This window comes from Oryx dammah, unplaced genomic scaffold (genome assembly GCF_014754425.2).
Source record: "Oryx dammah isolate SB20612 unplaced genomic scaffold, SCBI_Odam_1.1 HiC_scaffold_5, whole genome shotgun sequence".
Lineage (NCBI taxonomy): Eukaryota > Metazoa > Chordata > Mammalia > Artiodactyla > Bovidae > Oryx > Oryx dammah.
Window position 1 is genome coordinate 40,799,225 of NW_024070189.1, and position 128,436 is coordinate 40,927,660.

Here is a 128,436-nt window from a genome sequence, read left to right on the forward strand (position 1 = left end):
ATTTGAGGGTCTCCTGCAGAGGTGTGGTCAGCAGTGGCCTGCCATGGGGAAAGGAGCACTGGCAGCAGCGGTATTGGGAGCTGCATATTTGCATACGTCCTTTTTGGAAGTCACCAGTAGCCCTACCTTAGATCCTGTAAACTCCAGGACTGAGTCGCCTCAGGCTAAACAACTAACAGGGAGGGAGCACAGAGCCACCCATCACCAGACAATTGGGTTAAAGATTTACTGAGCATGGTCCTGCCCACCAGAGCAAGACCGAGTTTTGCCCATAGCCAGTTCTTCCCATCAGGAAGCAAGAACTATAATCCCACAGCCTCCAGAACAAAACCCACAATTACAGAAAGATAACCAAAATGATCACATGGATTACAGCCTTGTGAAACTCAAGGGAGCTATGAGACATGCCGTGCAGGGCCACTCAAGCCGGACAGGTCATGGTGGAGAGTTCTGGCAAAATGTGTTCCACTGGAGAAGGGAATGACAAACCACTTAAGTATTCTTGCCTGGATAAGCCCATGAACAATATGAAAAGGCAAAAAGATATGACACCAGAAGAGGAGTCCCCCAGGTCAGTAGGTATCCAATATGCTATTGGAGAAGAGTGGAGAAATAACTCCGGAAGGAATGAAGAGGCTGAGCCAAAGTGGAAATGTCGCTCAGTTGTGGATGTGTCTGGTGGTGAAAATAAACTCCAGTGCCATAAAGAACAATGTTGCATAGGAACCTGGAATGTTAGGTCCATGAATCAAGATAAATTGGGCGTAGTCAAGCAGGAAGAATGAAATGGGAATGGGAAAAATGAACATATACATTTTAGGAATCAGTGAACTAAAAAGTAAAGAAATGGGCAAATTTAATTCGGATGACCATTATATCTAGTACTGCGGGCAAGAATCCTTTAGAAGAAATGGAGTAGCCCTCATAGTCAGCAAAAGAGTCTGAAATGCAGTACTTGGGTGCAATCTCAAAAATGACAGAATGATCCTGGTTCATTTCCAAAGCAAACCATTCAAAATCACAGTAATCCAAGTCTATGACTCAACCACTAACGCTGAAGAAGCTGAAGTTGAATGATTCTATGAAGACCTACAAGACCTTCAAGAACTAACACCAAAAAAAGATGTCTTTTTCATCATACGGGATTGGAATGCAAAAGTAGGAAATGAAGAGATACCTGGAGTAAAAGGAAAGTTTAGCCTTGGAGTACAAAATGAAGCAAGGCAAGGTACTTTGGAGTACAAAAACGAAACGTTTTGCCAAGAGAAGTCACTGGTCACAGCGAACACTCTCTTCCAACAACACAAGAGATGACTCAACACATAGACATCACCAGATTAGTTCAATTCAGTTCAGTCGCTTAGTCATGTCAGATTCTTTGCGACCCCGTGGACTGCAGTGTGTCATGCTTCCCTGTCCATCACCAACTCCCAGGGCCTGGCCAAATTCATGTCCATTGACACAGTGATGCCATCCAACCATATCATCCTCTGTTGTTCCCTTCGCCTTCTGCCCTCAATCTTGCCAAGCATCAGGGTTTTTCCGAATGAGTCATTTCTTTGTATCAGGTGGCCAAAGTATTGGAGTTTCAGATTCAGCGTCTGTCCTTCCAATTAATATTTAGAACTGATTTCTTTTAGGATGGACTGGTTTGATCTCCTTACAGGCCAAGGGACTCTCAAGAGTCTTCTCCAACACCACAATTCAAAAACATTAATTCTTCAGCGCTCAGCTTTCTTTATAGTTCAACTCTCACATCCATACATGACTACTGGGGAAACCATAGCTTTGATTACATGGACTTTTGTTGGCAAAGTAATGTCTCTGCTTTTTAATATGTTGTCTGGGTTGGTCATGACTTTTCTTCCAAGAAGTTAAGAGTCTTTTTAATTTCATGGCTGCAGTCACCATCTGCAGTGATTTTGGAGCCCCCAAAATATAAAGTCTCTCACTGTTTCCATTGTTTCCCCATCTATTTGCCATGAAGGGATGGGACCAGATGCCATGATCTTAGTTTTTTGAATGTTGAGCTTTAAGCCAACTTTTTCACTCTCCTCTTTCCGTTTCAACAAGAGGCTCTTTAGTCCTTCTTTGCTTTGTGCCATAAAGGTGATGTCATCTGCATAACTGAGGTTATTGATATTTCTCCCGGGCACTCTTGATTCCAGCTTGTGCTTCCTGCAGCCTGGCATTTCGCAAGATGTACTCTGCATATAAGTAAAATAAACAGGGTGACAATATACAGTCCTAACCAACTCCTTTTCCAATTTGGAACCAGTCTGTTGTTCCATGTCTGGTTGTAACTGTTGCTTCTTGAACTGCATACAGATTTCTCAAGAGGCAGGTCAGGTGCTCTGTTATTCCCATCTCATTAAGAATTTTCCACAGTTTGTTGTGATCCACACAGTCAAAGGCTTTGGCATAGTCAATAAAGCAGGAGTAGATGTTTGTCTGGAACTCTCTTGCTTTTTGTATAATCCAACGCATTTTGGCAATTGGATCTCTGGTTCCTCTGCCTTTTCTAAATCCACCTAGAACATCTGGAAGTTCACAGTCCACATACTGTTGAAATCTGACTTGGAGAATTTTGAGCATTACTTCGCTAGCATGTGAGATGAGTACAATTGTGCAGTAGTTTGAACATTCTTTGGCATTGCCTTTCTTTGGAATTGGAATGAAAACTGACCTTTTCCAGTCCTGTGGCCACTGCTGAGTTTTCCAAATTTGCTGGCATATTGAGTATAGCACCTTAACAGCATCATCTTTTAGGATTTGAAATAGCTCAACTGGAATTCCATCACCTCCACTAACTTTGTTCATAGTGATGCTTCCTAAGGCCCACTTCATATTCCAGGATGTCTGGCTCTAGTCCAGTGATCACACCATTGTGGTTATCCAGGTCATGAAGATCTTTTTTGTATAGTTCTTTTGTGTATTCTTGCCAGATAGTCATTATCAAAATCAGACTGATTATATTCTTTGCAGCCAAAGATGGAGATGCTCTATACAGTCAGAAAGAACAAGACTGGGAGCTGACTGTGGCTCAGATTATCAGTTCCTTATTGCAAAATTCAGGCTTAAATTGAAGAAAGTAGGGAAAACCACTAGGCCACTCAGGTATCTCAGGTATGACATAGATCAAATCCCTTATGATTATACAGTGGAGGTGAAAAAGAGATTCAAGGGATCACATCTGGTAGTGAGATTGCCTGAAAAACTATGGACAATGGTTTGTAACATTGTTCAGGAGGTGGTGACCAAAATCATTTCCAAGAAAAAGAAATGCAAGAAGGCAAAAAGCTCGAACATAAGACACCACCAGGACCAGGCACAGAACAAATGGCGGAACAGAACTAGCCGGCTGCAGACCATCCCCCGCCGGTGACAGGCAGCCAGAGCCGTAAGGGCTGGAAGGGGACAATCGCAGCCCTGGAGAGACTTTACCTATCAAACTGCAAGCAGGCTTCTTTGCTAAGACTTCTAGGGGTGCTGGACAGTCACTATCTGCCTCACAAGGGGCACCAGAGGTACACCCAGAAAACTGAGCAGCAGAGATGGGAAAGGCGACAAGTCGCAGCGACTGCGCTTGCCAAACACCTGAGCTACTTGGTCCTGGGAAGGGCACAAAACGCAGTCCCAACCAAATCTGCACCTCTGAAGGCTACCTGAGCACTGAACCTGAGCAGCTTAGACCGGGGAGGTGCATGCAGCCTAGGGCCAGCCTCAGACGGTTCCCGGCAGAGCAACGTAGAGCCTGAGAGGTTTGTGTGCCGCGAGCAGGGGCAGGCCCAGCGGGGCTGAGACACTGCATGCACACGACAGTGTTATTTGTTTGCAGCATCTCTCCCTCCCCACAGCGCGACTGAACAAGTGAGCCTAAAAAAAAAAACGTGTCCACCACTGCGCCCCCGTGTCAGGACGGAAAGCAGACACTGAAAAGACCAGCAAACAGAAGAAGTTAAACAAAGGGAACCGCCTTGGAACTGACCCCACACTTCCCACAACACCAGAGAAAGGGTCAGATATATCTTTACTATTTTTACAATCATTCTTTTTTGGTTTGTTTGTTTGTTTTTCTTTTTTTGTTTGTTTGTTTGTTTTTTGTCTTTTGTTGATGTTGTTGTGTGGTTGTTTTTTCTTCTTTTCTTTTTCCTCTTCTTTTTTTTCTAACTTTTAAAAATTGTTAAGTCCTCTATTTCTCCTTTAATTTTTATTTCTATAACCTAGTATTATTTTTCAAAAAAAACCCCTATTTTTTTAAAGCAAACACTATATATAGTCTTTGTGTGGTTGTTGTTGTCTTTAAATAATTCTTGTGGATTTTTTTTGTTTTGTTGTTGTTGTTGTTTTGTTTTTTCTTCTTTCTTCTTCTTTTCTTTAATATTGTATTTTTGAAAAGCCAACCTCTACTCTAGATTTTTAATCTTTGCTTTTTGGTTTTTGTTGTCATTTTTGTACATTAAAAAACCCAAACTTCACTACCCAATTTTACCTGAGAGCGAGCTTACTGGCTTGACCACTTTCTCCTCCTTCGGACTCTCCTTTTTCTCCACCAAGAGGCCTCTGTCTCTTCTCTACCCAACTCTGTGAATCTCTGTGTGTTCCAGACGGGGGACAACACTTAAGGAACTGGTTACTGGCTGGATCTGTCTCTCTCCTTTTCATTTCCCTCTTTTATCCTCCTGGCCACCTCTGTCTACTTCCTCCCTCTCCTCTTCCCTGTATAACTCCATGAATACCTCTGAGCAGTCCAGACTGTGGAGCGCACATAAGGAAGTGATTACTGACTAGCTTGCTCTCTTCTCTTTTGATCCCACCTCATCTCATTCTAGTCACCTCTAACTATCCCCTCCCTCTTCTCTTCTCCATGTAACTCAGTGAATCTCTCTGGGTGTCCCTCAGTGTGGAGAAACTTTTCATCTTTAATGTTTTATCATCAGTGCTGTATAGATGGAGAAGTCTTGAGGCTACTGTAAAAATAAAACTGAAAACCAGAAGCAGGAGGCTTAAGTCCAAATCCTGAGAACATCAGAGAACTCCTGAATCCAGGGAACATTAATCAATAGGAGCTCATCAAACGCCTCCATACATACACTGAAACCAAGCACTACCCAAGGGCCAACAAGTTCCAGAGCAAGACATACCACGCAAATTCTCCAGCAACATAGGAACACACCCCTGAGCTTCAATATACAGGCAGCTCAAAGTTACTCCAAAACCATTGACATCTCATAACCCATTACTGGTCACTCCATTGCACTCCAGAGAGAAGAAATCCAGCTCCACCCACCAAACTCCAACACAAGCCTCCCTAACCAAGAAACCTTGGCAAGCCACTGATACAACCCCACCCACAGTGAGGAAACTCCATAATAAAGAGAACTCCACAAATTCCCAGAATATAGAAAGGCCACCCCAAATGCAGCAATACAACCAAGATGAAGAGACAGAGGAATACTCAGCAGGTAAAGGAACAGGAGAAATGCCCACCAAACCAAACCAATGAGGAAGAGATAGGGAATCTACCTGAGAAAGAATTCCAAATATTGATAGTGAAAATGATCCAAAATCTTGAAATAAAAATGGAATCACAGATAAATAGCCTGGAGACAAGGATTGAGAAGATGCAAGAAAGGTTTAACAGGGACCTAGAAGAAATAAAAAAGAGTCAATATATAATGAATAACACAATAAATAAGATCAGAAACACTCTGGAGGCAACAAATAGTAGAATAACAGAGGCAGAGGATAGGATTAATGAAATAGAAGATAGAATGGTAGAAATAAATCAATCAGAGAGGAAAAAAGAAAAACGAATTAAAAGAAATGAGGACAACCTCAGAGACCTACAGGACAATGTGAAAGACTCCAACATTTGAATTATAGGAGTCCCAGAAGAAGAAGACAAAAAGAAAGACCATGAGAAAATCCTTGAGGAGATAATAGTTGAAAACTTCCCTAAAATGGGGAAGGAAATAACCACCCAAGTCCAAGAAACCCAGAAAGTTCCAAATAGGATAAACCCAAGGTGAAACACCCCAAGACACATATTAATCAAATTAACAAAGATCAAACACAAAGAACAAATATTAAAAGCAGCAAGGGAAAAACAACAAATAACACACAAGGGGATTCCCATAAGGATAACAGCTGATCTTTCAATAGAAGCTCTTCAGGCCAGGAGGGAATGGCAAGACATACTTAAAGTGATGAAAGAAAATAATCTACAGCCCAGATTACTGTACCCAGCAAGGATCTCATTCAAATACAAAGGAGAAATCAAAAGCTTTACAGACAAGCAAAAGCTGAGAGAATTCAGCACCACCAAACCAGCTCTCCAACAAATGCTAAAGGATATTCTCTAGACTGGAAACACAAAAAGGGTGTATAAACCCAAACCCAAAACAATAAAGTAAATGGCAACGGGATCATATTTATCAATAATTACCTTAAATGTAAATGGGTTGAATGCCCCAACCAAAAGGCAAAGACTGGCTGAATGGATACAAAAACAAGACCCCTATATATGCTGCCTATAAGAAACCCACCTCAAAACAAGGGACACATATAGACAGAAAGTGAAGGGCTGGAAGAAGATATATCACGCAAATAGAGACCAGAAGAAAGCAGGAGTGGCAATACTCATATCCGATAAAATAGACTTTAAAACAAAGGCTGTGAAAAGAGACAAAGAAGGCCACTACATAATGATCAAAGGATCAATCCAAGAAGAAGATATAACAATTATAAATACATATGCACCCAACATAGGAGCACTGCAATATGTAAGACAAATGCTAACAAGTATGAAAGGGGAAATTAACAATAACACAATAATAGTGGGAGACTTTAATACCCCACTCACACCTATGGACAGATCAACTAAACAGAAAATTAACAAAGAAATGCAAACTTTAAATGATACAATAGACCAGTTAGACCTAATTGATATCTATAGGACATTTCACCCCAAAACAATGAATTTCACCTTTTTCTCAAGTGCTCACGGAACCTTCTCCAGGATAGATCACATCCTGGGCCATAAATCTAACCTTGATGAATTCAAAAAAATCAAAATCATTCCAAGCATCTTTTCTGACCATAATGCATTAAGATTAGATCTCAATTACAGGAGAAAAACTATTAAAAATTCCAACATATGGAGGCTGAACAACACGCTTCTGAATAACCAACAAATCACAGAAGAAATCAAAAAAGAAATCAAAATATGCATAGAAACTAATGAAAATGAAAACACAACAACGCAAAACCTGTGGGACACTATAAAAGCAGTGCTAAGAGGAAAGTTCATAGCAATACAGGCATACCTCAAGAAACAAGAAAAAAGTCAAATAAATAACCTAACTCTACACCTAAAGCAGCTGGAAAAGGAAAAAATGGAGAACCCCAGAGTTAGTAGAAGGAAAGAAATCTTAAAAATTAGGGCAGAAATAAATACAAAAGAAACAAAAGAGACCATAGCAAAAATCAACAAAGCCAAAATCTGGTTCTTTGAAAGGATAAATAAAATGGACAAACCATTAGCCAGACTCATCAAGAAACAAAGCGAGAAAAATCAGATCAATAAAATTAGAAATGAAAATGAAGAGATCACAACAGACAACACAGAAATACAAAGGATTATAAGAGACTACTATCAGCAATTATATGCCAATAAAATGGACAACGTGGAAGAAGTGGACAAATTCTTAAAAAAGTACAACTTTCCAAAACTGAGCCAGGAAGAAATAGAAAATCTTAACAGATCCATCACAAGCACAAAAATTGAAACTGTAATCAGAAAGCTTCCAGCAAACAAAAGCCCAGGTCCAGATGGCTTCACAGCTAAATTCTACCAAAAATTTCGAGAAGAGCTAACACCTATCCTACTCAAACTCTTTCAGAAAATTGCAGAGGAAGATAAACTTCCAAACTCATTCTATGAGGCCACCATCACCCTAATACCAAAACCAGACAAAGGTGCCACCAAAAAACAAAACTATAGGCCAATATCACTGATGAACATAGATGCAAAAATCCTCAACAAAATTCTAGCAATAAGAATCCAACAACACATTAAAAAGATCATACACCATGACCAAGTGGGCTTTATCCCAGGGATGCAAGGATTCTTCAGTATCCGCAAATCAATCAATGTAATTCACCACATTAACAAATTGAAAAATAAAAGCCATATGATTATCTCAATAGATGCAGAGAAGGCCTTTGACAAAATTCAACATCCATTTATGATTAAAAAAAAAAAAAAACTCTCCAGAAAGCAGGAATAGAAGGAACATACCTCAAAATAATAAAAGCTATATATGACAAACCCACAGCAAACATTATCCTCAATGGTGAAAAATTGAAAGCATTTCCCCTAAAGTCAGGAACAAGACAAGGGTGCCCACTTTCACTGCTACTATTCAACATAGTTCTGGAAGTTTTGGCCACAGCAATCAGAGCAGAAAAAGAAATAAAAGGAATCCAAATTGGAAAAGAAGTAAAACTCTCACTGTTTGCAGATGACATAATCCTCTACATAGAAAACCCTAAAGACTCCACCAGAAAACTACTAGAGCTAATCAATGAATATAGTAAAGTTGCAGGATATAATATCAACACACAAAAATCCCTTGCATTCCTATACACTAATAATGAGAAAATAGAAAGAGAAATTAAGGAAACAATTCCATTCACCATTGCAGTGAAAAGAATAAAATACTTAGGAATACATCTACCTAAAGAAACTAAAGGCCTATATATAGAAAACTATAAAACACTGATGAAAGAAATCAAAGAGGACACTAATAGATGGAGAAATATACCATGTTCATGGATTGGAAGAATCAATATAGTGAAAATGAGTATAGTACCCCAAAGCAATGTACAGATTCAGTGCAATCCCTATCAAGCTACCTACAGTACTTTTCATAGAACTAGAACAAATAATTTAAAGATTTGTATGGAAATACAAAAAACCTTGAATAGCCAAAGCAATCTTGAGAAAGAAGAATGGAACTGGAGGAATCAACTTGCCTGACTTCAGGCTCCACTACAAAGCCACAGTCATCAAGACAGTATGGTACTGGCACAAAGACAGAAATATAGATCAATGGAACAAAATAGAAAGCCCAGAGATAAATCCACACACATATGGACACCTTATCTTTGACAAAGGAGGCAAGAATATACAATGGAGTAAAGACAATCTCTTTAACAAGTGGTGCTGGGAAAACTGGTCAACCACTTGTAAAAGAATGAAACTAGATCACTTTCTAACACCACACACAAAAATAAACTCAAAATGGATTAAAGATCTAAACGTAAGACCAGAAACTATAAAACTCCTAGAGGAGAACATAGGCAAAACATTCTCTGACATAAATCACAGCAGGATCCTCTATGATCCACCCCCCAGAATTCTGGAAATAAAAGCAAAAATAAACAAATGGGATTTAATTGAAATTAAAAGCTTCTGCACAACAAAGGAAAATATAAGCAAGGTGAAAAGACAGCCTTCTGAATGGGAGAAAATAATAGCAAATGAAGCAACTGACAAACAACTAATCTCAAAAATATACAAGCAACCTATGCAGCTCAATTCCAGAAAAATAAACGACCCAATCAAAAAATGGGCCAAAGAACTAAATAGACATTTCTCCAAAGAAGACATACGGATGGCTAACAAACACATGAAAAGATGCTCAACATCACTCATTATTAGAGAAATGCAAATCAAGACCACAATGAGGTACCACTTCACACCAGTCAGAATGGCTGTGATCCAAAGTCTGCAATCAATAAATGCTGGAGAGGGTATGGAGAAAAGGGAACCCTCTTGCACTGTTGGTGGGAATGCAAACTAGTACAGCCACTATGGAGAACAGTGTGGAGAAAATTGCAAATAGAACTGCCTTATGACCCAGCAATTCCACTGCTGGGCATACACACTGAGGAAACCAGAATAGAAAGAGACACATGTACCCCAATGTTCATTGCAGCACTGTTTATAATAGCCAGGACATGGAAACAACCTAGATGTCCATCAGCAGATGAATGGATAAGAAAGCTGTGGTACATATACACAATGGAGTATTACTCAGCTATTAAAAAGAATACATTTGAATCAGTTCTAATGAGATGGATGAAACTGGAGCCAATTATACAGAGTGAAGTAAGCCAGAAAGAAAAACACCAATACACTATACTAACACATATGTATGGAATTTAGAAAGATGGTAATGATGACCCTGTATGCAAGACACCAAAAGAGACAGAGATGTGTAGAGCGGACTTTTGGACTCTGAGGGAGAGGGAGAGGGTGGGATGATTTGGGAGAATGGCATTGAAACATGTATACTATCATGTAAGAAACGAATCGCCAGTCTATGTTCGATGCAGGATGCAGGATGCTTGGGGCTGGTGCACAGGGATGATCCGGAGGGATGATGTGGGGTGGGAGGTGGGACGGGGGTTCACGTTTGGGAGCTCATTTACACCTGTGGCGAATTCATGTCAATGTATGGCAAAACCAATACAGTATTGTAAAGTAAAATAGAGTAAAAATAGAAATTTAAAAAATTAAGAAAAGAAAAGTAATGCAAGAAGGCAAGCTGGTTGTCTGAGGAGGCTTTACAAATAGGTGAGAAAAGGGGACAAATGAAAACCAAAAGAGAAAGGGAAAGTTACACCCAACTGAAAGGAGAGTTCCAGAGTATAACAAGGAGAGATAAGAAAGCCTTCTTAAGTGATCAATGCAAAGAAATAGAGGAAAACAATAGAATGGGAAAGACTAGGCACCTCTTCAAGAAAATTGAGATACCAAGAAAACATTTCATGCAAAGATGGGCACAATAAAGGATAGAAACAGCAAGGACCTACAGAAGCAGAAGAGATTAAGAAGATGTGGCAACAGTACACAAAAGAACTATATGAAAAAGGCCTTAAGACCCAGATAACCATGATGGTGTGGCACTTACCTAGAGCCAGACATCCTGGAGTGTGAAGTCAAGTGGGCCTTAGGAAGCATCACTATGAACAAAGCTAGTGGAGGTGATGGAATTCTAGTTTTCATATCCTGAAAGATGATACTGTTAAGGTGCTGCACTCAATATGCCAGCAAATTTGGAAAACTCAGCAGTGGCCACAGGACTGGAAAAGGTCAGTTTTCATTCCAATCCCAAAGAAAGGCAATGCCAAAGAATGTTCAAACTATTGCACAATTGCATTCATTTCACGTGGCAGCAAGGTAATGCTCAAAATCCTTCAAGCTAAGTTTCAACAATACATGAACTGAGAACTTCCAGATGTACAAGCTGGATTTAGAAAAGGCAGAGGAACCAGAGATGTAACTGCCAACATCTGTTGGACTGTAGAAAAAGCAAGGGAATTAAAAAAAAAAAAAACAGCTTCACTGACTATGCTAAAGCCTTTCACTGTGTGAATCACAGAAAACTGTGGAAAATTCTTAATGAGATGGGAATACCAGACCACCTTACTTGTCTCCTGAGAAATCTGTATGCAGGTCAAGAAGGAATAGTTAGAACCAGATGTGGAACAATGGACTGGTTCAAAATTGAGAAAAGAGTATGTCGAGACTGTATATTGTCACACTGTTTATTTAATTTCTATGTAGAGTACATTATGCAAAATGATGGACTGAATGAATCACAAACTGAAATTAAGAATGCCACAAGAAATATCAATAACCTCAGATATGCATATGATGCTACCCTAATGGCAGAAAGTAAAGAGGAACTAAGAGTCTCCTGATGAAGGTGAAAGAGGAGAATGAAAAAGCTGGCTTAAAACTCAGCATCAGAAAACCAAGATCATGGCATCTGTTCCCATCACTTCACAGCAAATAGAGGGGGAAATAGTGGAAATAGTGGCAGATTTTATTTTCTTGGGCTCCAAAATCAATATGAATGGTAACCACAGCCATGAAATTAAAAGATGCTTGCTCTTTGGAAGAAAAGCTATGACCAACCCAGACAACATATTAAAAAGCAGAGACATTACTTTGCCAACAAAGGTCTGTCTACTCAAAGCTATGGTTTTTCTAGTGATCATGTATGGATGTGAGAGTTGGACTATAAAGAAAGCTGAGCACTTATACCAATATTTTTTAAAAAATGGAGGTGCACAGTACTGAAGAACATTACTAGAATCTGCCCAAATATCACTGCCTTAATTTTCAGTATCTCACTCCTGCCCATTCAAGGCATAAATTTAACACAGGAGACCTTGTAAGATTTGTGAACACCATTTGTGTTATAATTCAGCCACTCACAGGATTAGACTTCTGGTTTGATTTTCAAAAACCTAACCCCATGGCTACAAAAGGTAAGCTTTTTTTTTTTTTTTTTCCAGAGAAGTTGTAGAAGATTTGTGTTTCCTTATTTGGCCCTTGAGCCAAGAATTAAAATCCCTGAGCCTATTATTTTCTTTATCCAAATTCTCTGGTGCCCTTCAAGTAGTTAATCAGCTCCACTGTCCTTATATTTTTATTTCCACTACAGTGTTCTCTGGTAGCAGCTACTTGTTATCTTTCATAGTAGGCACTTGGCTCCAGGTGACTAAAGGTGATCAGTTAAGTAACTGATTAGCCAGAATATACCATATATATCAGTGTCCCATTTACCACTGGCAACAGGCTCATTTATGTCATAAAATCAAATCAGATCAGAGCTGATTCCAGATTCGAATCCTTAAGGTTCAATTTCCTGGAACCATTCCAGTACCAAAAGCTCTATCAGAGAGGGTCCAGTCAGGGAAGTGCACTCACCCTGAGTATATAAAACAAATACTTTAATATAGAAATTGGATCTTACACAATTGTGAAAGAAATTGGGAAATAAAGGTGAAGTAGGGAAAACCAGATGATCAGAAGAGCCGCTAACCCGTCAACCTGAGAGGCCAAGAACAATCAGCCTCTGAAGTATAACCGCAAATAAGGAGCTTGTGGAAAGGTCTGTTGAAAGCTGTTGTTTCTGTGCTACTACTGCCTCTGTGGGTCCACAGCCAAGCGTCTGGTGCTGAGTCTGGGGCCCACAGTTACGAGGACCTGAGAGTACCAAGGGGCTTCCCTGGTGGATCAGTCAGTAAAGAATCTGCCTGCAAGGTAGGAGATGTGGGTTTCATCCCTGGGTCAGGAAGATACCCCTGAGGAGAGCATGGAAACCCACTCTGGTATTCTTGCCTGGAGAATCCCAAGGACTGAGGAGCCTGGCGGGCTACAGTCCATGGCATCACAAAGAGTCAGACACAACTAAAGCAACTGAGCACGCATACACGAGAGCACTAACAACAAACTGGGACCCTCCCAGCATCTGTCACTATAGCTAACCACAGCAGTCCCCTGAGAGGAATGGCCACTTTTTCATTTCCGTCTTCCCAATTTCACAAAAGCTACTCTTTGGGCCAACTCTTAACACAGAACCGTATAGGAAGGGAACTCTGGGAAATGATTTCCAGTTAAACCAAGCTGGCCCAGTGTAATTTAGCACGTATAGTATATAGCTGTCTCATGCTTTCTTTGTTCCTTTATTGATTATATATACTTGAGTTGATCTTATAAGCTGTTTAAAATTGCTGCTACAAATATCCTTGAAAATATATATATATATATATTTAATATTTTAACCAGTATTTTTAAGATAAATTCTTAGAATTAAAATTGCTGGGTCGAGGATATATGTGTTTCAAGTGTTTATAGATGAGTCCAAATTGTCCTCCAAAATGGTTATGTCAGTTTACACTCTTTTCTGCCTTGCTTCCTTGTCCACACTATTATTTGCCAATGCTTCATTTCTTTGATTATTAAAATGATTGAGTCTTTTATATATTTTGAATGTCAGGGTGTTTATATTTCTTCTTTGACTTATGTTTATATTCTTTTCTCTTTTTATACACACTTGTCTCTTTCTTGTTGATTTTAGGAGTTCTTTATCTTTTAAGTGTATTTTAGGTAAATATTTGCAGATACTTCCACTAAGCCTGTAGTTTACATTTTAATATGATTTATACTGTTTGACTTTTAATTTGTTTTGGTTACTATCCTATCATTTAATAATAAAAATTTCAATCTGGGCTAGAGGGCTTAGTGATACTGTAACTCTGTCAATGTAAAAATTCCCTACTTCAAGAGAAACCACAGATGTATAGATCCTATTGATGGCAGGTTGGAAGCAAAGCTGTGCTAGTGAAGCAAAGAATTGTAACTATTCCTCTGCTCTAAACAACCCAACTATAATTTTGAGAAAGCCCACAGAATCCTAATTCTGAATACAGAAAATCTCTTTGAATATTTAACCAATAATCACATTAAGTCTCAGAACTCTGACTGGAATTTCTTAAAGCCTATTCAACCAAGGAATACTAAAAATGAGGCACCCATGCTAACATCACCACCACAACACCCTTTTTTCGTTCATGGTGTATGTGTTAGTCACTCAGTCATGTCCAACTCTGTCAACCAGGCTTCTCTGTGGAATTCTCCAGGCAAGAATACTAGAGTGAGTAGCTGTTCCCTTCTCCAGGGAATCGACCTGACCCAGGGAGTAAACCTGGGTCATTCCCTTTGTCAGCAGATTCTTTACCTCCTGAGCCACTAGCGTAGACAGTGCTAATTGATTATTCTTTCTTTCAGAGCCCACATGTGATCTAAGAAGCTTTCTCTATGAAGCATTCAAGGGAGCTGCTAACAATCAGTCAGATAAAATCTGTTTTGCCACCCTGTCTGTAATCCAACCTTCCATTTTCAGAGGAAGAAATGAAAGTCTAAGGCAGGGATGTGACAACACAGGAACTTGCAGCAAGTAAGCTGCAAAGCCAGAGTTCAAAACTAGCTTTCTGCCTTCCAATCTAACATGCCTTCTATGGGACCACTGTACCTTGTCTCTTTTGACACCACTAGAGAAAGCCCTTCACAGAGGATTTGGGGAAGACTCTTTCAAACAGTGAAGTGAAGTGAAGTGAAGTGAAGTGAAGTGAAGTCACTCAGTCGTGTCTGACTATTTGCGACCCCATGGGTTGCAGCCTACCAGGCTCCCCTGTCCATGGGATTTTCCAGGCAATAGTCCTGGAGTGGATTGCCATTTCATAAATGATTTAATCACAGCTTATGTATTAATAGTATACTGATAGTGAAACAGTAGAAACAGTGTCAAACTTTATTTTGTGGGGCTCCAAAATCACTGCAGATGGTGATTGCAGCCATGAAATTAAAAGACGCTTACTCCTTGAAAGAAAAGTTATGACCAACCTAGATAGTATATTCAAAAGCAGAGACATTACTTTGCCGACTAAGGTCCGTCTAGTCAAGGCTATGGTTTTTCCTGTGGTCATGTATGGATGTAAGAGTTGGACTGTGAAGAAGGCTGAGCGCCAAAGAATTTATACTTTTGAACTGTGGTGTTGGAGAAGACTCTTGAGAGTCCCTTGGACTGCAAGGAGATCCAACCAGTCCATTCTGAAGGAGATCAACCCTGGGATTTCTTTGGAAGGAATGATGCTAAAGCTGAAGCTCCAGGACTTTGGCCACCTCATGAGAAGAGTTGACTCATTGGAAAAGACTATGATGTTGGGAGGGATGGGGGCAGGAGGAGAAGGGGATGACCGAGGATGAGATGGCTGGATGTCATCACGGACTCGGACATGAGTCTGAGTGAACTCCGGGAGATGGTGATGAACAGGGAGGCCTGGCGTGCTGCGATTCATGGGGTCGCGAAGAGTTGGACACGACTGAGCGACTGAACTGAACTGATAGCTTTAGAGCTGGGTTAACGGGGGACTAAGTTGGCAATGAATCATCTATAAGAGGCCCTGAAATACAATGACAAATATAAGAAAGTGGAGATCTTGTCTCAGCGAAAGCGCCACATGGAATGGGATGAAGCAGTGAATAAGTTGCTTACAGAAGGAGTGGAGAGCAAGGGTCCTGCGAAGGAGCAGGCTCAGTACCGAGAGATGGTCTACACTGGTGGTCTGATTAACTTTTGTTTTGAAAAGTGGAGCAATAATAAATTGTTGGGGACAATCAAGGAGAGAGTGAAGGCTAACAAAAGCTAGCCTTCTTTTGATCCTTCCCTCACATACATCCCACTTTGCCTCTAAACTGATCCTGAACAAGTATCTAAGGACTGCCAATTTAAAGTATCACCATACTATTGCTCTGCTCTGAGCACCAAATAACTGATCCTCAGGAGGCAATTCTCTGTCTCCAGACAGTTCTGTTTACCCCTGCCCCAAACTCTACTACCATCCTTGCATCTTAACTACTCGACAACAGCTTTCCTGATTCCCACCCTGCCCACTATTATCTGTTTCTCCTCTTGTTTATCATCTGTAACCTGATTGCTGCTAAGTCGTTTCAGTCATGTCTGACTCTGTGCGACCCCATAGATGGCAGCCCACCAGGCTCCCCCATCCCTGGGATTCTCTAGGCAAGAACACTGGAGTGGGTTGCCATTTCCTTCTCCAATGCATGAAAGTGAAAAGTCAAAGTGAAGTTGCTCAGTCATGTCCGACTCTTCGCGACCCCATGGACTGCAGCCTACCAGGCTCCTCCATCCATGGGATTTTCCAGGCAAGAGTACTGGAGTGGGGAATGTCCCACCTGTTATCAGTACCTCTCTATGAAGACACAAGTTGTTTCTTCTCTACCAGGCACAAACTGAGCCTTTTCCTTATTTGCATGCCATGCGGCACCTGGTTGACACAGCCAGTGCTCAGAAAATACCTGCTGATGAAACGGTGAAAAGGAAAACTCACAGTGACCTTGGGCTTGACTTTCAAAGGGTCTGCGGAGATCTTAGAAACACATAGAGTTCCTTTTCTTCAAAGGCCTATCTGATTGGGTCCTGTGCCATTCGTGGTAGGATTCTGCTTAGAGAAGCATGATTTTTGAATGACCTAAACTGTTTTTGTATTTTGACTCACTCCCATTTTATACGGTACTATATAAAGAATAGCAATTTGTTTCTATCTGCTCTCATGCCTAGGGCTAGCAACAATTGTGACACCCACGATGTAATTTATTTTATCATGTTTCATAAAGGCTGGAATTAGGGAGAGAGATGAGAAAGAAGGAAAAGTGGGACAGAAATAAGAAGAAAATGCAGTGGTTGGTCATGTGAATTCACTGATAAAAGCAAATCTTTATCTAGAAGAGTGGTTCTTAACTAGGGGGAGATTCTGTCCGACCCAGCCCGGGCCGGCCGCCCCCGTGGATTATCACATTAAATACAGTGCATGCTAAGTCGCTTCAGTCATTTCCAACTCTTTACAACCCTATGGACCATAGCCTGCCAGGCTCTTCTGTCCATGGGATTCTCCAGGCAAGAGTACTGGAGTGGGTTGCCGTGCCCTCCTCCAGGGGATCTTCCCCACCCAGGGACTGAACCAAGTCTCTTACGTTGCCTGCATCGACAGGTGGATTCTTTCCCACTAGCACCACCTGGGAAGCTCTAGTACTTCCAGTTAAATTTACTAATATTCCATTCTAAAATTTATTCATTGTCTCTCTGAAATTCAAATTTAACTATGCACCCTGTATTTTTAACTGTTAAATCCAGCAATCCTAGCCAGGGGACACATGGCAATGTCTGGAGGCATTTTTGATTATCATAACTTGGGGGTTATTAAAAGATAAACTGAAGCATGCTAACATTTTTAAGTTTATTTGAGCAAAAATCAATTCCTATCAGGCAGTGCCAAAGAGAAGTGATCAGGAACCCCCTCCAATAGGATCAGGGGCAAGACTTTTAGAGATAAGACATAGAAGCAATACAAGGAAAGTATTTCATTGGCTATGACTTATGCAGTTGCCTTATTTGGGAAAGCCTAGTTTAGCTGTTTGTGCTTGGTTAAACTTAGGTTTTGATTCCATAACCTTGGGGCATTTACAGGCTTAGTTGTGGTTGCTTTCATAGACTGCTAAGGTATTATAACCACTTCAATTTAATGGCCTCTTTGTTTAATTAACTTCATAGGGTGCTAGTAGGTAGAGATCTGGGATGCTGCTAAACATTCTACAAGGACCAGAACTGTCCCTCCACATAGCAGAGAATGACCTGGTCCAAAATGTCCACACTGCCACTGTTGAGAAGCCATGATGTAGAAGGATCATTTTCATCCCTAAAAAGTATCTAGGACAGTAATAGCACCATAGGAAAACAGTGTGTGTATGTATATGTAAGCATACCTATTTTCCCCAGGAAATATGTCTGCAAAGCTTCTCTCATTAAATCTACAAGCTGTAATGATCTAGAGTTTTATCACAGTAATTTCTCCAATTTCTCCCAGGGCAGATATGATGAAATTCAGATCAAATTTTGGGGGAAAATACTCAGAAATAGCAAGTGATTCTCCAGGACCTCACAGAGACTAAAGGAAAATAGAACTAAAGCTCACAACTGCTATACACATTATTCATTTCAATAAAGCCTGTCTGTCTGCTCCTCTTCTGTTCAGCTCTCACCACGCTCAGAATCAGGTGATCGCAATGGGTTTTCGTTTCCAAGAGATCAAAAGTTTTCACAACTGATTAGTATCCAGAAAGCAACAGCCTCCTTTAACCTTGAGATGCAAATAGACTGAGATTGTCAAGGGATCTGAAGGGCTGGAGGATTTGATGGAAGATCAAATTCCCGACATTTCCAGGGCAATTAGTTTCACATACAAAGTCACGGGAAGGTCCTGCCTACTCTCCTTGAGCAGGGATGCTGTAATAAGGCTCCGAGCTTTACAAACTTGGACTAATTGGTCTGCACTCACCCAGCACAGTTCATTATTGTTATCCCCACTTCATAAAGCACAGAAGGTGGGTAGAAATCTTTTTACTCCACCACCTCTAGGTGCGGGCTTCTTTAATATTTCCCTCTTTGGATCACTAGACACAAACTCCAGGTACCAAAGGTGGGGACTGCTCTGCTAATTATTCATACTAGAGGGAAGGAAAGGTCTAGAATTAAGTCAAATCTCTTTTCATGTGCCTCTTTAACACTCCACTTGAAAGTGAGTCCTGGACTCAAAAAGGTTTAAAACAGTGCAGCACTCTTATCTAATAGTTTAGGAAACCAGGGAGGAAGTTGCTGTCAATTACACTCAGGACTTTGGAGCATGAGCTAAATTGGTTTTGAAAGACCTGATTGCTGAACTGCTTCCCGAGCACTGGTGGCCCGGGATTGGAGCCACTGCTGAGTTCTCCGGGCGTGCCATGGTAGTTGAGATCTAGCCAGGTGGCCGAGTTCATTTGGTAACTCAAATGCAGCCTGTTGTCACAATGGATTTTCTACTCACAAATGTACAGTGAGGTCTGCATGTCTTTTGTCATCACCTTGGCTCTCTGAAGGGCAGCATGTCAGCTTCCTCCAGGGCTACTTAATGGCTGGAACCTTCCATCTGGGACTCTGCCTGATCGACGAGGTTTGTGACAATCTCAGACTCTCTGGGGCTTTCACCTTGGTGTTTCCCTTCCTCTGGCACCAATGAGGCTTCATCTTATGCGAGCTGGCAGCTGCTTTCTCAAATCGGTCAAAGGATACTGGTCACAAAGACTTGCCCAGAGAGAATGTGGCCAGCCAAAGATGTTGATGGGATCTTTGCTGGCAGGATTGACTCTGAACAGCTCAGTACTGGCTTATTCACCCTTCTGACTTTTCCCTACCTTTCAAGAAAAAGGTGAGGCTGATAACAGGAGTTTCAGGCCCTACAGAGGTTTCTGTGCTCTTCACCTCTGCTGCTGCTGCTGCTAAGTCGCTTCAGTCGTGTCCGACTCTGTGAGACCCCATAGACGGCAGCCCACCAAGTTCCGCCGTCTCTGGGATTCTCCAGGCAAGAACACTGGAGTGGGTTGCCATTTTCTTCTTCAACGCATGAAAGCGAAAAGTGAAAGTGAAATCTCTCAGTCGTGTCCAACTCTTCACGACCCCCTGGACTGCAGCCCACCAGGCTCCTCCGTCCATGGGATTTTCCAGGCAAGAGTACTGGAGTGGGGTGCCATCACCTCTAGGGGACACTTGTAATAATAAGGTGTGGTGGTTAAGAACAGGGCTCAAGTCTTTGCCACTTTACTAGCTTTGTAACCTCACACAAGTTACTTTTTAACGGCAATTTCCTCCTCCATAAATGGGGTATATTGATACTGAGACCACAAAGAGTGGTAGGGAGCAATAAATGAACCATTGGCACATGGCAAGGACTCAATAAATAAGAACCTTGAATAGTGGTGGTGGTGGTCTGCACTTCCCCTGTCAATCAAAGTCACACCAAATTTAAGCCTTCAGGCCCAATCTACGATACCCACAAAAATCAATCATAAATAAAAAATCCAAACTCCAAGTTGCTTCATTTTCTTGTTTGCCTGCTGCATTCTAAAAACCTGTCTCTATCTCTCTCCAGTCCCAGGGCCCTACTCCTGCCCTGTTTTTGCTAGAAATCTACACCACTCTTTGACCTTCACTCAGTCAGCCCTATCACAAGCACCCTGGCACACATTAAAATCCTGCTGCCCATTACAGCAAAACTCCTGCCGTCTCCATCTCTCTAGTCTCCTCCAGCATCACAGCATACACACTGGGCTGGCCCTGGGCACTGACAGGTCATACCACCACCTTCAAAGGGTGACTTGAGGAGTGTCAGGAGGCTATGCTTGATCAAAGACCTCCTTCCTGGTCAGTTCAGAGCCTTCCGTTTGTCCTTACTGACCTAAAATGTCCAGTGTGAAACAGTTAGATAACATCAACTAACCCAGGAACTATTATAGAAATGTTCATTTAGTACATGAGAGATGAAGGAAAGACACTTCTCTTACTAGGTATCCAGTGAGTCACTAGTTTACAAAAACTGATCAGATTCATGCACCAAAAAGAGAGAAGACTGAGAGAGCTGGGTCACAGAAGGGGAAGTTTTCCAGGGATCACAGGGAGAAAACATTTTGCTGTATGAAGAACAGGCAGCTCTGAGGACCATAATTATTGGGGAAAGTGTGCGGGCTTGATATCCAGAAACTCAAAATGTAAGAGGCCCAAGCTTGTAGGGAAGAGATGTAGGAAAGGTCAGTTTCTCCCATTTTCCGACTTACAGCCTGAATCTCGCCTTCCTGAACCAGAAGGCAACAGCTGGCTGGCTGGCTATGCATATTCATGAACCCATGCTGCTGCAGACAGAAAGATGTGAATATTTTAAATCTGTATTTTCTGTTTCTGTCAGGAGCTTGAAAAATTTTTCAATCAAATTATGGAAGGCAGGAAGTTTGAGGGTAGAAATCATTGTCTTTCAGGGCTTAAAGAACAATAACCTTTTCCACCTGCAGGATCTGTTGGGTAACTTACAGCAGAAGAAAGGGGCAGGGGAGGGCACTCCATGAGGGGCTTTTCCCCTGTCCCTGTGGTGGTTTGCTTTATATGGGGAAAGCATTCAAGGGCAGAAAAAGTAATGATAAATGCAGATCAGAATACAGAGACTTCTAAAGTATCTCAATTTATAAAGTTATTACTTTGGGTGACTTAAAGCAGCTGAAGTATGAAATGTGATTTCTTTGACTTCCATAGATGCCATTAACATTTGGCATCTAACTCCCTGATGCCTGCACACTTAACAATAAAGAGGAAAATAATATAGGCATATATAGTAAGGTAAAAACTCTCCCCCTTCAACCCCAAATCTCAGTGATTTGAGAGAGAAAAGTTTATTTCTCATTCCCACCACAGTCCAGTGTGGAATGCAGTCCCTCGGGGACTTGGATCCTTCCAGTGATTTCTCTTTGGAGTTGATCAAGAAGGCAGAAGGAAAGTGCCCAAAGAAGGCTTTCCTGTGCTTAAGCAGCTCAGCCCAGAGGTGACTGATATGGGAACTAGTCACATGGCCCAGACTTAATACAAGAAGCTAGAGAAATGTATGTCTTCAAGCAGAAGAGAAAATGGTTTGGCAAGCACTTCATCTCTGCCATAGCAAGTAACATTCATTTTAGCATCTAGTCAGTTTCCCATTTGGTTTTCCCTCTATTAGCACAATACATAATGCAGATCATGGCTGTGTTGAACAAGATTCAAATTCAGACTGTTCACAGGAATCATCTTCCCCTAGATGGCCATGTCTTTGCCAACTTTGCTGCCACTTCCCATTTCCTGACCATCACAGAAAGAGCTGATTAATCATGACATTTTCCCCTATTACTCCAGTCACAGCCACATAATCCTTCTCAGTACAAAATAGTAGATAGATACAGATATATAATACAGTATACACTCAGGACCAATGGATCAGAAGCAGCTTGTAATACAATATCTATTTTCATCAAGAATCACATGATTTTTTTCCCTAATCTCATATTTTATATACGAAGGAATTTAAAATGTCAGGAAGTAAAATAACTTCATTCACTGAAAAAGTTCTCTCTTGTCCTTACTATACACTAGAAATGCTAATCTTAGACAATACTCCTTCAAACAAGTTACAGGCCTGCCTCCAGAAACTTAAAGGAAAGTGGAAGTCAGATGAGAGGAGAGTAGTTACAATGCACTGTGACTGACAAGTACTAATAAAGAGGTAAGGGTGGGATGCTATGGGAGAACTTGGCAGTAACATCCAACCTGCTACATCCAACCTGTTCTAGATGAGTGCTAGGCAAAATTTTCTAGAGGAACAGGCATCTCCACTTATCATAAAAATGGACAAACTTTAGCCAAGCAAGGGGTGAAGCTGAAGGATAAGAACATTTCATGCAGAGGAACCAGCCTATGTAAAACTCAAAAGGTAAAAATCAAGATGGCAATCCATAGAAAACAGTAAGAATTCTATTTAGCCTGACTGCACTCCACAATACAGAGAGGTGAAATCAAGGGTGTATCAATCAGCTACTGCTGTATAACAAACCACCTCAAAACCTGGTGGCTTAAAATAATAGCATCATCATTATTGCTCATGAGTCTGTAGGTCAGTGAGCTGTTGTTCTCATCTTGGCTGGCTCATTCACGTGTCAGCAGAGAGTTGGGCAGGTAGCCTTTCTCTCGCGGGTCTGGGAATTAGCTAGCTGTAGACTGACTTAGGGAAGCCCGGGCTGTGACAGCTGGGCTGTCCTCCAAATAGTCTCTCATGCCCCTGCAGGCCAGCCTGGCCTTGTCCACATGGCAGTGCCAGGGTTCCAAAAGGGAGAGCAAAAGCACTCCAAGCGTCTGATGCCAAGGCTCAGAAATCACAGTGCCACTTTCAGTGCATTCGGTAAGCCAAAGTGACAAGGACAACTCAGAGTGAAGAGGTGAGAAAACAGACTCTGCCTCTTGACGGGAGAAGCTACACAATCTTTTTGCAAAGCATGTGCATGTCAGGGGGAAGGATTTAGTCTGTTTTTTAAAAAGTCAAACTGCCGCAGAGAGAGACCAGTGGCAAGAAGTAAACTGTAAAGATAGAGAGGGCCAAGAAATAAAAAACCTAATTTTCCAAACTCAAGTGTTCAGAGAGGCAATGGAGAAACATGCAGGAGTGGCATGTTCAGATTTGAACAGTAGAAAGGTGTTACTTCAGCCCAAAAGATAGTTGAAGGCCTGGATTATGGCAGGAGAGATGGATTGCAGTGGTTGGAATTAAGAGATAACTACAGATGCTACCTGTCATAGAGGTGAAAAAGAGGGAAACATCTAATGTTTTATAGCTGGTGAGTGGAGGAGCTTAAAGCCAGGCCTTCTACACTGCAATCTCACGTCACTATCTTTTTTCCCCTAAGTATAGTATTTTAAGTTCCATCCCTCCCCTACCAGTTAGTGTTTCATTGATTGTTTTCTAAACCCATTACCAGGAAACAGGCACCAAGGCCATTGTAAGAAGCAAACCTTGTTGAGATATGAAGCCCTGCTTATCACATCTAACTGTCAGCGGTAGAAAGCCTTTAGTGATAGAGAAATAACAATAGACCCAATAACATGCGTATCCACCTGGTGTGGCCTGGAAAATCATTAACCATTGTTAGATAAAGAAATCACGACTATTGCTTTCCCAGGAGCGTGCTTCTCAAAGATGCTTATGTGAGAAGCAGCTCAGTTGCAAATCAACACCTGTCATTAGGAGCATTTACCTTTGGACTTTCAATTTAGGACTCACTGATATTTGAAAATATTCTGTTTTTCTCTGCCCACAGCATCTCAGTCCTTTGGCCAGTCTCTCTCAGCCAGCAGTCTACAGGTCTCAGTTCAAGAATGACTTCTCCAGAACTCTTCACAACTCAATCCCATGTGTGCCAAATCAGTGTTGCCCATATTTTGTCTGATCTTTGTAAGCATACCCTCCAAATCTGATAAAGTCCACCTAATTGGTCTTGTAGATCAAGGTGACAAACAGAAACTAGCTTCTGTTTATTTATTGTAGACAATTGACCATGCATGAGTGCTAAATCGCTAGTCGTGTCCAACTCTTTGCAACCCTATGAACTACAGCCTGCCAGGCTCATCTGTCCTTGGATTTCTCCAAGTAAGAACACGGGAGTGGGTAGCCATTCCCTCCTCCAGGGGATCTTCCTGACCCAGGGGTCGAACCTGTGTCTCTTATGTCTCCTGCATTGGCAGGCAGGTTCTTTACCACTAGCACCACCTGGGAAGCCCACAGTTGACCATACACTGCACTTTTCTAGCAAAGAGTTCTTTCATTTAATAGTACACCTTGACAGGTATGAGTCGGCTATCATTATTTCTTTGTTTTCAAGACCATTGTGACAACTGATCTGCAAAGACAGTCTGCCCACACTGTATATCACATATCCTTTTTTCAGGAATTCCTACCAGGAAATAGAAGCTGTTTCCCCACCTCTTGAATCTGATTTGGTCTCATCACTCACTTGAACCAACAGAATATGGCATAAGTGGCCCTGGCATCTCAGCTGATCTTGCAGCTTCTGGTATGGCTCTCTTGGAGCTGCTGCCACGTTAATTCATGGGAGACTGCAGAGAGCCTGCCAAGTTAGCCAACTTCAGGATTAAACAAGAGAACATGTACTGAGTCCCTATGGAAAACTAAACAGGAGAATATGTCCTGAGTCCCTAGCACATAGTAGGTGTTACAGTAGATATGAGTTTCTTGCCTCATTTTCTGTGGTAATCAGTTCCTATCAAGGTAAGGCTTGAATTAAATCAGTAATTTTTTCACATTTCTCTTTTAAGAGTAGGATAATGGTTTTCCCCTTTTCCTTGTTCAGAAATGTACTAAGAACCTGGTGTGAGGACGGCCAGTTGAAGTATGTCAGATATGATTACCATCTGAAGGACAACAGCAGGGTTCTTCAAAAACCCTCTGCCCCTTACTGAGAGAAAGGGTTCACTTTGTAATATGTTCTCAAGCCATGGGCACAGAGAGGACTTTGAGTTCTGAATACTAAGTATAGTTCAAAAATCCAACTCATTGGAAAGGAAAAAGGAAAATCACAGGTTTTACAACAAAGTCGCTCTTCAGGTTTTCAGAATCACTTGAAGAGACCAATTTTAGTGTTTGCCTGCCAAACCTGAGTATTTTTGTGCTATGGCTGCTAACCACATAGGTCTCCATGGGTCACCAAGGCCTCAGAGACCGGTCTGCTGCAGCAGGAAAAACCAGTCAAACTGGTGGGGGGCAGTGCAATGGGTGGTAACTTATTCCTTCCTTGGAGTCCTTGGAGATTTACAAGGAGAAAGGGGTATGGGAGGTGGGTGGTGGCCCAGGTGAGGGTTGTGTGACATCCTCTTGCCAAGACAGTTGTGATGGCAGCAGCAGCAAAGCTGATAACAGTCCAAAATCGGGATCATCATAAACATCCTGACTGCCAGCAGGAAATACAATCAGCCAGGGTCTGCAGTCTTTCAAAAGCACCCATTCAAGACCTCAGTGTACGCACTTCCATTCTCAGAGACTGTGCCTCCTATACAGGGTACCGTGGGTGCTCGGGACAGAGAGTAGAGAAGGAAGTAAGAAAGTCAATAATCCCCATAACCAGGTGCTTTAGTTGGGGCGGTAGGGTGGGGAAGGTGACTCCTATGCCAGTTTTCTTTGGCGTATGAGTTGACACTTGCCAATACTTGCTATGAATGGAAGTCTGTATGAAAGTTATTTTAATGAGTAGAAATTGTGACTCGATACTCCAGATATGAGCAATGTCACATATTTTTATGTTTATAAACCACACAAAATCCACCTTCATGTCCCAGATAACGAGGTCAGTAAGAAGATGACACCCATCATCAGTCATTTTTGTGGCTTCTCTCCTCTGCCTTGGTTTGCATCAGAGCATGGGTGGGGTGCCTTCCAGGGGGAATGTAGGTAAAAGCTCTGGCCAGTCCCTTCATCACTCTCATCCCGACTATGCCTTTTGTGTGCCATGATGAAAAGCTGCTCCCTCTCCCTATGTCCCAAGACCACAAAGGCTGAGACACCCTTCCCAAGAGCATAGCATTCACACAACCACTTGGTGGCCAAGGGCCTGAGATTTTTGAAGGGCTTTGTACAAGAAGCAGCCCAAATTTCAGACACCCTACACAGAAGTCTACAATCCCTATTCTGCCCTTATCTCCAGGGCAGAACTTCAGCCTGAGATTTTTGAAGGGCTTTGTACAAGAGGCAGCCCAAATTTCAAACACCCTGCACAGAAGTCTACAATCCCCATCCTGCCCTCGTCTCCAGGACGGAACTTCAGTACAGCCCTCGCATCTGGAAAATAAACAAGGTTGTCAATGCACCTGTGGAGCAGGAACCTGAAACTCAAGGCTGCCTGTCCTTCTTCAGATGTGAGTGGAAAATCTACCTCCTCATTCTTCAGCTCTGAGTCTACCACAATAAAGAAAACAAAGCATAAACTAAATAGTTATAAGTGGCAGCCTGTCTGATGCTGAACTGTGGTCACTTCTCTGTATTCCCACTGTTGGTAAATAACAGTAAACTTTTCTTGATACTTTCTTGATGTGTAAAGTTGCTTCACAACTTGTCCATGCTTTCTTTGTCCAAGCTACTATGGTCTCTAAGACTGCCAATCCTCAGGGAGTCATCACCAATTATTTATGTTTCAATATAATTACAATATGATGCAAAACTAGGTACTCATGTATAATGATCCCTTCTATTAATCATCATTATCATATATTACCCTTTATTGAGAGGTTATTTTGCGATAAGCCCTATGTTAAAAACTACACTTGCATTATCTAATTTTGTTCTCAGAGCAACCCACAAAAGTAAATGTTATTATCCCCATTTTCCAGTTGTGAAAATCAAAGCATGGAAGGACTAAATTGCCCATGATCACTAGCTACTACACTAGTAGGGTCAAGGATACCTTGTCTGACTTGAAAGCCCAAGTTTTCAACCGCTATGATACATCGCCTTCAACCACATACAGGATAAGCCCAAATGTGGCTCACCAAGCCCCCACCAACCCCTCTGACTTTGTACAGCTACAAGTATAATTTCAGGTCCATCAAAGAATATGCAACTCCCTGAACACAACCTGTTGTTTTACGCCTTGGAGCCTTAGTTCCTTCCTATGGGTGTCTCTGCTAGGATCACCTGCTCCCCACTACTTTTGCTCCTTCATTTCACACAAGTCAGCTGAGACATAAGCTCCCCAGAACTTTCCCCAATCCTTTCACCAGGCTGGGTTTGTCTCCTCACTCTGTTGTCCCCTAGCATGCTAGGCATTCTTCTGTCTTTGTACTTACACTAAAGCATAGGATTACATCTCCTATTCATCCATCTGTCCTATTAGACTTTGAGCTCTTTCAGAGACAAAAGTATGTAATATATATGTAGATTTTATATAATATATAGAAATATATATTTTATATAATATAATTGTATTATATATATATATAATATGTACAAGACCCTTCAGTCCACTGTTAATCAAAGCACAGATGAATGACAAAGGGAGTTATGTCAAAATACCAAAGCATATCTGTATATCAATCAGTCAAATAGTATTTATTGCATATATAGACATATAAATATATACATATATACATATGTCCTGTTATATACATTAAATTTATATTTTATGATACATTTGTATTTTATATATATATTTAACCTCCAACACTTCATAAATTCTCTATTGTATATTAGATACACAATAAATATTTGCTGACTTCCACTTCCAACAACATTAGGTGAGTTTCTGATGCTTATCTAAAAGTATTACCTACAGCTTTGGAACAATAAGTTAAAAATGGTCACCATTTAATCTAACCAGTATTTATCACAATCACTTAAAAGAGCATAAGGAGACCTTGGGGAAAATTCAGGATGGCATACAGATGAAAGACTCTGTCTGGAATGGGAAGTAAGGAACTGAGTTCAAATCCCTTGTAGCTACTTTCCAGCTCAGGCACTCCCTAAGCTTCTGTTGGTTCATCTGTGGAACAGGGTGAATCATATCTTATCTATTAATACCATGAATGTTTTGTGTGAGTAACAATTAAGAGAATATTTATGAATCCTGAAAACAGACAATTAAATGGTTTTGTTTTGCTTTTCACAGAGCCTCAGTTCAGTTCAGTTTGGTCGCTCAGTCGTGTCCAACTCTTCGCGACCCCATTAATCGCAGCACGCCAGGCCTCCCTGTCCATCACCATCTCCCAGAGTTCACTCAGACTCACTTCCATCAAGTCCGTGATGACATCCAGCCATCTCATCCTCGGTCGTCCCCTTCTCCTCCTGCCCCCAATCCCTCCCAGCATCAGAGTCTTTTCCAATGAGTCAACTCTTTGCATGAGGTGGCCAAAGTATTGGAGTTTCAGCTTCAGCATCATTCCTTCCAAAGACATCCCAGGGTTGATCTCCTTCAGAATGGACTGGTTGGATCTCCTTGCAGTCCAAGGGACTCTCAAGAGTCTTCTCCAACACCACAGTTCAAAAGCATCAATTCTTCGGCACTCAGCCTTCTTCACAGTCCAACTCTCACATCCATACATGACCACAGGAAAAACCATAGCCTTGACTAGACAGACCTTAGTCGGCAAAGTAATGTCTCTGCTTTTGAATATACTATCTAAGTTGGTCATAACTTTTCTTTCAAGGAGTAAGCGTCTTTTAATTTCATGGCTGCAATCACCATCTGCAGTGATTTTGGAGCCCAAAAAAATAAAGTCTGACACTGTTTCTACTGTTTCCCCATCTATTTCCCATGAAGTGATGGGACCGGATGCCATGATCTTCGTTTTCTGAATGTTGAGCTTTAAGCCAACTTTTTCACTCTCCTCTTTCACTTTCATCAAGAGGCTTTTTTGCTCTTCTTCACTTTCTGCCATAAGGGTGGTGTCATCTGCATATCTGAGGTTATTGATATTTCTCCCACCAATCTTGATTCCAGCTTGTGTTTCTTCCAGTCCAGCGTTTCTCATGATGTACTCTGCATAGAAGTTAAATAAGCAGGGTGACAATATACAGCCTTGATGTATTCCTTTTCCTTTTGGAACCAGTCTGTTGTTCCATGTCCAGTTCTAACTGTTGCTTCCTGACCTGCATACAGATTTCTCAAGAGGCAGGTCAGGTGGTCTGGTATTCCCATCTCTTTCAGAATTTTCCACAGTGTATTGTGATCCACACAGTCAAAGGCTTTGGCATAGTCAATAAAGCAGAAATAGATGTTTTTCTGGAACTCTCTTGCTTTTTCCATGATCCAGTGGATGTTGGCAATTTGATCTCTGGTTCCTCTGCCTTTTCTAAAACCAGCTTGAACGTCAGGGAGTGCTGAAGCCTGGCTTGGAGAATTTTGAGCATTACTTTACTAGCATGTGAGATGAATGCAATTGTGCGGTAGTTTGAGCATTCTTTGGCATTGCCTTTCTTTGGAATTGGAATGAAAACTGACCTTTTCCAGTCCTGTGGCCACTGCTGAGTTTTCCAAACTTGCTGGCATATTGAGTGCAGCACTTTCACAGCATCATCTTTCAGGATTTGAAACAGCTCAACTGAAATCCATCACCTCCACTAGCTTTGTTTGTAGTGATGCTTTCTAAGGCCCACTTGACTGCACATTCCAAGATGTCTGGCTCTAGATTAGTGATCACATCATCATGATTATCTGGGTCGTGAAGATCTTTTTTGTACAGTTCTTCTGTGTATTCTTGCCACCTCTTCTTAATATCTTCTGCTTCTGTTAGGTCCAGACCATTTCTGTCCTTTATTGAGCCCATTTTTGCATGAAATATTCCCTCAGTATCTCTAATTTTCTTGAAGAGATCTGTAGTCTTTCCCATTCTGTTGTTTTCCTCTATTTCTTTGCATTGATCGCTGAAGAAGGCTTTCTTATCTCTTCCTGCTATTCTTTGGAATTCTGCATTCAGATGCTTATATCTTTCCTTTTCTCCTTTGTTTTTTGCCTCTCTTCTTTTCACAGCTATTTGTAAGGCCTCCCTAGACAGCCATTTTGCTTTTTTGCATTTCTTTTCCATGGGGATGGTCTTGATCCCTGTCTCCTGTACAATGTCACGAAACTTCACAGAGCCTGGAACATAGTAAATATCCAATAATGTTATTTAAATGAATGAATGATTAAACTCTTCATTCTCTGGTTGAGATATCAGATAACAGGTTAAATAACTTATTTAAGTTTACCCCTAAACTGTATAGTCACTGGAAGCAAGACATTTTTTTAATTCCCAGCAGCTAACACAGTATTTACCCACTTCAGTGTTCTTGCCTGGAGAATACCAGGGACAGGGGAGCCTGGTGGGCTGCCATCTATGGGGTCGCACAGAGTCGGACGACAGAAGCAACTTAGCAGCAGCAGCAGCAACACAGTATCTGGCCCATGGTAGATGTTCCATGACTTTGTGGAAGAAAGGGAGGGAAGAAAGGAGGAACATCATACAGCTGGGAGTGACTGAAAAGAGATCCTGCCATCTGATCATGGTATTGGGTAGTCAAGGTCAGTGGTTCTCAACATATGGCCTGAGAACCAGCAGCATCAGCATCAAGTGGAAACTTGTTAGACTCACAGACTAGAAAATGAACTTATGGCTGCCAGGGGGAAGAATGGGAGGAAGGGATAGTTAGGAAATTTGGTATCAACATGCACACACAGCTATATTTAAAATGGATAACCAATAAGGACCTACTGTATAGCACAGGGAACTCTGCTCAATGTTATATGTCAGACTGGATGGGAGGGAGTTTGGGAGACAACAAATACATGTATATGTATGGCTGAGTCCCTTTGCTATCCATCTGAAACTATCATAACATTGTTAATCAGCTATTCTCTAATACAAAATAAATTTTTTTAATAAGAAAAGTTAAACTTGTTAGAAATGCTCAGGTTTCATCCCAGATTTGCTGAATCAGAATCTCTGGAGATGAGTCCTTGTAATCAGGGATTCATTTTAACAAGATTTTAACAAGACCTCCAAGAAATTCTGATGTGTGCCAAAGTTAGACATCATTGTTGAAGGAGAAACTCTTCATCATTTGCTTACATTTGAAACAAAAGGGACAGAGTGAATGTACTGATATCTTTTAAATAATTTATTCAAGACACCTGCTGCTGCTGCTGCTGCTAAGTCACTTCAGTCGTGTCTGACTCTGCGCGACCCCATAGGTGGCAGACCACCAAGCACCCTGTCCCTGGGATTCTCCAGGCAAGAACACTGGAGTGGGTTGCCATTTCCTTCTCCAATGCATGAAAGTGAAAAGTGAAAGTGAAGTTGCTCAGTCGTGTCCGACTCTTGGTGACCCCATGCACTGTAGCCTACCAGGCTCCTCTGTCCATGGGATTTTCCAGGCAAGAGTACTGGAGTGGGGTGCCATTGCCTTCTCCGATTCAAGACACCTAGTGAATATTATTTTCATTGTTATTTCCTTCTAACTTGATATATTTATGATACAAAGCAGGTACATTGTTGGAAAGATCGCATCAATAACGTAATATGCTTTTGGTTAAAAATAATATTTATTGAATTATTTTCTAAGTATAGACAAGTACATGATCATTGCTAATAATATGTATAATGCTGAGAATTGTAATCACATTCACATAGTACTGCTACATACCAGGCAGTATTCTAAACATTTTTTCTATCTTAAATGACTTATTACTCAAAACAGTCCCATAAGTAGGTATAGTTTCTATCACTTCCACTGAGAGAAAACTGAGGCATGTAGAGGTTATGTAACTTGCAAATAAAGGTTACATGGCTGGTAGAGCCAAGATTTGTATCCATGCAATCTAGCTCCAAAATCTATGAGATTAACCCTATTATACTATAAATCACCCATAATTTAGAGATAATCACTGATTATTAATATTTATGGATAACTTAGAATTTTCCTTCAGGTTGGTAAAATATATATATATGCACTCACATCTGTGCATTTACATGCATATATAATATATTGGCAAACATATTTACTTATAATTTATTTATTTACATGTAAATAATTTTAATAGTTTTTACATTTTTAAATTATATTTATATTTTTTACAATTTAAAAAATAAAATTGGGTCATATGCTGCTATAGCCTAATTATTTTATTTAATAATATATCATATACACATTCCAATATTACTTCAACTCTAAAATGATTGTAATGGCTATACTGATTTCTCTTCTAATTTAATCAGTTTTCATGTTTAACAATCAGATTATATCCAACATTTTGTATAACTTGGTAATGAACATCTCTGAACTTAAGGCATGATGATAACGCACTTCAGTTTTAAATCTCTGAATCATTCTTTAACATGGTCCCCCATAAATAAAGAAAAATAACTCTCTCCAAACTGTACATACAGTCAATAAACTTTTTTGCTTTAATACTTTATGACAGCAAAATCTAATTATGCCCTCCAGTCCAGCAACAAGACTATCTAATAATTATACAAGTCATTAAAAAATACTCTAAGTGACAATTTTATTAGCTTTATATTAAGGAAAGCACAGGCACCATCATCAGAGATTCAGAGATGCAGTAAAGGAAGAACCGAATAGCAATAAAAGGTCAAAATATTTATGAAGGAAAATAAAAGCTCTCTTTGCATCTAAATTTATCCCAAAGGCTAGACAGAGTCTAGAACACAGCAAATGGTTTGTGAATGAGCCTGCCAATGCAGGAGAGGCCAGTTTGATCCCTGGGTCAAGAAGATCCCTTGGAGAAGAGCATGACAACCCACTCCAGTATTCTTGCCTGGAGAATCCTCATGGACAGAGGAGCCTGGTGGGCTACAGTCCATGGGGTCACAAAGAGTAGGACACAACTTATCAACTGAGCACACACACATCCATCTAACACCAATTAGTAGATGAAAATATGAGAGAGACTAGAGAAAAGGAGAAAACAGGCCCTTTTCCCAGACTTCTCTGAAAAAGGCTATTCATCCCATTGAGGCAAATAATTTGAATATGATTCATCCACCAACACTAGAGACTAATATAAATAGCAGTGATTCATTTACACACCACCACATGTGGTGCAGCCTTCTAGGGCCTTGGTGTATTTGTTTGGATTTGGCCTGAAATCTCCCAAATCCAAACTCCCAAGGAACTTGAGGGAAACAAATTTATTTAAGTCAAACTGGAGGGGCCCAGGATGTTTGCTGCAAGCTAATAATAATAATGATAGGACCTCTGTGTCCACACCTGTTACAGTGGGAAGGGAAGGTATGACTCCACTAATCCAGATTTAAGTAGAGAATCAGTGCTGGGGAAAACGTGTGGGGAGGAGGCAGGTTGGTAGTGCCAAGTGTTTCAGGAAACTCCCTCTTTTCTGTGTGTTGTGTGTGTGGGGAATTTGGAAAAGGAAACACCCAACAGTTTCTAAAGTTAAAATGACACTGTAGTATGGAAGTGGAGCCTTATATTTAGAGTAGTTGTGGTGTCTGTAACTGAAGAAGAAGAAAAAAAAAAGATTGAAACAGATACATACTCCCAAGAGTGAGCAGGTCATTTCAGTGTCAGAAGCTACCAAAACCTCTTTTCCTGTCATTATCTCATGCACTTTCTTGCCAAAGGAAAATTTCATACAGCGGAGAGACAGGTTCTTCTGGCAAAACTGATCCTTTCAGATCATGTAAGTAAATTTTAAAGGCATGCTGTTGACACAAATGTTTGAGAACACTAAGTCACTGAAGTTGGAAGGACTTTCGTGTTCAACAACTCTCAATCTAGCATTTCTCATATGAGAAAATGAAAGCCTAAATGCTATGATATTACACTCCCTCAGACCATCAGCTAACAAATTTTATTTTATCCCAATACTGCTTAATTCCTTTGTATTTTTTTATTCAACACCTATTTACTGAGTACTTTCTAGATGTCAATGTTCTAAATGAAAGTGAGAAAGTAATTAGCAAGTTGTGGTCCTTGTCTTCATAGATTTGTGGGGATACAGACAAGGAGTAAGTGAAGAAGATAAGTTCAGATGGTAATAAATGCTATGAAGACAATATAATAATGTAGCAAAGGGTGTCTAGGATTAGAAGAGGCTACCTTCTAGAGAGTAGTCAGAAAAGGCTTAACTGAACCAGACGACATTTGAGTTAAAACTTAAAATATGAGCAGGAGTTAGTCAATCAAAGATCGAGGTGAAAAGCATTTCAAGCAGGGAAAAAAAATAAGTGCAAAATCCCTGAAGCCAGAATTCCAGCTCCAGATAAGATGATGTAAGCACGTTCTCTCCCACAGATGCGGCTAGAAAGCCTCAAGTTTTCTTAAACAACAGAAGGCAGATTGGAGAAGACCAGAATTTGAAGTACCAAAAAACCAGCTGTGGATTTTTCCTCTTGTATCCTCAGTCTGGTTTCTAGACATCCTGATATCCAGAGTTGGGCAGTCGGCACAGACATAGAAGTTGAGAAGAAGCCTTCTAGCTCTAGGGTAATGCTAAGGGAGAAAGGAAAATTTCTTTGCATTTGTTTTCTCATGAACCAGTCCTCAGACAATTAATTCCACAATAATTGTTAATATTGATAACAATAGTAACAACAGCCAGGGCCTACAGATGCCTACATTCTGAGGAAGGGAAGCTTTCTCTCTCATCAGAGGAAATTTGGTCCTAGGGAGATGGGGAGAGCACCTATTGTTTTCTTCTATCTCGCTGTCCTCCCAGCACTGATGCACGCATGGTTGTAGGAAGTCCATGGCTGAGTTATACCTAAGGGCCTGAGGACTGAACAGGGGAACAACAGGGACCTGGAAAGTACAGGGAGCTCATGGAAAGGGAGGAGTCAGAAAGAATTCTTTCATAAAAAAAAAAAAAGAAAATGCAAACATCTCAAACATATGAAAAGATATTCTATCTCTTTCAGAGAGAGAAAACTAAAACCATGCTGAGGTATCACTTCTCACTTATCAGATGGCAAAAGGTCCAAAAGACTGACAACATATTCTGTAATATTACTTTGGGGAAACAGATCCTTTCATTCCTTTATGGTGGGAAGGCAAAATGGTACAACCTCTATGGAACTTAACTGGCAATATCTACAAAATTCTTATTTTCTCTTTGACCCAGAAATTCCACTTCCAAGTATCAATCCCAAAACTACACTTTAAAAGTATGAGAAGTTCTGTGTATACCATGTCAAACGCAAATTGCATTACTTGGAGTAAAAAAGACTACATGCAACTTTAAATGTTCATCAGTAGGAAGCTGGCTGCATAAATAACAGTACATGCTCGCAATGGCGTTCTCTAAGCTGTAAACATGCTATGAAGTGATTTCTAAGGTATAACAATGAGGGAGCAAAGAAGGAAGAGAAGTTATTTCAGTAAACTCCTGTTTAAATACATGTTTGTTTATATATACATGATACTTATGGTACACACACACACACATATGAGATTGTTGTTCAGTCACCAAGTCGTGTCTGACTCTTTGCGACCCTATGGACTGTAGCCAGACAGGCTCCTCTGTCCATGGGGTTTTTCCAAGCAAGATTACTGGAATGGGTTGTCATTTCCTTCTCCGGGGGATCTTGCCGATTTGGGGGTCGAACCCGTGTCTCCTACATTGGCAGGAGGATTCTTTACCAATGGCCACCTGGGAAGCCCATATAAGAGATTACATTTATTTAAAACAGAATGTTACCTATGAGAGAGAGGGGGAAAAGGACAGAGGGAATAAGATGAGAAACTAGACTCAATATAATTTGTTTTATAGATTAGACTTCTAACCATTTAAATGTTTAGATGATTAACTAACAAAAATAAAAGCACTCCCTGAGAAATAAAAACAAAATAAGACAAAAATTAACAGTATATTGAAAGGAATTATTTCACATGATTTTAAAACATAGTAATTTGGCTATAAATCCCCAGTGGAGAAAAAGAACTGCAAAACTACCTTAAACTATGTTTAGTAATCATACTGCCATTATTATTCTGAAACTATTATACTCATGGTAGAATAAAGCAAATAAATCATCGTTAATATTGTTAGGCACCAATATTTTCAGATCAGAAAAAAATAAATACAAATACTATGAAAAGCAAAGAAGTTATGTAAGACTCTGTAATACTAAATTTTGTATTATTATGAACTTATGATGTCTTTTCTTCTTAAAAAAAAAAGTATGGCCAAGATCTCTCCACTGAAATGTCATAAAAACAATAGTAACTCCAATAACAATGAACACTGCTAATCTTCAGATCATGGGTCTCTAAATACCGTTTCCTTGGAGAAATGCTTGACTTGAGGTTGGAGCAGAAAATGTAAAAGACAAGCTTGGATATCTTGTCATAATAAAAAGCAAGGAAGCAATTAAAGAAGTTTGGTGTTGCGTCAAAAGGACTCAGGAGCCATAGTGAAAAAGCTCCCCTTGGACAAAGTTGAAATAATTTGAACATTAAAAAGAATAATTTCTGTAATTAATTCAAACAAGTCAAAAGTATTAAACTTCATGAGTTCATTTTTTTTTAAAGCATTTTTGAAAGATGCCAAGGAACCAGCTCAGTATTCTAAACACTGGTAAACACAAAGAAAATCAAGCATAGGTTTTTGTTCTTAGGGTTTCCAAACAACTGATGAAGGAAATATTTCTCTTTAGAAAAAATTCCAGTTGCATGAAGTAATGATTGAATCAGAATGTAATCATTTTTGCAAACTCTGAATGAAATAATGCTAATTAATAATCATCAATGTCAGCTTACATTACCACAGAGAAAGACAACCTATGTGCCTCATGATGGAAATTCCCAACACCATGTGTGTTAGTTTTCAAGGGCTGTTGAAACAAAGAAATGCAACCTGAGTGGCTGAAGCAGAAGAGATTCATTTTCACACAGTTCTAGAGGCTAGAAGGGTGAAATCATGGTCTCAGCAGGGTTAATGTCTTCTAAGCTCTCTCACTTGGCCTTGTAGATGGTCCATCTTAGGTTTTCTTATGGTTTCCCCTCTGAAATTGTCTTTTTCCAAATTTCCTCTTCTTCTAAGGACACCAGCCATACTGGATTAGAGCCTAGCTTAATGACCTCATTTTAACTAAATCACCTCTTTAAGGATCCTATCTCCAAGAACAGTTTACATTCTGAGGTACTGGGGATTATGATGTCAACATACAAATTTGGGAGAGACACAGTTCAGCCCCTAACAATATCCACAACATAATTTACCAAAAACTAGAATCTGAATCAGGTCAAACCTCTACTTTACAGGAAATATACCAGTTTACAGGGAATATAGGGAGAAGAGAAGCATGTTAAATATATATATATTGGGAAGGGGCTTCCCTAGTTGCTCTGACAGTAAAGCATTCGCCTTCAATGCAGGAGACCTGGGTTTGATCCCTAGGTCGGGAAGATCCCCTGGAGAAGGAAATGGCAATCAACTCCAGTATTCTTGCCTAGAGAATTCCAAAGACAGAGGAGCCTGGAGGGTACAGTCCATGGGGTCACAAAGAGTTGGACACAACTGAGTGACTAACACATACACACATAATTCGCAACATTCACAATTTGAAAAACTCCAACTGACTTACTTCTGCAACAAATAAATTGCAAAGACAAAAGAGGAAGAAAGTTACCCATAGAGAATCAGAGACCTAAGAAATACATGAATCAAATGCTATCTATGTGCCTCCTATGGATCTCAATTAAACCAAGCAATTTTTTAAAGGACTTCTTTGTGAGACAATTGGTCAATTTGAATATTAACCAATTCTGAGATTTTTTTTTTTACATTATTAAGGAATTGTTTTTAGGTGTGATAATTACTGTGGTTATGTTTTTAAAACAATTCATGTGTCATGATGTTAGAGTCATTAGATTCATGTCATGTCAGTAGATTCAGTCCATCCTAAAGAAATCAGTCCTGAATATTCATTGGAAGGACTGATGCTGAAGCTGAAACTCCAATACTTTGGCCACCTGATGTGAAGAACTCATTGGAAAAGACCCTGATCCTGGGAAAGAATGAAGGCAGGAGGAGAAGGGGACAACAGAAGATGAGATGATTTCGATGCCATCATTGACTCAATGGACATGAGTTTGAGCAAGCTCTGGGAGTTGGTGATGGACAGGGAAGCCTGGCGTGCTGCAGTCCATGGGGTCACAAAGAGTCAGACACAACTGATGGACTGAACTTACTTACTTACTTACTTACTTAATATGGTATCAAGTGAGTGTGTGCTCAGTCCTGTCCTATTTTTTGAGACCCCGTGGACTGTAGCTCACCAGGCTCCTCTGTCTATGGGATTTTCCAGGCATGAATACCACAGTGGGTTGCCATTTCCTACTCCAGGGGACCTTCCCAAGCCAGGGATTGAACACACTTCTTTTGTGTCTCCTGAATTGGCAGGCAGATTCTTTACTACTTCATCACCTGGGACGTGACGTCAGGGATCCATTTTAAAATAACTGAGTGGGGAAGGAAGCACACAGAGCAGCAATGAGTTAATGCTGATAACTGGGTGATGAATACCATGCTCTCTATTTGTGGGTATGTTTTAAGTGTTCCATAATTAATCGCAAATAAAGCAAACTGTAAATGAATGAATGAATGGGTGGTCATACCATGTATCCCACTGGGCAAGAGCCAAACAACTGAGATGGAAACAGGGAAGATCAACATACTAAGGGAAGCAATTGGAAATAAAATGCGACTAACACATGAGTAATAGAAAGTTCTCAGGACAAAGACTAGGCAACATCATCCATCTACATGCATAGTCACAAATTCCTACTGCTTTTCATCTTTATAATATTCCTGGAGCAGGGGACATATTGGGTCATTTTACAAATAGGGAATCCAAGATTCAGAGATGCCTGAAACCACAAGCTGGTAAGGACCTGAGACAAACCCAGGACTTAGGTCTACTATACATATCCCCTTTCCCTTACACCACTCTGCCTCTGGGGGTTCAAAAGAGAATGAAATAATGGCCAAAACTTGAGTCAAGAGGGAGTGCTCTTTTATTATCTGGAAATAAAACTTTGTTTTCTTTCTTTGTTCTTATGGAAATGTGTTTTAAGAGCTTCTCTTGCTTTGTCCTCTACTTGTACTCTTTATTTATTATTTTTTTTAAAGCACACTAAATGGTCCTCATACAAAAGAAATGTTTATAGTCATATTTCTTCTGCATGTTCATTTTTTAAATTCATATATTTATTTATTAGGCTGTGCCAGCTCTTAGTTGCAGCATGCAGGATCTTTAGCTGCGGCATGTAAACTCTTAATTGTGGTATGTGGGATCTAGTTCCCTGATCAGGGGTCAAACCCAAGCCCTCTGCATTGGGAGCAAAGATTGTTAGCCACTGGACCAACAGGGAAGTTCCTGCAGGCTCATTTTTACAGTAATGAACACCAAGCCTTTTTTTCACCTCCATAGTAATATACGTAGAGCTATAACACCAATTTGAAAAGTATAAAGGAAACAGAGATAGTGTGGAAAATATATGTGCATTCTTTATCTTATGCTATGAGTTTCTAGGTATTCTTTTCTGCCAAAATAAAACTCTTCAGACATGATTCATATGCACATGTTATCTCAAATAGAATGGCATCCATCTTTTTCATTTGTAGAGTATGCTTTGGTTCGGTTTTTATTTTCACTACACTCTTTTTAATAACACAGGGAAGTAGACTCCATTTTCAAAAGCTCTCCACCAAGACAGGTAACAACGAAAGGATCAGCCCTTGAAGCTGAAGCCTGGCTCACCGGTGATTCTACACAACCAGGCATTACTCAAGCTACTAGAATGTCAGTTTCTCTCTCACCCCAGATTTTTATCTGCCTCATGAAGGTTACGGAAAGAGTTGAGGTGGAGGTGGACGCTAATGATTTGTCCCTTCCAGAATCATGTGCTTGACTGCTCCTTCAAGCTGCTTGTTCTCTGGCCACTTCTCTATTTCCAAAGGTGATGGGAGGGGTCTGGGGAAAGAGAGCCTTTACTTTCCCTTTATGAATCTACCTCAAATCGAACACAAAGAATTGGAAGTAAAGGGATACATAGAGGCCTTTTGGTCTGACATCTCACTTAGGAAAGGACTAACGTTTTCCTTTACAGACTTTTCTAAGTGGGGTTAAATATAAAGATTAAAAAAAGGCTGACAGGACTGGGAGATACTGATGTTTGCCTTGCCTTTCAGCTTTAGGCTTGTATCCAGTCCCTGAGCTACAGCATCCATAGTATGCAATTTGTATACCAGCTAATTACCCTGTTAAGAGCACACTTTCATTGCTTATATTTTGCATGTGTGTGTTGCAAAGCACTAATTTGTGATATGTAAATGTTTAAAGCATACCAATATTTTGCAATCATATTTTGTAATTTCCTTGTTTTTTAATACAACGGCAGCCTCAAAAAATGGAAGTTGCTCTGGCCTCTTTGGATATCTGAAAGGCCTCCGAGAAGAGGAAGAGGAGAAGATATGGTAATAACAGTCACAGCAGTGTACATATATTAAGCATTTCCATGAGCCAAATGCTGCTTGGTATCCTAATTTAAATTGTTAATTAGCATGTTAATTAACATGTATTAATTAATTTAATCCTCACCTATTATCTCCATTTACAGATAAGGAAATTGAGGCACAGATGATAAGAAGCTGTGTATCAAACTTTACTGAAGAGCTGGCAGAAGCCAAAGGGAATTACAGAGTGTGAGGGAAATAGTATAAAACTAAATACTGACTATAGCTGTCTGTGGCTAAAAGGAAAAGCTGCTAAGGTTAAACCCTTCATAAAGGGAATTTCCTTCCTGGAAACCCCCCAGATCCTATCGTTGTTTCTGGACCCTCACATTCTCATATGAGGAAACAGCTCTCTTCTCTACCAATCTCTAGAAAACCCGCTTTTCCTTACAGGGACTGTTCTTGCAGGGTCACACCTCCTCCCCGACCTTTCCACTAGGGAGTGTGTTTGTGCTCAGTTATGTCTGACTCTTTGCGACCCCACAGACTGTAGCCTGCAGGCTCCTCTGTCCATGGAAATTTCCAGGCAAGAAAATTGGAGAGGGTTGCCACTAGAGAAAATATCTCAAATTCTGAGTTACACAGTCCGGTATAACACTCAGAAGTCAAGGAAGAGGGCAGTAGGGGAGAAGGATGTTGGTACTCCAGGTGTCCAGCCCTCTTTGGTGTCTCTCTGACATGATAGGTGACAGTTCAAGATTGTGTATCTTGGCCTGTCAATAACTGTTGAATCTACCTGTATCTCCCTAAGCTTAACATTAATCATTAGAGGCAGTTAAATCTAAACCATAGGGTTACAAAGAACTGTACCAAAATGCTTCATAATTTGCAAATGTATCTGTCTCAACACTGGAGTTAGTGCTCTGAATTACCGTGGTTCCTTGATTGGGTTCACTGCCCCCTCCCCCCAGAATGGTTCCCTTAGGCAAACCATCTTCCTCTCCATAACTGTCTGGGGTGGAAAGGAAGTATGTCGGTGAGGATATGAAGGCTTAGGTCTTCCAGCCCCACCACAGTATAAATTAGGTCATCTGAGACTCTTTTTAAAAAACATACTTCCTCTGTATTCTAAGACATCAGTAAAAGATTGTGGTTGATATTACTCAGTTACATTTTACCCCAGCACCAAAAGTATTTGTGAGATCCCTGAGGGCTTGGTTGTTAATAAATACTGTATAACTACTCTCTCTAAGGTAAGTACCAGGGCTTGGCCCTTACCCAGCTAAGTGGTAAGAAATCTCGTGTTAATGTTTTATTATGGTAAACATTATTTGGGGCTGGCTTAAACACATGGATAGATTGGCACTGTAAACAATTCAAGGTCAGTTTTTAGAATGAAAGCAATGCACAGAATAATAAGTTCTCCAAAGCACTTTTACACCAACTACATTGTTTCAGTCTCATGATAATGCAGAAAGGTTGTTAGACTTGGCATTATTACTTGAGTTCAATAGAACAGGAAATTGAACATTTAAGTGATTGGGCAAGGTCACTCAGCTAATTAACGTGCAAAGCTTGCTTTCAGACAGCCTAGTCCAGCTCTTGCCAAAGCATTGATGTTTGCCTTCTCGATATCTGTAAAGCATTTCAGTTATTCCCCTAATGTATAGTTCTATAGGCATCTATTAAAACTCATTTAATCCTTGTGATGGTTAATCTTATGCATCAACTTGACTAGGCTAAAGAATGCCCAGATAGCTGGTAAAACACTGCTTCTGTGAATGTCTCTGAGGGTGTTTCCAGAAGAGGTGAACATTTGAATTGGTGAACTGAGTAAAGCAGATGGCCCTCCTCAATGTGGGTGGACATTATCCAATCTGTTGAGGACCCAAATAAAACAAAAAGTGGAGGAAGGGTGAATTTGCTATCTCTGCCTGTGAGCTGGAATATCCTTCTTCTCCTGCCAGCGACATCAGAACTCCTGACTCTTGGGCTTTCGGACTAGGCCTGGAACTTACATCATTGTCTTTCCTCAGCCACTTCCCTTAGTGGGTTCAGCGGTGTGTTAATCAAGAATACAAGTCTGATATATATACACTATGATGTATAAAATAGATAACTAATGAGAACATGCTGCATAGCACAGGAAACTCTAATCAATGATCTGTGGTGATCTAAATGGGAAAGAAATCTAAAATAGAGTGGATATACTTATGTGTATAACTGATTGACTTCACTGTACAGCAAAAACTAACACAAAATTGTAAAGCAACTATACCCCAATAAAATAAAAATTAAAAGGTAGACATGGGGAAAAAAGAATACAAGTCTGAGATCCTGGAATGACCTCTGAAAGAAAAATACTCAAATTGGAGAAGACAAAAATTCCTTATGGAAACTAGGAGCCAGCAAAAAAATAATTCTAGATATTATTATTGACATTAGGAATAACTTCTGAGAGTTATCATCAATCAACTAAAATATGTCATTGGGGAAAGAATAATATTTTCAACAAATGGTGTTGGGACATTTGCACTGGATATTCACACATGAAGAATGAAATTGGGCCCTGTATCATTATACAAGATTAGCTCAAAATGAATCAAGGGCCTGAATCTAAAAATTAAAACTATAAAACTCTTCGAAGAAAATACAGAGGTAGAGCTTTGGGACCCTGAAATAATCAATACTTTCTTAGAATCTGCACCAAAAAGACAAGTAACCAAAGAAAACGTTGATAAGTTGGTCTTCATCAAAATTTTTAAATGTCGTGCTTCAGAGGACATTATCTCTGAAGACAATATCAAGAAAGTAAAAAGACAATGCATAGAATGGGAAAAAGTATTTGCAAATCATTTGCAAATCATCTAGCTAATAAAGGACTTATATCTAGAATATACAAAGAAATCTTACAACTTAACCATAAAAAGACAAAAAAATTTAATGAATATATGGGCAAAGGACTTGAATACATAATTCTTCAGAAAAGATAAACAATGGCATATAAGCACATAAAAAGATGTTCAACATCATTAGCCACCAGGGAAACACAAATCAAAACCACAACGAGGTACCACTTTGTACCTACTAGGATGGCTATAATCAAGACTTAAAGAGAATGTGAACAAACCCTCCATACATTGCTGGTAGGAATGTAAAATAGTGCAGCCACTTTGGAAAACACTCTGTCAGTTTCTCAAAAAGATAAACAAAATATATCATGTGACTCCAATTCTGCTCCTGGGTTTATACTCAAGAAATTAACATATGTACATATAAAAGGTTGTACACAAATGTCCACATTACAATTATTCAAAGTAGCCAAAAAGCAGAAACAATGTGCGTTAATTGATGTATAGAGATACAAAATATGGCATATTCATACAATAGGATAACATTCAGCCATGAAAGAGAAATGAAGAACTGATATATGCCATAAATGAATGAACCTTGAAAATATCATGCTTAGTTTAAGAAGCCAGACACAAAAGGTTGCATATCACATGATTCCATTTATATAAGATGTCCACAATAGGCAAAGGCACAGAGACAGAAAGTATATTAGTGGTTGCCAGGGGCTGGGAGGAGAGGGAGATGGTAAATGACTGCTAATAAATATGGGTTTAATGACAATGTTCAGGAATTACACAGTGGGATGTGAATATGCAAAGAAATAGAGGAAAACAATAGAATGGGAAAGACTAGAGATCTCTTCAAGAAAATTAGAGATACCAAGGGAACATTTCATGCAAAGATGGGCACAATAAAGGACAGAAATGGTATGGAACTAAGAGAAGCAAAACATATTAAGAAGAGGTGGCAAGAATACACAGAAGAACTGTACAAAAAAGGTCTTAATGACCTGGATAACCACAATGGTGTGATCACTGGACTAGAGCCAGACATCCTAAAGCGTGAAGTCAAGTGGGCCTTAGGAAGCATCACTATGAACAAAGCTAGTGGAGGTAATGGAATTCCAGCTGAGCTATTTCAAATCCTAAAAGATGATGCCATTAAACTGCTGCACTCAATATATCAGCAAATTTGGAAAACTCAGCAGTGGCCACAGGACTGGAAAAGGTCAGTTTTCATTCCAATCCCAAAGAAGGACAATGCCAAAGAATGTTCAAACTACTGCAAAATTACACTCATTTCACATGCTAGCAAGGTAATGTTCAAAATCCTTTAAGCTAAGTTTCAGCAATACATGAACCGGCAACTTCCAGATGTTCAAGCTGGATTTAGAAAAGGCAGAGGAACCAGAGATCAAATTGCCAACATCCGCTGGATCATAGAAAAAGCAAGGGAATTCCAGAAAAACATCTATTTCTGCTTTATTGACTATGCTTGTAAAGCCTTTGACTGTGTGGATCACAACAAACTATGGAAAATTTTTAAAGAGATGGGAATACCAGACCACCTGACCTGCCTCTTGAGAAATCTGTATACAGGTCAGGAAGCAACAGTTAGAAACTGGACATGGAACAACAGACTGGTTCCAAATAGGGAAAGAAGGACATTAAGGCTGTATATTGTCACCCTACTTATTTTACTTATATGCAGAGTACATCTGGAGAAGGCGATGGCACCCCACTCCAGTACTCTTGCCTGGAAAATCCCATGGACGGAGGAGCCTGGTAGGCTGCAGTCCATGAGGTCTCGAAGAGTTGGACACGACTGAGCGACTTCACTTTCACTTTTCACTTTCATGCATTGGAGAAGGAAATGGCAACCCACTCCAGTGTACTTGCCTGGAGAATCCCAGGGACGGTGGAGCCTGGTGGACTGCTGTCTATGGTGTCTATCAGAGTCAGACACGACTGATGCGACCTAGCAGCAGCAGCAAACCCATCACCTGGGGCTTCCCAGGTGGCGCTAGTGGTAAAGAACTTGCCAGCTAATGCAGGAGACTTAAGAGAGGCAGGTTTGATTCCTGAGTTGGGAAGATCCCCTGGAGGAGGGCATGGCAACCTACTCCAGTATTCATGCCTGGAGAATCCCATGAACAGAGAAGCCTAGCAGGCTACAGTTCATAGATTTGCAGAGCTGAACGCAACTGAAATGGCTTAGCACACAAAACCATCATCAGTAAGAAAAGAATAATGTTCAGAAAACCACCAGGGAGGTCAGTTTGGCTGTTAAGACTCTAAAAGTATTCTAGGAGTGCTCCATATCAGTCTCTAGGAAATCTGCATCATGCTTATACCATGACCAGCCCCAAAGTGAAGCTACAGTCTTAGGGCAAAGCTGATCTCATTAACCTCCATCTTGCCATCTTTCAGATGTTTCCTCTGGAGTATCAGAAAGAAGCAAGGTCAAGTTCATGACTCCTTCTCATATAAATGAACTCAATTCATTCAGCATATTTTATTGAGGTGCCAGATACTTCTTAGACCCAGGGAATCCATCATGATCAAGATGGATGTTCTTCTCCATTGATTAAACTCATCTTCTAATATGAAAAATGGATAATAAAAAGTATGCTGTTTGTCTTCAAGGGCCTTCCCATTCCCAATCTATTCAACAGCTTTTTCTGATCTGCTTCTGGAGAGGTGGGGTGCATGTCTGTGGATGGTATAAACCAGACTCCCTTTTACAAGCAGGAAATAGGCTGCAAGGAGAGAGAGATCAGGGTATTTCTTCTCCCTGCCTCAGCCCTATAGTTCTGGCAGATTTCAGCTACTACATCTGTAAAATAGACTTTCTCAACAGTGCCAGATCTCATTGGAAATTCTACTTTCTTCCTCTGACTTTTTATACCAAAGCACATGTGGTAAATTATCTGAAAGAGTTAGTTGCTCAGTTGTGTCCAACTCTGCAACCCCAGGGACTGAAGCCTGTCAGGTCCCTCTGTCCATAGGATTTCCCAACCAAGAATACTGGAGTAGGCTGCCATTTCCTCCTCCAGGGGATACTCCTGACCCAGAGATTGAACCCAGTCTCCTGCATTGCAGGCAGATTTTTTTACCATCTGAGCCACCAGGGAAGAAAGGAAGATTATCTGAGATGATAGCTACCAATGATTCATTTCAACCCTTTATGTTCCTACTGATCCTCTTCTTCATAGGTAGTATCCAGTTCACCTCCCCTTGAAAGTGGACTTGCCTTTTGACTTCCTTTGACCAGGAAAATGTGGCAAATGTTATGCTCTGTCAGTTCTCGGGTAAGTCCTTAAGAGGCCCAGCAGCTTCCACTTTGACTTTCCTGGGACCCAGACACCTAATAAGCGCTCAGGCTAAATTATTAAATAAGGAGAGAAAGAGATATAGGCCTAGTCTAACACTCACCAGTCCAGCCGCTCCAGCACAGAGGCAACGGATGTATGAACGCACCTATCTTGGATCCTCACTCAGCTCCAGGTGAATTTCCCCAGCCAACTCTATCAAGTAGAGAGTGGAGATAAGCCATTTCTACCAACCTCTACTCAAATTGAATAACTGTGAGCAAATAAATGGTGGCTATTTTTTTAAGTTACCAAGTTGTGGGCAGTCTGTTACACAGCAACAGACAACTGAAACTGACAGTAATGGGTCCTCACTGCTGCTAGTCCCAAATACTCAACATCCTTATTAATACCCTTAACCCTGACCTTGACTCCATGAATGGTTCATTGACTTCATTCTCTTGAAATAAACCCTTTTGAGTTCTGTTTCACGAGAAAGAGTGGTGTCTCTGCCCCGGGCCACAGAGCTACAGCTTGGAATTGCTTTCATATTTTTGGGTATAGTACTCATTTCAATTGTCCCACTAGGCTGGATATTTGAAGTAGAAGAAAAACAGAAAGAATGGGAACAGCTCTTTCCCTGCCATGTATGCTTCCTCTCATCTCCCAATATACCTGAAAGTATGATTTTTAAAATTTATTTATTTATTTTGGTTACACTGGGTCTTAGTCGCTGCTCTCTGGCTTTCTCTAGTTGTGGTGAACAGGGGCTATTCTTTGTCGTGGTGCATAGACCCCTCATTGTGGGGCTTCTCTTGTTGCAGAGTACAGACTTTAGGCGCTCGGGCTCAGTGGTTGTGGTGCATGGGCTTTAGTCTCCTGTGGCATGCGGAATCTTCCCTGACCAGGGATTGAACCCATGTCCCCTACAATGGCAGGTGGATTCTTATCCACTGTACCATCAGGGAAGTCTTGAAAGTACAACTTTGATGGTGTGAGCCATACTGCCCAAGAAGAGCCAGGACTAAAAAATGGGAAGGACGTTAAAAGGGACTTTTATATAAGGTATAAAAGCATATTTTTTCCCACAGTTAGAAGTAATTTGAAATTAAGGCAACATATTTTTATCAATACAAATTGGCAAAAACTGTAAAGAGCAATAGCATCTAGGGCTGATAAGGATGTGACAAAGTAGGCTTTTCAATATGTTGCTTGGTGAGAGTAAGAACTGCTGTCCTCTCTTTGGTACAAAATTTGCCAACATCTTTAAATAAATTTTTTAAAAAAACCATGCAACATATCTTTCCCTGGCCCCACTTTTGAGAATTTATTCTAACCACCATATGTAAAGATGGAGGTACAAAGATCTACTTTATTGCAATACTGTTTACAGTGGCAAAAATAAAAAGTAGGAACAACCTGATTATCCACCAATAAGAAAATGGTTCAATAAATTATGGGACATTCACATTAAGTCTGATTCACAAGGGATTACACTTGTATTAAAAAGAATGAGTTAGATCTGTATTTATTGAACTGAAGGGATATTTATAATATACTATTAAGCAGATATTTTAAAAAGCTGCTGCTGCTAAGTCACTTCAGTCGTGTCCGACTCTGTGTGACCCCACAGACGGCAGCCCACCAGGCTCCCCTGTCCCTGGGATTCTCCAGGCAAGAACACTGGAGTGGGTTGCCATTTCCTTCTCCAATGCATGAAAGTGAAAAGTGAAAGGGAAGTCGCTCAGTCGTGTCCGACCCTTAGCACGGACGGCAGCCTACCAGGCTCCTCCGTCCATGGGATTTTCCAGGCAAGAGTACTGGAGTGGGGTGCCACTGCCTTAGCAAGCATCATGTATAGCATGATCCTAAAGCAAAACTTACATATGTGTACATAAATTTGTTTATATTTGTATGAACATGGAGACAGTATAGAAAAATACCTATCATGCTTTAACAAGATTACCTTAGTGGGGTGAAAGCAAATGGAAAAGGATTAAATTTCTTTTATGTATTTTTGGATTGTTTCACTCGTTGAGTATATGTCACATTCATATTTAGTTCTCCTGTCCCCACCCCTCTTTTCACCTTAGGCAAGCAGACCTAATTTGTTTCACTTTAGATTAATTTAAACTGTTCTAGAATTTTACATAAATGGGTTCATACATTTTTGTGTCTGGCTTCTTTTGGTTCACCGCTGTGTGTATGAGATTCATCCAGATTGTTGTATATATTTGTAGTTCATTTCTTTTTGTTGCTAAGTTGCATTCCATTCAAGTGGTATATTACAATTTGTCCATATCCTGCTAATGGACATTTGGGTTGTTTCTAGATTTTGACTATTGTGAACATTCTTGCACAATAATTTTTTTTATTGACGTATAGTTGGTTTACAATGTTATGTTACTATCTGCTATACAGAGAAGTGATTTAGTTATACATATACATACATCCTTTTTTATATTCTTTTCTATTATGGTTTATCAAAAGATAAATATAGTTCTCTGTTGCACAAGAATTTTGACGTAGATTTCCATTTCTCTTGGATACATACCTAGTATTTGAATTACTGACTCAAATGATAGATATATAAGGATGCAAGAACAAATTTTACTATTGAAAATTTTAAAAAAACAATAAAACATTTCCAATGAAAACTTTGAAGAAAGAAAATGAATCTGTACTTTAAAAAGATAATAATCATCGCTATCTTTTTGTCTGCTCCCTCCCCTCCCAATAGGTGTTTGCCTCTGTCTGTCAGTTCTTAGGCTTCCCAGGCCAGACCAGTGACCCACTACTTTTCAGGATGAATCATCAAAGATGAGGAAATTCTAATGCTATACTTGCTCAACAGGAACTCGATTTAGATAACACCCACGAGAAGTCTTCAGATTCAAATGATAATTTAAGAGAATTGCTAACACACAGGAAAAGCAGCTTCCATAATTGGAAACTTCTTGCAAATCAAACAAAACAAAACTCATAACACTCCTTTTCTATAATAACAAGATGCCACCAGAATAGATACTTAGCATGAAAAAGAAGAACCGAGTCAAATCAATACATCAAGAAAAACAGTAGCAGAAGTAACCCTAGTGTAAGGGAGAGTTTATAAACAAACTGTGAACTAAACCTTGGTAACTTTCCAAACTTAAACTGAAAGTCCAGAATGCTACAAAAATTCAGTCAATAACAATGAAGACCTATTCTAGGAAAGATTGGCTAGAATAAACGCTTTTTTAAAAGTGTTAATTAAAGGGCACTGCTACACTTGCCTAGAAAACCCCATGGACAGAGGAGCCTGGTATCCATGGGGTCGCAAATAGTCAGACACAACTGAGCGACTTCACTTTCACTTTCACACCATCAATGACAGATTTTAGGGGTACCTGCTAAACCCATGGTCCACCGTCACCCTTTTTCTTAGAAGTGGCCTCGAGTTTTAACCCATAGGAGGGTCAGAGTATCAGTATTTCCTCTAGGATATGGCTGTTTGGACCAGAGATGGGTTTCTTACAGTTCAAGTTTGGATTCTAAGTATCATGGTAAGCCAATGAATTATTTTGTGCAAGTAGTAACATGGTCTGATATAAGAATTGAAAAGATCTTGGAGGAATAAATTAGGAGGCATTTGCAGTAGTTCAGGTGAGAGATAATTAAGGTCAGTGGTGGCAGTGTGAGAGAAGCCCTGGAAAACCCTCCAACATCTACAAGCCTGGGAGAGGAACAGAGAATTTCTGAAGTAGCTGACATGTAGGCCTAAAAGACTATGGGGTCATGAAAGCTAAGAAAGAAGGAGTTTTTGAGAAGGAAGGAGTGATCCACTGTGACTTGAGAAGCAATGACAAGGAGCCTATTTGTGAAGAAGACAACCTTCTTTAAAAAGAGCAGAGAAACGGGGCTGTAGCAGGAAGAAGATAAAGTGACAAGGAAGTGACTATAGCATGTTTGTACTTTCTTGTTGCCCTGCAGATAGAAATCTAAAAGGCCATGCTCTTAACCTGATGATGAACTGCATTCACTCAAAGTCTGATGCTGTGCACAGAGGTCAGGAGGGCACAGAGCAAAGCAGAGAAATCCATGGCAGTGGGTTGAGCCAGAAAATCACCAGCAAGCCGTGCTCACCTCCTCGGCTCATCTCTGATCACTCTTTCTGTCCCCACTCCCACCACTGGGCCTTCTTTCACATCCAGAAACAAGCCAAGCTGCATGCTGCCTTGGGCCTGGGCACAGGCTGTTTTTTCTGTCTGGAGTACTCTTCCCCTCTCCACCTCATTAACTCAAAATTGTATTTTCATCTTCACTTTAAATGTCTCATTCCCAGAGAGGTCTTTCCTGGCCCTTTTCTCTATCCCACCTGAAGGAAACACCACCGTTACATTCTCTCATAGCACCTTGGTGGGGTTTTTTCCTTTTCTTTTTTGAAAAAATTTATTTATTTGACCACATCAGGTCTTAGCTGTAAAACAGGGGATCTTTTAGCTGTGACCACCCTGTTCTTTTCTCCTACAGCATTCTTTATCACACACAATGACAGATTTATCAAGGAATGATTTCTTTAACATCCATCTACCCTCAGACTAAATTTTGTGAGAATATGAATTTGTGTCTGTTTTCACAGTACAGTTTTTGGCAATGGGAAAAATGCCCAAATATCAATGTATATTTATTTTAAGACTTAATGAACCTGTTCTAGTACCCTCTCCACATCACCCATGATCTCTGGATACTAACAGTGTAGCAATGATAATAGATCTTATTTAATCTGTTACATGTCAGTCAGTGTGCTAGGAATTTAATGTATACCATCTCATTCACCCAGGTAAATAGCAGGGAGGAAACACAGCTCCACCCATCAACAGAAAATTGGATTAAAGATTTACTGAGCATGGCCCCACCCATCAGAACATGACCCAGTTTCCCCCACCCCAATCAGTCTCTCCCATCAGGAAGCTTCCATAAGTCTCTTATCCTTCTCCATCAGAAGCATACAGACTGAAAGCCACAATCACAGAAAACTAACCAATCTGATCACATGGACCAGAGCCTTGTCTAACTCAGTGAAACTATGAGCCATGTAGGGCCACTCAAGATGGACAGGTCATGGTGGAGAGTTCTGACAAAACGTGGTCCACTGGAAAAGGGAATGGCAAACCATTTCAATATTCTTGCCTTGAGAACTCTATGAACAATATGAAAAGGCAAAAAGATAGGACACTGAAAGATGAACTCTCCAGGTTGGTAGGTGCCCAATATGCTACTGGAGTTCAGTGGAGAAATAACTCCAGAAAGAATGAAGAGATGGGGCCAAAGAAAAACAACACCCAGTTGTGGAGGTGACTGGTGATAAAAGCAAAGTCTGATCATGTAAAGAGCAATATTGCATAGGAACCTGGAATGTTAGGTCCATGTACCAAGGCAAATTGGAAGTGGTCAAACAGAAGATGGCAAGAGTAAACATTGACATTTTAGGAATCAGCGAACTAAAATGGACTGGAATGGGTGAATTTTAACTCAGATAACCATTGTATCTACTACTGTGGGCAAGAATCCCTTAGAAGAAATGGAATAGCCATCATAGTCAACAAAAGAGTCTGAAATGCAGTACTTGGATGCAAACTTAAAAACGACAGAATGATCTGCTTTATTGACTGTGCCAAAGCCTTTGACTGTGTGGATAACAACAAACTGTGGAATATTCTTTAAGAGATGGGAATACCAGACCACCTGACCTGCCTCTTGAGAAATCTGTATGCAGGTCAGGAAGCAACAGTTAGAACTGGACATGGAACAACAGACTGGTTCCAAATTAGGAAAGAGGTACGTCAAGGCTGTATATTGTCACCCTGCTTATTGAACTTATATGCAGAGTACATCATGAGAAATGCTGGGCTGGATGCAGCACAAGCTGGAATCAAAATTGCTGGAAGAAATATCAATAACCTCAGATATACAGATGACACCACCCTGACGGCAGAATATGAAGAAGACCTAAAGAGCATCTTGATCAGAGTGAAAGAGGAGAGTGAAAAAGTTGACTTAAAGCTCAACATTCAGAAAACTAAGATCATGGCATCTGGTCCCATCACTTCATGGCAAATAGATGGGGAAACAGTGGAAACAATGACAGACTTTATTTTGGGGGGCTCCAAAATCACTGCAGATGGTAACTACAGCCATGAAATTAAAAGACGCTTATTCCTTGGAAGAAAAGTTATAACCAACCTAGACAGTACATTAAAAGGCAGATTCATTACTTTGCCAACAAAGGTCCGTCTAGTTAAGGCTATGGTTTTCCCAGTAGTCATGTATGGATGTGAGAGTTGGACTATAAAGAAAGCTGAGAGCCAAAGAACTGATGCTTTTGAACTGTGGTGTTGGAGAAGACTCTTAAGAGTCCCTTGGACTACAAGGAGTTCCAACCAGTCCATCTTAAAGGAAATCAGTCCGGAATGCTCATTGGAGGGACTGATGCTGAAACTGAAACTCCAATACTTTTGCCACCTGATATGAAGAACTGACTCATTTGAAAAGACCCTGATGCTGAGAAAGACTGAAGGCAGGAGGAGAAGGGGATGACAGAGGATGAGATGGTTGGATGGCATCACTGACTCGATGGACATGAGTTTGAGCAAGCTCCAGGAATTGGTGCTGGACAAGGAGGCCCGGCATGCTGCAGTCCATGGGATCACAAAGAGTCAGACACAACTGAGCGACTGAGCTGAACTGAACTGATCTCATTCACTGCCTACAACAACCCTTTGAGTCAGGGACTCTTTTCAGCACTATTTTCCAACAAGGGCACCAGGAATTTAGTCAACATCATATAGCTTTATGGTGTAAACCAAATTCTACCGATACCTTAGACAGTGCCCTTACCTTCCTCCCTGCTCCTCCCCCATTATACTGCCTCATAAATACCTTTCAGTGCTCTTGCTTATTTGTTTATGAATCTGTCTTCCATATTAGACTATAATCCCCTTGGATAACAACAGGTTTTAGTTATCTGTTTAACCCCACTGCACATGATGCCCAACAGACACCAAATGTCAACTCTTTCCTACCAGAAAGGAATGACTTGTGCTGACTGACCTCTTGCCCTACTCCCAGTCTTTAGCCACATTCATTCTGTTTATTAAAGAGCAGTGATTTGTCAGTTGGACTCTTGGTGTCCACTGCAGCGTGCTCTTCCTAGAGCACAATTCTTTTACTGAACTGATAAGAGTTCAAGGATCAGCAAAGTCTCCTGTGAAATCTGGACATCTGGGGGCTTTCCCAGGACAGACTTTATCCAGACTCTGCCTCAGAAACCAGCCAGCCCATCCCTTCTGATATCCACCCCAGTTACTCCTGAATCTGACTTGACAGCCAGATAAGTTCCCACAGTCACAAGCCTCATAGTTGCTTCATTGATGGCACCTTGGCTTCCTGTGAATAGAGTTTTCAGAGATCCAGCCACTAGAAACAGTGCACCTACTCTGGGCTCACCTGTGGCCAGGGCACAGAAGGAGAGAGAGCACTCCAGAAGACAGGAAAATGATTCCAAGAGCATCTCTGACCCCATCTCACTACTGCCAGCACCTGCACACTCTTGCAGAAGGACTGCAAGAATGGAATGTGTTAGCCCTTTAGAGCACCTACCAGGGTCTCTGAATAGATCCGCCTGAGCCCTGCTGACAGCCCTGAAAGGAAACTGCATTTCAGCCAAGAAGACCAGAACAGAGAGTTGGCGAGGGTATGCCCTGCTACCAGCTTACCTGCTACATGACGCTGTGGCTCCATTTAACTCCTTCCTTCTTCACTGCCTCCTTTTCTCTTCAGTTATCCTCCATGGCATTCTTTTCTCTTTTGCTCTCCACAACCCAACTTTTCTGTAATGTAGACCAAATTTAAAAAAAAAAAAAAACGCAAAGAATTGGACACCACTGAGCGACTGAGCGTGCACGCACTCACGCAGACCCTACCTTAGACTTATAGTAGTTAACAACTATTGCTTTTGTCTATGTAAACTACTATGGCTTTCTTCAGTTTCTTCAGAGGGCTTTTCGGTTTTCATTCTACACAGTTCTCCTAGAGCTAGCGATCGCAAAATGCATGGCAACAAGATAGGTATGTGAGCCAATTGGGCCAGTCAGTCATTCCCTGTGCTATTAGACTCAGTAGATGAAAGACTAAAGTGCTTCTTTCCTATTGGTTTCCTAACCAAAAAATGGAACCTATTCTCCACAAGCTAATACCCTATTTCCTGCCAACTAGAAGAAACTTAACTGCAATAAAGGAACATGAAAATCAGAGAGAGTTCTGACTATATTTGCTAAGCTGCTGCCACTGCTGCTGCCAAGTCGTTTCAGTCGTGTCCGACTCTGTGCGACCCCATAGATGGCAGCCCACCAGGCTCCCCTGTCCCTGGGATTCTCCAGGCAAGAACCCTGGAGTGGGTTGCTATTTCCTTCTCCAATGTGTGAAAGTGAAAAGTGAAAGTGAAGTCGCTCAGTCATGTCCAACTCTTAGAGAGCCCATGAACTGTAGCCTACCAGGCTCCTCCGTCCATGGGATTTTCCAGGCAAGAGTACTGGAGTGGGGTGCCATTACCTTCTCCGGTATTTGCTAAGATCCTGAGGCAAATTCAATCTCTGAAATCCTCTGTCTCCAGGGTCAATAAATTCTCTTACTCTGGTTAAGCTTAGGATACTCTGATAGACCAACCCTTCATTATAAGGAAAAAGTTGAGATCCACATAGTAAAAACGGTGAAAGTGTTAATTGCTTAGTCCTATCTGACTCTTTGCGACCCCATGGACTGTACCCCACCAGGCTCCTCTGTCCATGGAATTCTCCAGGCAAGAATACTGGAGTGGATGACCATTCCCTTCTCCAGGGGATCTTCACAACCCAAGGATCAAACCTGGGTCTTCTGCATTGCAAGCAGGTTCTTTACCATCTGAGCCACCAGGGAAGCCAGAGATCCACATAACAGATTGATAATAATGATAAGGCAGAATTTAGGACTTACTGCCTGCAGGACACAATGTGAAATGGGTTATATGTATTACCTCATTCAATCCTCAGCATATCACTTTGAATTTACTATGTTTACCAAATCTATTTGCTTGTTTAATATGTCTGTTTTATCTCTGATGATATGCCCACCACCTCACCACCTAGCACAGTGTGTAGAACATGAAAGTGGAAGTGAAGTCGCTCAGTCGTGTCCGACTCTTTTCGACCCCATGGACTGTAACCTATCAGGCTCCTCTGTCCGTGGGATTTTCCAGGCAATAGCACTGGAGTGGGTTGCCATTTCCTTCTCCAGAGGATCTTCCTGACCCAGGGATCGAACCCAGGTCTCCCACATTGTAGACAGACACTTTACCGTCTGAGCCACCAGGGAAGTCCGTAGAACATAGTAGGAGCTTACTAAATACTTGTAATATTGAATAAACTTTGAAGATTAATATAATTACTAGCAGCAGTAATTGTATTAGTAGCAGCAGTGTGCTGTGCTCTTCTCCAGGGGTCTCCCTGACCCAGAGATTGAACCTGGGTCTCTTACATCTCCTGCATCGGCAGGCAGGTTCTTGACCATAAGCAACACCTGGGAAGCCCAAGTAGCAGGAGGATCACTAACATTTACTGTTTACTTTGCGTTAGATTTTATTCTAAGTTATTTTTAAACTTTAGCTTATTTAATTGTCTGAGAAAGTTTTTAAGATGAGTTTCTGTTATTCCTCATTATGATAAGAAAACTAAGTCACAGAAAAGAAAAGATAACACTTAAGTTGTGTCCGACTCTTGCAACCCAGTGGACTGTAGCTTGCCAGGTTCCTCTGTCCTTGGGATTTTCCAGGCAAGAATACTGGAGTGGATTGCCATTTCCTTCTCCAGGGGATCTTTCTAACCGAGGAACTGAACCCAGGTCTCTAGCATTGTAGGCAGATTCTTTACCGACTGATCTATATGAGACGTCAAATAATTCCAAAGTCATATATTTACAGCTAGTAAGTAGCAAAACTAAGATTCAAACCCAGGCAATCTGGCTCCAGAGATCTAATTCACAACCTCTATGCTTTACGAGTTTACTTAATTTATCCAGAATGACCAAGCTACTGAATAGCAGATACAGAATTTGGGCCTAGGTTTGAGTACAGATCTGCACTCTTGAACCACTACTTTATACTTTCTCTCTGTTGTTAACTGACAGCTCACGGTACTACATATAAATGGGACTCTGGGGTTGTACAATACATAATCTGCCTAGCTCTTGTGGCAACCTTCATAGTAATATCAGAAACCAAGTATCTAGACTTCTAGAGAAAAGCAGTTATGTGTGATCAAAAACAACAGTCACTGGGTCAAATACTGAAACCAAGGTATAACTCTTTTCCTCTTGTTTCAGTTTGGATACTGCAAGAAGCAGAAGACAAGCTGGAATTAGAAGAGTAGATTAGAGATGTATTAAAGGATAGATAAATGGAAGAAGAAACAAGAGTACACGGGAAGAGTCTGAAGCTACAAGAAGTTCTGTCAAGGGAGAAAGGAGAAGGAAGGAAGATTGGGTTGGAAGATAATCAGTCCAGTTGCAGCAAAACTGAGGAAATGTGGGCCAGGTTGGGGTTGGGGGGAGCCGAAGGCAATTGCTGGGCCAGCAGAGGAGTCTGCCAATGGCTGGCTCCAGAACACCTTGTTCAGTCATTGCCTGGGCATAGCCCATTGACAGCACAGCCTTGGCATAAATGCTGCTCCTCATTCCCAAGAAGTAGACGTGGCTGCTGGAGCTGTTGGCCATTCATACTCCCCTCAATGGGTTCTCTTGAAGAAAGATCTGGGAGGTGCCTTCCCATGGCTACCACAGCCCTGTACTAGGAATTAAACTCCTCTGAAGGATACACCAAGGAGCCAACCATAGGAGATAAGCATACTTATAATTGGTCCTCACACATAAGTAACACTGCTGAGTACATTTGCTTTCAAACCTTGAGCTGGTTTGGCCTCACTAAAAACCCATTTAGTAAAAAATATGTTTTTCTGAAGAGGGGTAGGTGGGACATTTTCTTGTTTATTTTTCTACTGTGGACACATTTAAATTGCCACAACCATGTTACTATGGAAACTGCTCTCAAAGTTGCAAGATAAAGGGTAAAAATGGAACACTTTGTTAAAATGCAAATGATTAGTCTTTGGAGACCAGACCACTTTTTAACAAACTCTCCTTGTTTGGTTCTTCTATTAAAGGCTCTTTTGAGTCAAAGGTAGACAGGCAGGTTTTTTGATGTCACATTCTAGATGGCACTGGTCAACTGTGAACAGACCACAGGTGACAACATTGGAATAAGTCTAGACACTTTCAAACTTGTTATCGGAGCAGGCAAAGCAGGTGACAACATTGTACTCATTAGGTAACTCTGGTGAAGTTGATCATGAATTACTATGAATGTGTAAACAGGCCTAGGGCGGGGAAGGCGGTTATTTTCATGCCAGGCTCTTTCTGCTGGTGTACCCTGGACCTGCTTGTTTGAAAGTTAACTTGCTGAGCTCTTATTTACGGAAAGCAGATTCTCTTTCTTATCTTCCCTGGCCACATTCCACCCTTTGAATCTTGAGCTGGACAGTCCATTCAATATAAAACACAAAAGCCTCCCCACCCACCTCTTCAACTCACTTTACTTCTATCTGCCTGAGCACTCCTATCTTGACAAAGCTCTCAGTTTTGATCTGATTTGTGCTTTTTATACTTTTCTGCCTGGCAATTCTTTCAACTTGTCTTGGTAAAATCCTGAAGTCTTACTGAAAGCCCTTCTAGAGCTCAGTCAGTCAGTTCAGTCGCTCAGTCCTGTCCAACTCTTTGTGACCCCATGGACTGCAGCATGCCAGGCTTCCCTATCACCAACTCCCAGAGCTTGCTCAAACTCATGTCCATCAAGTCAGTGATGCCATCCAACCATTTCTATCTCTGCCTTCCCCTTCTCCTCCCACCTTCAATCTTTCCCAGCATCGGGGTCTTTTCCAGTGAGTCAGTTCTTTTCAGGTGGCCAAAGTGTTGGGGTTTGAGCTTCAACATCAGTCCTTCCAATGAACATTCAGGACTGATTTCCTTTAGGATTGACTAGTTGGATCTCCTTGCAGTCCAAGGGACTCTCAAGAGTCTTCTCCAACACCACAGTTCAAAAGCATCAATTTTTCAGTGCTCAGCTTTCCTTATGGTCCAACTCTCACATCCATACATGACTACTGGAAAAACCATCTCTTTGACTAGATGGACCTTTGTTGGCAAAGTAATGTCTCTGGTTTTTAATAGACTGTCTAGGTTGGTCACAGCTCTTCTTCCAAGGAGCAAGCGTCTTTTAATTTCATGGCTGTAGTTACCATCTGCAGTTCATGGGGTTGCACAGAGTTGGACACGACTGAAGCAACTTAGCAGCAGCAGCAGCAGCAGTTACCATCTGCAGTGATTTTGGAACCCCAAAATATAAAGTCTGTCCCTGTTTTTATTGTTCCCCATCCATTTGCCATGAAGTGATGGGACCAGACCCCATGATCTTCAGTTCATTTCAGTTCAGTTGCTCAGCTGTGTCCGACTCTTTGCGACCCCATGAACCACAGCACGCCAGGCCTCCCTGTCCATCACCAACTCCCTGAGTCCACCCAAACCCATGTCCATTGAGTTGGTGATGCTATCCAACCATCTCATCCTCTGTTGTCCCTTTCTCCTTCTGTGCTCAATCTTTCCCAGCATTAGGAACTTTTCAAATGAGTCAGCTCTTCGCATCAGGTAGCCAAAGTATTGGAGTTTCATCTTCAACATCAGTCCTTCCAATGAGCACCCAGGACTGATATCCTTTAGGATGGACGGAGTGGATCGCCTTGCTGTTCAAGGGACTCTCAAGAGTCTTCTCCAACATCACAGTTCAAAAGCATCAATTCTTCAGCGCTCAGCTTTCTTTGTAGTCCAACTCTCACATCCATACATGACTACTGGAAAAACCATAGCCTTAACTAGATGGACCTTTGTTGACAAAGTAATGTCTCTGCTTTTTAATATGCTGTCTAGGTTGGTCATAACTTTCCTTCCAAGGAGTAAGCATCTTTTAATTTCATGGCTGCAATCACCATCTGCAGTGATTTTGGAGCTCAGAGAAATAAAGTCAGCCACTGTTTACACATTTTCCCATCTATTTGCCATGAAGTGATGGGACCAGATGCCATGATCTTAGTTTTCTGAATGTTAAGTTTTAAGCCAACTTTTTCACTCTCCTCTTTCACTTTCATCAAGAGGCTCTTTAGTTCTTCTTCACTTTCTGCCATAAGGGTGGTATCATCTGCATATCTGAGGTTACTGATATTTCTCCTGGCAATCTTGATTTTAGCTTGTGCTTCATCCAGCCCAGCATTTCGCATGATGTACTCTGCATATAAGATAAATAAGCAGGGTGACAATATACAGTCTTGACATACTCCTTTCCTGATTTGGAACCAGTCTGTTGTTTCATGTCCAGTTCTAACTGTTGCTTCTGAACCTGCATACAGATTTCTCAGGAAATCTTCCAGAGCTCCTTCCAGTTATTTAATGAATGCAGTATGAGGAACTGATTTGACCTGAAGAACTGAGGGTCAGGTGTTCTAGATTCTTGATTTGGGATCATTTTTAACCTAGCTTCATGACTAGCAGCAATCAATTTCACGTCTCCTTTGTGAATCAGCCCTCAATAGAAATTCTTTCCTTGCAGATTAAAAAAAAAAATTTTTTTGTCATTTCCTTTTTATAATTCAAGTTTCAGCTTAAATAAAATGTCCTCAGGGGACAACCCACTGCAGGGGGGTGGGTTCAATCCCAGGTGGGGGAACTAAGATCCTACCTCCCCCCTAAAAAAAATGTCCTCAAAGACACCCTGCTATTGCTATTGCTAAGTCGCTTCAGTCGTCTCCGACTCTGTGCGACTCCATAGATGGCAGCCCACCAGGCTCCCCCATCCCCGGGATTCTCCAGGCAAGAACACTGGAGTGGGTTGCCATTTCCTTCTCCAATGCATGAAAGTGAAAATTGAAAGTGAAGTCGCTCAGTCGTGTCCGACTCTTAGCAACACCATGGACTGCAGCCTACCATGCTCCTCCATCCATGGGATTTTCCAGGCAAGAGCACTGTAGTGGGGTGCCATTGCCTTCTCAAAGACACCCTAAATATTCCCTAATACTATTTTCCTCTAACATCATTCTCTATAACATTATCTTCTGTTTTCTTCAAGCACTTTCTATCAGCAATTATCTTAAATGTTCCCTCAATTACTGTGTTTTCCTCCAAAGACCTTTAAGATCCAAGAGAGCTGAGGCCTTGCCTGTCTTCTTCCCAGCTGGGTTCTCCACTCCTTCAGTTCAGTTCAGTTCAGTTCAGTCACTCAGTTGTGTCCAACTCTTTGCGACCCCATGGACTGCAGCACGCCAGGCCTCCCTGTCCATCACCAACTCTCAGCGTTTACTCAAACTCATGTCCACTGAGTCGGTGATACCATCCAACCATCTCATCCTCTGTCATCCCCTTCTCCTTCTCCCTACTCCTGGCACATAGAAAATGTTCAATAAAAATTTGTAGAATGTAAAGAACTGTAAAATTTAAGCAGTTTGACCAAATGAACTTTAAGAGTGTTTGTGGCTCTAACATGAACATTGTCAAAAAATGAGTAAGTGAAAAATAAAGTGACAATAATCATTGCAATAAAACAATGAATGCAGCATAGGTGTATACCTACACGTGTCAGGTTCTTGGGCCCGTCCTAATGTCGTAGTGTTGTTTTTCTACAATTTCCCATGGAGTGTGAACTGAGGTTCTGAACTTTATAGTAAGTATCTAACAAGGATATTAAGTATTTGTCTAAATATAAGAGCACTGTATGGTAGAATTAGAATGGAATAGGTTTTAAGATACAACCTTTTCAGTGTACAAGGATGGAAACTAAAGCCCAGGGAAGGAAGTATATTTGGGCATTTGGAACCAAATACAGAATTACTTCTGTCAATGAGGAGTACATATGCCAGTTATACTTCTTATAGTCATCGCGTGCATGCTGTCACTTAGTCGTTTCCGACTCTGAGATCCTACGGACTGCAGCCTGGCAGGTTCCTCTGTCCATTGTTGTTGTTGTTGCTCAGCCACTCAGTCGTGTCCGACTCTTTGCGACCCCATCGACTACAGCACACCAGTCTTCCCTGTCCTTCACCAGCTCCCATAGCTTGCTCAAACTCATGTCTATCGAGTTGGTGACGCCACTCAACCGTCTCATCCTCTGAATTCCCCTTCTCCTCCCGCCTTCAATCTTTCCCAGCATCAGGGTTTTTTCTAATGAGTCATTTCTTCGCATCAGGTGGCCAAAGTATTGGAGTTTCAGCTTCAGCATCAGTCCCTCCAATGAACATTCAGGACCGATTTCCTTCAGGACTGACTGGTTGGATCTCCTTGCAGTCCAAGGGACTCTAAAGGGTCTTCTCCAACACCACAGTTCAAAAGGATCAACTCTTCGGCTCTCAGCTTTCTTTATGGCCCAACTTTCACATCCATACATCCATACATGACTACTGCGGAGGGGTGCGGAGAATCCTAACTTTAGCTTTCCTCCGAAACTCTTTCAGCCTAATTTGGCGCACAGAGAACTACAAGTCCCAGCGTGCCCCGTGCGCAGCGGGCGGAAAGTCAGGCACTTCCGCCCTACGCAGCGCCTCTGCCCCCGCGTCTCGACGTGTCACTGGCGGCGCCGCGGCTGTGGCAAGAGAAGGAGCTGACTGGGGGAGTTTGAGGCGGCGGGCGGCGGCGGAGGCGGCGGCGGCGGCGACAGCGACCCCGGCCTGGATCTGCCCCGGCGCGGAAGTGTTCCGGGGTCCGTGGGGTACAGGAGAGGGAGGTGGAGGCCCGGCCCGCTCGGGCAAGATGTTGAACATGTGGAAGGTGCGGGAGCTGGTGGACAAAGCGTGAGTATCGGGGGGCAGTTGCGGCCGAGGCCCACGCGGGGGAGGGGCGGGGGGAAAGGGGAGCCGGTTCTGCGCTCCGGGCCGTCCGCGTCACGCCCCCCAGATGGGCCGGCCCTATCATGGCGGCGGGCGACTCTCTTCTCGGCCCGGGCCCGCGTCCCGATCCGCCAACCGAAGGGACCTTTTCTCTGTCGAAACATCTTAGTCCCCTTATCTCCTATCCAGGCCTTCCTCACCCTGCAGCTACCCCACCCCTCTAGGCGCGGACACTTTGATCAGGGGCGGGAGAGGGTTGTCTCGAGCTGGGTCACTGCCCTGGCCAGAGCACTGTCTTGGCCCCTGGCTTTTGGTCTTTGCCTCCTGGGCAGCAGTGAAACCTTGAGGGTGGGGAAACTTATTTCAGTGGCTCCCTGTGCTCCTCAGCGGTTGTAGAGACCTTAGGCCTGGTTGGGATGTGTCCTTTACCTTGCTGAGCTGCTTTTAATTCCTAATGAGCCTGAGGTATTGTAGTGGGTGGTAGGTGTAACAAGTGGTCATTGTGGTCAGACTGAAGTTACTCAAGACTCTCTCCTTTGCTTTTCTAACACTAGTGAGAGTAGATCACCATGTAACTTACTGTGATTCCTTTCCTCTGTTTCCTTTTCCACTACATTTCATTTTTGGAGGGCCATTTGTTCCATTTGGTTTAGTTAACTAATCATTGAATTAACAAGAAATGTCTCTTAAAGAAGGAAACAACCAAGGTTTATATCCTGTTGATCTGCTTGTAAGTACAGACAGGTAAAATGACTAATGCATAGCTGATACTTTAGTATCTTACTACCCTAGGGAAACCTTAACATTTATATTGAGTGTATCATATAGATTAAAACAGTGGTTAAGTAAGGTCTTCTAGAACAGCAGGAAGTAAAGTTTAAGAATTTAACTAGTCCCCTTCTTTTCAGGTTTTAGTGATGATATAATAAGTAATGGCAAAAACAGTTCATTTGTGCCATTCATCCGATCTAAAATCAGGAAGTGAGGATGGCAAATTCTTGGCTTTCTTGACCCCCCAAAAAATAACTTATTGTAAACTGCTATGTATAAAATAAATTAGATCCAAGCATATAATGTACAGCACAGGAAATACAGCCACCATTTTATAATAACTATAAACAGTATAATCTGTTAAATTATCAAATTACTGTTTGTATACCTGAAACTAATAAATCAACTATACTTCAGTAAGAAAAAATTCAGTGGCTTGGATAATGCATCACATAGAATTTAGAGTTTGACTGTATTTTCAAGTTTTCTGTGCTATCGAGAATGCAGTAGAGTGCCTAAGGAGCACAGATTTCTGAACCTGCAGAGCTGGATTCAAGCTCTGTAACCTTGGCAAATTACTTAACCTTGAAGTGTCCCAGTTTTCTCAGGTGAAATATGAAAATAGTGATGGATATTTACCTTAGAATGTTGTGAGAATTAAGGGCGAAGAACTTAAATAGCATATAAAGGCCAAAATGCAGTAAGTTTAGATCAGTATGCTTTTGATAATTATAGCACATGTTCTACATCAAGAATAATATTAAAATTCATTAAGAGAAAAGATCCATGTTTGAAAAGTGATTTGGTGGTTTTGCTTTGTCAACCATTTATTTGACCATTAAGTCCTTGGTCCTTTATTTTGGTTTTGTTTTGCTATTTATATATCCTTTGCTTTCCAAAGGTAAAAATAAAATCATGTTTTTGTTTTTTGTATTTTAATCCAAGTTTATTGGTTGTTCTTTAATATATGGTGTAAAGGATACCAGCTTAAACAGTCTTTGAAGATCCAAAAATCTCTACAAAACTATTTCTTAACCAGAGGTCGGTGGAAGAAAAATCACTAAAAAAGCACTTTCTTACCTTAGGGGACTAAATTTGTGGTACTCAAAAATTTGAAGACAAGGTACACTTTTTCAGGAGACAAATCAAGGCAATATCCTTGCTCTTGTTCTTTTCATGTTGTTTTTTCACCTTTGTTACTAAGTTTCAAGTACCTCAGATTAAATTTGTCACATAAATAGCTATCAAGTCAATCTAATGGAAGAGCTGCTGTTGAAAAATAACTTCAGTCTTCCTTTTCACTACCCAAATAAGAATGGAAACCTGGGGATTTCCCTGGTGGTCCAGTGACAAAGACTTGGGGCTTCAGTGCAGGGGGCCTGGCTGGGCTCCATCCCTGGTCAGAGAACTAGATCCCACATGCAGCAACTAAGACTGCTGCTGCTAAGTCGCTTCAGTCATGTCCGACTCTGTGCGACCCCATAGACAGCAGCCCACCAGGCTCCTCTGTCCCTGGGATTCTCCAAGCAAGAATACTGGAGTGGGTTGCCATTTCCTCCTCCAGAGCATGCATGCATGCTAAGTCGCTCCAGCCATGTCTAACTCTGTGCAGCCCTATGGCCAGTAGTCCACCAGGCTCCTCTGTCCACAGGATTCTCTAGGCAAGCAACTAAGACTAGGTGCAGCCAAATAAGTATCTTAAAAATTTTAAAAAAAGATTGGAAATTTAAACCAAGTTACTCAAGAACATGTAAGAATATTGCCACCAAGGACTTTTTAAAAAACTTTCAGTGGTGTCTGACATATATTAGGATTAGAACATGAGGTTATTTTACTGATGAGTACTTAATTTTCATCTTTCACTGGCAGAAAAGAAATAGTTCTTCCTCCCCAGATACAAACATTTTACAAAACCAGTACCTTTGGCATTATGCCCATTTAGACTGTTCATCTTAAATTGCCATAATGGAAGTGAAACAGATCCATAGAACAGCTATTCAGATTATCAAGGGGATAAGGTGATGAGGAAACTTGCAATAAAGTGATTAAGGACTGCTCTGAGAGCTGTGTTGAATAGAAATGAGGCTTTATATGATATAGCACTCTATCACTTTTCACTTTCATACACTGGAGAAGGAAATGGCAACCCACTCCAGTGTTCTTGCCTGGAGAATCCCAGGGATGGGGGAGCCTTGTGGGCTGCCATCTATGGAGCCGCACAGAGTCGGACACGACTGAAGCGACTTAGCAGCAGCAGCAGAGGTTTGGGGAGACCTAGGTTCACATTCTGATACTGCTTTTTAAATTAGCCATATGTATAATTTGAGGCAGAATCATATGACTCTCCAGAGCTTGGATTCCTTATCTTTAAAAAGATGGGATTGTATTAGAATGACTTTCCAACCTTGTTGGCATTTTGGAGATATGAATTTCTGTCAGGGGAAAAATGGAGCAAGTATTTCATAACAGCAGATAAATTTTAGAAAATCATTATCCACCAGAGACAGTTTCAGCTGAAAAGACATTTTTTTTTTATGTGACAATCAATAAATGTTATATTTAATTGCTTTATGCAATAAATAAGTGTAATCCATGACTCTGGAAAATTAGGACTTTTATTTAGTATATATCCCTGCCCAATGAGGTTTACTTCAGAAGGAAAAATGTGCTCTTGTGTCCTCTGAAGCTACTGTTAGATCCAGTATGATGGCAGTTCTTAAGTATAATGATATATTTTTGATATTGACTTTTGAGAATTTGAAAACTTTCATGGACGGTTAGGGAGATACTTTCCACAAGTTTTGAACCTGCTCGTGGTATTAAATGCCTCTGTTTTGCAGGACACTGTGGAACTGAGGAAAAGCAGATAAAAACAAAAGCTCACCAGAGCTTGGAGTGCCAGTTTCCTCCCACTTGTACTCAAGTTGCATTAAAGGGAGCTGTGGCAGGAAAAGATAAGTGGCACCACTCCCACCAACTGAGACTAGCTTGACCACTGTCATCCTTTGACCTGCCTCCCTTCATGTGATGCTGAAATAAAATTGAGCACTTTTATATTTTGTTATCTCATTTTTGGTATAAACTGAAAGTTGCTGCAGTTCTTCAAATTTTGGAAATGCAGTGAAGGTAACCTGGTAGTGGAGAATCAAACCACTTACTACTGCTTCCTGTTCAAGGCCAACCAACCCTTCTCTTTCATGCAGGGAGTAATATTAATGGTAAATCTATTTCATCACTGGCCCTTATTCTCTTTAAGATAGTGATTCAAACAGTGCTAGTAATTGCTATAGATTATCCATTTTAAGTTATTTTGTTAAGCATAGCTTGCATTTTTTCCCCTTTAAGATGATTTTTGTTGGTGTATTTGCATGTTTTTAGTTTCTAAATGTTTGCGTAACATAATAGAATTGTGCAAATTTCTATTCTAATCTAGCTGACCCCAGAAGGAGAACCCTTTGCTTTTAATAGAAAATATTTCATTCAGTTATTTCAACAGATAATACATTTATTATTTATTGGAATAGTACTGTGTTTTCTGGACTTGAAAAATACAATACCTGTCTTAAAAAAATTTGCCACTACAGATATGCTACAACTTGAACTTATTGGTTTTCCCTTTCAGTCCTCAGATGTATTCCCCCTAAGTTCCCTATCTTACCAGTAAATCTCTGTTCAGTTTGCTTCTTAGAATTTGAAAATAAAGGTGATTTTCAACTTTCTAGTCTCTCCATATCAACTTTTCTTTAAACCAATTGTTATTGCTGAAACAGTAAATTCATTATCCTTTCTTCCTCTCTTCTAGTAACTGGACACATGTAAATACTAAGAATTTAATTCCAAAGAAAGATGAGTTTTATCTTGCGAGCATATCTTAGGAGTGATTTTTCTGTAGTTTAAATTAGCCTAGTTAGTACTGTTGCCAAGGTGCTTCTTAAAAGCTCTTAGCTGCGTCTTATGTTTTCCTGTGCCCTAGTGTTTTCAAGTAGTTTTTCGTCTGTTTACTGATACATCCACTAAAAGTATTTGGCTTTTTAAATTTTAAGTACCTCTAATACTCCTAGGTTTTACAGTGTGGCTCCATAGTTAAACCTTTTTCTGTGCTCTTGTGTTATTTTCTTCCTATTTCTAATGTTTATTTAATATTTCCTTTAAGAAAAAAGAAAGAGTATAGGCAACTTAAGTAACTTTTTTTAATTGTGAAGAAATTTTATGTTTCATATTTAGATCTAATTGGAATTTAATTTTGGGCTTTTATTTTGGAAAATTTTAAATATATCCAAAAATGGAGGTAGTGAATTCCTGCTTACACAGACCTAGCTTCAAAGTTTGGCTAGTCTTACTCTATCTGTGTCTCTGCCTACAGTCTCCACTCCATGTTATTTTGAAGCAGATTCAAGACAATGTATCATTTCATTTGTATCAATCTCCAAAAGCTAAAGAGTCATCTTTTTTTTTTATTATAACCATAATATCATTATCATACCTTTTAAAACAGATGATTACTTTATATCGAATGTCCAGTCATCATTCCTTTCTCATTTACCTCATGATTCTTTGATGTTTCTGAGTTGGTGGGTGTATCTCTTGATTCTCTTTTTGTCTAAGTTCAGTCCCGGTCTTTTTTCACTCATACTGTTTATTTGTTGAAGAAATTAAGTTTTTTGTACTTTCTTCAGTTCGGATTTTGTTAGTTGGTTCCCATAAGGCTGTTTGTTTCTCTAACATCTATATGTCCTGCAATTTGGTAATTGTATCTACTCGCTTGATAAATTCAAATTCCAATTTTGGGGACAACAGGACTACTTTATAGAGTCAAAGTACATTTGTAGTACTTTTAATAAGTCTTATGTATAAAGATTATCTCTTTTTAGTCTTAGCTGACATTACCTAACATTCTGGGACAGTATACTTAACTGTTTATCTTTTTTTTTTTTAAGGTGTCACTTCTTATGACCTTTCATTGTTAAGTCTAATTATGTATGCTAGTCCCTGTATATATTTTTATATTACTTTTATAGCTATATGCACTGTCTTATACTTAGGTACTTCCATCTGGTGTTGAGTGAATCTGGGAAGAAGTTTGTGATTCAGAGATCAGAACTGGATTGAAATCCTAGGTCCGTCACTAAGAAATAGTGATCCTGGGGATTGGGACAGTATCTCCAAACTTTCCCATCTATAAAATAGGATGGTATTTTATTTTACAGAGTTCTTGTGAGGATTAAATTTGAAACACTCAGCATAGTGCTTGACATAAAATAAACTCTTGAAATGCTACTTTTATTGTGCAAAGCACAAAATAATTTATAACAATTTATAACATGTAGAAAAAAATCAAAAGATATTATAGTGTTTGAAGGAATAAAGAAAATGTGAAACTAAATTATTTACAAGTGTGTAAGAACTGTGTCTTAATCCATAAATCATTATTTTCAATGTGTATTCACCTAAATAGACACATTAAGCAACCCATAGAACTCATAAAAATATCTCTGTTATGTATGCCTTGTGTTGTGTTTAGCAGATCACAAATGCCTTTAATATTGTAAAGCGTATTACAGAAACTCTTTTGAAAGACACGTTGAGGAATAAAGTCTTTGGAAAGACATATTGCAATTTCCATCTGCTCATTTTTTTTCAGCTTGTTTTGTATTTCTCAAGGTTTTAAAGATGCTGCTAATATAAAATATTTCTTCTAAAATATATAAAGACTTATGAAGGCAAATTGAAGTGGACAGTCTATCCTTAAAGAAACTGAACAGAATCAAGAAAAGTAACTCTAAAATGTGATTCCCAATTCATAGTCTCTGATAGTAGATGAGCAGTATATACAAGAAAGGGGGCTTCCCAGGTGACTCAGTGGATAAGGAACCCGCCTGCCAATGCAGGGGATGCAGAAAGCATGGGATCAGCCCCTGGGTCAGGAATATCCCCTGGAGAAGGAAATGGCACCCGCTGCGGTGTTCTTTCCTGGGAAATCCCATGCACAGAGGAGCCTGGTGGGCTGCAGTCCCCATGGTGTTGTGAAGAGTCAGACACAACTGTGTGAGCACACATTTACAAGGAAAGCACATTACAGTGTGCTTCCCAGTTTTTCGATACACTGTCCCAAGTTGGTAAGAAATCATTTTGGCTTACCAGAGTCCATTAGCCAGAAAATTAAATATAGGTAGAGTAACATAATGCATTCCCACATTGGAACAAGTTGATAGCTCCTCATGACTGTGCATAGATCTAGCTAATGAATACTAAATATGAATAATTTTGTTAATGTGCAACAATAGCCAGGCGTGTTTTGTACTTAAGATTAAGTCCAGATAGCCCTGTTTTGGAGTGTCTTCTTTTGACATAGGAATTTTGCTTAGTTTATAAATTCTCAGGAGAGTAAGTTTCGATCCCTGGGTTGGGAAGATCCCCTGGAGAAGGAAATGGCAACCCACTCCAATATTCTTTACCTGGAAAATTCCATGGACAGAGGAGCCTGGCTGGCTATAGTCCATGGAGTCTCAAAGAGTTAGATACAACTGATCACACATGCACACACCTGGAGAGTAAGTTATCAGTTGAGTTCAATTCAGTCGCTCAGTCATGTCCGACTCTTTGCAACCCCATGAATTGCAGCACGCCAGGCCTCCCTGTCCATCACCAACTCTCAGAGTTCACTTAAACTCACATCCATTGAGTCGGTGATGCCATCCAGCCATCTCATCCTCTGTCGTCCCCTTTTCCTCCTGCCCCCAATCCCTCCCAGCATCAGAGTCTTTTCCAGTGAGTCAACTCTTTGCATGAGGTGGCCAAAGTACTGGAGTTTCAGCTTTAGTAAGTTATACATAATTCTAATTATGAATACTTTTTTATAGTGAAAGTCACTCAGTCGTGTCCAATTCTTTGCGATCCCGTGGACTGTAGAGTCCATGAAATTCTGCAAGCCAGAATACTGGAGTGGATAGCCTTTCCCTTTGCCAGGGGATCTTCCCAACCCAGGGATCAAACCCAGGCCTCCTGCATTGCAGGCACATTCTTCACCAGCTGAGCCACAAGGGAAGCCCAACATTTTATAACTTCCACACATCAGGTAAAATTTTTCACTCAAAAAAAAAAAAATTCTTATCTAGATACTGGCGACAAACCCCACCCTGGCCCCGCTTTTGTTTTTCTCTTTGGCTGTACCATCGTGGCTTGTGGGATCTTAGTTTTACCACCAGGCCTTGAATCAGACCCTCTCAATGAAAACGTGGAGTCCTAACCACTAGCCCACCAAGGAATTCCCTGAGATAGCCTTTAGTTTTGTAAGAGAAAGAAGATATACATTGAAAATTCAATTTGTTTTTCTTGCTATTTGTTTTCATACAATATTAGCAATTATTAAAGAACATTTATCACTTGTAATTTTTAAAAGTGACTTAAGTATGATTAAAACTTTTTATTAACAGTTAAACCATAATGGTATGATATGTTTGGTTTATAGTTATAAGTTTGGTATTGAATGGGTTTCTGAAGTATGGCTCATTTCTCGTGAAGCCAAATAAAAATTGTAATCCTGTAATCTGCACATAGCAACAAGGGTGATTCTTTAAAACTGTTTAAGTCACATCGGTTCAGAACTCTCCAGCCACTTTTTATTTTGCTGCTTACCAGCCTCTACTTGGTGTAGCTCTGCGGCTCCCTCTGACCTCATGTACCACCACTGTCCCTCCTTCGCTGTTCTGTGTCAGTCTCATAAGATGCCTACATTCACAGAAGCTGCTCTGCTATTATTTTAGCACAAGCCACTTCTGCTCCTTTTTTTTACATCTGTCCACCTGCTGCCTCTGGGATGTAAGCCTCTTGAAGGCAAGTCCAGATACTTCCAATAAATCATTATTGAGTATTTGCCATGTGCCAGTAACAATAGTGACAGCATTATTATTAATATTAGTTTGTGGTTGAGAAAATTGGCCACAGATAAGTCCAGAAACTTGCCTGAAATAACACATCTAGAAAATAGAGTCTAGATTTAAATCTAGTGTGAGCTTTTAGAACATATATTTCACAGTTTTTGCTAACTTGTACAAGACATTACTGTAATAAAGGTGAATTACTAGTGAATTATTGGTTTTACTTAAAGCAGTTAAAAATTACTTGGGAGAAGTTTATAAGCTTCTGAATCAAATTCAATAAGCGTTTTATTCTTTTTTTCCCTATAGGTACTGATCATAAAAGAAAATTTTTCTAGACTCTGAATATTGTCTATAAGTAGGATGCCCTTCAATGATCAAGAAGCAAACAGTTGTTTTGTCAGTGGAAAAGGAAATCTTAGCTATTATAATGAACTTACTCATTGTAATTAATCCTAAAAAAAAGTTCATGACCGTCATAAGCTGTATCATAGGTTCAAATTACCCTGTAATCAGCTTCCACAGCTTTAATAAACTTCCCTCCATTCTTTGATCTTTATGTCAGTTAGCTGTGCCTGTAGTGCTGTGTTGTATTAATCCCTGATATATGTCCAGAGTTTCCCAGCTTTTCTTACACTCAGCTTAAATTGGGTAATTTGAAAATAATTTTCCTTAGTTCAGTATGTGCCTATCCAAGGAGGATGGCATAGGTTGTAAATATCTAAATGGTATACAGTAACTGAAAGTACATTGCTGGTATTCTTACTAATCTTATAGAGATCCTTCAGTGAGTGCTTATTAAATATCTACCATGAGCACTGGATAGCACTATAAACTGAGTGACAGACCTTACGGTTCCAGGGCAGCTTATGGTTCTGTTAAGTGGATGCACATGACAGCACATGGAAAAGACAGAATAATATAAGATGCTTCGATAGCCAAACTTGTGGTATAGGTAAATACCGTAGAAATTCAGGGAATGGAAAGAACAGTTAAGACTGAGCAAAAGCTTAATGAAATAGATAAATCCTGGTTATTTCAAAAATGCGTATCTGCCGAAAGGACAATAAGGCCAAAAAAGGTATTAAACATGGAATGAAACATCTGAAACACAGGTCAAATGATGTGGTCGCTAATCAGAACCTACTGCTGAATGTTTCCAAGCAGAGGATGACATCAGTGATACTGTCTCAGAAGCTGTTCCGTTTCAAAAGGAAGTTCCCCTTCTATCCCCAAATAGTCCAGATTAAATAACATACTGGTGTTTGATGGTGTGTGTTTGTTTGAGAGTTTGAGGGGAAATAAATTATATAGGTTTCAGAATTTTAGTAGTAATGTTCTGGGAACAGTTTCTTTAATGTCAGAAAAGTTGAGTCTAGTTTTTGGGATTTGAATGTCATTTGCGTAAATCTAAGTTTAATCATGGATGAAAGTGGGAGAAAATATTGCTGACTTAATTTAAAACTTTTAAATAACACTTAAAATTTAAAAATAAGTATTAGAGTTCACTTATGGGTAGTTCTATAAACTCAAACTATCACTGCTGAGGTACAGGATTTCTCAATATTCTATTGATAGGATTTCTTATATTCTTTCAGTTAGTGTTTGATATTTGGGAGTACATCTGAACTTAATCACATAGAAGTGGAAATACCTATAAGTGATGTGGTCAAACTGTGCAGTGTCAAGCATTTGTGTCTGCAAAGGTGTAATTTTCATATATTGTCCCAGTGTAGGATCTTTCATCATTTTCTCCTCTTAGAAGGGTTTTATGCTTTTCCTTAAAGCTTAACTAATTTTGGTGCTTTCTTTTACATTATTTTCCTGAAGGAGTCTCATAGTACAGTTAATAATTGTTGTTGTTTAGTCACTAAGTCGTGTCTGACTCTTTTGCAACCCCATGAACTGTATGTAACCCACCAGGCTTCTTCGTCCATGGGATTTCCCAGGGCAAGAATACTGGAGTGGGTTGCCATTTTCTTCTCCAGGGGATCTGAAGAAGGGATTGAACCTGCATCCTCTGCCCTGGCAGGTGGATTCTTTACCACTGAATCACCAGGGAAACCTAATACAGTTAATAAAATTATGTTAATAGGATATTTTAAATAGGTTGCCACATATTTTAAAAGATAATTTGTTATGAGTATGCCCAAGCTGAGCTAACTTCTTTGAGTTTCAATTTTGTTTTTAAAGGAGGGGTGGAAGGAGTAATTTGAGGGAAGACATAAGTCAAGAGACTTTATACATTTCTGTATAGAATGGGGATAAGATCTACTACCTTCTAGGACTGTTAGAATTAAATGAAATAATATATTATAAAAAGGTTTACCATTGTGTTATCAATAAATTCTGGTTCTTTGGTCTTGTTTAGTCATGAGGTAACCTTAAAAAGCTGTAACCTAAAATTAAAAGATAAAGGTGAACAAAAACTCACTCCTTAGATTAGTTCCAAAGAGTAGGAATTTAAAAGTTGGCAAAACTTTTTAATAAACTTTAAACCCCTTTAACAAAATCTTTACTATTAATTTTAGTAGCTACTATTTTATTGTACCTGTAAAAACTAGAATTGGGATGTATAATGCTAATAATTCTTATGCTATATCCATTCTTTAATACCCTGGGATGTTTGATTTGTTTCTGAGACCAGTTTAACATACACATCTCTTGATAAAGATAAACATCACACTGTCCTTTCTTTTTTGAGAAGAAACAGATTTACTAAATAACCTATTTAAGTGACCTTAAGCAGTTGTCAGCAATAGGAAAGATAGTTTCACAAATAAACTTATACACAAAACAATGCAAGTCTGAAGCTGCTTTAAGTACAGAATAGGACTGTTTCTGGTTTTTGAATAGGAATAATACTCCTGTACTTAAAAAAATATGGACCTCAGGAGCATATGCTTTCAAAATTTATTAGAAATGGCATTTGAGAAACTTGTGCTTGCATTGATAATGTGTGTCATAACATATATAGTTGAGTTTATAATGACTGGTATTTCCAGAACAATTTTCAAATAAATGTTTTATGTTGAATATTTCACTAAAAGTTACTCTGGCAAGTGGGAATCTGTGCTCTAGTTTTCAAAGTCATAAATAGAATATTACTGTTGTATCTAAATGTAACATTTTACTAGCTTTTATTAACTTTTGTCATTAAAAATAATAATAGATTACTATTTTTCATGAACACTTTGTAACTAGAATAATCCTATAGAGTCATTGAGGTTGATTGGCCTATTAGTTGCTTGAAATGTTTAACCTTTAGGATTTTTTACTCATATGAATAAGATTGCTTGACATGCTAACCTGGTTTGAGACAAGGGGTGTGATGGTTGATGTACCAAAAAAGATTTGCATATATTATATTACTAGTTATTCCTTTTTACTGTAATTTAATTATAAAATGACATTAATTATAAAAAATCAGGTGAGCCTAAATATCATGTTTTAACTATAAACTTCCTTTACATTAAAATTGATGCATTCTGTATCTAAAAGCATAACATAAAATGTTCACGCTATTAAAACTCTTTAATGCTTTAATGGAGGAATGATTATATTTGTCATGCTGTTTTATTTTTCTGAGCACTTTCTAACATTCTGGCATAAGCTGTTTCAGGCTTATCCTGTATTTTCACTACTTCAGCCCTGGAGTTGGCAATTTCTGCAAGGATCCCTGGTTTTGGTTATTTTTAGCAGTGGGACACATTTTTAAAAGAAATGTATGGTGGACTAGAGAGATTTTTCTGTCACAGTTAAGATGTTGCTAGAATTTCCTCTGTGTAGGAACACCTACAGTAAAAGAGTTGGCACATGGGATAAAGACCTCTTTGGAAGTGCGGTGCTGGCATTTCTCTTTTGAATAATTAAGGTTTTACATTTTTGTTTCATATTTTTAAACCTTAAGATAATTAAGATTTGTAAAGGGTGCTACATTGCCATTCTCTCCCCAACAATGTAATCTGCTTTCTGTAAATCACTTAAGTATGAAAAGACAAATAGCAAAGCATTTTCTGTACAAGTATATATATTGTAGGTAATGTGATTATGTCAATAAAATGCCCTCTAGAATGTACTTTTCCTAATGGTATTTCATGTTACAACCTGTAATTCACATACTAAATTCCTGTTTGGCTTTTGAATTGTTTATACTAGCAGCTGATTACTGAGTAATTTAAGTCTCACTTAATTATGGCAGTACTGTTTTAATTAGAGTGCTGAATGTTGGCACTTTATTTAGCAAGCAAATATAAAATACTTGTTTGTGACATTTGTGGAAATAAGTATTGAAGAATAATTTTCTGTAGATAATCTTAGGATATCTATCTTAAGTGTAGACATAATGCCTACTTTACTCCCAAACTAAATAGATAACTCATTTGGAATATGAAATCCTTTTGACCTAAATTGGAAAGAACTGGTCCATATGTTGAGAATCTCATTTTCTGAACAATTAACAAATTAACTATGTATGTATAAATGTAAAAAGCAGCAAGATTATATAATATTAAATAATTAAAACAAATACAAGTAATATGAACATTAAGAGTTAAAAGAACTTGAGAAATTTGCTGGAGATATAGCCCTGGTGTTGGAATTTAACATAGGTAATCTCCCTTTGGCTGTGTTGAGATATATAAGGAATAAGCTGAAAACAATAACAATATATAATTAACATTCCTTTTAGACTGATAAGGTTTTTTTTTATGGCTGAAGATCCATCATTTTATTTTCAGAAACAGATAGTCAGAGGGGACGAGGGGGCAGAGATACAGAGGTATTCTGGCAACACAAGAGAAACAATCCTAGAATGATAACATTTTTAAGATATGAGTTTTTTAGAATAAATGGTGATAATCTTTTCATGAATGAGTTATATATTCTTAATACTTAGATAATCTCTTAATAAAGAAAACTCAAATTATAGGTCTGCTTCTCATGTCAGATTACCCATATGACAAGGAAAATGAAGTACACTAAAGGTTGCAGGGAAGCCGCAGGATAACCTAGCTTATTCACCTACAAGGGCTTCCCAGGCAGCGCTAGTGGTGAAGAACCCGCCTGCCAATGCAGGAGACTTAAGAGATGCAGGTTCAATCCCTAAGTGGGGAAGATCCCTTGGAGGGAGGGCATGGCAACCTGCTCCAGTATTCTTGCCTGGAGAATCTCATGGACAGAGGAGCCTGGCAGGCTACAGTCAGTAGGGTTGCACAGAGTCAGACACGACTGAAGTGACTTAGCATGTGTGCATGCATGCATTCACTTAAATGACTGTTCACTGAGCATTCGGAACTCTTTCAGATACTTAAAGTACAGTTGTAAGCAAGTTTTGGTGGGGAGAGATAACTAAAAAGTAAGCAAATTAATTACATTTTTCAAGTGTTATGAAGAAAAGGGACTGAAGTAGAGAGTGGTGAATGGGGCTATTTCATTTAGGGTGGTGATAGTAGGCCTTTTTGGAGAAGGACATGGCAACCCACTCCAGTATTCTTGCCTAGAGAATCTTGTGGACAGAGGAGCCTGGTGGGCTGCTGTCCATAGGCTTACATAGAGTTGGACACGACTGAAGCGACTTAACATGCATGCGTGCTTTGGAGAAGGAAATGGCAACCCACTGCAGTGTTCTTGCCTGGAGAATCCCAGGGACAGAGGAGCCTGGTGGGCTGCCGTCTCTGGGGGTCACACACAGTTGGACACGACTGAAGTGACTTAGCAGCAGCAGCAGTAGGCCTTTTTGAGGATGTGGTATTTGTAAAGAATTTAGAGCACACAGAATAAAGGAAGAATGTTTTATCCTTGGAGTGTTTCACTCATGGAGTGAGCAAATAAGGAAGGAGCTGGTGAGAATGTTAGAGAACAGTATGGCAGGAGCGTGTGGAAGAAGAGTGGTAGGCTCAGGGATTTGTAGGTCATTGCATGGAGTTTGGATTTATTTTAAGTATATTAAACAGTGGAATTTTGATAAGCAAAGTAGTGAAGTGATCCCATCTGCGTACCTTATTGTTGGTGCTGAGTTGAATAATGGATTGGAGGTTGAGGTGGGGACATGAGTAGAAAGGGGCACTGGTTAAAATCATGATTATAGCATAACTGTTATGGAATAGGATGTAAAGTGGGCAACAAAATGTGTGTGTTTGCCTTCTGTTTGTGTTACTTTGGAAAGAATACATGAGAATTACGTTATACAGTATTTGCTTTGCTTTGTTCTTCTGTGGTAATAGATTGTGCAAAGTGAGAGCCTGGTCCAATATGTAGGAGTTTCAATTAACAAGATGCCATGTGAAAGGAGGCTTGTATATTAGAATTCCAGCATCTGGAGAAGTGAAATCCATGATGCTTTCAAATTCATAGTTAATACTGAGCATGAGTAAGAGATTTAACAAAATTTTGTAGCCTTAAATTTCATATTTAGCTTTTCATATATTTATATGGGACACAGAAGTCTTAGGCCAAGGTATCTTACCTTTTAAAGTCTTTGCTGGGGGTCAGTAAGCTAATTTTAGGGCTTATAATAATTTAACAAATCTTTCAGACTGCCTCCAAAAAGCCTGGGATTGAAACATCTGTGACAGCTCTTTAAAAAGAAATTTTGTGAGAGTATTACTTCTCATGTCATTCTGTTTGTGTATATGTTGGTCAGCAGGTGTTTATTTTAGTCCTCTCTATTGATATCTTAATCTCAAAGTCCTTATCTTCCATCCCCCCTCTCTGTTACTCTCTGTTACCAAGAGATCATAGATTTCATTTACGTATTCACTGGTCAGTTATTAAATATCCCATTTTATGTGAGACACCCATTGTTAGGTACTGAGAGGGAAACAAAAATGCATAATATATAGTACAGTCAGTACTGATTAATTGAGGTAGTTATGTTTTTAAAAGTTGCTGCAAACACTGAATCTTTGTTCTTAGAGGAAATACAGGATTAGGTTCCTGTGGGCCTCTGATCACAACATTTTTTATCAACCAGTTAGTATGTAACCTTGTTTTATGTGTATTTCTGTTTAAAGATGCCTTCTTTATTATATATATTGTTGATTCATTAACATTGAACCCAAGGCCAACTATATTACATGTCTTATATGAAGATATTTTTTCTATAATGCACATCATGACCTCTTGGAACACTAGACAGCACTTCAGCACTCAGCTTGGGGGCCATGTTAAACAACAAAATCAAGAGAAATCATAAAGATATAAAAAAAATATGACACTGAATAAGCCAGAGAAAGGACATTTGTTTACAGTATGAGAACTGAAATGAAAGCCTCACCTTTTTGACCTCATCTGGGACTGTAAGACAGTTAACTCAGAGTTTTGCTGCACACTGTTCACAAATGACCATGAAAGTGCTATGAATATTGATTTTGGTGTTAAAAATATATTTTGGTGAGGAAATACACTAACAGAGTCCTCAGATAGTCAACTCTACTTGCTTTTTAAACATATTAAGGAAATTAAACTTAGTTATAGCCATTGTACAAGGCAGAATATAATTCATAAGAGTTATAAATGTAATGCTTATTTCTTCATAGGAAAGGAAGATTATGGGTTGGAAAGAGTCGGGAAGACATTTTTGCATCTTTGTTTAAAATTAGGGTTGATTTTAACTGAAAGAAGAGGTGGGGATTCCGGGAGTGAACAGTTAGTCAGGTAAGAAAGTAAAGTGAAGTGTTAGTTGTTTAGTTGCGTCTGACTCTTTGCAACCCCATGCACTGTAGCCCACAGGCTCCTCTTGTCCTTGGAATTATCTAGGCAAGAATATGAAGTGAGTTACCATTCCCTTCTCCATGGGATCTGCCTGACCCAGGGATCAAACCTGTGTCTCCTGCATTGCAAGTGGCTTCTTTACCATTGAGCCACCAGGGAAGGATGCTTAAATTTCAACTAGTAATACACTATGATTATCTCATAAAGTAAATGAAACAGTAGTGGTGGGAGAAAAGGCTGGAGAGATTGGTTGAGGACTACTATCAAAAGTCAGTTAGGACTTTTTTAGTCAGAGGAAAGAAAATATTTAAGAATTATGATCCTTTTGTTCAGTTACTTAATAAATATTTACTAAACATCTGCTGTCACTAAACCTGTTCCAGGTACTGAGGTTCTTAAGTGAGAAAGACAAATTTGTGTCCTCTGGATGTTTTCAGTCTAGAAGGTGAGACAAGCAAGGAAACAAACATGCCCATTATATAGTGCCCCAGTTTTAGTTTTAGTTCAAGGTAATAGAAAGCATATACTGTTCTTTGCTATGTAGATCATATAGGCAGTTCCCCAAAGTTGAAAGAAGATTTCTTGGAAGAAGTAACATTTAAGCTAAAATTTGATAAGGTGGGAATTAGGTGGAGGGATGGGATGGATGGGCAGAGGATTTAAAAACCAAAAGAAAGTATGTGCAAAGACCTGGAGAGAATGGCAGTGGTGGGACTGAAAAAATAAGTTGATATCTCATATGAAGGATTGAGGACTTCATCTTGAAGGTAATAAGGAAATCTTTGCCGGATTTAAAATGGGAGGTCAAATGGATAGGATTTTTATTTCGGCAGGAGTTCATGTTGGCTCTAGCCTGTTGAGAGATAGATGGGAAGCAGACTAGTTAACGTGGTTGTTGGCAATAGCCCCTGTGAGTAATGGTGGTCACCCTGGACTAAGGTAGTGGAGGTGCATGTGGGAGAAGCAGATGGACATATTTGAGAGATACTTAGAAAACGGAGTTGAAAAGGCCTGGGAATGGATTGGATGCTGGCTAGAAGAGGGGAGAGAAGTAGTCAATAGTGATGTTCAAACTGTAAGCCTGGATGGTACTGTCCACTGCAGAGGAGGAGGAAGATGTTTCAGGGGACGATGGATTTAATGAGTTTGTGGTAAGCTAACATGATCAACACTAAACACTAGGAAGATGAATCTGTTTTGCTTTGGAAGGTGAAGGAAAGGATAATATACCTGAATTGGAGAGATTGTTAAACGCTTTTGTAGGACTAGGCTGGAGGTGAGTACCGATATTTCAAATGCAGAATGAACAGGTTTTGGAAATTAATAAGAAGTAGGCACTATGGAAAGAGACTCCCAAAGATAACTACAAACATCCCAACAACTGCACCCAGCCTGCCCAGCTTTTATCATGTGCTCTGAGATCATGTATCAGGGTGAAAAATGGTGAAGCTGCTTCCGTGTTGCTACCTCTTAAAATACATAGAGACATTTTCTTGTTAAAAACCAGCTCTGATTTGTAAGAACAGTCATTTTTTCCACTTTGGGATTATTGGGGTATCTCATATGGGTATTGATCCTTGTGAAAAATGTTAGGCCTGCATGAAGGATCCTAGAAAAGCAGCTACTAGTGTGAGAGTAAGGCCCGTGGGGAGAGGTCATCCATCTGTTCCTGAGCTCTTTGCTGTGTTTCTTTTTGTTTAGCTATATGTTATAAAATATCATAAAATAAGGTAAAATATGCAGGAAATAAACATATTTAATTGTATTTAATAAAGATATTTAATATTTAACATGGTTATTAAATGAAGATTAAGAAATTAAAAATTGAAGTTAAAATAAAGTGAAAACTTTGGAGAGGTTGGAATAGTTTTAAACATTTAAAAAACACAATGCAGAAAGGGTTCAAAAAGAGTAAAACAGATGAGAGTTAAAATAGTATTGAGGGAATTCCCCGGCGGTCTAGTGATTAGCACTTGGGGTTTTCACTGCCGGGGCCACGGTTTGATCCCTGGTCGGAGAACTAAGATCCCTCAAGCTGAGTGATGTGGCCATATTAAAAAAAGAAAAAGAAAACTAACATTAACAATAAAGATCAATCAAGGTTTTTGGTTTGTTTTTTAAGTATGATAAAACTAGGTAAGAAGTAAAGCAAGATAAAAGGCTGAAAGCCAACCAACAGTTTAAAAACATAAAAGGTTAAAGGAAAAGCTATTCATGAGGTTAACGATAAGAAATAATAGAAAGTAAAAACAATGGTAAAATAAAAGGTATCAGCTGACAATATTTTTAGAAGTTTGGGGGAAAAGGGCCATTTTTAAAAAATACATTGAAATGGGTTTCTTGGGACACTTACGATATGCTCCAGGGAAAAGGTATGTTGTCCCCAAAGTTTTAGAAATATTTAATATAGTCCCCTCTTGGAGACTCATAATGCACGCGAGAATAGTAAAGTCTCTAAGAAGTGTTTCAGTAATAAAGTTGCCTTTGTTTTATGTAACATTTCCTAAACCTGACCATGGAACACATTTCTCACATAACACCTATTAATGTCTCCCAGAGTATTTTTCGCAAAACACTAGAGTACTGTTTCAGAAGAAAATAAAAACCGAAAATCTTAACAGTTACAGAGATATGTGTTAAAGGAAAAGAAAATCATCTGGAAATAGAAAATGGTTTTGGGTTGGGGCTTGCATTCATTCCTTGGGAACAGGCTCCTTTCCAGGCAGCAGTGTCCTTCGGAGCCAAGGGGCCGAGAGTAACTTGATACTTCTATCTTCTGGCCTTCTATCCATAGCTGTCTTTTCAGAAAGCTTTTATCTGTGCACACCGGGCGTTGATACAACACACAGGCTGCTGAGCCAGGGGAGTGGAAGCCGATCCTCTGCAGAATTAAATCAGCCTAGCTGGCGGGCACTTAGCAAGTATAAAGAAGTTGTATATAGAAGTACTATTTTTCTTCCCCCCCAAATTAGTTTTTTTTTCATTGTGTAAATGAAATTTTAAATGTGTGCCTCCAGCCCAACACTTTTTATGGGCTTTTTAACTTTAGGCTTTGTCCACATGCACAAAGTTGTTTTTATATAGTTGGTAGTAGTGTTCATATATAGTTGTTTTATATAGTTGGTAGTAGTTAGTGTTCATACAATTTTGTATTGTGAGAGCTTCTTTCTTATGGCTGTGAAGGGAAGAATTTCCTGCTGGTGGCTGCCTCTGCCTGTTCTGTTGCTATGTTGTTCCAAGCACACTGCTGCAACATTTTAGGAGCAGCTTCTCATTCTGCTTTCCTGAACCACACACAATAAAAGTCTTCCATTTTGCCACCCTCCTCAAATCTTATTGCTGCCAGAGTGCCTCTCTGGAAATAATAACTTGTAGCATCATGGGACTAGCCTACGTTGGGAAAGCTTTTCTCTGATCCTATCATCTGCTGTCCATTTCATGTTAGTAGCACTTGTGCTAGAGAGAAGGGCTTCCATATAAGACCTGTGAATATTCAGACACTTCCTAGGATAATAATTTGCGCTGTTACACAGGAAACCGAATGGAGAAACTGGTTGTCGTGGCTTTTCTAACATCCTTTGTTCAGGTAGACATTTCATGGAATCAGTTACATGGACCTTATTTTTGGCATTTTGAAAGCTTAAAATTCTACAACTTCCCGTATCTAAATTGTAGATATAAACTTCATGCTGAGAAAGTTTCTTTTTATAATAGCTTAAACATGTTTTGTTTTTCACATAATTTGCTTTTGGGATGTCTGACTCTAGTAGCTGATACAGATGAGTTAGTTTAGTAAATCCAAAAAAATGTTAAAGACATTATCAGATGATAACAGATTACCACTACAGGAGAAATTGCTGCTTAATGTAAAATAAAACCTGAGAACATGGTTGGTGGTACTGAGATTAAAGAGAGTGAACTTCAAAATACAAACTCTGTTTGTAAAATGGTTTGTATTGATACTTGTCCCTTAGAGAAACTCATTTCCAGATCTTTGGCCATTTTTAAATAATAGTCATCCTGCCTTGAAGTGTAGTTATATCTTTGAACTGTTCATTTCAGCATGCATACTGTGGGTCAGGTAGGCTGCCAGTTACCTTGACTATAAAGTTCCACAACAATGAATAGCATAGGTAAGTAATAAGTATTAATGCCAGTATATTCTAAGGGGCCATATAAAGAGTATCTTCAAACTAAAAATGATAAATATTGGCAGAAAAATGACCATGTGTGCTAAATGCTTTACATGCTGTTCAGTTTAATCTCAGTAATACAAGGGAACTACCTTTCAGATTAGGTAGCTGAGACACATAAGTGGTTGATTTGTCCAGGGATCAGAGATAAGATATGGGCCCTATTCGTTTCTAATAAATTATTGGTCAGTTACTATACATGTTTTCTGCAAAATAGCCATGAGAGATGAAGCAGATTGTGAAAATTAGTGGTTGTACAATATTTTCCTTTAGTGTGGGCTTGTGTTTTGGACCAGTTCCTAGAGTCAGAGTCAAAGCCCAAGCCTGTTTTAACGTCTGAATATGGGCTGCCATCAAATGGATTATTTAATTTGGTATTGCTAACCTCTGAAGTTGTACAGGAAGGGAAATAGTTTTATAGTTTCTACCTCCTACAGGTCATAATGTAGTTGTGGACATCAGGATGTTTTTCTTGACTTATCTGATCCATATAGTTTTCCTTTGCACATCTGTTACATAAATTACTAAACTATTTCCTTGAAAAGTTGCCAGTTTGTCACACTAGTAGTGATCAAGGGGTGGTACCTTTTGGAAAAAAGAATTAAATGACAGACTCTGAGGGGCAGAAATCCAACTACCATCCCAATTTAAGGTTTTGGGGGTTTTTTGGATCAATTCCTATATTTTTTTGAGGCATTGAAATAAAATTATATGTGGTTTCTAATGTGTTTCCCAAAAGACTTTATGTTGAACTATAAATATTTAATGATCTTTCGTATAAAATGAGGTATTTTAGTTACTGCTTCTGTTAAGTTTTTATCTTTCCAGTGATCAATTTATTTATACATTCTAGTCTGGTACAAAGTTTGCTATTTGAAACTAAATTTGGAATGTTGGTTTCTTTAACGACTTTGCCCTTTCCTGACCTTGAATTCTGCATAAACCATAGAATAATTATTTTTCTGTGTTTTTCTTTTGTGGGGGGAGGAAATTCGTAAGATTTATTATTTCTACTAGTTACATGTTAGGACCACTTTACACTTAAATGATGAAAAAATCAGAAATCTCAGAAATATTAGATGTGGGTCTGGTTCATTTGGGCTTATGCAAACTGATACTGAATCAATACTGGAAATTTTCATGGAATGTTTGGTAAATTTACTAAAGCAAAGAACTAAGTTATTTTTTTAACACACACTGTGAAATTGTGTGGCTTTGGAGTGCTGGGTTTGAGTTTGTAATCTTTAGATAAAGATATCATTTGGAATACTGAAAATCTAATGGGTGTTTTTAGAGATTAAAAGAGAAAGTACGTTATAAATTGGTTAGTGTCAGTTACTGATAAAAGTTCTTAGATTAATTTTTTTTGCATTACATTTCCTACTGTTGTAACCGTTCTTTCTAAAGTGCAGTAGAGTCTTGATAGATTTCTCTCTTCAGAGTTTTGAGTTTTTAAACTCTTCTTAAAGAGGATTTGTTAACAGGAAATAATGTTTAATTTTGTTATGATCCAGATCTGACTTGCATGTGTGGAAACTAGTCACTTAGCTAAGTCAGTCACTGGTATCCATCTTGCAGCTCAGCTTTGTTGTGTTCCAACTCTCGGGCTGTGGTAACACCTTAACTTTTTTGTGAAAAACGACTCACAGAAAGCCTGTATTTAGTATTGGTATTGAACATGGCAGAGCCTTATAAAATTCACAGAAAATAGAAGTTTTATACATATTTAAAGAGGAACACATTGGGTTTGGTGGTACCTTAGATTGATGACACAATAAAATCTATATGGAATCAGTAGAAGAAATTTATGGAATATGTTCTGCCATGCAAAAGTTGCTTACCCAAGAAATATAATTTGGTTAATTTAAATATTGGTTATCTTGTATTGAGGAAGTATAATATGCAGAGGATACTTTAATTCTTGATTGAATTTGGGAGATTGTCAAGAGTCTGCATTTTTATACCCAAAGACCTTCAGTTTATCTTTCAACAATGTTAGGAGTTTATTTCTATAGCTTCTTGTACCTTCAAAGTAGTGCTTCATTTGTTCTCTGTTCATGCTACTCCCTGCCCTCCCTCCTGCCCCCGCCATGCCACTGCAATGAAAAATACTTCTATAGAAAATAGTTTTGTAGAATTTAACCTTCCACTTTACTTTATCTGTACGAAGTACAAATGCAGTGTAAAATTTTGAGTTAATATTATAAGAATATTGAGCTGTATCTATCAATAATGTTCAGTAATAGGAAAACACCACAGGTGATTAAAATTCTATAGTTCAGTTTTCCAACCCCAAAATAGTACTGGTCTGAACTGTTACTGAAATTGAAGGCCAGCATCATTCAGAATGCATCAAAGAATTTGGTAGTAGGATTGATGTGATAATAGCTTTTGATTAAAAAAGAGTACATAGTCCTTAATTTTCTTACAACTTAAAACAATTACAATTTTAAAAAGTATATCAGGGGTACTTTTCTATTAAAACTCAGTATTCAAAAAACGAAGATGATGGCATCTGGCCCCATCACTTCATGGCAATTAGATGGGGAAATGATGGAAACTTTATTTTCTTGGGCTCCAAAATCACTGCAGATGGTGACTATAGCCATGAAATTAAAAGATGCTTGCTCCTTGGAAAAACAACTGTGACAAACCTAGACAGCATTTTAAAAAGCCAGAGATACTGCTTTGCCAACAAAGGTCCGTCTAGTCAAAGCTGTGGTTTTTCCAGTAGTCATATATGGATGTGAGAGTTGGGCCATAAAGAAGGCTGAGCACCAAAGAATTGATGCTTTTGAACTGTGGTGCTGAGAAGACTCAAGTCCCTTGGACTGCAAGATCAAACCAGTAAGTCCTACAGGAAATCAATCCTGAATGTTCATTGGAGGGACTGATGTTGAAGCTGAAAACTCCAATACTTTGGCCACCTGATGCAAAGAACTGACTAATTGGAAAAGACCCTGATTCCAAGAAAGATTGAAGGTGGGAGGAGAAGGGGAAGACAGAGGATGAGATGGTTGAATGGCATCACCGACTTGATGGACATGAGTTTGAGCAAGCTCTGGGAGATAGTGAAGGACAAGGAAGCCTGGCATGCTGCAGTCCATGGGCTCGCAACACAACTGAGCAGCTGAACAACAACTTTTCTATTACCTAGTACTATGTGGAGAGAGAATAATTAATATGGTGTTTTTGAACATTAATACATTTTCTGTGGTTTTAATGTCATACAGGCAGACTGCTTGAGTTTTGGACTTAGTTTTTCTGCCTGTGCCATATTTTTAAAATGTATCTGGCTATAGTATGATCTTCATAACTTGATCTTTAAGTATCCAGAATTGTAAAAGTTAGAAGCTTTAAAAATGATTACGGGACTCCCTTCCTCCCTCAATAAAACCTGGTAAATTGCTATTTAATATTTATTTGGTTTAATGTTTCTTGACTGTGAGAGCTAAAGAATGAGATATAATATTTCAGTGCCTATTATTCTTGTTGGTTATTTTTAAAAGTAGCAGGTTAAATATTTTAGCATTTTAATGTTCTTCTCTTGAAAAGTGAAAAGGAAAACAGAAGGTACATAATCAGCATAGTCCACTGTGTAAATAAGTGGTCATAAATAATAGGCACATGAGCATATTGTCAGTACATATTTATAAGTGGAAGTAGATTGATATAAGATAATTTTTTTAAAGTAGCTTGGTTATTCTTTTCTGAAATCTTGTTACTGCAGGGGCATGGTTAACAGAGCCTGAGATTTTAGATGTCTTCAGTCTCAGTTATTTCCTATTTAAACTGATGTTTTCTTTACATTGCTTTTAAGAATATGTATGTTTAAGAGAGGGGTACATTGGTTTCCTCCTTTTTAACTGGTTAGTTTGTATTTAATTTTAGTAAAACCAAAGGAAATGTAATTTCCATGACCAAGAATATATTTTTTAAAATATTAATTCAGCATTTAGTTCTTTTTGTAGCATAACTTATGATATCATCTTACATATAAACTATATTAACTAGTAGACTTTTAGCTTAGGTGATATTATTAATTCTCTGATTCTACAGCATTATGGCATAATAGGAAATGGGCTACATTTAATTAGAATTCAAAACCCTGACAGTTTGGATATCTATTGGTATTTACTAGTCTTTTCATCCTGAGTGTAAGTTTATTTAAACTTCTCTACTAAGGAGATGCTATTAAATATTTTTCCCTTCCTCCTGTCTCAAATTTTTAAATTACTTTTTGATAGAGGGACTTTTGCTAGTAGTGGCAGCGCTGAAGAGAAAGTGGCAACCATTGGGTTTGTTATTTTGTTTCTTCAGTAGTTTTCAACTTACTAGTTTTCTTATGGAGGGAGTACTGTAGTTTTTTTCTTTGTTTTAGCATTGTAGCTATTTTATAACTAAGATGCTGTGTAATCAAACATGATAATATTGGCTTTAGCAGCATTAATTTCTGTACTGAACCGTTACTTGTGTTAGGACATTATTCATTGCTTTGTGTTTCATTTTCAGATCCAGAAAGGGCTTTTTTTTTTTTTTTTTTTTTAATGGGTAGCAAATACCCAGCCAAGTAGATGAACCAATTTTCCCACCTCCCCTCCCCATTTCTATACATTAAGATTTTTTGATAAAAATGAAAGTTATGTATTTGTCGAATTTAGGAGTACTAGACTTCTTGGTTATTGACCATAAATATGATACCATTCATAGGACTGTAGTAACATTTAACTTGGTTTTAAAATATGAGTATTGAACCTATAATTGTTCACCTTGCAAATAAGGGCAATGTGGTGAAGACCATCATCCCCTGATGAAAAATGAATGTCACATGGTCCATTAACTAGATTTTAGAGCAAGTATTTTTAAAATTATTTCCCTGCTATTTTGGTTAGAAACATTTTTAAAAAGGAACAGATTTTCCTGGCTTACGTAACTTGTTACCTGAGAAAACTCGTTTATCAGTGTTTAAGAGTATGGTATTGTTTTTAATAAGTTTTAAAAAGATTAATATTTTAGAGGGAGCATGATAATTTTACCTATATCATAAAAGTATATTCTGAAATCTGTGGCATTGAGAGGTCACTTTTAAATATAGATTTTAATATCTAGAATCATTCTTCTCTAATACAGTGTTTTTTAAAGCAAGTTAGTTTCAATATTGAGTACCTAAGTTGATCCCTGTGGTTTTACACAGGTAGCATTTGGGATACATATTTTAGGATGTGTACATACATATGTGTAGTTACTGGTTTGCTGCAATTATTAGTCTGATAATAAGACGACATTCAGTTGAGTTCAGTTCAGTCACTCAGTCCGACATTGGAAGTACAAATAATATTCATTTGATCTACCATGATGCTTATTTGCCTATTAATAGTTAAAATGTTGCTAATGATGATATAGTACTCATTTGTATTCTTAATGACATTTTAATACTTTCCCCTTTGTTACAATATAATATTCATGGGGGAAATTTTGGAAAATACAGAAAAAAAGAAAATAGTTTGAAGAAAAACAATTATTTAAAACCATTACTTTGAATGCTGTGTTTGTCTCTTGTCTCAGCCTCTGTTTTCTGACTCTCTTGTGTATGTAAAAAACTCTCTTGTGTTCGTATGAAAAAACACAAACTGAAAACCATCTTAATAGAAAATACAGCTAAATATTTTCTCCTGAACTCAGAATGAATAGTCTTTATAATAACTTTGAAACAAAAAGTAGAAACTATTAAAAATATGGACCCATTTGGTTTCATTTTTTAAATGTAAAATTAAAAAGCAGGCTAGGAAAAAGACTTTTTACTAAATCAGTTTCAATTTTCATTATCCTTTGTTAGCAGTTAGGACTGGATTATACCCATACTTTACCTTTTCTCTTGGTTTGTAGTTTTGTTTTTAGCAAAGAATATTCTTGAATTTTTGGCAGGAAAAAAATTCCATAAGACTTAGTTTTTTCTTGTCTCTTATTTTACTGATTCTTCTTTAAGGACGTTAGAAGAATCATTGACCATCTCTAGGTCAAAACTCCATTTTAGCTTTTACTTTCAACCAATTTTGCCTCTAAACCCTGGACCAAAACTATTACCAAGTAAAATAATGTAGTATTTTATCAGTAGTGACCAGTGAAATAAGCAGAAAATGGGGAATAAAGAGGAGCGCCAAAATAAACACTAATTATTTACAAATTGAATAATTGAATATTAGACCTTAATTGAATATTGACTGTGTTCATATAGCCATAGAAGTGTATGTAGACGACTTGAGGGTGTAACTGTTAGTAGTTGTAAATTGAAAATCCAGTGATTTGAATGTAGTGCTGGGTTGTTCAGAGTTAAGTACTCCTCTTGGAGACTGGTAGTCAGTCTTGTATCCTATTGCTGGGATGTTATAAGGAGCAAATGTGAAAGTGTGTAAGTGGTTTGATTTCAATTGTGGGTTTTATCCTTATAAAAAGCAGTAGTTCTGTATTGCTTTAAGGTAAAAATCTTCAGCACATGGTCATTCCCTGGTAATTTCCTATAATTTTGTTTGTAGAGTGGATCCTCAACCTTTGTCTGAATTTTCTGTGTTTTAAAAAACTGATGAGAGATCCCCCTCTAGTGTCTGAATTATCCATTCTTAAAACATTAGTGTCAGTCGTAAGTTTTAGGAATTAAGCTAGCTGTGCTTTCCTTTCACATCTGGACATGATTTTTTTTTTTTTTTTTTTTTTTAGCTTTTCATTTATGGGAGAAAGCAGGGAGTTATTTTCCTTTCTTAAAAAGGTCGCTAGAATTATGAGCAGGGTGTGGATTGGGGGCAATAGAAAACATGGATAGGAAGGATCAAAATGCTATTTTTACCTTTTTAGAAATAATTATTTTTAAATAACCTGGAATAAGGCCAAACTATACAGTGTTGTTTTGTTTTAGTTTACATTTGTTCCTGAATTAAGTGTAGCTTTAAAATACTTCATTTTGGAATTCTTGATGCCATTAGATCTTATCCTGAGTGGTTTCAGTTTCTGGAAAGCAGTGGTTTCATTGGAAAATGGTTTCAAAACAGAACCTGATACTTTTCATGGAGTTTTCTAACTTTGTTACTTTTTCTTACTATTGTTGCCATATTTTTCCATATTGTTGCCATTTTGTATTGTGAGTGTGTTTTAATGGCAAGTTGTCCTTTTACATAGTTCCCATTGTTTTTCAACCAAGGAAATAGGAGATTCTTAAGCTATTGGCTTTCTGCCACCTCTTCCTCTTAAACACACAGTGCTCAAACACACAGGCCTTCAGTTAAGGATCTTGTGAAGGGTTAGGGAAACAGGACCTTTCTCATTTGACCCATGGGCTTTTGTAACTTGAACAAGGAAAGTAGTGTTCTGAAAGCTGCAGCATTTATGAAGGCTCTTGTAAAAATATTTCATGTACATGGACTAGAGATTAACTCTTTTCATCTCGTTCTTCAACAAATTAAACAGTGCAAACAATTTCAAGTGCCTTCTTGGTCATGAAATGCTTGGATGAATTATAATCCTAATTGCTATTGTTCATTCCCATACTGCATTTTGACACTATTAGCTCCCTAATGCATGCATTCTTCAACCAGTAAGATAAACAAAAACATTTTGAAATCTGTTATTTTGTGGCATCTTAAATTGCAGATATGCCATTGGCTGCCTTAATTTTATTTTGGTTCCACTGTTAGCAAAAATTAGGAAAAAAATTATCTCTTTATATTTATACATAAAATTGAGATTACTGGGTTTTTATAAAAGTCCATTCATTAATAGTCTTAAATTTTAAAGAGGCAGTAGAGACCATGGATTTATTTTAGTGCTAGGGAAATAATTTGTGTTTATGTTATCAAACCAGTGTAGCTTTCTCTAAGATTTGAAAGAAAGTAATAGAATTTCACTTTTCTACCTTAATAGAACTGAATTATGAATGTAAACCTAGAAGCCAGATTAGTTTTGTGATTTGGCAAGTCATTTATACATAATGGTTCCTTTAAGATTTGAACTAGTACTGTTTATTAAGTATTTGTAATAAACTTGAAGTTTATATGTGAGAGATTTGAGTGCCAGTTATTAACAAACCTTCATTGCTTAAAACATAGAACTTTTTTTATAACTGAAAAACCATACAACAAAAGTGGGATAGATATAGCTAATGTCATTGTCACATCATGTTTAGTTGTTCAGTCGTGTCTGATTCTTTGTGACCCCATGGACTATAGTCCACCAGGCCCCTCTGTCATGGGAATTGTTTCTCCAAGGCAGGAATACTGGAGTTGGTAGCCATTCCCTTCTCCAGGGAATCTTCCCAACCCAACCTTCGAACTAGGGTCTCCTGCATCACAGGCAGCTTCTTTACCATCTGAGCCATCAGGGAAGCCCATCAGTTCAGTTCAGTTGCTCAGTCCTGTCCGACTCTTTGCGACCCCATGAATTGCAGCACGCCAGGCCTCCCTGTCCATCACCAACTCCCGGAGTTCACTTAGGCTCAAGTCCATCGAGTCAGTGATGCCATCCAACCATCTCATCCTCGGTTGTCCCCTTCTCCTCCTGCCCCCAATCCCTCCCAGCATCAGAGTCTTTTCCAGTGAGTCAACTCTTTGCATGAGGTGGCCAAAGCACTGGAGTTTCAGCTTTGGCATCATTCCTTCCAAAGAAATCTGATCTCCTTCAGAATGGACTGGTTGGATCTCCTTGTTGGAGTCTTCTCCAACACCACATTCAAAAGCATCAATTCTTGGCGCTCAGGTTTCTTCATAGTCCAACTCTCACATCTATACATCACCACTGGAAACCATAGCCTTGACTAGACGGACCTTTGTTGGCAAAGTAGTGTCTCTGCCCGTAACAGTTAACAAATTCTCACTTTTTGATTATTGCTAAAACTCAGTTTTAAGTGGACGATTTGAATTACCAAATTCACAGGCATCTGTTACAATAATTTTTTATGTAATAATTGGAGCTCTCTATGTCAAATGAGCACTACTACAGTATGTCACATTCTCAAAGTATTTATTCCTCAGAATGTTTTTGAGTTCTTAAATCCATTTAAGCATGAGAAATTCTTTTTTAACAACCAGATGTTTTGCCATCTCATATCTTAATTGTAAGGTGCTTTTTTCAATGGTAGTTCTTTCTTATAAAAATATTACTTAATATTTTAAAATTCTAATAGGGGATATTAGCTAGACACTGTACCATGGTATATCATTTGATATGTTACTCTTTGAGGTAGTAAATAGTATTCCTCCTTGTTAGCCATTTTTACATTTAAGAAAACTAAGAGAAGTAAAATAATTTTGCTAAAGATCACAAAGTAATTGTAGTCAGATCTCTCTGACTCCTAGAACCCATGTTTTGGACCACTGATGAAGTCTTAAGTGAAAATTAAATACATTGTCATATAATCTTCTGATGGAATATTATGTAGCCATTAAAAGTAAGGGTTACAGTGACATAGAAAATGTATGTGGTACAGTAAATGAAAAAAGGCAAGGATTACAGTTAAAATCCATAGTGATTCTAGACATCTTTAGTGTTATGTTTGATTTTTTTATTGTGTGTTAATTTAAATACAGTATAAATAACATTCAGCTTCTACATAATTTTACTTATTAACTTAAAGAATTTCTGTAAACAGGGATCCTAAGACTGAATGTAAACCAGGTCTGGTCAGCAAACTGACAAGTTAGTTTTATAATAGACTTTAGCATGTTCAATTTCCTTTTTAATTTGACCTAAAGCCATTTTTTACTGGACTTATGCCAGCTCTAATGTAATCTCTCATTTATATTCTTGAAGGCTAATGGAATAGTAAAATCTTCCTAAAGATAACTTAAATGTGTTATATAGTGTCCTAAGGGTAGCTTGTGCACAAAAGATGTTTTCTTTCCCACCCTGTAGAGGTATCTCATTAGGACACCCAGTAGTGTCATTATTAAGTTTTCATGTGTTTCTCAGTTTTGATGCTAATCTTTGTGTGTATGTGCGTGCATTTTTTTTGTCTTCAGCACCAATGTGGTTATGAATTATTCAGAGATCGAGTCTAAGGTTCGAGAAGCAACGAATGACGATCCTTGGGGACCTTCTGGGCAACTCATGGGAGAGATTGCCAAGTAAGTGATAATTTGACTCAGCGGTGCAGAAAGAATGCAACTATCTTTACCCAGAAATGTGAAATTTGCTTTCAGTTTTAAACTGTTCAACTGCCAGATATAATAAATTTTGCATATAATCGTTCAGATATCAGTGCAGGAAATTTTATAAGGATCCATTCCTCCTAAATATTAGCTCAATAAAGTAAAACAAAAATTTTCTTTTTCAATGAAGTTTAGAGACTTTCTGTAGCTTAACTATAAAATTTTGACCAATGCATATAAAATGACTTAAAACTAGGAAATTTTTTTCCTGACAAACATCTGGCTGACTATGCCACTGAATGAAGGGCCTATGGAATATGATATTAGTGGGATTTACGTGCTAGATACTATATAAAATAGACATTTTTAAGGTACCATATCTAAATTTTTTTAAATTAAACTTATTTTTTTAAAGCTATTTAGGAAAATACAGTAACTTAGAACAAGCCTGCCATCTACTGTCAAAATCAACATACTACAAACTCTTGAGGAAAACTGTTCTTTTTTCAGGGCTACCTTCATGTATGAACAATTTCCAGAACTTATGAACATGCTTTGGTCACGAATGTTAAAAGACAACAAAAAAAATTGGAGAAGAGTTTATAAGGTATGGGTATTAGTCTGTATTTATTACTTGACATGTAGAAGACATGAAATTTTAAAGTGTACATACATAAGTGATTATGATGGACATTGAATCCTAGAATAGAATATTCTAAAACAGATAAAAAATTGATTTGCTCTTTGAGTTGTGTTTTTTAGTCACCATAGACAGCTATTCATATATTTGTGCATATTGAAAGTAATGAATTTATAGTAGTATCTATGTTTAGTGTTTGAGCATTTAAGATAAAAACCACCCTCTAATATCATTTGTCATCTGTACATAAAACTTTTCCAGTAGTATTACAGCATTGTGCACCAGAAATGTGTCATTTTTAAATATAATAAATTCTAAATCATTAAAATTCTAACATTTTAAAACTTGCATATATGTACTCTGCTGTTAGATTCCTTTCATTTAATTCTGATCTCATTATATAGTGTAGAATTCTAAACAAGATAGTAATCGGTTCTTCCACCTCCACTATATTTTCTTGCTGCTTGGGAAGTTTTTTTATGCTTTCCAAAATGTCATTATAATATTCATATATGAAACTTTAAAAGTAACATTTCTGACTTTCAGCGTTAAAAATTAGTGGCTTTATTTAGTTCCATGTTTTTGATGTTGTTTGTTTCTGAAAACATTTACTGTCATTTCTTTAGCTTGTACAGTAGTAGTGATGAAATAGTTTAAATTCCTATAAATTAATTTTTTATAATTAGAGGGTTTTGTTTTAATAATTCTAGAGTAAACTACTTTTTTAAAGAATAAATTCCTGTTCAGATGAGAGTTTTTTGTCCCTCAATTCTCCAACCTAACTAGATTTTCATAGGTCTAATCACCTTTATGTGAGGTTTGTTCCAAACAAAGTTTAGAATTCAGAATTCAGTGATTTTTAGTGCATTCACAAAGTTGTGCATTGTTACTACTGTCTAAATCAGAACATTTTTCATCATCTCAAAAAGAAATTCTTAATGTTTTTTTCTCATATTTGTTGGCAGCAAGTTTTTTAAACAAAAGCCACATCACAAACCTCCCAAGTTAAATTTTATTTGGGAAAAGTGCTGTGAGATCATATAATTACCAAATAATTATTTTCTTTAAACTAATGTTTCTAACAGTAAAACTGAATCAGCTTTCTAAAAGCTTAGTGTTCATTTATATCATACATTCAGATTTTTCCTAACATCTAATTTTTTAAAAATCTTTTGACACATGTATCCAGTGGACATTTTATAATTATTTATTATGCTTGGTGTAAGAGGAACTCTAAATAGAAAATACGAGGTTTTAAATGTACTTAAAGTCTAGTGTATGGTAAAGAACGCCCTTTCCCCCACCCCCACCCCCCCCAACACACACATTATTTATTTGCTGTTAGATTTTATTTTTTTAAAGCTATTTACCAGTGCTCTACCAGAATTTATTTCATTAAATCATTTGGTGCTTTGTATTTTTACAGTCATTGCTGCTCCTAGCTTACCTCATAAGGAATGGATCAGAGCGTGTTGTTACAAGTGCCAGAGAACACATTTATGATTTGCGATCCCTGGAAAATTACCACTTTGTAGGTGAGCAATAGAAAAACCTTATAAGCAAATTAAAACAGTAGTTGGAGTTGTCAGTCACCTGAACCAGCTTAGAAGCTTCTCTGCTCTAATTAGAATGTGACTGTTGCTGGTTGTGTGACGAGTGCAGAATCCAAGACGTGGGGCCCTAGAGTATTAATTAGTGAAGACAAGAACTTGCAGAAAAGACTGGCTAATAACAACAGAACCAACACAACATGAGTGTTCGGGTTTATATTAAAATATGCACTGGAGACTGGTCCCCTGTGGTGTCCATAAAGGAATAGCTTTAATCATATGGGAAGAAAAGGTTAGAGCTCCAAAACACACACATCTGTTTGAAGCTGGGGTTTTTTTCCTCCCACCAAATAATATTTACTGTGCAAAGGCAGCAAGGCCAGAGTGTGTTTTGAATGTGAAAGAGGATACAGAATGAACCACATTTCATTTTGTAGTGTACCCCAGTTGAAAGCACTTTAAAATTTCAGTTTTTCTGCTATACTAAATCCTGGTAATTAGTGTTTTCAAACTTGTATTGGGAGAGGAAGGCATTTAGGTGCTTTTCAGTCATTAAAATGTAGATTTTGTTTTGTTAAAATACTATAGAAAGAGAAAACATTTTTGGATATTAGTCCATTTTTGTATGGTTATTGTTAGTAATCCTTTTTAGTGGATATTTAATTGATTTTGCATGGCACCGTTATCTGTGCTCCTTTTTAGTTCATTTCTGCAAGCTCTTATAAGCCAGAATTGCCTCTCAAGACTTAGGATTTGATGAGGAAATGACAAAATTCAGTAACACAGTTTGCCTCTTTTTATTAATTTAAAAATATTGAAGGTGGTTTCTTACATTGAAATTTTCATGTCTTTGCATGTGTGTTAAAAGGTTTAATATATATTAACTGAATTCTTAAGGTTTTGTTTCTCCCTTACCATCCTCACAGATGAGCATGGCAAGGATCAGGGTATAAATATTCGCCAGAAGGTGAAAGAATTGGTTGAATTTGCCCAGGATGATGACAGGCTTCGTGAAGAGCGAAAGAAAGCCAAGAAGAACAAAGACAAATATGTTGGGGTTTCCTCAGACAGTGTTGGAGGATTCAGATACAGTGAGTATCAAAGACAGATTAGCACCTGAACATCAGTTTAGCTTCTTGGGTATATTTTAAGAATCACAGAAGACAAAAATGCTACTTTGAATATATATGATACTAAGACATATGTAATACTCATTTTGTTTCCTTTGGCTCCTCTGAATCTATTTTTTTACTTTTGTGGTTCGAGAATATGATTTTAATCATTAAGCATTATTGAATGACCAAACTTTGAGTTGACATACAAAGAATAAAATAGGTATATGTCCTTTCTTCTTGGAGTTCCCATTCTAAGAAGAAAAGGATTCCTCTAACTTAACCATTTAGAGCAATTTAAAAAAGTTTGATCAGGAGATTCATCCTGCTAATTCAAAACCAGTTCAGTTATATTTTTGGCTAAAAATAGAGCTGCAAGTTAGTCCATCCTTAATTCCCTCTCTTAATTAAGCACTGTGTTAATTTGATGTAGAAAAAGGTAACGATACCATCAGTTTTTCATCTAGGCCTGTCACATATATGTTCTTAATATATTTAAGGACAGCTAGAACATTCATCTCATGTTTATTTTTAATGTATAATATAGTTTTCCTAAAATAGGTCACTAGGTAGGTGCTTGAAACAGATACAGAAAGTAAGAACTCTGTTTCACAATATGTTCCTTTGGACTCGTTCTGTCTTCTGTGAATGCTGACAGTCCCTTGCCATTTTGTGTAAGGGACTGGCCAGTGCTTTGTATACTTAGCAGCTGCATATTGGAACTTTCTAACCACCCACAACCATAGCTGTTTTTTATATTTGAATTTCACTGAGATCTCGTGATTCTTCATTGTAAACCTGTAAAAATCTTCTATTTCTTACTTTGTGAGTATTTATAAAATATCTTCACTCTTTTGCTCTTCTGCTTTTCTTGCCATTAAAGAAAAAGTACTGCACTTAATAGGCTAATATTTCTAATGGCAGAAAAATTCCTTTTATGTCTCATATCACATACAAGTCAGTCCTTGAATTGGCAAAAATGTTTCTCTTAAATAACTTACATAAATATATTTTGGAGTTCTTGTTTAGGGAAGTAAGTCTTTTAATTTTTTACCCACATATTCAATAGATACTCTATTCTTTAGATTTTTCAAGGTAGCTTTAGCAGATCAATGTGGTTTTTAACAGAAATAGCTATTTGCCACTCATTTCCTCATTCTACTTGCTAGTAGTCCTTTTTTAAATCAGCACAATATATAATTAGATGTATTTAGACAAATGAATAAGTTTTTAGACTTCAGAGTGAACTAATTACAGCATTTGCATTTGAGATGGAATTCAGTGTCCTGTGTATCTGCATTGGCTTCTTTTATACGTTGTTTTTAATGCTATATGTATTATTCAGAGACTTAAGTAGTCAACTTTGTAACTATTTTACCTGGTTTTCATTTTGACATTAGAAAATGTCTTGCCAATATGCAGTCTCTTTGACACTTTCTTAGTATGATGCTTACCATGCTAATCAGTTTAGTTTTCATGTGCTTTTTTCATTTTTTCCTATAAACTTGTTTTTTTCAACGCCTAGTTCATCACATTGTTACTGAAGTGTACATATACATTGTTGGAAAGCTACTCACTTTTATAATACCATCCTGGCTTAAATTTTGTTTAGAAAACATTTTGTCATGTTCTCTTTAAGTTGGTGATCACTTTCAGATTTAGTAGACATATTTTTAAATCCTCTACCTCTTACAGAAAATTTTGCTCTGTAGTTTTACTTAGTAATTCCACAAAATGGTTTTGTTCAATCTTCAGTGGGCATGTATGCCATCCGAACTTGTTAACCAACTTTTAAGATAAAAACTCAATTATCCACCTTTTGATTATTTTGCTGTTTCTCATTGGTCTTTCCTTTTTCTTCACACCCTGCCTTAATTTTCAGTCTTTTCTTCTTTTTAACCTCACGTGATTTCTCCGATATTTTACTCTTGGCTCTTAAGTTTGGACATGGAAATGGAAAAGGTTCCAGTTAGTGCCTACAATTCCTATCTCTCCTCTAGGTCCTCAAGGACAAGGACTAAAACAGATTTGGGAGCTTTTTTCCACTGCCAATGATCTACTGACTCAATTCACAAATTCACACAGAGGCTCCTTAGGTTTTGCCAGTCCCAGCATATGTTTGGACTTGGTGTTTGTATAGATCATCACTGTTCTGAACCACTTGAGCATATTTCATCATTCTAGTCTGTATAGTTTTTGGTAGTTAGAATATTCTTTTCTTTTTAAAATAATTGAAAGGTGCTTTCCCAGGCGATGAAAGACATTTATTTTTCTAGTTTGATAGTAAAGAATGACAGTTATGAGTCTTTACACTATATTGAGATACGTAGCATTCAGAATAGTGTTTCCTATAGTTTGTGTCTTTTAAGAGATTGTTGCTGTCCTGATACTTTTCTAATAATTGAAAAACCATTAAGAGATGAGAATGAAATATAATGTAATAAGTGACTTCTGTAAAAATAAAAAGATTTCAGGACTTCCCAGGCAGTCCAGTGGTTAAGACTCTGCACTTCCATTGCAGGAGTGCAGGTTCCATCCCTGGTCAGGGAACTAAGATCCCACGTGCCTCATGGCCAAAACAAACAAACAAAAAACCCCACAAAACCACATAAAAACAAAAAGATTTCCATTTCTCTTTTGCTTATACATCCTGTGTTGGTTTTTGTGTTTTCTTCTACTCCTTTCAACAGCCCTTAAGAACTTCCGGATATGCTGTGCTTTGCATTAAGGTTGTGTAAATTTTCATAAACAAAAGCTTTTGAATCTGCATTCCTGCCACTTAATGACTGGCACTACATGCTGTGCCTTGCTGTAATTGTGTTGATTCAGCACTGTGGGAGCTTTCTGTTTTCCTTTGGAAACTATTTTATTATGAGGAAAAGCTTCAGAAATAAGGACTATAGACCCCTTTTGAATTTAATGTCCTTAGAATCGCTTCTCTTTTTAATGCTTTATATAGGTGAAAGATACGATCCTGAGCCCAAATCAAAATGGGATGAGGAGTGGGATAAAAACAAGAGTGCTTTTCCATTCAGTGATAAATTAGGTGAACTGAGTGATAAAATTGGAAGTACAATTGATGACACCATCAGCAAGTTCCGGAGGAAAGATAGAGAAGACTCTCCAGAAAGATGCAGGTATTAACACTTTGTCTCCTGGGTCTCTTGGAAAGGGTACTAGATTTATTCAGGTGGGTCTTGGGTTTTTTTGTTTTGAGTGTTGGCATTATCTGAAATTCAGCTTTTGTTGTTTATTTAATGGATTTTATTTTTTAAAGCATTTTTAGTTTCATAGAAAAATTGTGCCTGAAGTACAGGGAGCTGCCACATAATCCCACCTCTCTGAGTACAAGCGTGTGCTCACACACACACTTTCTCCTGTTACTGACATCTTGCATTCATGTGTACATTTATTAACAATTGAGAACCAGTATTGTTAACTAAACTCTTCAGTTTGCATTAGGCTTCACGGTGTTGTACAGTTGACAGATGCATAGTATCCGCCATTACAGAACCACACAGAATAGTTTCACTCTCCTAAAAGTGCTTCTGTGAAAATATGGAATAGTTTTTGAACTCTTGTCCTTGCACAGGGACATACTAGTCTAGTTCCCCAACCAAGGATTGAACCCAGGCCATGGCAGTGAAAGTGCCGAGTCCTAACCACTGGATGACCAGGCAGTTCCCAGGGCATGCAGATTTTCTCTGTATTGTTCCAGTTTCCATATATGCTGATCTATTATATTGTGTGTGTGTGTATATACACATACATAATACATACAGTATAGCTGTTTATAAGATGCTAGATCAGACATTGTTTGCACTTAGTATTGGCACATTTTCCTTGTCTATGTCCATTTATTTCTAAATTTGGTCACATTTCCTATATGTTTTTATTCAGGCTATTTAATTGGATTTTTTTTTTCCAGTAAGAACTTTGATGGTTTATTTTGTACTTGAGCATCTGATGATCTAGGGACCTAAGGTATTGCTGAGGGATGATGAAGTTTAGCATATTAGGTTTAAAACAGAAGTTAAGGGGGTTGAAATTTAATTCTTTCTGCGACATTTCATTTAAATTCTGTGTCACTGTATACCAGAAAAAAAAAATCCAGATTGATTTTTGAGCTAAAATATTTTCACATAGTACCTGTATTTTTATAGATTTTATTATCTGATGATGGGGTATTTGTATTTAGTTTTACATAGAATAGTACTTGGACCTTTTTAGCATTCACTTTTTGTTCTTACCTATCAGTATAGCTATTAGTCTTTCTGCCAGTTAAGAGGGTAAAATATATAGCATTTAATTTGCAAAGCAAGTTTTATAAGATCTTTGTCATTTGTGTCTCACCATATTGCTAGTAGGTAGTCTAGAGCAAGGATTTTACCCTTATTTTTTGAAAGTAAAACCTGAGGCCCAATCATCTGTGTGGAACTTGCCTATAGTTACACAGAGATGCAACCACAACTTAAGCGAGTTCATTTAACTTAAGTACCATCTCTTTTTCTCTTATTAAAAACACTCTTTGACACTTCAGATTAGGGGTCATGAAAAAGAAATAAAAATACGATTTTGAAACTATTAAGGTTCATCTATGGAATTCCTGTCTATTTATGGAATATGGTCTTTGAAGAACCAGAATTTATTTTTAATAGTTTGAATATATTTTACAACTAGATTTCCAGCTCTTTTATACTGAAAGTATATGCATATAGTAATAATAAATAGTTGAACTTTGGAAAATGATGCCTACTTCAAATACTCTGGTATTTTTCCCTCATTAGTGTTCTTGTGGCCTTAGCATTTACATTTTTGGTTTGATTTAGAAAACATAATGGCCACATATTCTCTTGTTATATTCTGAAGAAGTATGGCAATCAGGTAGGTAGGCTGGTTAGAGATCTAACTATGTACATTCTCGTTCTATTACTTTCTCTTTTCCCTCCACACTCAGTTTTTCTTTGTTTTGCTTTGTCTTTCCTGTTCCTTTTTTTTCTTTCTGTTTCTCCCTTGATTTTTTTTTTTTCTACATTTGCCTCTAAGACAGGATCTGTTAGAGTTCCTAAATCTTTTATATAGAGTATTCAGGTTTAAAAGAGTGAAAATTCAGTGTGTGTTGTTTGTTTTAGTAGCTAAAGAGCACGCTAGGGACTTTATATCTTGGAGTATTTGTAATAGAAGAATGGATTTTTAGACAAAGTTGCATGGGACCTCTTTGGCATGTTATCAGAATTTCAGACTTTTCGTTCATCATTATATTTAGAAATTCTTGAACACTGATCATATATGAAGCTTCCATTTCATTGTGTGCTAGTCAGGTTTCTGTTCTCAACTTGTAAAGAAGTTATCTTGCTCTGGAATCAAATTGAACATGAGAAAGGTAAGAAATTTCAGTTTTAGATACAGTACTGATGATGGGAATCTTCAGGTCATTTGTTGCTTAGAAGTTAATGACAAGGGCTTTTGAATACTTAATCAGAACTAGTAGATTCCTTAAAATGCTTGTAGATAAAAATACATTTAACCCCTTTACTCAGTGTGGGAAGTCATTCTTCTTGATTCTTGATTTATACAGGCTCCAAATTGATTTATATTTAAGTAGAAATTGCTTCAGTCTTAGTTAATTTGCATCAGTAGTAATACTCATAATTTTAAGGAGAATTTTAAGTATTTTATTTCAGAATATTTATAATTTAAACCACCTACTCTAAAATTAAGAAATAAAGGTAATGGAACATATTTCAGGTAATTTCTCTCTCTGTCTTACTTGCACCAGAAAAAAAACCCCTCAATACATCATTACTGGAGAATACATTATTGCTGACATTTTATATTCGTGGCATATGAAATATGCATTTTTTACTCATTCTGCATTTTTATTTTATTTTTTACTTTCACACTGTTAAGGAAAAGGAAGTTTTTTTTCTTTTTAATGTGCCAAAAAAAGAATTATTTCAAAACATTTAAAATACATTTAAATTTTCTGTAGAACAGTTTTCATAGTTTTGTAAAAGTTTGATCTCCTGATTCTATAAATAGTAAATTAGAGCACAGTTGTTGTAAAGTGCACTGTCTCCTTTTTCTGCATTTACAGATGAGAGTTTAATCATTTGCATTCAGATAGGATGATATTTAGAAGATATCCATTGAAATTATAGTATTTTATTATATATTTGCTTAGTATATAGGAGTCACTGACAGAATTATATAAATGAAACTGTAGTTGTTGCCCAAAATCCATTTCAAGAAAATGTAACTTGCAGTTGTTTGAGCTCCCAGGGTCTCATTAGTTGATTCTGATATGATAATAATTCAGCTATTTTATTTTTTAATTAAACTTTAAATCTGTAATAAATAAGCACCTGAATTATTTCAGGCCTTTTTGTTTGTACACATTTATGTAAATGCTTTTTTGTAGCAGTGTTTTAGTCTTACCTGGGGAATTTGATGGGTTCCCACTTCCCCTCCCCATTGCACACATATCATATTCAGATAGCTTAGATAACATTGTCTTGATCACTGTCAAGTAAGTCAAAGTACAGAATTTTGGAGTGACTGCATTTGAAATTCTTTAGCTCAAATCACTGAAGGCTCCATTTAAAAATAATCCCTTGTCTTATTATTTTCCTTCATTTTAAATATCTTTTAGTGACAGTGATGAGGAAAAGAAAGCAAGAAGAGGCAGATCTCCCAAAGGTGAATTCAAAGATGAAGAGGAGACTGTGACGACAAAGCATATCCATATCACACAGGCCACAGAGACCACCACCACAAGACACAAGCGCACAGCAAATCCTTCCAAAACCATTGATCTTGGCGCAGCAGCACATTACACGGGGGACAAAGCAAGTCCAGATCAGAATGCTTCAACTCATACACCTCAGTCTTCACTTAAGGTGCGAATGGCACAAGTTTACACATTATACACAACTTTATTCTCAAAAAATTACTTTTAGATTTATTGCATTAGTAGTCTCAGGCATTTCTAGGTAATCTTATTAATTATAGATCATCTGGCATATATTGAAGTGAAGTGACTGGTATATATTACTCAGTCATTAATAATAAGAAATCTCTTTGGAGGAAGAAACCTGTCCAGTTGCTGAATGATTATCTCTGCACTTTCTGTGGAAATAGTAATGACACTCTTGGTTCATTTGGGAAAAGTTGTGAATCAAAATGCAGTGCCTTTATTTCCTACTAGACACTACCACTGGTGCCAAGTGCCAGATTCATTAAGGCAAACGTGGTAGTGTTTGAAAGTTGTAAGCAATGACAGTGTGTGTATATGACAAGCTTATATATAGGGGAAATGGTCTTGTTTAATACAGGGATGGTGCCTGTGATGGGAGGTTAATTTGCCTTGTGGTCAGTATTGATCAGTAGCAGCATTACTTCATGTACCATCATGATTTTTTTTTCCACCAAAGAGATGAAATCCACTCGCCAGATACCTGACTACAAGCTAGTCTTTTGGGCAGAAATCTGCCAAAGAGGGAGGTTTACCCCCAAAAGGCTAAATAGTTGTTTTGTTACTATACCCCTCCTAGTGTTCTCACAGTTTGTACCTTTTCATCAAATGTAGCCTACGGAAAATATTTTGCTAATGTATTCTGTGAATTGCAGGTGACTCTAAAAATAAAGCTAGTCCTACTTAGTGGCAAGAACTGTGTCAACTTTTCCCAAATATTTTCTGGTGTTTCACTCATATTGTCCTCTGTATAGATCTGATGAAAACCTCAAAATTCAAAATTATAACTCAACTTTAGTTGCAGTTAAAAGGGGGAAATGGTGCTGTTATTTCTTTGTGGTCTTAGCTTTCCCCTGCTGTGGATACAGTTAGTTTACTGATGACTCTCTAAGATTTGGTAGTCATAATTAAAACCCAAATACATGATGGTTGTCACATGGAGAATTCATTTAAGGTTGTATGGGAAAATCATTCAACCTGTATATATTTTTTAAACAGTAAACTGAAACTTTTTTCATCTTAAAAGATTTTAAATATAAATTTGTAGTACAGCCTGAATGTATGTCACACCAAAAATATTTTATATTTGTAGTATATAAGCTTTTTGACTTTTACTGCTAAACAGATGTCTTGAACTCTCAAGTTCTTGAAAAGTTACTCAACCACTTCAGATATCTTTCAATCTCAAGGCCTTTTTAACCCACAGTATACAGTGTTTTACCCACTCCAGTATTCTTGCCTAGAGGATCCCAGGGATGGGGGAGCCTGGTGGGCTGCCCGTCTGTGGGGTTGCACAGAGTCAGACACGACTGAAGTGACTTACCAGCAGCATACAGTGTTTTAATCTTCAAACTTCAAATTAATATGCCTACTTATTTACAGTGTTTCTCTATTGCTAGCACTTTTGTTCTAATTTAGTGTGTTTGTATTGAACATATTGAACCTATGTATTAGAGTGTTTAGGACTATGGAGAAGAGAGAAATTACATTACAACTCTAGCCCCACAGTTTAGTTTGGAAACTAAATATAAAACATATGTCAAGGTATATCAAACCAATATAGAATTATACTGACAAATATGATATACAAACAGTGTTGCTAAACTTCACAAAGTCATAAAATTTTAGAGCTGGATAGGATCTTGGCCTCCAATCCAGTAGATCTCAGACCTCCTTACACATTGAAATTACCAAGGGAGCTTTGTAAGATTTTACAGACCAGGATCCCACCCTGGGCAATTATGATTCAGCATATTGTATGTATATGTATATATACATATACATATAAAATATATGTGTGTGTGTATGCTTCTCAAATGATTCTGCGTTAATATTTGAGTGGGATCTGGAAGCTACGTTTTCTCATAGTGAAATACAATAAGAAAAGAATTGAGAAAGTAATCCAGGAGTAGTGGGCATGCCAAACTTATCTGATTTCTGAAAAGAAGGGAGTTAGGGGAAAGAGGAGTGTGGATAAGTTAGGAATAGAATTACTTAAAAATATCTCTTTAAAGGGATTCAGGTTCACTTTTCTTTATTCAGAAAAGAAAATCTGCCTTTATTCAGATAATTACAGGTTTTTGTGTCTAAGTTGAAAATTAGAGATGAAGAGAGCAGATTTTTTTTAAGTAGTAGAAATTTGTTTCCTAAGCTTATTAGTTCTGTGTGTGTTTCCAGACTTCAGTGCCTAGCAGCAAGTCATCTGGTGACCTTGTCGATCTGTTTGATGGCACCAGCCAGTCAACAGGTAAGCTTCGACACTGGCTTTTTGTTGGTTTCAAAGTAATTTTTTTTAATGGCAAATAAGAGATGGAATGAAAATTTCTAAAAAATTTTTCTTACAGTATATTTACTTTTAAAGTGAAATTAATGAGCCTTAAGCATTATTTAGGAGGAAATATTTAATTGCCTAAAATAAGGAAAATGAGTACTTAAGTACTTGATAATTCAGTAATCTCTCAATTTCCTTAGAGCTGAGTATTCGGGGTCCCTTTACTTTCTCTATAAGTGAAATATACTGCTCTTCCCATTTCACTGTCTTTTCATATTCTCAAATTAGCCATGCCTAGAGTTCATTTACACTTTTCATTCATTTATTCAGTAAACATTTATTGAACCAGACACTGGCCTGGGTGCTTGAGGTATTGATATAATGCTTAGTAAAGAGTCACAAATAGTTACAGACATACAGAGGAAAGGGGCATTCTGTGAAAGTGTGTAACTATCTACCTTACATATTTTAAGAGGGCTATATCAAAAGAATAACAGTCCATTCACCATGATTTTCTCACAGAGAAGTTCAATGATTTCTTCAATTTGATTTCTAATATGTGGTAGATTTTTTTTTACTAATCCCCTATAAGTTGTTTTCAATAAAATTGGTATTTTAGGGTTGCATTTGAGGATTGTAGAGTCATAATAAACTACTACAAGTCAAAGTAGCTTAATAAATAAATCTTTGTTTAAAGTTCATTTCACATTAAAATATAACTGGCAAGATAGGCATAGAAATAATGTCAAAGTAAATCTGTTGTTTCTAGTTGTGTGTAATGATTTTTCAAAACTTAATTATTTTAAAATTTACACTAGAGTTTAAGTGTATGTTTATGATGAAAATTACTTCTCACTGATAGTTTAGTACATTTTAATAATTTACAGTGGGATTATTTTCTCCCACTCCTTACCTATTACCATAAAATTAATTCTTAGATTGGGTGTTAACTTACTAGGGTGTCTGGTTCAAACCAATGTCTGAGATTCTTCAATTCCCAGGCTCTCTTTTTCTGTAACTATAACTGTTCCTAAAATTATTCTTTAAACTCTGTTGAACTGTCATGCCCAAAGTAACAAACAACCACATTAGTTGTTTAACAATTTATGTGCTGTCTTTTTGCATGCTGAAGATTTTAACTGCAGTATTAACTGGTAGTTAGCATGTAATCATATAGTAGAGACTTGGTGTTACATAATATCAACTACTTTGGACTTCCTGGTATGAAATATTTAAGAGCCTCTTTCATGTATCTGTGGAAAGTTTTAATGGAGCAATCAGAGAAGAATTAACTAGGAAGGTCAGATGAGTGAATCTTAACTTTTCCTTGGTGTTATCAGGATTGCTTTGAACAGAGAGAATTACTAAATCCAACATGCTTCCTTTGCTTGGCAAGAAACCTTTGAGTGATTTTTCTTTTCCAGTGCTAAGGGTAGATTGACTAATTAAATAGAAGTAGTAGTTAATATTAATAGAGTAATTGAGACAAAGTCTGAATGAAATCCAAAATATTTCTTGTCTTAATTTTTTATTTTAATATTTTCTAAAAACCATCTGATAGTGGGTTGACAACCTAATTATTTTTTAAAGTTCTCTTCTATTTGAAACAGTTTGTTTAACCAGTTTGTGCAGAACCCCCTCCAATCAGTAAGATGAATTTCATTACCATGAATTTCTATTTAAATATTTTTAGTAATAATAACGTTTTAAATTGAATTCAGCAGTGGAAAAAAAATTGTATTTTAAATCTTTAGTACCTGTATGTGAGAAAGTCTTAAAGAATCTACCATACTAGCATTGCTGTTTGGTATGCCATTTGGGTGTCATTTACCAGATGTGCCTGTGTTTATAATGGTGCCATCATGCAAGTAATATGGGCATGAACTGTAAACCTAAGCAGATATGACTTCTGTACCACTCACCAGAAAAATGTCTCCTTGGAGAAAATGGATTTTCTTTTTTCATGTGTTGTTACATCCTTCTTGTTAGCATCTTTAGAAGTATATGTGGTAAAATCATTGCAGAATATCAACCAAGTTTAAAAATACACATATGAAACCCATTTATCAAGATTTATTTGAGACTATCTTGATATATCCCACTCTGGTGATGTTCTTTTAAGATCTGTACTCAAATGATATTTTGATGACTTTTATGTATAGTATATTTGCTGTATTTAGAAAATAAGCCAGTTAGAAATATAATGCCAAGAGTCATTCTGTTTCATTTTTTAGTATATCTTGTCCTAAAAGTTTACGTTGTCTCCTTTGTCCCTTTTGTAATTAATGAATTTAGGTCTTGATTAACATACTACTCTGTAAGTTATTTCTAGTACAGTTAATGAGGTTGAAGAGAAAATAGAAAGACTTTACAAGGCTTGTGATATGTTTTGAATTTAAGTTAAAAAATATATAAGATTAACATACATCAAATCCAAAATCTTCACTATATATACATTTGAACCTGTTGCCCTGTATCCAGTTAGTTGAGGATATTTACAAGGATAGGAACCACCTTGTTATAGCCAAGTTACTGGTTGTTACAAACCAATTTATATATTAGAATTTTCGTGGGAGTTGTCTCTAGTTTAAATCAAGTTTACTAAAAATAAAATGTTTTACCATAGTCTGTTTTCACTAATTAAAAGTAATGTATGCTCATTTTAGAAATTTTATGGAAAAAAGTGATTCACTATAACTGAGATAAAGTTAACTTAATAATTGGGGTGAATATTCTTATTTTATATTTTCTATATAGTCAGTATATTTAAGCATTATCTTTCAAATCTTTTTCAGGCTTCTAGATAAAGATTTTTATTATTATTACATTTTTAAAAATTTCTTTTTCACTTAAAATCTCATGACCATTCTTTAACGATAGTTGATATTTGCAGACCTTTAATTGCTTTATAATCTTAACATTATCTAAATATGCTGTAATCTACTTGACTGGGCAGCGTCTTATTTTTGGACATTAGGTTTTGTTTCCAAACTTTTCTCTGTTATAAAAGTAGGGAAATAGTATCTTTGAAAATACTGCATTTTGGTAAGGAGAAAAATAATATTTCATTTTATTTTGCATGTGTTTGATGACTGAATTTGAAACTTCATGTTTTATATGCCAGTTGTAACTTGTCTATTCATTTCCTTTGTCCTTTTTTTAAAAAAATGGGATTATTTATCCTTATTTTTTAAAAAAACTTATTTATATTAGTTATTCATCATATATTTATAATTTTTTGCATTTTCATTTTGTATTTATTAAAATTCCTCTTGTAAAAGTTTTCATAACATAATCTAGATTAAATTCTTTGTTAAAGAAAATGTCCATTTGTAGTTAAAGCACTGTCTAGTTCAGCTGTGTTTTTCCTGTTCACAGTATTGCTTTGGAAATACATGTTCCCAGCTGGTGACTGTAAATAACCTCCTTGCTGCCCTGAAAAGGCAGATGGAAATGGTTCATTTATAATGACACCTCTCATGTGGGAATCTTGAAGGATAGTTCTTATTGTGAAATTTAGCAGTCTTCCCCATGCAGCAATTTTTGGTAAATTATTCTTATTTAAATTTTCTTAGATAGATGTTATCTAGAAAAATGCTTAAATATAGAAATTTTGTTAAATTTAAGCATTGGTATGCATAACATCATGCATATAGGTATGGATAGTCCCTTCTCAGAGTGAGAAACTTTTCTAAATGAAATAAGAGATTTTTAATTTCTGAGATAGTTTCCAAAATTGAGGATCACATTATGTAAAACATAAGTAGAAGCATAATCTGCAGTACTTCAAAAGATGGAGAAAAGTTAAATCCCTTTCAAGGAAAGGTGGCTTCTATTTGTAAAATATTTATATGTGTGTTTCTACTCTTTCCCCTCCATTGTTCTTAAGTTAGTCATATTTGAAATTAAATTCCCTATAGTATGGTTGGAGAAAATAATAATATTTGCTGTAGACACATTATGAACATTGTATAATTTTAGTTTAGGTGTTAAAAGGTAGAGCAGTAGAATAACTAAAATAGATTCTCACTTGAAATATTAAAAATTCAGGATGTGACAAAAATAAAATATGTTACCAGTGTGAAATTACGATTTCACGTTATTCAGTGCTTTTCTTCACAGCATGAATTTTCTTTGTAGCCCAGACTGGATAAGATTTGAAAATCCCTAACTTATTTGGCATAATAAATTACATATTGATATCTATTCACTGCTTAAATGAAGAAAATGAAAATAATCCCCCGTTTTCCTTCTATTAATAATCCCTTAATGCTATAATAAAAGATTATCTTTCTGTTACCTAACTGTATACTTGGATCATATGTGCTTGTTTATATAGGTAAAAAATATAGCTCACTGATCTTTTGTACCCATCATCTTTTGTATATATTATGACATATGTACCTTTAGAGAGAAATCACTGTGATATTTATCTTTAGATAAAGCAGAAGTAGACATGTGAGCTGTAATTGTTGTTCGGAGTAGAGAACGTCGGCCTTCATGGAAGTCAGTTCATGGTGAATGGGTATATATGTGAATTTGTGCATCTTTTATGAGGTGAAGAAATGAGGAATTCGTTAGATCTGCTGATAGGTGACTATAGTCAATGTGCGTTAAAAAGAAATACCAAGTATACATGTATCAGAAACTGATTTGTTCCTTTTATTACTGCTGGCCATTTATTAAGAAGGGGAGATGGTTCTAGTTTAATTAACCTAGTTGAGTGTAGCAGATGGGGCAGAATGTCTTGCAGCGATAAGACAATTCAGAAATGGCACCAGATGTTGGAAGCTGTCCCTGGTGGTGTTTGAGTGCAGCCCAGATGTTCTAGTCCCACCTGGCTAGTTTCTAAGCACTGCAGGCTAAGCAGCTGTGATGTAACCTATATAATGTTCACATAACACTAAAAGCACTATAATTGAACTGCTGCTCTAAATTTCTAAGGTTGTGACTCTTTTAAGAGGTGAAATCTTTAAGGACAGACAAAAAACAAGGACAGCTATTTAAGGTTTTAGATCTGTTGACTATTGCTATTTTCTTGGTAACTGAATTAAGAAGTGGAATACAAAATTTAACAATGTTACTGTTCAAATTGTAGATAAAAGGAAATATTCTTATTTATGTAGTGTTTACAAATGAAAATATGTATGAGAATGTGATGTTATGCAAGCAGAGTTTGACCTGCAGCCTTATGATTTGAATCTCACCTCTTTAGAAACACCAGTCTGGAAGTAGCAAAAAGCTACTATTTTTTCAGATACTAAAAATGCAAGTATTTGCAAGTAAATAGTAGGAGAAAAAAAGTCCACCTAAATCATTGCGTTCTTTCTTTTCCCTGTAGTTCTTAAAACTGACTTCTATGCAGATCAACTTCAAGGTTTTTTTTTTTCCATTTCTATTTTTTAAAATATCAAGCTGCAGAAAATGTGTCACAGTTTCTTTCTCTTTCTAGTTCTTTTTTTTTTTCTTATTGTACACTGAGAGAGAATTACAAGCATTGTGACATTGTACCCTAAAATACTTGAGTATATGTCTCCTTACAAGGACATTTTCCATCATCATCATCATATAATGATCATACTTTGGGAATTTAACATTAAAACAGTATTACTGTATAATAGACCATATTCACATTTCCCTGGTATCTCAATTACATCATTTCATGCATTTCGTTTACTTGTCATGTTCCTTTAGGCTTCTTTAATCTGGAGTGGTCCCAGTCTTTTTTGTCTTTTATGATGACATGTTCTGAAAAGTCTGGAGAGTTGTTTTGCAGAATATCCCTCAGTTTGTATTTGTCTGATTTATTCCTCATGACTGGATTCCTGTTAAATATTCTGGGAAAGAATTTCTACATGGGTGATTATCTTTTTTTTAGTCCCTTACATTAGAAGGCCTATGAGTACTATTTTCTCCAATTATTAGTGACATTAAGTTTGAGCACCTGACATTGTTTAAGATGATATCCATCTAATTTCTGCATTGTAAAAATAGTTTCATCCCTTTTTATTTGTAAATAATCTGTAGGGTGATGATTTGAGAATATGTGATTATCTTATTACCCAGAAACATGTTTCCCAGGTTTTAGCATCCATTGAAGATTCTTATAAAGGGCGTGATTAGCCAGATAAACTGTATGCCTACATTAGGTTTGTGAAGTCTAAGTAAGGGATAACTTTAATAACAGTTGTATCAATCAGTAGAGATATAGAACTGAGGATGTTAGAGAGTTGGTGATAGCTGAAAGGGAACATGGTGACATAAAAAGCTAGATCAGCTAACTAGCTTTTATGATAGGTCTTGGGGTCTAATATATTGAGTAATTTTTGAGTACTGTGCTAAAATAGCTTCCTGATAAAACTGCTATCAATTGTGCTGTGGTCCTAACAATTCTTCCCTCATATTTAATTTCTAGGAGGCTCAGCTGATTTATTTGGAGGATTTGCTGACTTTGGCTCAGCTGCTGCATCAGGCAACTTCCCTTCCCAAGGTATGATATGATTTGACTGGCCAGAAATCTAGAGGCAGTGAAAAGGTTACCAAAACAGCTCTTCCCCCACCCTATTCCCTATCTGCTTCTTTTGGCCATTTTTCTAGTTGTAGTATTTGTAATTCCCACTTATCAAATAATTTATTCACAAAGGTATTTTATTAGGCTAGTATCCTAAATGTGCCCAATGAATTAATTTCATTGCAAACTACTCAGGTACACCTAAATAAAATTCTCCTCACTCATAAGTGACTCTTGTTTAGCTTCCTCTGGAGGGAGGAAGTGGGTGGGGGTAGGTGGGTAGGAGTGTGAATAAGTATAAATCTCATCTTAGCAAAAGAAAATATTAATGATTTTCTTGAATGAAATTCAAGGACATTGGAATTGGGCAGACTATTTTGCCAAAATTCATTGCTTTGAAATTTAGGTATCTTAAGAGAATTTTTATGAAAAATAACTGAACTTCATTTTGACATATCCTTGAATGTGAGGAAAATAAAACTTCCTCATTCCATGTTAGTTAAATAAGGAATTTTAAAATACCCTAGATTTGCTGTGATCCATTCACAGTATTTGTAAAGATCAAATCATTATGTTGTCTACCTGAAACTAACAGAATGTTACATATCAATTAGACCCTCAGTTTTTTTTCTGATGGCAAAAAAGTGCTAACATCTAAGCAAATACAGACTTAAACATCGTGGATTGAGTGAAGGGCTTGTATTTTTCCCCTTTTTTATTAATATGTTTTATCTTACTGCCTCTGCCATATACTTTAGTATATTAGCCTCTACCTTTCTAAGATTGGGAATAATGCTGCTTGTCATGGTTCTTTATAATGTCCATAGAAATGTGTAGAATGGAGTCTTAAGTTCATTATTAAGTGTCTCTTAGGTTGTAAAGTGTTGGTTCTAATGTTTGTTTTTTCCATAAAATCTGGTCAGTCTCAAATTTGAGAGATAGTATAAAAAACTTACATATAAAAATCATAAGCATGAGGTGAGGCAAGGAGAAAATATTTAACTTAATTAGTCTTATTTTATGTAGAGTTGTATGTCCCCATTATTAATTAGATTAAAATTTATATTTAGTAACAGCTAGTGTAGGTTTGTGAGGATTTAGGAAGAAAGTTGCATAGTTTTTAATGTGAGTTGGGTTATTTGGACAACTTGTATAAATTCCAAATATTTCCCAGAAATTAGTATTGTGGAGTAATGAAGTGCTTCATTTTAAAAGGGTGACTATGACTTCTAGAACATTAATACCTTACTTTAGGCAAATCAAAGTGGAAAATAAACATTGCCCCAGTTTTATAGGCTGCTTGTGTAATTCTCAAAAGTTTTATGTATATAAAGTTGCCTACTATGCAAATAATTCAAATATGTTAATGTTGGTAAGTGATGTATCTCTTCATCTGTATGCATGTGATTAATATAACCTGATCACCATTACGCAAGGGGCTGAAACTGTTGCAACAATGATTAATCATTTCTGAACAATATATGCCTCACTAGAAATCTCTTCCTCTCATGATTAATCATTTCAGATAAAGTTTTCAGAAGGGGCAACACATTTTGCCCCAGTTTCCATTCTTACTCTGTTTTCTAGATCAAGTAGATAGAAAATCAGCATACAGTTTACCTTTATCCAGCAGTCTTCCTTAAATTAATTTAAATTGTTTAATATATAGAACTAATTGTAAAACTTAATTCAGTCATTTTTGTAAAAAAGATCAAAGACATATTTTAGCAAAACCTTGAGGTAATGAATATTAGCCCCGTTCTTACATTAAATTGTTGATAGAGCTTGGGGTTTCTAATGAATTATTTTCTCTTTTGAGGGTGCTTATAATATAATATGGTAATAGAAGAATATAATTGTAAAGACTTAATGTTATTGTTCTCTTTTGATGTTCAGCATAATGAGATACAGTATTGAAGTGGTTGCTTACCTTTTAGGCTAGACAAAATGTATTTCCAAGTTGTAAGTGAAGATAGCAAAGAAATGGTGTTAATTAACTTGGAACTGCATATTATTCACTTTCAGATGACAGTTTACATGTAGCTCTTTCTTCACCTTTGCTTTTTTCAACTTCCATTAATTCACATGTATCTATTTGTCCCTTTCTTGAAGTAAGGTTTGTTTATTTTGTATAGACTAATTTAAAAAATTTTAAGTTCTTAAACTTATTATACTTCGAAGCATAGTGATAGTTTTGTTCCTTTTTAAAAAAATATTAGCAGGAGTTCCCCTCTTAAGACTTGCCCCACTTTTTAATGTAAACAGATTGAACAGTTCCATTTGAAGTGAGCAGTTTTCTAAGGTTATAATATCATAGCTCTCTGTAGCCTTTGTATTGTAAGTGGAAGCATGGCCAAATGGATGAGAACTTCTTACAGAAATTTACTAGTCCTACTCTTAATTTCGTTGCGTTTTTGTTTCATGTTTTAATGAATTGGGGGTTTTATTTCCATGAGATGGTATAAGTCATAGCTTGCTTTCTCTTTGACCCTTTCCAAATAATGAATGAACCCTCCCAGCAAAAGGTTTAACCAGTTTAGAGTTTTGTTCTTGTTTTGAGGGGAGATCAGGCTAGTTCATATTAACTTAGCTAGAAACATAGTTGATATGCATGCTTAGCTTGAAGGAAAGTTTTGGTTTCTGTCATTTCTTGGTGTTACCTTAGACCTGCCAATGGCCAGAGAGGGATTTTACTTTATATGTGGAAGTTTTTATTTTTTCTTTGCCACCTTGTTAAATAACACTCATGGAATATTCATGAGAAAAAATAACGTCCAGATGGAGATGGTACCTACAGATGCTAATTTGGATGGACACAGATCAGCTCTAATTTGTTTCAGTTGGTAGATTGTACATTTGTTCTGGGCATCTCAGAAACTTTCTTATCCTTATCATTCTTTCTTTCTTAGTAACAGCAACAAGTGGGAATGGAGACTTTGGTGACTGGAGTGCCTTCAACCAAGCCCCATCAGTCCCTGTTGCTGCCAGTGGCGAGCTCTTCGGCAGTGCCTCACAGCCAGCTGTAGAGCTTGTCAGTAGCTCACAACCAGCTTTAGGCCCACCTCCAGCTGCCTCAAATGCCTCAGACCTATTTGATCTTATGGGCTCATCACAGGCAACCATGACATCTTCCCAGAGTATGAATTTCTCCATGATGAGCACTAATACTGTAGGGCTGGGTTTGCCCATGTCAAGATCACAGGTAAGTTACCTGCCTCCCTTGGAAATGGTAATTCATAATTTTTGATGTGCTGTGACTAATCTAATGGAAGGTTGGCATAAAAGAGAAAGATAAGTATGTGATACATGATTACTTTTGTACATTGCATTTACTTTGTGCTCTTTCCCCTGGAATAGTCATTTGGTTCTCCAGGGCAAGGCTTTTCCACCCATCTGGCTGTCCATGCAAAGCCAAGTGTGATGCCTTTCACAGAGGAGGCATTTGCTGAAAATTTTATTGAACAAATAATTGGTATTTATTTTAATAGTTTAAAAAAGAAGGAATAGAGATATATTGCTAATATAGAAGATTATTCTCTAAAATAATGTTTTTCCCTATTCTAGGCCTCCTATACATTATATACTGTTTATATAGGCTTTCAACTCTCACTTTCATAAAGACAACTGAATAGGAACTTTGTAATTCACTTTTAAAAATTAAATCTAAATCACCTGATACTCACTTAGAACTAAAACAAGTGCATATTTGTCTGAAGTTGTACCAGGAACTTGCTATTTTTGACTCAGGCTATTCAGAATATTTGCTTATGATGCTAATTATTCACTTTAATGTGTAGATTACCTTCTTTGGGGTGTTAGGATGAAGGGAGAGACGGAAGAAACAGAAAGGTGACTCATCTGTATAACAGATACTAGACCTAACATTAAAAACAAAGGACATAAAAGCCATACCAGTGCCATTAAATTGAACTGAACAAGCCCAAGCTAGTTTATTCTTTATAGCGTTTCTTTTGTATGGTCTCATCATAAAGCCAGTCTACTTATTTACAATCTTAATTGCATCTGTGTTGTGATTCTTTGCATTGGTCCATTTTTAATTCTTCCTCCTACTCCTATCTCTCCCTTTTTCTGTCCTTGCTGCAGTTATCCTGGTAGAAATTACCAGGAACCTCTGCTTCTTTTTCCTGAATCTCTCCTCCTGAATTGGTCCATATGATAGCAAGTCCCATTAGTGTTGCTCACTTTAGGTAATAGAAATGTACATGGAGCAAGAACATATCAGTCGGGTTTTCTGGAGTATAATTTGCTGTCTTGATGGTTTTGCCTTTTTTTTTTAGCATGAGAACTTATACCCTGAATTCCATTTTGTAAGAATAAATTTCCACTTGTATATTTCCTTAAAGTTGTACTAACCTGAAGTTAGTAGTTACCTTGGGATGGTGGCTTCTAGACTTGGGGTGATGGGAGGATAATTGTTACTGTAAATATCTTAGTTTTTTCTCCAAATATGATTTGAACTTCAGGAGGAATATTATGGGAGACTAGTGGTACAGGAAGGGTATTGAAGACCTTAATATAGAACATTAAAAGTTTCAGAACTTTATTACAAAGTCTAGTATATATCAGTATTTGGAGTTACTGTGATTAACCTGCCATTTGATAATCTTTATAGATAAGATACTTAAGTTTTAGAGCATTTTTCTATTTTCCAGCCTTTGCAAAATGTTAGCACAGTGCTGCAGAAGCCTAATCCTCTCTATAATCAGAATACAGATATGGTCCAGAAGTCAGTCAGCAAAACCCTGCCCTCTACTTGGTCTGACCCCAGTGTAAACATCAGCCTAGACAACTTACTACCTGGTATGCAGCCTTCCAAACCCCAGCAGCCATCACTCAATACAATGATTCAACAACAGAGTAAGTTACTGCAAGACATCCATTTGTTTGTGAACTTGTAATCCTTTGCCCTTATGCCAGGACTACTTTAAAACGTACTGAAGGCAGCTTTGTGTTCACATTAAGATTTTTTTTCACATAAGATCTGGTATCCCTCCTGCCACATTAAATTGCTTTGTATTCTGGTCTTAGCATGATAACATTTATTGTATGATGGTGAGTTTTGGGAGCCTGATCACTAAAATAAAAAATACTGTTTTTAACATAGGCAAATATGTTAAGGAAGCAAAACTCATCTGAACTCCATAATCCAGGGATAATCACCATTAATATTTCTTCACATTCCATCTTTGCTAACCGCATTTTTAATGCTTGAGAGCATTATGTCTATATTTCTTGGAGTTCACATTCAACATTAAATTGTTGTTTTTCCTATGTTGAATATTCTTAAGAAAGTATGATTTTTGAATCTTTATAGTTATTTATCGTATTACTGTGCAGTTCCTCTATTTCCATTGTTTCCAGCTTTTTGCTATAAATAACTCCATGATTTTGTGTAAATCTTTGTACTTGTGATTTTTTCCCCTTAGAATGATGTTCTAAAAATAGAGCAAGTCAAAGGATAAAACCTTTTTAAAGGTTTTGATACACAGTATCTCTTGACAACTTGTTAGGTTGGATTCAATAATAGATTTTATAGGAATGATTTTAAATTGCCTGATGTTTTCCCCCAGGCCACTCCTATGTTTCTACATCTTGGGGAAACCAGAGCTGACAGCCACTGAACATTTCTCATGAGTAATCAATACAAGTTAATTGACAATTGACTTCTCTTATAAAATCACTATGAAGTAATTTTATTGGGGCTTACAAGTATTGATGGTCAGGAAGATTATATTATTTTTCTGCTCTCTAAGTCTAAGAATTCAGAATGGTAAAGTTCTTTTGTCTCTTCTTCTGTTAGATATGCAACAGCCTATGAATATGATGACCCAAAGTTTCGGAGCTGTAAACCTCAGTTCTCCGTCGAACATGCTTCCTGTCCGGCCTCAAACTAATCCTTTGATGGGGGGACCCATGCCTATGAGCATGCCCAATGTGATGACTGGCACCATGGGAATGGCCCCGCTTGGAAATAGTCCAATGATGAACCAGAGCATGATGGGCATGAATATGAACATAGGGATGTCAACTACAGGGATGGGCCTGACAGGCACAATGGGAATGGGCATGCCCAACTTAGCCATGACTTCTGGAACTGTGCAACCCAAGCAAGATGCCTTTGCAAATTTCGCCAACTTTAGCAAATAAGAGAATATAAAGGAACAGATTGAGTGAAGGATTTTTAGCGGTGTAGATAGGTGATGTTGGGATGGAAAATGCTAATCAACTCCCCTTTCTTTTATCAATTAATTAAAATAAACCTACATTAAGAGCCAAAAAGGCTGTTTTATAAAAGTGAAATGTCTAGTATTTTAGATGGCCAGGCAAGGGCACTTGATGAGGCAGTCTGAAACATTTTTCCAGTGAGACCACAAATGGGGTAGTGAGATTGTTGAAAGCCTTTATAAATTGAAGAGCCAATTTTAATATCATAATATGTGGGAAGACTAGAATAGGGCTGAATAAACATGTTTGAATCTCTAATTTTATACTTTTCTTTTCCTGAAGAACTTGATTTTTCTGTCCCTGAATCACCTTGTCACGATTGGGTCTGTTCCTTTTACTACCACTCTTGAGTCCATATATGAAATCATTAAAGTTGGATGATCAGTTTTTTATAAAAATATATATTTTTGTCCAAAAAAGGCATACATGTGTGATTATGGCTAAATCAAAGGTAACTGGAATGTATATACTTTTGCTAATGTTCCAACAACACTGCTATTATACTATCCAAATTTTTATTGTAACAAAACCTCTTTAAGCAATTGGTGACAGCTATGGGACTTTTCCCATTTCTTCTGCTATAATTATCCTGTGCAGAACTAGAAAAAATATTTTTTTCAGGACTGCTCTATGGTTTCCTTTTAAAAAAACTCCAGTATTTTTGGTTTTGGCAGTCATTATTTACACTTTGCAGTGGTTAACTTGGCAAGACTTCCCTTCCATGTTTATCCCTGTAGCCACCACATAATAGTCAGGAACAGTCAAAAGAGAAAAATATTTATTTTTTTTGGTGTCTTTTAAAAAAAATTGAAAAGGTGAAAATTCATTAAGACCTTAAATATAAATGTAAGAACTCAACAATGTTGGCTTTTAAATTTTATACAGTATTGTTTTGTTTTGGTTTTGAGTGTATATAATATGGCATTAGCAATATGGTTCCAATAGAGGCGAGTTAAATATCTATATTATTAAAGGAGACCTTAGCAGTCAAAGATTTTATTGATTTAATGCAAATAAAGGAAATTAATTAAGATGTTTTTGTTTTCCTGCTGTAATTCTGCATTAAGCTCACATGAAAATCATGATTCTAGAGTTTGGAATGCAAAATTGTTTCACCCTCAAGCTGGGAATATTTTTTAAAATGAATAATATAGGTATCAAATTATTACCTCCCCACTTTGTGTTGAAATTTTTTTAATTAAATTGATGAAACTTTGTTTCCATTGTATTCATAAAGTTCTGTTATACATAACATTAAAATGTTCATTAAAATCAATGTTGAACTGCTTTTTCTTTCATTATGTTAGACATTTGAAACTGGGGAAAAAATAATTATAATTTGGGTAAAGTAATTTTTATAAATAATTTAAAATTGTTTAATGACTTCTCTATTCCTTCCTATCAGACTCTACTGTTAGGAATTAAAAATGAAGCAGCAAAGATATCCTGACCTGCTCCATTTTTGCTAATGTTCCATCTACAACATTTCTAATTAGGCAGAAATTCATGTACTTCTGCTAAGCAGTAATGAAAAGTGATTCATTTGCTGAATAAGAGATGAGAGAGAGTGTAATTAGCTGACTGTGGTTTTTAATCTTTCAACAATTCAATGTGTTTAAATTAGTTTCAAAGAATAGGAGCTTTCAAGTGCTGTTACTTCAGAGCAATCAAACCAGGCTCTGGTAGCAGCATGGAGAGTGTCTTCACTGATACTTGAAATCTGTAATCTTGAATTTTTTCTTTAAATTGAGAAGTATAGCATCACCTTCTCAAATATATACGGTCCTTAAAAGAAATAGTTTGTTTCTAAACTTTTGTGTTTAAAAAATTTTTTTAATAAAACTGAGATTTATCTCAAGCATTTTTGTACTATGGCTTCTTCCAGTGTTGTACTTCTGAAGACAAATGAGCCCCTACCTCAGTTATTACTGTGTCTCAACATACAGTAGGGGCTAGTCAGTAATAAATTGAGGCCTATAGTTACTTATATTTGGAGGGAAGGGTTAATACTTTTTTTCTCTCAAATATTTATGAAAGAGTGAAATAAGGCTAACTGTACTGAGCACAGAACACACCTTAACGGTGAATAGATTTCTGAAACAAACTGGCTTTGTGTGCTGTCCCAGGAGACAGCATTGCATTGTAGAAAGAGCATGGACTTGGGAGCAGATCTAATCCTACTTCAACCTCTCACTTTCTGTGTGACACCTTGGTCAATTTATCTGACTTTTATATTTTTTTCTATAATGAACTTAAAATTTGAAAGTGTTGAGTAATTAAATGGTGAGATCAGCAGCAGTGACATATATGCTGTAAATGTTTGTTCTCTGCGTCTCGTTTTTATTATTTATGTAAATGTGCTTAAATGTCAGGAACGTCCTATGCGCCAGTCACTGTGCCAACCATTTCACCACATGTCATTTTAACCTATATGTCAAACCCCAAAACCTCATATTCCTAGAATATGAGTGTAGTGAAAGAAACGGCATCCCACTCCAGTATTCTTGCCTGGAGAATGCTATGGACAGAGGAGTCTGGCGAGCTACAGTCGATGGGGTTGCAAAGAGTCGGACATGACTGAGCAACTAACACTTTCACTTTTCAAGAAAGCATGAGGACTTCCCCTGGTGCCACAGTGGATGAGAATCTGCCTGCCAATGCAGGGGACCACAGTTCAATCCCTGGCCTGGGACGATTGCACATGCCAGGGAGCGACTCGATTGGTACCATGCAGCTCCTGAGCCTGCACTCGAGCACGGAAGCTTCAGCTGCTGAGCCTGTGTGCTGCAGCTACGGAAACCCGCGCCCGAGCCTGTGCCGGACAATGAGAAGCCACCTCAATGAAAAGCCCACATAGAACAACGAAGATCCAGTACAACCAAAAATAAAAATTAAAGCCTGAGAGACTAAGTTGATTTCTAATTGAGGATTTTCCTATTTGCCTGCATTTAATTCTTTTTAACAAAATTGTAAATGAGCTGTTTTGTTAATGTATTGACTCCTACTTACTACATTAGTGCAGATGTGAGGGAGAGTACTATGAAAGTGAGCTCTTGATTTGCCACACTAACGCTCGTTAGGATGTTCGCAGCTTTTAGAAGCAGTAGAGATCTCAACTTTTCTACTGATTTCTTGCAATTTTGTTGACTAAGATCTTATTCTAACATCCAGAGAAGCAATCTGATATATAAAAAACGAATTTTATGTGTACTTTTACCTCATTATAACCTTAATTCTTAAGTGTCTTCCTTCTATGACAGTGGCAGCCTTGTAACTTCTGACACCCTGTCACACTGCCTTGGCTTACCCCAGTAGGTGAGGAATCAGCATGCAGCCAATTGAATGTTTAGTTTTCCAGAAATTTGGGATGGATTTGAAAGTTCTGATGGGCAAACATAATTTGTTACTCTTTAAAATAAATGTCAGGAATTCCCTGGCAGTCCAGTGGTTAGGACTCAGCACTTCACTGTAGTGGTGGCCTGGGTTCAGTTATTGGTCAGGAAACTACAATCCTACAAGCCATATGGCTCAGCCAAAAAAGTAGATAATAAAGTGTCATTACATTAAGTAATGGAGTCCTGGACTATGGAACCTTACATTCCCATTTGATTTTTCTTCACTGTCCATCTTGCATCTGTATTCTTTATGTGCTCCAAGCACATTCTTTTTGAGATAAAAGTGCTTATAGTTGGTGTATAGAGTAGCTTGTCCTCAGGACCCCTTTAATGCCATTAATTAATGAGGACCCCAAAGAGCTTTTGTTTATGTGGGTCATATCTAATAATATTAACTGTATTTGAAATAAAAACTGAGAAACTTTAGGGACTTTGCTGATGGCACAGTAAGAATCCACCTGCCAATGCAGGGGGCATGTGTTCCATCCCTTGTCTGGGAAGATCGCACATGATGTGGAGCAACTAAGCCCCTGGGTCACAACTACTGAGACTACGCTCTAGAGCCCGTGGGCCACAGCAATGGAAGCCCGCATGCCTTAGTGCCCACAGGCGGCAACTACTGAGCCCACGTGACGCAACCGCTGAGCCCGCCTGACGCAACTACTGTGCCCACGTGACGCAACTACTGAGCCCACGTGATGCAACTGCTGTGCCCACGTGCCTAGAGCCCGTGGTCTGCAACAAGAGAAGCCAACAATGAGAAGTCTGCGCACCTCAACAAAGAGTAACCCCCAGGCAGCAAAACTAGAGAAAGCCAACATGCAGCCATGAACACCCAGCTCAGCCAAAAATAAATACAAATAAAATATTTCTTAAAAACATTTTTTAAAATGGAGAAATCTTTAAAAATATCAATTGGTCTTACAGTAACAAGCCCATTATCTGCCAAATTACACTTTTATTAAAAAATATGTTTTTTAAAATAAGTTTGTGGGAAGAGTGGCATTGTTTTACATTTCTCTTTATTACCTGGATTAATGAAACACAGCTGGATTCTCTTACCTGCTTCTGCATTCAATCTGTTACGCCATGTTGTTTTGGTGGAAATACATGAAAAAATTCCGGCCTCAGGAATAAGTGGTTGGAAAAGGTAGAACCTCATAGGTCTCCGAATGGGTCTCAGGGCTTTCTAGTGGTCCTCTGGCCACACTTGGGGAACTGCTGCTATCTGTTGAGAATTAATAGGTAAGTATTTCCTGTTAACTATGTCTCCATTTACTTGATTTATTCTGATTATTAGGTGATCTGCTTGAGGTACAAAGAATTTAGTTTTGCCTTTCACTTTAGTCACAAGTAAAATGCCTGTCATGAAATTGCTCTCTGGACCCTGAATATTAAAAATTAGTGACACCAGAGCTTTTGCTCAGATTTTGAGATTATTTCTTCTGATATATAGTATATATTTACTGGCTTCTTAAAATTATGAAGAAGTAAGTTTCTTACCCGCTCTATATTTTTTGGAAAAGCTTAGAATGAGAGACTGGGTGTTGAGTGCTTAGTGAATTATGAAACTTTTGAGCCTCCTTTCAAGGTTGAACCATCCTTTGAGAAGAAAGAGAAAATGGGTCAAATCTGAAGGTCTCTGAGTTGATCTTTTGTGTCTGGTAATTTATAAACCAGTTTTATTGGACTGTATTTTCTAAAACATAGCTAAAGTATTAGGTAGTAGACTGTGTTCAAGTATTCCTAGATTTTTTTTTCATGATATTTTACTTAATCATTAAAAATTAAATCAAAGAAAACAGTCCCAAAACAGTTACGATAGAATTGTAGAAAGTCCAAACCCACCCAGCTGGGAAACAAGACTGCGATATGGTAATGAGCCACTTAACCAGAGAACGACTACCCACATTTCTTCCATGTGTTTATTCGTGCAGAGATCTGAAGAATAATGAGAAGGAGCCAGCCCTATGAACTAAGCATGCGAAAACTCCAAGTGGATAAGTAACATCAAAAGTTTAAAAGGGTGTATCTAGAGCTCCATATGAAAGGAAAGGGATTGGGGAGATAAGCAAGGACACGGTGACAGTAGGTGCTTTGGGCAATCTACCTATCAAGTTACCCATGACATTTTTCACAGAACTAGAAAAAATAATCCTAAAATTCATATGGAACCACAAAAGATCCAGAATTGCCAAACCAATCCTGAAGAAAAAGAACAAAGCAAGAGGCATAATCTTCCCAGACTTTCAGACTTCTCAAAACTACAGTAATCAAAACAACATGATATTGGCAGGAAAATAGACATATGGATCAATGGAACAGACTAGAGAGCCCACAAATAAACCTACATACCTACAGTCAATTAATTGTCAACAAACGAGGCAATAGGAAAAAGTCTCTTTGGCAAGTGTTGTTGGGAAAACTGGACAGCCACATGTAACTCAATGAAGTCAGGGCAACCCTCTCACCATACACAAAAACAAACTCAAAATGGCTTAAAGACTTAAAAAGAGAACACAGGCAAAATATTCTCTGACATTAATGGCACCAATATTTTCTTCAGTCAATCTCCCAAGGCAAGGCAACAGAAAAACAAACAAAAATGGGACCTAATCAAACTTGCAAGCTTTTCAGCAGCAAAGGAAACCATAAACAAAACGAAAAGAGAACCTACAGAATAGGAGGAAATATTTGCCAATGATGTGACAGATAAGGGCTTAATTTTCAAAATATACAAACAGCTCATACAACTCAACAACAAAGAAAACAGCCAATACAAAAATGGACAGAAGACCTAAATAGACATTTCTCCAAACAAGAAATATAGATGGCCAAGAGACTCATGAAAAGATGCTCAACATGGCTAATTATTAGAGAAATGCAAACCAAAACTATGATGAGGTACCACCTCACACTGATCAGAATGGCTGCCATTAAAAACTTTACAAATAACAAATGCTGGCAAGGGTATGAGGAAAAGGGAACTCTCCTACACTGTTGGTGGGAAGGTAAGTTGGTGCAGTCACTCTGAAAAACAGTAGGGAGGTTCCTCAGAAAACTAAGAATTACCATATGATCCAGCAATCCCACTCCTGGGCATATATCTGGACAAATTATATAATTCAAAAAGATATACACACCCTTATGTTCATAACAGCACTATTCACAACAGCCAAGATATGGATGTCCATCAACAGATGAATGGATAAAGGTGTGGTATATATAAATATATGTGTGTATATACATATATATATACACATATATAAGGGAATACCACTCAGCCATAAAAAAGAATGAAATAATTTGCAGCAACATGGATGCAACTAAAGATTATCATACTAAGTGAAGTTAAAAAGAGACAAATACCACATGATATGTGGAAGCAGAAACAGAATCACAGACAGAACAAAATGGCGGTTGCCCAGAGGGAGGGATGGGGTAGAGTGGGAGGTTGGAGTCATCAGATGTAAACTTCTATATGTAGAATGGATAAACAACAAGGTCCTAGCACAGACAACTATATTCAAATATTAGTCGCTCAGTCGTGTCCGACTGCAACCCTGTGGACTGTAGCCTACCAGGCTCCTCTGTCCATGGAATTCTCCAGGCAGGAAAACTGGAGTGCCATTCCCTTCTCCACAGGATCTTCTGGACTCAGGGATCGATCCCTGGTCTGCCGCTATTCTATCATAAACCATAATGGAAAAGAATATATATATATATAATTTAAATGTTCAGTTCAATTCAATCACTCAGTCATGTCCATACATGTCCATATAACTGAATCACTTTGCTGTACAGCAGTAAATCAACTATACCTCAATTTTAAAAAGTCACAAATCCCTCCCTTTAAAATGTATACTTTATAATCTTTTAATAATTTATGCTAAAGCATTTAAGAGTTTTAAAAAAAATAATTGGTGCTTTGAGGGCTGAAGTAAGTAATTACTTCACTTTTCTCAAAATTTCCTCAGAGGGAACTTTGACCACCAGAGATAGTGTATTCTGAAGCCCTAGCCTGTTTTCATCGCCATGGTTGTCACAGGGCTCAATTTATTTATTTTTAGATTTTTCATTGGAGTATAGTTGTTTTACAATGTGTTAGCTTCTGCTGTACAGCAAAGTCAATCAGTTATACATATATCTATTCTTCTTTAGATTCTTTTCCCATATAAGTCATTACAGAGTATCATAGGGCTCATTTTAAAAACTTGAGTGGCAAACTGTATGGCAATGGTTTGATAATTATTGTTGAATCAGAAATACATTAATAGTGCATTTATATGTGAAAGATATGAATTTTGGTATCTCAGAGGCATTTATAAAGAAAGACCAGCTGAGTATTTCAAATAGTCATAACCTGCATTTGCATATTAGTTTACAGAATGGCTTCACAGTCATTTCCTCCTTGATACTCATAATAGTCCTAAGCTAAGAAAGTAAAAGTTATTATCTCCTTGTTAAAGATGAGGAAACAGGCTCCAAGAGAGCAAAGCTGTGACTGAAACCACATCTCCTAGGATAGGTTTTTGGAATCCAAATCCAATATTATTCCACTATCCCACATTACTACTCTATTAATATTTCAGATCTTTTAATCTGAAGACTGTGATGTCCTACAGAGATACTGTCGATTTTTCTTGCATATCCCTGATCTCTGACCACGATGGGTCAGATGCCATACGTAGTGGACAGCTAGTATATGGTTATTAACAGCTAGTAAATGGTTGTTAACTACTATGTTTTGTAAGTAAGCACTAAAATCTATTTACATTTTCTAAAGGTTACCAGCAGGATATGAGCCAAAGAGCAAATAAAAACTAATCTCTTCTGAAGAATAAAACCTTTTACTTCTTTTGTAGAAATAGTGATATAACTTGTGTAGGGCATTAACCAAACCTTAAAGGCAGGAAATACCAATAGATTTGGAGTAGCATAACACAAAGGCTCCTCAAGGGATGGGAAGACATAAAAAGAACAAGCCACAGTACAGTTGGATGGCCTTGGATTACTTGTTTAGGGAATACATTTCCAAAAAGAGCACTGCAATGTTTTCTAACGATTATGTGCTCTTGGCAATTTTTAATTAGCTCCTGTGATTCTTGCATTTGAGAAATAGAATTGAGATGCTCAGTCATCAAATAAAAGTAGAAATGGATTTTCTAGATTTAAGGTGCTCTTAAGGGACTATCTGAATTGGCATGTATAAAATGGGATTTTTATAGGGCATTTGGAGAAATTCAGGGGCCAAGATGCCAGAGTAGAAAGACCCTGGAGGGGGAAGACAAGATGGCCAAGGAGTAGGTGGATGTGGAGCACATCTCTTTACATGGATGCGTCAGGAATATATCTTCAGATGCAGAAGATCTTGCAGAGCACCAGCTGAGTAGCGGCAGGAGTCCTTGACCACTGGAAAGGAATATATAAATCCAGGCAAAATTTAGTAAGATGAAGGAAGGAAGGGAAAAAGAGGAAGAGAGTGAGTGGGACCAGACCGGACACAGCTCCACCCATCAGCAGACAGTCTGTCTAAAGACTTTTCAAGCCCTCAGCCACCTCCAGACCTGCCCCCTAGACACACTGCTGCTCACTAGAGGGCTGAGACTCAGTTCCACCCAGCAGTGGCCAGGCACCAGCCCTGCCCTCCAGGAAGCCTGAACTAGCCTCTGGATCAACCTCACTCACCAGGGGGCAGACACCAGGCACAAGAAAACCACAATCCCACAGCCTGCAGACCCAGTCCACACAGAGCAGGCCAGATCCTGCCCTAGGACCAGCTGGGCCCTGGCCCTGCCCACTAGCAGGCCAACAGAAAGCTTCAGGATACCCCAGGCCCCATACCCAAATGTGTGCCAGGAACCAGCCCCCTCCTCTTTGTGCCGCCCTCTGTGATCTGACACTAGCTCTGGGATCCCTGAGCCCTGCAGCCAGACTCAAGGAGCCAGCTCTGCCTGCCAACAGTAGCCTGCCACTGGCTCACCCGTGGGTGAGCAACAGCCCCAGAGTCTTCTTCTGAACCTTGTCTTCACCCACCAGTGAGTTAGCACTAGCCCCAGGGCCTTCTAGGGTTTAAAAGTCAGCCACCTAGTGACCAGAC

At 38.1% G+C, this 128,436-nt stretch overlaps 1 protein-coding gene and 1 long non-coding RNA gene across 3 annotated transcripts; both read left to right on the forward strand.

Moving 5' to 3' along the window:
* The first annotated feature begins 62,636 nt into the window (after positions 1-62,636).
* Positions 62,637-120,158, forward strand: CLINT1 (clathrin interactor 1). 2 transcript variants are annotated; one of them, XM_040241426.1, is made up of 12 exons: positions 62,637-62,914; positions 93,509-93,613; positions 94,148-94,244; positions 95,704-95,812; positions 96,754-96,918; positions 99,899-100,076; positions 103,592-103,838; positions 106,091-106,160; positions 112,600-112,674; positions 115,605-115,897; positions 117,369-117,573; positions 118,517-120,158. In XM_040241426.1, exons 1-12 carry the CDS (start codon positions 62,874-62,876, stop codon positions 118,861-118,863), a joined length of 1,932 nt encoding a protein of 643 aa, XP_040097360.1. In that variant the 5' UTR covers positions 62,637-62,873; the 3' UTR covers positions 118,864-120,158. The 2 variants fall into 2 exon arrangements, with proteins under 2 accessions (XP_040097360.1, XP_040097361.1); XM_040241427.1 differs by having other exon boundaries at positions 117,423-117,573.
* LOC120864380 lies at positions 73,641-86,915 on the forward strand. Its single transcript, XR_005721184.1, has 2 exons — positions 73,641-82,404; positions 82,439-86,915. It is a non-coding gene; the product is annotated as an uncharacterized LOC120864380 (long non-coding RNA).
* Positions 120,159-128,436: the final 8,278 nt, after the last annotated feature.

Excerpts from the sequence above, each read along its gene's own strand:
- CLINT1 (XM_040241426.1), top strand. The coding sequence starts at position 62,874 with ATGTTGAACATGTGGAAGGTGCGGGAGCTGGTGGACAAAGC. Across the intron at positions 100,077-103,591 it reads GACTCTCCAGAAAGATGCAG|TGACAGTGATGAGGAAAAGA; the intron begins GTATTAACACTT and ends AATATCTTTTAG. Across the intron at positions 112,675-115,604 it reads AGGCAACTTCCCTTCCCAAG|TAACAGCAACAAGTGGGAAT; the intron begins GTATGATATGAT and ends TTTCTTTCTTAG.